Source organism: Epinephelus fuscoguttatus, linkage group LG2, assembly GCF_011397635.1.
Source record: "Epinephelus fuscoguttatus linkage group LG2, E.fuscoguttatus.final_Chr_v1".
NCBI classification, from domain to species: Eukaryota; Metazoa; Chordata; class Actinopteri; order Perciformes; family Serranidae; genus Epinephelus; species Epinephelus fuscoguttatus.
Genome location: NC_064753.1, coordinates 50957593 through 51101165, shown reverse-complemented (window position 1 = coordinate 51101165; position 143573 = coordinate 50957593). Strand labels below are relative to the sequence as shown.

Sequence of the window (143573 nt, the reverse complement as noted above, 5' to 3'; positions counted from 1 at the left end):
GAGAGCAGAAATATAATCAGGATCATTTCAGAACAATCTGACAAAACTGACACTGAACATTTGTTTTAGACACAGACCTGGATCAATGTAAAGTCAAAATATATTTTGTTGATTTTAACCATTTGAACTCTGCCTGTTAGTATTTTCACTTATTGTGATGTCATTTCCTGGAGTATCTTCAATCACTTCATATCCCTAAAATCTGCAAAACCTGAGCTAAAAGGGTCTTTAGTTAAAACAAATCACAATTGATAAAAGTATTGAAAATATGTTATTGCAAAAATCATAAAATCATCACATTTTACAAAATAAAAACACAAAACATTTTGATCCAAAAGATTTTTTAATGTAGAAACATAAAATATTTCTCAACACCTCACAAGTTATTTGAACTATGCAGGGGCGGAAAACCCGGGGACATGACTCCCCCTTCAGTAAAGCTGTCCCCCCTAGAATAATTTGAGACACAATTCATAATTTTTGAACAGTGCAGTAGTATTTATTAAAAGCACAATGTAAGCGGTGCTCATTATAAAAGCGCAATAATGTGCTATTCAAATCTTAAAAGATTTAGTCCCCCCCTCCCATTCCAAGTAGTGGTATATCACACACTCTTTCCACGGCTAGCAGCCGTTAGTACTTGGCAGCAGCAGCAGCGTGTGGCTGGACCCGCTGTCCACATCGCGCGGGGTAAGATGTTCCCTCACACAGACACAGTTTAACTTACACAAGTTATAACACATCCCATTTACTGTTCCAACAAGCCCCAGGCCCAGGCTGATAATATAAACTGTCTGCAACATTTCTCCTGCATTGTTCAAAAGCCAGAGTTTAGTGATAGTCAGAGAGGACAGGAGAGAAAGAAGAGGGAGAGGACAGGACAAAAGCAGTCAGTGACGGAGCTGCTCGTAGTTAATATCTGTAGGCTCGCCACCTGTCAGTGAGACAAACATGACAGACGTGCAGTTTAACTGACGAGGAGCGGCCATTACGTGCGACTATTACGCACGGTTTTGAGGTGCGCAGCGGCAGATCTCTATGAAATGGGATTTTCGCCCCTGGAACTATGTACGTTATTTAGTGTTTGAGATATGATCATTTTTATGAGCAGAGTCCAAAGACATTCATTCATTTTCACATGGTTTTGTACCACACGTATCAAATCAAATCAAATCAAATCAAATCAAATCAAATCAAATCAAACTCTCAGATCACATTTTGAATAAATATTCACTTGTTTGTGTTTCCACAGTCGTATTGTTGGGTTACTTTTACCGAAGTAAAGGACCTGAATATTTCTGCCTCCTCTGGTTATTTTATTCTGACGCTCGATCACAAAATCACTCCAGGAAAGTTTTCAGCATCACAGACTCATGATGATGATGATGATGATGATGATGATGATGATGATCTCATTCCCAGGTTGTCAAATCCCGACACCCCTCAGTGTCTTGAAGCCATGCACAGGGCACCCTTTAGCTGAAACACGTAGAAACAGGCGGTTAATGTTGTGAAATGTTGGCGTTTAGGTTCAGACAATAAAACTACTTGTTTAAGTTTATAGAAATGTCATGTTTTGGGTTTATAAATATGTTCGTTACGTAATGAGTGAGTGATGTCAGTGTGAGGCGACTGTACGTCAGTTATGTTGAAATGACTTTTGGTTTCACACAGAGCACGAACTGCATTCACAGTTTCTGGCTGAAATAAATGGTGAAATATGTTTGCTTTAAAAAAAAAGTTTTAATTTTTAGGAAGAAGCATGTAATTTCTTTTAAACTTTTTTAATTAAAAATAATCAAAACGATTTTTCAAAACTGACAGTTTCTGGCCATGATAAATGTTTTTGGGGAAAATAAAAACATAGGTGCCAGCCTCCCCCTTAATAAATAAGGCACAGTCCCTAAGCTCTCTGTGATGTTGAATCTATAGAAGCTGCGATTAAACTTAAACACAAAAGGCCTTTTCTTTGTCCGTCTGCCTCCATCAGCAGCTTACACGGTCGCAGAGGGCTGTTACTATGGAAACCAGCCACTGGGCAGGGGTTGATGGGAGATTTACATTCAGATTAAACTTTACAGTAACTGTGGGAAACATTCAGGATCACTGGAGATTAACACAGCATCACATTTCTCCTGATTCAAATCTCTCTGCAGTTTATTTACACATTAAAAAGTGCTGTTATTTAATATAAACAAACACACACACTTCACACACACACACACGCATGCACGCACGCACACACACACACACACACACACACACACACACACACACACAGTATGATTAATATACATGACTGAAAATATATAGTCAGAAAAACAAATGACATCAGTGTGAAAGTTGTGAGGCGGCTTTAATAATGTTTTAAAAACCTTTTATATTCGTCATATGATCCATGAAGGGTGATAACATCAGCTTACAATAACAGACAGAAGAAGCAATTAAAAACATCTTAAATACATCAGTGCAGTAACTTGGGAGTGTTACGCCTTTAAAACCCTTAAACTCTGCAGATAATCCATTAAGAGCCAGAGTCATCTCTGTGAGCCGAGGATTGCGACACCTTCACCTGAGCTGATGAGCAGAATAACAAAGCAAAGAAAAGTTTTCCCATCATTCACTCTCTGTGTTCAGCCAACAACAACATCACATCAGCAGCTCGTTGTTGGTTCTGCCACCACACGCTCTGATTTTATTACATTTCTGCTGTTGGAGGGTGAAATACGACGTATCCTCACATATCTACAACTTCTCATGTAGTGTGGAGGATCAGAGTGATTTACAGCTGCTGCAGACTGAGAGAAACGTTATGTCAGGAGGAGGCAGTGATTCTCTGTGAAACAATCAAAAAGAAAAAAACATGTTGTGAAATCTTCAGGTGAGAAAACGAACGAACCAACCAACCAACCCACCAACCAACCAACCCACCAACACGCCTCGAGCTTCACTTTGAGGCTTGTTTTTTTGGAGGTTTCAGTCGGGTTTATTTCACTTAGCTTCAGAGTTGATGTCTGTTCATGATGAACATGAAACTCTCCTGTCGAACCATCACAACTAAAGATCAACATCTGTGTCAGAGCTGATCTGCTTCTTTAATAAAAGCTCAAAGTTAAAAGGAACCTGAGGAGATAAAGTCTGAAGGAGAGAGGTGAACTACAGCTCCCAGGATGCATTTCAGTAACGCACGGTCTGTTTTGTGTTCTGCTCAACTACTAAACCATCCAGAGTTCAGTTACCCAGCTGACTGTGTTTTTATACAGGAATCAACCTCCATTGCAGTTCTTCTAATGTCCACTAGAGGCCGGCTCCTACAGTGAGTCAGTCCCCACAGACCTCCAGGAAATGTACAGTTTGATACAGTCTCTTTCAAAATAAAAGCACCGCCAACTAATGTTTTTTTCAACAACACACACGCACGTGGTTACGTTTAGCCAACAGACACACACACACACACACACACACACACACACACACACACACACACGGTTACATTTAGGAAAAAAGAACAGGATTTGGCTTCACAATCCTACGGGATGTGAACACCGCTCTCTCGGATCAAAGTCCATGTTTGTTGGCCCCGCCCCTCCTACCCGCCCTACTCAGACTTCCGCCTCCTTGATTTATGTTGTTGTCACCATTTAACAATAACAGCGATTGGCTGCGTGTCATTTTGACGCGAAAGGACGGCTTTTCTTGTCGGTGTCTGACGCCGGAGGTCACTGCCTAAGTGCCAGTATTCGACACCTTCAGAATGACACTGGGTCGACTGAGACAGCTCGTTCTAGATTTATTTCCTGTATCTGCGTCACATGGTTTTCACCACTGCCCCGCCTCTCTAGGAGACGAGCTGCAGCCCTGTGTCCATTCAGTCCAAACTGGACCCAGTTTTCACAAGCCAGATAACTTCTGAACATCCTGACGCTAAAATCAATGTGTTCTCACGCTGACGTCGTCAAAAACGGCTAATCAGTGCGTTCTGGATGAAAAAGCCAACCTTTCACATTGATGTTATTCTGTAACGTTAACCAGCTACTTCTGAGAGGGGGGTGCAGGAGGGGTGGTGTGTGTGGTGTGTGTGGTGTGTGTGGTGCGTGTGGTGTGTGTGCAGTGTGTGGTGTGTGTGCTGCGTGTGGTGTGTGTGTGGTGTGTGTGGCAGGTCCAACAACACATTTCTTAAATTCAACTTTTCCTGTTTCTGTTTCAAAATAAAAGCCCCCTGACAGAGTTTCTGTGGGCAGACTCCCTTCATTTATTAACATGAGGCTTTTTACTGTGAAGTTTTTGCCGGACTGTGTTGCTGACAGTGGCTCCATAAATTAGTGACGTACTGGCTACTGAGGAAATACAGTAGGTCTCTGTTTGTTTGTTTGTTTGTTTTAACATTGTATTAATAAACAGCACAGAAACAATATGAATATGAACAGATGATCTTATATCAGGCCATGAGATGTTGTACAGGGAGCACAGGTGCAGTGTTTCAGTAGTTTCTGATTTTTGTTTTAATTTAAAAAGAGGGTTTATGTTTGGAAAATTTTGATTTATGAATGTGAGATTTTGTCAGTAATAGACTCACACTGACGATATGATGCTGATTTGCTTTGGTAGGGCGAGAGTAAAAACACCAAACAATACATTTTTATAAGAAAAATAAAAATCATTATACTGGGAAATAAACACAGAGACATCCTGTCAAAAAGCACAGGAGTGGGGACAAGACCTAAACAGCTGGTTTACGTCTTCTGGAATCAGTTGACAAAATGAGCTGTCCACAACAACGTCCTTTTTATTTCTTTGAAGAAAAACCTTGGTGGGATAAAACCAGTGAATCATCTTGAAGGTCCCTTCCTTCATTTTATTTGTGACACAGAATGTAGACGGCACCAGATCTTCTTCCAGTCCAGGGCTGAAGTGAGGACTCGCAGACGTTATAGGAGCAGGCAGCTGTAGTGCTACATGTCACCTGACCTCCTGCTTTGCTGCCGTCATCATTACTGGAGCATCACACTTTGGAGTGAAGAGCATCCTGAGCGTCAGAACAGCTGATGCGACATTTTGGAGGAAACTCACTCAACTTTACATCTGTAAGAAAACAAGATCAATAAACTGTTGAGCTTCGTCTTCTTTATCTGTCAACTCTCTTCTTCATTTCTTTCTCTCAACACGTCTTTTGTTCCTTCAGCCACCGCTCAGATCACCTGCTTCATTCACCTCAATAAAAATGTTTGTTTTCATCATCATTTTTACCTCCATCATTAATCTTCAGCTAAGACTGAACAGCTGAAACCAGATACTTTTAAAATCTTGATATGCTTATGAATGAATGACACATGATGGAAACAAATAGAAACATTTTCAGTGTGAATGAAATCATCTGCAGACTGAATGAACCATCTTCCAGAGTGAGGATGAGGAGTCTGGAGACAGTGAGGAAGAAGTTTGCTCCTGAGTCACGTTTCCTGCTTAGTGACTTTTTGTTTCTCAGTTTGAGCCTCGCCCATCGACGTGTAGGCGTCCTCCAGCTTCAGGAAGTGATGCATCCTCCCCTCCCATTGGTGGAAGGGGTTCTCAGAAATGAAGCTATTTCTCATTAATATGTTGACTTTGACTTTGAATTCAATTAGCTGTGGTTCAAGATAAAATAAGATAAGTTGAGTTGAGTTGAGTTGAGTTGAGTAAGTTAAGATAAGATAAGATAAGATAAGTGTAAGTTAAGATAAGTTAAGACAAGTTAAGATAAGATAAGATAAGATAAGATAAGATAAGATAAGATAAGATAAGTTAAGTTAAGTTAAGTTAAGATAAACTGCATGGCAGATACAACCATCATGTACAGTCAAGACACTTTGCAACACAAATGTTTCCAACAATGTTTGAAGCCACATGTTTGTCATGTCAGAGTGTGACATGAAGAAGAATTCTCGTTCGGGTCATCAGTCGCTCTCAGGAGGTGATTCATGTGTGAAAAATTATTTGAGTTCTTAGTAAATTCTCCACGAGGCGAGTGATCGGCTGCAGAAACCATGAGTCAGCACTGTGAGCAGTGACTCAGCAGAAAGATGGATTCAGAGGCTCATGTGTAAAAATACAACACCTCAATATTTACAGCATTACCAGCTGCAGTCGTGCTTTGTTTCCACGTCATGAGTCTGTGTGTCGTCATGGTGACATGTGGTCCTGGCGGCAGCATGAATTACCACGGAAACCATTTATTTTGGTGTTTGAATGTGTCCCTGCAGGATTTCATATCACGGAAAGTAAAGTTTTGTCCTCATGTGCCACTGAGCAACTTTCATAGAAAGAGGCCCCGCCCCCAACGCTGTATCCAGGTCTATTTATACATCCATAGGCATCTCACCACACATCCATCATCCCCTCCACCTCCTGATGAAGTCAGCTCAGATACTTGATATGATCCGTGTGAAATGTGCAAATATAACTAACCTGTGTTTTGCAGAAACGTACGATGGCACCATTTCCCTCTGGAGCTGTTTGTTGCAGGACGAGTTCATGGTGGTTGTTCATGGTTCATGGCTGTTAGCGCACACAGACATCCTCAGTGACGATGTTTGGTTCATGATTCAGACAGATCTGTTCTTTATGATTCTGACAGCAGAGCGAACACTGATGATGACCTCAGTGATGAAACACGTTAGTCACAGACCTGTTCTTTATTCATGTCTTTCATCAAACAAGAGTTCATTTATCTGCTCAGTATTTATTTCACAGACTTTCTCTGAAGTTGCTCCTGTCACACACGCACGCAGACATGATGGCCGATTTTTTTCAGCCTTAACATGGAGGTAAACATGCAGCATGCTAACACACATCTGACGGCATCACCCAGATGTGCCCATCACTGGGACTAAAAGACAAACCTGAGGCCAGCTCCTTATCCCCGCTGAGTCCAGCAGCTTCAGGATGCAAACGCAGAACGTGATACGCTGCAGATGTTTTAGGTACGTGAATGGAAACACACTGAACATGACAACATACAGTACGACATCACCCAGGTGAGTAAAACAGCCTTTAATGTCCTGGTGGCGCTGCAGCTGGAGTGTTACTGTGTGGATGATTTCAGGTGGTCACTACATGACATTGTACTGGTAACAATATTACCCATAATCCTTTTGGTGACATGTTGTTTTACTTTGTTACAGCTTGAAAATAATCTCATGATGAATTTATTGAGAAAAGTGTGTTTAATGTGAAGAGTTTCTAATCAGAACACTTTCAGTCAGACTGAAGAAATGTTGTGGATGAAACCACAGAGAGTCTCTTTCTAATTATCACACACACACACACACACACACACACACACACACACACACATAATAATGACGCGTGTAGATAGTGTGTTTGCTTGTTCATATTATGAATTGATGTGGGTGTGTGTGTGACCTGCTGCAGTTTACTGGCAGTGTGTCATTTGATTCAGCTGTTTTCCAAAGAAGTAACCTCTGCGGGTGTGTGTGTGTGTGTGTGTGTGTGTGTGTGTGTGTGTGTGTGTGTGTGTGTTACTCAGCGAACCTGTTTTCAGTTGTATTCAAATGTTTTTATTGGGTTTTTAAATATTTACACATTTTACAGTGTGCCAACATGTGCACCCCCCAAACTGTGGGAAAATAACAATAATAGTACAAATACAATGAAGGATATAAAAACAACAAATGAATAAATGAGACAAACTCACAGGCTGAAATAAAACACAATAAAGTCTCAGTTCTCAGGTTGTTGTGCTTCCTGTGCTTCAGATGGTATCATAGCACTTCAGGAATGATAGCCACACATTTAGGAATTTCTCTACAGAGCTCTGACTCATCCACCTGAGCTTTGACAACTTCAAACGAACCATCACCTCCTTCTTTCAGGAGAAATCGTTTTAGTAAAAGTTACTGAGGACTCAGCAGCGTGACCTCCAGATTCAGATCCAAACACAAACCGCCAGGTTTTGGCTCCGAGTCTGTTCAGTGTGATGGATTGAAACGTCACAGCTGAGCTAAATTTAACCTGAAGCTTCGTCTCTTTTTTCAACAGTCACTTTACTGAGAATCTCTTCATGTCATAACCAGCAGCGACCTGCAGTTCCTCTAACGTCCACTCGGGTCGGTCCCCACAGACCCCCGTGCTATAACGTGTCCAGCTGTACAGCAGGAATTAATATGTTTCAGAAACATGACTTCTGTTTTTTATTTTGGCTCAGGGTCGGCACATACAGATTTAAATGGCTGTATGTTGTATTTATTATATTTCTAAAGAAAACATGCCGTCATGGCTCCATTTATCACAGCTGGAAACTGTAAATAAAAAATAATAACAAAAATAAAATGATAATGATGAAAAAAAAATAAAAATAAAACTTTTCTTTGAAGTAAACATGCAGGTTTAGAGGACATGTTTTCTTTAAAAATCTGCAAACATACACAGTTTATCACAGCCGAACACTGTAATTTAAATAAATAAATAATGTTTAGAAAACATGCCTTCCAAACCCTCTTCTCTTTAAAAATCACAAAAATTACAGCCTGTATCGCAGCCAGAAAATATAAAGACAGCTGCCCTCGGACACATCACGTGTGACGAAAGCTTCTGGGGTGCGGGGGGTGGGCAACACATTTAAATGGTTGTATTTTGCATTTATTTTAAAAAAACGTGCCCTCCACAGCAATGTTTTCTTTAACAACATGCCAAAATGTCACAACCACAAACTGTAAAAACAGAAATTATTGTTGGATTTTCAAATGTACCAAAACCAAATCTGAACTTAACACTGATATTTTATTCTATTTTTTCTCTATCATTTGTACACTTTCTTTAGTGTTACTATTTTGCTTTTCCTCAAAAAACAAAACAGAGCACACTGTGACTTGTTTGCATATATCTTGTAATGATGCACAATATTTGCCAGTGTGTATATGTTTTTCAGTCAGCTCTAATAAAAAATACCTGAGACCAAAAAAGTCACTTTATTCAAAGTTTCATTTTAATTTGTCCAAAAATAAAGCATTTGCACTCCAGGATTTCATCTTCAACTTTTAACTTTCAACATCAAAAGGTAAGTTTTAAAATCTAATAACAGAGGTCCCCACCCCGGAGGTCATGGATTATTCCAGCAGTCACTAAGGGAGGGTCAAACTGCACCAGTTTAAACCTCCAGACTAACATGTTGCACATGAAGAAACAAGTTATGTTTCTGCTTCTTAACAGTCACATGGATAAGTCAGAGTTTACAGTGAACCTGGGGACAAATCCTAGTTGGCTCACATTAGTTATTTGTTGAGAGCATAAATAGAGAGATGTTGAGCTTTTCAGATGATGATCAGTAAGTGTGTGCTCATGAATCAGCCCTTAAACCTGTCACACACTGCTGGAGACATGACACACACATTATCTTATACAACCTGACACCTTGAGTCTGATTTATGATCCATCCATTAGTTTAAAGAGGAAACACATATCGAGAACAGAATGACTAAAAGTTGACTAAAACATTTTGAATTTTTGTCGACTAAAATATTTTAAATTTTATTGATTAAATATTTGAACTTTTGTCAAATAAAACATTTGGAATCTTTGCCGATAAAACCTATGAAGGATGAAAATGACTAACATGTGACTTAAACTAATAAAACATTTTCCTCCCAAGAGTTAGACAAAATCTGAAATACCTGTCAGAACAAACACTGACCAGCGTGAATTGACACGCCGTCCCTGAACATCCAGAAGTGACACCGAAGGGTACCTGTGTAGGGTCACATTCTGAGGTGACGACGTGTCTGTATGTGAGGAGCTGGGATTATGGGATTAAAACGTGTCGGTGCAACAGTGTCTCACTGATGAGTTTTTAACAACAATGGAGGAAGTAGATCTATCAGAGTGTAGACAGACACACTGGACCTGTGAGCAGACACAGTCACTGCTGCTTCAGTCTGAACATGAAGATTAAATATACAGAATATCATATTTATTTTTATTTCGATTTAGGATTTATTTTATTCAGTCTGATTCAGGCTGACTGTAGAGATGTCTCTGTGTGATCACATGTGACCAGATTCATCAGTGAAGCAGAACAAGTCTCGACTGTTCATCCTCTTCTTCTTCGTCTTCGTCTTCGTCTTCGTCTCTTCCTGTTGCACAGCCAGTAAAAATAGCCTCTGCATTAACTGTTTTTTAGTTTCTGCATCAAACAACAATCAGACAGCCGGCATCAGTCCAGCTGTGAGCTTTTCTTGGCGCCCTCCTCCTCTCTGCACAGTTCACATTAACACACATGTCTCACGTTAACAGGAACTTTACACACATATCTTGAAAACTAATCCTTTAAGGCTGCGTTTTCCCAGAAGCCTCCTGAAAATAATTCCTCCTCTGCTGCTCGGGAGGTGAACGGTGCCCAAAAATGCTTCAGGGAAACCTGGGAAAGTTGCTCTCTGGATTTCAGCCGCTGTCATCATCTGAGCTGAGAGTGCAGCGCGCCGCAGCACACAGAGGCTCAAAGTTTCACAGGTTGCACGATGTCACGAAGAGGAGAGTGTGAGGCAGAACTTTTTGGGTTTTTGGAGGTTTTTCTTTTCCCGGTCTGAAAGGTTTTCACCCTGAAGTCACGTCACTCATGTCTGTTTTTAAATTCAGCTCTCACATGCTCACTTGTTCAGCTTGTAAAAACTCTCAAACTCTCAAACTTGACTTTGTGCCAGAGAGAAAACTATAAAACTGAGTCTCACATAAACACAACGTGCAGATTCATACAGGAACTATGTCGTCTGTCATCACTCAGGGATTATGGGACAGCAGCGCCATAAAACACAGACGCATGTTGAAGTGCCCCTGAGCAGGACACATTCACACCAGACTGTTTACATGCACACAGGAAACCAGACTACAGAAGAACAGATTCACACTTTACTGTTTCAGCTTATTCTCAGCGAACAGTTCGTATGATGATCCTGTGAGTTCACACCTGATGAATGACGTCACGTTACATCCTTAGCGTGCAGTTACTGAGGTTTAGCAAACATTAAAATGACTTCACACGGATCTGAACATGTGACTCCAGGTGAAAGTGCTCAGGACTGCTTCCTGTTTACTGCTGTCAGCTCATTGGTCACGTCATCGCAGCGTCTCAGAGTGTGTGGGATATGTATGAATCTGGGTGCATTACTGTTTGTATGAAACCATACAAAAACACAGCCTGACTGTTTACGTGCAGCTGGTCTGCAGTCAGATTCATCTCCAGTTCCAACAGCGTCAAACTTTAAGGCCCATCTACACTGGTCTACACGGATATCTTTGAAAACAGATTGTTTCTGTTCACTGACCATCGTTTTACAAAATATCTCCATCCACACCAGAACGGAAAAACGACTCCAAACAGCTGGTGGTGTCAGCTGTCTCACGTCTCCTCTCGTCACAAAGGTTGTAAAGTGTACAAGCTAACATTGCCTTTTTCAAACCACCTAGTGGGGATCTCATCACTGTGTATTCTTCACTGATACAAAGATGAGAGAGCTCACTTCATGATTCAACTGACGCTCTGGACATGTGACAGTTTTCCTTTCACCTCTGATTAACAACAGTCCCACTGGAAATTGTCCCACCATCAGCTGGTTTGACCGGTCCTGATCCAAAACCATCCTTCCTGGACGACTGTAAATGTTGGACACCAACAGGTTTTCATCCCAACTCATCAAGTATCAAGTATCAGACAATGAGGCCAAAAGTCACCATTTGCAGCAGGTTGCTACACCGACGGGTGGCATCACTTTCTAACACAGCCAGACAGAACCTTTGGTGGTGTCATGATTTGCTGCCAGACAGCATCGGTTTGAAATGCTGCCAATAACAATGCAATATAAAGAGCAGGAAAGTCCCTGTAGGACGGGTGGGTGGGGAGGTGGATGGGTCCAACAAACCCTGGACTTTCAACCAGGAGCCCGCTGTTTAACTTTCTGTATAAAGTTTTGTTGACGTCCTGTTGTTGGTTGCAGTGTCCTGGAACAAGAAGGATATCTAGCACGTAATATGTAGACGTCAAACTCCACTGACAACGCGGTGATAAGTTACGACTTGAGATGAGAACATGTTGAACCTACCAGTCGAAATCTGACACTCTAGGTATCCTCCTGCATCAATTTTGGACGTTCAGGGACGACGTGTCAATTGACGACTGTTACATGCATTGTGTCTTTTCATGAGCATGCATGAATTTAGAGGATGATGTCATCGTTTCCCAAATGCTCTGTTTTATGTCCACACAGATAAACAGAACGAGAGTTTAGAAAAATCTGCACCTTAGAAAACCTTTTTAAAAATCTGTTGCAGTGACCTAAACCTCTGTTTGCATGTGGACACGAGGCCAAAACATCAAGAAAAATCTACATTTACAAAAATATGTGAGTTCGTGCAGACGTTCAGTGAGATCAGATGTCGTCTCTGACATTCACACTGACAGAGTTTGGGCTGATGCTGCAGGAGGAGGCAAAGTTTTTCCTACATTAAAAATACATTCCTGTATATTCTAAACTTCTGCAAACTGACCTCACGTTCATTTTCTGTCACATTTTCATGATCATCGCTGTGTGATGATGTTTCTGTCTGCAGCTCTGGTTCCTCCTCGTCTGAGCTCTCATGTTCACATCTCACTGCAAACATATTCATCTTTATTTTTACATTTATTTTACAGTAGATGCTACATTTTCAAGCATGGCTTCAAAACCAGATCATAAAATATGTTTATATTTCATATTTAACATTTACCGCGCTGCACCTCACACAACTTCACATAAACAAAGGTTTCATGTCCCAGTGTGTGTGACTGATGATCAATCATCTCGTTTCTCCACCTGAGTTTCTTCTGTGGTAATCTTCTGATGGGCTGCAGGTGAGCTGCAGTGATTGGCTGGTTGAGTTGACTGTGTGGGAGGTTCCTGGATGGTGATTGGCTCCTGACCAACAGGCTCAGGGATGAAGAACTCCTCCTGCACGTCGCTCCTCCTTCTGCTTCCTGACAGTCTGTGAGGCTGTTTACACGTACACGGTGATTTTGATAAACGGAGACATCTTCCTTCGTTTGTGCCCTTCGTTTACACGCAAACGGAGATTTCTCCTCTGAAAACGAGTCTTTCTAAAAACTCCGGCCAGAGTGGAGATTTTGGAAAACTCTGGTTGCGCGTTTGCATAAACTGAGATAAACTGAGATAAACGGAGTTATAGGCAGCCGACGTCACAGTATGCACCAGAACTTGCGCCTGTGTCAAAAGTGCGACCTATGTTGTTATGGTGACAATGGATACATGGAAGGCTTGAGCTTGTCGTTACACTGCCACCTACAGGTTTGGCGTGCTCTTGTGTATATATACACAGGTAAGTGTAAACGAAGATCTTTTTGAAAACGGAGACGGTGAAATGTCCGTTTATGAAAATAGCCGGCCACGTGTAAACGGCCTCTGTGTTCATCTCTTGTTGAGATGTTCTCTGATGTTTCTGAGCTCTGTGTGAATATTTAATCTTCTGGTTTCTGCTGCAGTTTAAAGAGATAAAATCAGTTTTAGTTGATTGGGCTCCTTCCTGTTTGTTTAGATGAACTTTTCCCAGCGACTGAGTACATCAGTGAAAGTTGATTCTTGTTTTTGTGTCATGGTTTTTTCTCTGAGCTGCAGTGGAGCATGAACTGACTCATGTTAACCAACAGTAACAGAGTTTCTTTAGTGCATGTAAACGCATCATCTGACAGTTTGAGAGCACACAGACACGATGCTGAGAGTGACGAAGGGCAGCGAACGCCTCTGCAGCTGAGAGAGTGTTTATATTACTGTGTGTGTGTGTGAAGTGTTTCTGTGGTCACTCACTGCAGCATTCCTCACATACTACTGACCAAACATCAGGAAATCAAACGCACCCTCCTCTTCACACACACACACACACACACACACACACACACACACAGTGTTGACAGACTGCAGCTGTTTCTTCCACAGCTTCACTACGTTAAACTGTGTTGTGTTTATGATTTGTGGGAAAACCAAAGCTTGCAGAGTGTAATTTAATATCTGCACAGGATCGTTTTATAACTCAGGTGCACGTGAAGCCAGAGACGCTGCAGAGAGCAGAGATGGGGGGGGGGGGGGGGGGGGTAAACGTGTCTGTACATTTTGTGTCGTTTTTTGAATTTTCTCACAAACAGAAGAATTGAACATATCACACTCTGTGAGCAAAGTTTCTGTGAGCGAGCAGAGGCCTTTGGGTGTAACTCCTCACCCTCAGCGACATCATGTTGTCTCTCGCAGTCAGACAGTTGCTGTTGTGTGAGAACATTTATTTATAGCTAAATAAAAGTAGTAACAGAGTAAACACACATATATTTTAGTGCAAATGTACCTGAGTAAATAAGAGTAACAGTGATCTGCATAAAACATTTTTTTACCTGTTTCTCAGGCTCCGTCTTTGCAGCATTTGGTTGCTGCAGCGTCACACGTTCACGTTTGGTCGTGGACTCTCCACGTCCACGAGACGCTCAAAGTAGTGGGACGCAGTGTCACCTTCAGCTTGTTACATGCATTGTATAATACACTTCCCCAGGTACACAGCTCCTGGTGAAAACCTCCTGAACTATGAACACTGACAGAATTCTCACAAGGAGAAGTTTCAACTGGTTGAAATCTGCAATTGTCACTACGAGATACCACTAAATCCTAAAAATGTTACGTACTGCTCCTTTAACCACCACTGAATTATAGAACATTAGAGAACATTAGAGAACAGGACTCAGTGATTTGATTTATTTTAATGTGAAATGTAAAAACACACGAGGTCGCTCTGCTGCGTCACGTCCCCTCTGACACAATGAGGTTGTTATTTTATTAATTTGTAAACAGATTGTTCTGGTTGACACAGCTCTGTGTAGTTTTTACGTATCGGAGAGACGTGAGCTGAGTGTGAAGCAGCGACCAGCAGCGTGACAACAGAGAACAGTCGTGTGATGTCATTCAGGTGAGCGCTGTGTCTGTGATCAGAGGAGCAGCTTCAGGTCATTACTGTATAAAGGACGCGCTCTGCTGTCGCTCCGTGTCCTCTGTGTCTCAGCCATAGCACTGCTTGTCTCCCCTCCTCTCCTTGTCTCCTCTCCTTGTCTCCTTTCCTTGTCTCCTCTCCTTGTCTCCTCTCCTCTCTGTTTTCTTTCTTGGCTCTTTGTCAGTTTCCAGTTGATTTTTGTGGTTTGTGGTAGCGATGAAATGAAGACGCCCCATTAAGAGATTTTCTGCTTGTCAGTGCTGTGTTCATGTGTGTGCGTATGTGCGTCTGTGTGTGTGTGTGTGTGTGTGCGTGTGTGTTTATAGAGGCCAAACTCCAGCAGAGAGGAGGGGAGGAGGTGCGAAGATTTATTGCCGAGCTAAACTCTTATCTTCCTACAGAGGGAGGACACCAAGTCCACGTTATATAAAAGTCCCAGAGCTCTGAGTGTGTGTGTGTGTGTGTGTGTGTGTGTGTGTGTGTGTGTGTGTGTGTGTGTGAGAAGAGAGAGGAGTATGGTGCTTTTTCATTAATCTTCAAAATAAAAGTATGACTGTTGCACCAATAAGAAGGAAAGTGAAGGTTTTTTATTGTTTTCCTGAGGTCAGCTGTGTGAATACTAATGAGGTGGGTGGGGCTAACCTCACTACAACATGATTGGTCACTATCCATCTAAGAATAAAAGTAGGAATGCAGAAATCACTGTATATGTGTAGAGAATGTATTTGTTTACGCTGCAATTATGTTTTTTACATTTTATTACAGATGAACCAAACTGGTAGAAAAATATTTCTTTCTTTCACACTTACATCTAAACTTTAAAAGTTTAAAGTGAAACACTGCATAGAGATATAAGTGTGCAGAAATCTTTTTTTACTAGTTTGGACTTGTTGATGTTTCCAGCACCTGCCAAGACCAACCCAAGTGGAGCGGTAGTCGTTCTGCATCAATTACAAATGAACCAACATGCAACCAGTTGTCAAACCTCGGATTCAGGAGGAGCGATGCAGACTCTGTCCCAGCCGTGGATCAGTGATCCAGTGATCCAGTGGACCAGCTCTTAACTCTCGCAGGGCAGCCGGAGGGGTCGTGGGAGTTTGCCCATCCAGTCTAAATCTGCTCTGTGGACTTGGAGAAGGCTTACCACTGCATCTGATGGAGAGTCTTGTGGGGGGTACTGCAGGAATACAGGGTACCAGGGTTGTTGATACGAGCCATCTGGTCCTATCTGACCAAACTGAGAGCTGAGTCCATCTGAGGGTCTTGTTCACAGTGAGGGTAAAATGGAGCGTGAGATGGATCGGTGGTTTGGCGCAGCGTCTGAGGTGATGTGGGCGCTCCCAGCTGAAAGTCCTGGGTTTGTTTGACCCATCCACCTCCACTCCTCTGTTCAGACTTTCTTGCTCTTGGTACTAGTTGCCAGTGGTTTTACAAAATGCCAGTTCATATCATACCGCCCCAGAGGGTGCCTCTGTGAGTCGGGCTCCACTGACAAAACGCGGCTATTTGACGAGTTGGGAGTGAGAACAGGCTGAACTGTGACCTTCAGAATAAAAGCGGGTGAGAAAGTGTTTTTTAAAAAAAGTCACGTGTTATTTTTACCCAGAGAACCACAGCACAGATAAATAATCAGTCAGAAAATAAATCACGCTAAAACACTTCTGTACACTGCACATAATGAAGTGACCGTGAGCCAATCAGAGCAGAGTATATAAATAAAACACTGTAACATGAAGCGCTCTGAAAACTGCATCACACTGAAATATCAAATTAGAACTTCCTGCTTTCATTCTGAGCTCCAGATGATTATTTAAAAACTTTAAAATGTCCTTTAAACCATGTGATCTGTTTATTATTATGAACACTCACTGGCTCACACAGCAAAGAAAAATCTATTTTCAAATTAAAGTAATCTGTAAACCCAACAGAGCTTGACTCCACATTGATCCTGACACGCGTGACATCTGTGGAAAATTTATGATCTTTAAGATAAAGTTTGTAAAGAAGAAGTTTTCAGTGTTTTGTCTCTGATCCCAGGTCAGTGTGTCACACGAGTCCATCAGTCATCATCATCAGACCACGAGTCTCTGGAGTTTCCTCTCCTGTGACTCTCAGTCACTGTCCAGCTGACGCCAACACACACAGCTATATTTAACCTCGCTGCCGTCGCCCTGCAGTGACCCACCTACATGATGTCACCGCTCTGTCATCACTGAACAAACAGCAGCTCGCTGACACTGAACCGGACTGTTCACATTCCCCACCGTCTCTCACCAGGAAGTCAGACCATGTGTGTGTGTGTGTGTGTGTGTGTGCAGATTATTTTGTCAAATCATTTCACATCATGATGATGGTTATATTTAGGCTGAGTGTGTCAGAGCGTCATGTGACATGTGACCACGGTGTCTCTGCTTCATGTGTACAACAATCAGAGGAGAGCACCAGGAAACTTTTACACCTTTGAACATGAAGGATTTTATCTGAGTTGCTCGTTTGTCGCTGAGGATCCTGTTTGTTTTTGTTTTTATTCTTTATAAGTTTTATTCAGTGTTTGTGTTATTTTAACATGTTGAATAAACTGAGTAAAAACACTCACTGCTGAGGAAACATGGAGACGTGATGCTGTCCTTCAGTGTGATCACTGCGGTGACCGACGTGATGAAATATAGATTCAAACTAAAACACTGTAGTAACAGTGATGAATGAGTGAATCACTGGAGGTGACAGCAGCAGTTTGTAGTTTTTGGTAGGAAGAGTTTGTGAAAGCAATAGTAGCTGATAAACTGTGAGAACAGCAGTGTAAGTATGAAGTGCTTTAATTATTAAAGTCAGTGTGTTGCAGTCAAGTGTTGATGCTGTCAGTATATTAATATTGTACCTCATGTCTCTGGATGAATCACCGCTACATTAATGTGTTATTTTACTGCTGCAGATCTTTAAGTCTGAGTTCCTTTCAGTGATGCACAAAAACACCTCGTGTTTTTCTCCTGATAACATTGAACCCAGTCAGCAGAATAAATGTTGACACTGTACTCAGGCTGTTCTCACAAATTGTTTCCCTATGAAAAGCAGTGCATCCAAATCCGTACATATCCCACGTATTTTGAAAGGCTCCGATCATGTGACCAGTGAGCTGACGGCAGAAAACAAACACTGACTTTCACGTCTCCTAAGACTCTAGAGCCAAACCTTGTTCATTTGTCCTCAACCCGACCACGTGTGTTTGTCGTTGAAGGAAAAAACATCAGTTGGTGGTGTTGTACCGACGTAGTGCTTTTATTTTGAAAGAGACTGTATCAAACTGTACATTTCCTGTGAAAACAGAAGTGTATTTTGAAAACAGACAATGCATGTAACAGGCTGAAGTTGACACGGCGTCCCAGAACGTCAACAACCAACACACCCAGGGTACCTTGGATGTCATACGTGGATGTGGAGAGTCCATGACCAAACTTGGACATGTGACGAGGTCACAGTGAGGACGTGTTGGCCTCTAGGCTCTAGGCTTCAAAACAATGCAGTGGGTGACGTTACCATGGTTACGGTCAGTCTGTGAACACACAACATGTCAAACACTGAAGAAGTTGAAATTTCTCCATAATTTAATTGAGCAGAAATGATCGTGTCACAGCGATGTGACTAACATACAGTATAATTATAGGCTCCTCTCACCACTATTGTCTCCCACATACAGAGTAAACATTGAACTCACCACTGTATCAACAACAGCTCCAGTCCTCCCACAGACTCCACTGGGACTCCATCTGATCAGCTCTCTGCTGCCATGTTGACCCCATTACATCCAGTGTGTCTGCAAGCTCAGGACGCTGAGCGCCTTCCACAAGAGCTCTGATCAGCAATTAAGACAAGCAGCAAAGAGTTGAGCAGCTGACTCTTTCTTCTTCTCTCCCATCGTGTTAATCACCTCTGGTGACCCTGCAGAAGTCAGGCCCCTCTTCTCTTTATTAGTCATGAGTTTAAACCTCCAGATTAACATGTTGCACATTCAGAAAGAAAGAAAGCCTGAAATAAAGTTATGTTTCTGCTTCTTCATGGTGAGAAAGGTCAGAGTTTACAGTGAACCTTGGTATAAATCCTCATTGATTTGTTATTTATGGTCTCAGAGATTTGAGATTTTGAGCCAAAATATAATAGTTTTTATTTCACACTTGAGTCGGCCTGAGTGTATGTTTCTCATGATGCCAATACAACCTCTTCAAACTGAATTAAATGAAACCTCACAATATTAAAAATCAGTGCGTCTGTGAACACAACAGGGTGTTCAACGCACCAATGGTTCTGTTTAACTAAACGTTTTGTGAACGAAACCCTGAAGTTGATGCATGAAACTGATCCGGACTGATCAGAAGTTATTGTATTCATTATTTATTAGGAAATGATTTACAGAGCAGCCTCAGTGCCTGAACGAGGATTTTCCTTCATCACAAGCACAGATATTGTAAAAGTATTATTATCTGAACTGGATGCTCCCATAATGTGAGTATTGTGCTCAACCCTGCACTTCACCCTCATCATTTATTGGCATTAAACAACAACTATGTGCCTTTTTGTCCTCTGATACAGAGGAGTGTCTCAAAGTTTATACACAATGCAGAGGTGAGTGAGCCTGCATTTGTGACACAACGTGACGTAGCATCATCAGCACAATCCAGTTCTTTAAATAAGGATGAGACTGCATGGATGATGACATGACCACAGTCTGATACAGACAGACATGAGCATGCACACTTCTCTTTCTGGCCTCCAACAGAAAACATTTTTTAAATAAAAATAAAGCCCAGCGTTGGTCGAAGTTCAACGTTATTTGTTCTTTAAATCTGATGTTTTTTCAGTGGAGTCTTGAGAAGCTGTAACGAGGCAGACGACATGTCAGGGTCTGTACGTGAGGCTCAGGTGTGAACACGCTCAGCGGCGCAGAGTAAACAGGAGCTGGAGTGTGTGTGCTGTGTTCTGTGTGTCACCGCAGAAACACTCACACCCACCTGATGACGGCACCTTAAATGATGAATTGACGCTGATGGGATGTAAACAGAGCAGGAAGCTTTGAAAGAGAGGAACAATATAAACATTGGGCCCAGAGTTTTGTCTGACAGGTTGGTGATGTTTCTCACTACACAGTAAACTGTTGTGAGGTCAGACCACACCTTCTGCTCCGTCTGTCTTCCTCTCTTTAACTTCTCTATCCTCTGTTCCTCCTCACCCTCCTCACCCTCCCCCCTCCGCCCTCAGGCACCCGCCTCCCTCCTCCTCCCCCTCCTCCCCCTCCTCTCACCTACGCAGGGTGTCTCTGGCCCGGTCCTGCGGGTTTGGCAGGGCGGGATGTTATTGTGCTCTGTGGTTTTGGAGGAACGAAGCGAATGAACCTCCAGCACGCCGAGTCATCAATCAACACAATCTGTCACCTAAATCATGAGACGAGTCATCATGGGGGGTGCACGTCTCTGTGTGTGTGTGTGTGTGTGTGTGTGTGTGTGTGTGTGGTAATCAGACGAGAAAAATAAAAATCCTTCAGGGTTTTTTTTGTTCCTCACTTCTTTAAAGGTTATCTAGTTCAAGCCAACTCTCAGTCGTTCCATTATTAACTCTCATTAACTCTAAAATTAAATCATTAAAAAATCAAAACTTCAAAGAGAAAAGATTCACATCAGGAGTTTATTCTTTATGGGTTCATTCAGCTGTAATAAAAATAATTTTCATGCTTCTTGTGCTGAGTTTTAAAACAGAGTGTTGGTGGAGTACCCGTGATGATATTTGCTCAGTGCCAACACTGTACAAATACTCCATTACAACCATGGCTGGATTACTAATGGGGTCTACAGGCGCAGGGGCCTGTGACTCAAAAAAATACACCCAGACCAGGTAGAGACTCAAGATGATCACAAAGAAACGTAACGACTACAACGAGAGGTAAAACAGCTGAACCAGATACAGAGACAACAAGTACAAAAAAGGGGCAAAACAATCATAAAGAGACAAAAAACCACAGAGAGATGTATCTTGTGTCTTCAGACAGACACAGAGATGCAAAAAGAGGCTAAACAACTATAAAGTCTGTGTTTCCTCCCCCTGTGTAGAACAGGTGGGGGCCTCTGTGTGTCTGTGCCCAGGGGCCTGGTGTCTGTCAGTCCAGCCATGATGACAATGACTTTATACAGCATTCAGCAGCAGAGGTGGAAGAACTACTCAGATCTGTTGAAGTCTTCAGGCCGGCCACGAGCTTCTGTTACCATTTGGGACTTTTATTTTGAAACTGCAGCCTCCTCCAGGGCCCCCAAAGGCTCATGTTACCTTCTGGGGGCTTTTATTTTGAAATTGAGGCTGACCCCTGCGCCCTCAGAGAGGTGGGTGTTGTTTTCCTTGTCTAAATGAGGTAATAGGAACACTTAACAAAAGATAAGGATCATTGTGACTGATATTAAAAGTATCTGGCAGCAGTTGTTTTCTCTCAAAGACTAAAATAGCTCATGAAAATACTTTGTTTTAATATTTATCATCTGATCAGACTGAAGTGAAAATAACTGGAGCGAACCTTCAGGCTGTTTTCTGACATTTCTTCAACATGACTCCTGGAAATTCCTCACACAGAAACTAGATAAATATAAAAAGATGCCCAAACTTTACATTTTGGCTCATTTACCAAGACTTGACCCAAACACCTTCATCAGATGCCTTCAGACGTCTCCATCACCTGACCGCTCCGAGCATCAACACACCTGTTCCCGCTCCCCCCATCAGCCCTGCAGGCTCCCTGCATTCATGTGGTGTCGGAAAAATTTGTTTCTGACTGGAAAATTGTATGACTCATCTACCACCCCTCCCACCCACCCTACTCAGACCTCCGCCCTCTATCTTTCGTTGTTGTCCCGTTGCGTTTCCCCCTGACGCCACCAGGCGCTGCTTAGCTGTAATGTCAACCAGCCACTGTCATGCTGATGAGAAAGGAGCGCTTTTTTTGTCTCTGACCAGGTGCCAGTTTTCAGTGACTTCAGAGTGAGACAGGTTGGCCTAAAGTATATTAGTCACAGTGGGACTAACACACCCAGATCATGTGACTCCTGCACGTATACAGTCAATCAGACCCAAACTGGCTGAGGCGCTCTGAGCATGCTCCACAGTTTCCGCCCCGGGCTTTGACCCGGAAGTCCAATAGCATTAAATGTGTAAGAGAAGAAGAAGCCGGTAACAACATGGAGAAATCTACATCCAGAGCCGTGACTTTTTGGACGGACCAAATGTACAGAGCTGTAAAGTTGTCCACCATGGTAGCAGTTAGCTGCTAGCTAACCGTAGCTAACTTGTTTGTCCATTGTTTGGTCTGTGACGTAATAGGTCAACAGGAAAAAGGTCCAATACTAACAAGCTGAAAGGGGGCATATCTCCACCTATCGTAGAGGAGTCGCACATACTTGGCTCAATAAATGGATTCCCCTCCCGTGCTTGTATACTGGGACAAGGACAGGAGGCCAGTTAGATGTCCTCGTCCAGCTGGGACTGTAGCTCCACTTCACTGTTTCCTCAGCCCACTTTAAGGCAACCTCCTTCAAAGGAGACAGAGGGAGCCCTGACGGAGCAGCAGGAGCAGCAGGAGGAGGTTTGATGTTCATATTCTGGTCTTGTGTGTGTGAAATGTGTCATTAACACAATAAAGATAAAAACTGTTTCATCTGAATGTTAGAATATAAATTCTCTGCAGAGCTGCTCTCTGCTCTGTTTGGACTTTGGAGTTTTAATTCCAGGGTTAGAGGAGTCGACGTCACAACATGGCAGCGGCTCGTGGCCTGCCATGACCTGGCATGGAGTGGGCTTCAGAGGTTGGCACTGGGTACAGAGCAGCGGCTGTAAGAGCATTAAGATCTGTGCACATTCTTTGATGAAGAATGAACAAACACAGAACAGCTGAGTGACGTAACGCCACGCTGCTGAATGTTCCTCCTGGCTGCCGCCCTCCGCTCGGAGCTGTTAGGTAACCGTTTTCTCCTTGGTGGCGTCCGAGCCGAAGGTGCCGGCCGTCCGGAGCTGAAAATCACACAATCATGATTCGGGTGCATTTTAACGAACGCTGCTTAAAAAGCCGCAACTTCCTGTTTGGTGTGTTGTTAGGCAACCGGCTCAGCCTCATCCCGTAAACGGCGGCAGGGTTTTTGCAGAACTACCTGACCACAGGACATCAATAAAGAACAACTGTCTTCATCCCTCAGCAGGTTTCAAAATGAGCCGCGTGAAGCAACAACAGTCGAGTTTCAACACGTCCAGCAGCTGCAGGTGAAACTCCATCGGCTCAAGGTCAGACAGACACGCCACCGCGGCTCTGATGACCTCTGACCTTTGATGGAGTGACTGAACCAGATTTAACTGCTGGAAATCCAAACAGTGAATGTAGAAGAAGTTTTCTTTCTTTCTGAAGACATTTGTTTTCTTTAAGTCTGAAGGTTCGGACACACGACGGGACGCAGCTGAGACGAGAGAGAGGAACCACAGAATCATTTCATAACTCAGACAGCTACGTTCAACAGAACAGATATTAATATTCAGGAGGAGGATGATGAAGAGGAGGCGGATGTGGACCGCACACAGAATGTGGAGGACAGCTCCGCCCCCTCACGCAGCTGCAGGGAGGAAGTGATGTCAGTCTGATAGGCAACATAACACATCGCAAATTTTTTGCAACGAACAGAATAAAAGGCATCAGACTCAGCGTGCAAAGGCCGCAGTGGTTTGGCAATGGTTCTCCATCACAGCCCTGGTGGAGAACAGGTTAGAAAATATAACAACAGAGCCACAGTGTGAATACAGTGACTACATTTAGATGCACACTAATATTCCACTATTATTCAGACTGTGACAATATTATTATATAGTTTGAGACGGGTCGTACAAACAGTTTGTCTTGTTTGGATACTCTGAGTGAAGCATTTTCAGATGAAGACGTGGGACGTGCTGATATGATTCAGGTTTCAGGAGCAGCTGTTGCACATGTACAACAGTTTTCACTGCAGTTTGTGACACACGGCCTCTGTGTTGTCATGGAGACGCTGTGCACAAACCAACAGTGTTTCTGGCTGTGGGCTGGAGATGCATGTCCAGAAGAAAAGCCCACATTTCAGGTCAGAGGGAGAAACACGCCCAGGGGAGCGTCTTCCTCGTCGAGGGGAGCAGGAGCACAACGTAGAAGTGTGAAAGGCTGTTTCCTCCCTGGTCCCCAAACCAGTAAGGTTACCAGTAGGAAACCCACGCTGACACGGGGAGAACATGTCGGAGCACCTGGAGGAAACCCACGCTGACACACGGAGAACATGTCAGAGCACCTGGCGGAAACCCACACTGACACAGGGAGAACATGTCAGAGCACCTGGAGGAAACCCACGCTGACACGGGAAGAACATGTCAGAGCACCTGGAGGAAACCCACGCTGACACACGGAGAACATGTCAGAGCACCTGGAGGAAACCCACGCTGACACGGGGAGAACATGTCAGAGCACCTGGAGGAAACCCACGCTGACACAGGGAGAACATGTCAGAGCACCTGGAGGAAACCCACGCTGACACAGGGAGAACATGTCAGAGCACCTGGAGGAAACCCACCCTGACACTCGGACAACATTTCAGAGAACCTGGAGGAAACCCACACTGACACACGGAGAACATGTCAGAGCACCTGGAGGAAACCCACGCTGACACAGGGAGAACATGTCAGAGCACCTGGAGGAAACCCACACTGACACACGGAGAACATGTCAGAGCACCTGGAGGAAACCCACGCTGACACAGGGAGAACATGTCAGAGCACCTGGAGGAAACCCACGCTGACACAGGGAGAACATGTCAGAGCACCTGGAGGAAACCCACGCTGACACAGGGAGAACATGTCAGAGCACCTGGAGGAAACCCACACTGACACAGGGAGAACATGTCAGAGCACCTGGAGGAAACCCACGCTGACACAGGAGAACATGTCAGAGCACCTGGAGGAAACCCACGCTGACACAGGAGAACATGTGGGAGCACCTGGAGGAAACCCACACTGACACGGGAGAACATGTCAGAGCACCTGGAGGAAACCCACACTGACACGGAGAACATGTCAGAGCACCTGGAGGAAACCCACGCTGACACGGGAGAACATGTCAGAGCACCTGGAGGAAACCCACGCTGACACAGGAGAACATGTCAGAGCACCTGGAGGAAACCCACGCTGACACGGGAGAACATGTCAGAGCACCTGGAGGAAACCCACGCTGACACAGGAGAACATGTCAGCACCTGGAGGAAACCCACGCTGACATGGAGAGAACATGTCAGAGCACCTGGAGGAAACCCACGCTGACACAGGGAGAACATGTCAGAGCACCTGGAGGAAACCCACACTGACACAGGGAGAACATGTCAGAGCACCTGGAGGAAACCCACGCTGACACAGGGAGAACATGTCAGAGCACCTGGAGGAAACCCACACTGACACAGGGAGAACATGTTGGAGCACCTGGAGGAAACCCACACTGACACAGGGAGAACATGTCAGAGCACCTGGAGGAAACCCACGCTGACACAGGGAGAACATGTCAGAGCACCTGGAGGAAACCCACGCTGACACAGGGAGAACATGTGGGAGCACCTGGAGGAAACCCACGCTGACACAGGGAGAACATGTTGGAGCACCTGGAGGAAACCCACACTGACACAGGGAGAACATGTCAGAGCACCTGGAGGAAACCCACACTGACACAGGGAGAACATGTCAGAGCACCTGGAGGAAACCCACGCTGACACAGGGAGAACATGTCAGAGCACCTGGAGGAAACCCACGCTGACACAGGGAGAACATGGAGGGCCAAATGCAGGGTAAATTATAACAAGGACTTTTTAAGCGGTTACACAGCGTCGATCCATTCGTGCTTCTGGCCAGTTGGCCACAGCACCACCAAACAGTGACCTGTGAACTTCCACAGAGACTGGACGTGTTTCAGCAGAGTTCAGTGACAAAGAGTGATTTCAGCCAACAAAAGTAAATTCACTTCTCTTACTTGTTGTTCAATCACTGAGCTGTCTGTGTAAGACATCAAATCCAGCCAGATATCATGTTAACAATTGTCATGTTGCCTAAAACACAGCCCTGTTTTCAACTGTGTAACCAACTCCCAGCAGGTGTCAGCTAGGCTGGATAACATTGCCACACAGCGGAGTTTATTCTAACTCACCACAGCATTTATACCCTAAGATAACTAGCGATGACTCTCCCACTAGAGCCTTTAAAATACTAAATACCAACAACTAAATACAAGTAAAACATATAAAAACATCTGTTTAAACGTACTGTGAACGTATGTGTAAAGAAAGAAGACAGAGAGGTGACGGAGACAGACTGACTGTGTCTCAGTGAAAAAGCACGACGTGTCGCTGACGTTTTATTCCTCAACAGCAGTTTGTTGTTTCAGCTTCACCTCAAAGCATGCTGGGAATGACTGGCAGCACTAAAACTGACCCGCAGACTGACAGATCACACACACACACACACATACACACACACACACACAGTGATGAATGCTCTGAGTTCATTAAACTGTGATTAAACATTTCGGGTTTCAGAAGTCTTCGGTTTCATTTCCCTCATAAATTCTGTTAATTAGAGGACACGTCTGTGAAACATCAAACACATCACAAACTCATTTTCACTTTTTATTTTTAATTAAGCTGCAGACCCTGTTGTGTTTGTGGTGGGAGGGCAGTGAGGGATCATGTTTGTCTCTGCAGCAGTGACTCCTTCAGCGGTGCCGTTCAGCTAACACTGAAAAAGTAACACACCAGAGTTCATCAATATCCCACTTCATGACTCCGACCATGACCCACTGAGTCGTGTATAACCCGTGAATTTTGGAAGGCTGTGATCACGTGACCAACGAGCTGACAGGAGTAAAGACAGAAGCGTTCCAGTGAGGAGGTACATTTTAGTGATGAATGGGTCACAAAACACAGGACTTTCCACAGGAGACCAGTGTTCAGAACTGTGGGAACTTTTACTGATTGAAGTTACATCCTCACTGTGTTTCTTTTCCTGAAACCTAACCTCAGTAACAGTAACTGCCTAAAGCCTCCTGCAGACTGTGACATCTTCTCAGGTTAGTGCAGCTACACTGTGTCACATGGATCTAATAAACACATAGGATGCTGCACAATATTAGAGGGTCACGTTATCAAAATGAATAATTGTTATGGTCATTAATTAAATGAATAAAATGTCCAAAAAAGTTCTCGACAGACATTTTTAAAATATCCCAAAAAATTTCATGAAATGTCTGAAAAATGTTACAAAAAGTCAGAAAAAAAGTGAACAAAATGACAAAAAGAATTCAATGAAATTTTTAAACAATGTCCAAAAAAATGCCAAAAAGAAATCTGAAAAAAATATTTATAAAATCTCTGAAACATAATATAAAGTTTTGCGAAAAAATGTTAACAAAATGTCAAAAAAAAAAAAGTTTATTGGTCACTATATACTGCGGTGTGTGTGTGTGTGTGTGTGTGTGTGTGTGTGTGCTAGCTGCAGGTGTCTCACCTGGCAGCTGTAGCTCCGCCTCTATTTCCTTCCACACTTCGTCCTTCTCTCCTCGATCATGGTCAGAGCTGGAGGACACATCACAAGGCTTCACAAGGTTTTCCTCACATTTCTTTTAGTGCTTTAGTTTTGCCTCCATGGCGAGCTGCTGTCTGTCTGTTTGATTGGCTCATTTCATGCTGCATTCCTATTGGTGGGTTAGTAGACGTAGGTGGTGACAGCATCACACTGTCAGAATTTGATCCCAGGCTGTCTACGACCATCCTTGAACCTCTGACTGTGTGACGTAGGACCACCGTGTTAGAGCCACGCCAAAGATATCGACACGGTTCTTTAGCGCTGATCATCTTCAGTCTGGAGGGTACTGGGGTTAAACTAAACCTCTGTGACATCACTCTTGGGGCGCCGAAGGATATTGTACAAACCTTTTTATGAGGACACGTTGGGTCCAGACCCACACGGTGCCATGTGTATGTTCCTCATATGTTAAGGTGTGTATGTGTGTGTGTGTGTGTGTGTGTGTTGTGTCGTCATTAATCCCTGTGAGCTCGGACGTGATCGACTGAAATTAGAAACTCTGCTAATCTACTGCTGCTGACTGTGATCAACATGAACACACACACACACACACACACACACACACACACACACACACACACACACACACTCCTCAGTCTTTAAATAGTAGAAGCTGTGTAACAATGAGGAGGAAATGTGAGCTGTTTACGGCTCATTACAGCTGATACGCCGCCTCTCTCAGTGTTTACACGCTCTTGTCGTCCCGTGTATCTGCCGCTCTGCGGTTCACCGCCGTCCTGTCAAGTTTTCTCTGCAGCTCGGAGCTGTTATTGTGGCTCAGAAACAATCTGTGGAAAACAAATAAACTGCTGTGAGCCAGCTCCTCTCCGCCCTCTCAGACTCTTTGAAAAGCACTTTAATCTGCTGACGGATTCAATCAATATAAAAATTTCAAACCAGTAATTACCGTGTCACAGCACAGAGCTGCTCATGATGGATGGCAAGCTAATAGCCCACTGCCGCACTTTAATTAAGGGCAGGGTTGGCCACTGGGCGCGTGGGAGGTGTGACGACGTCACGGTGTGTGATGCGATGTGGCACGCTGCCTGCACAGGTGTACACTGTGGCGGGGCTGGTGTGGGGGCGTTACCACGGCAACACATTAATGCGGCTCATCATTATGGGCTCAGCCTGGTAATTGTCTCGTGTCACAGCACAGACGGCGAGACGATCCAACAACACGTTTACCTGAGAGGCCGTCTGAGGCGTGTTCCTGTTTGTTTATACAACAGGAGGGGGAGGGGACATGATGTCATCCTGCTGGTTGGCCCCGCCTCTCTGCACACACACACACACACACACACACACACAAACTCACCTGGAGCTCAAAAAAATATCAGGTAAAGGAGCCTCGTACCTGTTTCTGTGAGTCTGGAGGAGATCATATGTGTGCAGCAGTGTTGGGCAAGTTACTCTCAAAATGTAATCTATTACACATTACTAGTTACCTTTATTTGAAAGTAATAAATTACTCTCTGTGTAGAGTAGTAAGTTACTCAAGTGACGTCAGAAGAGCTGATGCTGATGTTAAATGAGGGTCATGGATAAATATCTGTGGGCCTCTGATATGAAACACAACAAACTGAATGGCGTGCGAGTCGTCACTATGACGATCCCAGATTAAAACCCTGGAGCTGGAGACCCACCTGCAGGTTCCACTGTGCCGGTCGGCTCCAGCAGCACCACAGAGAGAGTTCTGTTTAAGAACGAGACTGTGTGTCGGTGTTGCTCTGCAGCTGTAGGAGATGTGAACGGAAACACGTCCGACATATACTGACATCACCCAGATGCATCCTTCTATAACATAGTCTGTAATGACATGATGAGACGCAGCAACTTTTGGGGCTGTTTTTGTGATGGTGCACTGGCAGCAGTGGCATGGATCAGTGATGGTAAAAACTGAACCAACAAATCATTCTGAACAACTCTTACAAGCATCAGATGTGTACCAGGTGAGCCTGTCAAACGTCCGAGCGCTCATGAATCCCTCCTCCCACTCAGGGTTACTGTAGGGTATCAGTCACGCTGCCTGTGAGTGAGCGAGATGCAGCTAAATCAGACTCCAGCTCAGACAGCCTAGGACAGTGGGAGGAAGCTGTAGCACCCGGAGGAAACCCACGCTGACACGGGGAGAACTCTACACAGAAGGGCCCCGGTCAGTCGGTGGATTCGAACCTGCAGCCCTCTTCAGTAAGGCGACTGTAGCCCCTTTTACACTGCCAGATTTTCAGCGAATGTTGGGCCGTTTTGCCGGCAAGCTGCGAGTGTTTAGACACACAGAGCCGGATTGGCGAGTTGATCCGAGGTGCCCAATTTTCTGCCTCGTAGGGTAGACATTTTGGTGGAACCCTTTTAGTTTAAACAGACCGAGGCGGCCTTCTGCCACGGGAGGGGCTGATGATGACTTGTGGGAGGGGCTGTTGATGACGCCGCATGTGCAACCCACTGGCGGTGGATGAACGGTGGGAGCAAACGATTTTGTTTTTATACTGCCAATGCTGAAGACTGATTGGGCTTTCCTGCAAATTTGCACAATTCCTGTTTAAAAAGGGCTGGAGTGTGAACACTAGTGCATCATCGCACTGACTCAAAAACGTATCAGAGTAAAAAGTAAAAGTAAAAAATTGAAAGTATTCCTTTCTTAAACAGATCTTATGCTTTGCTCAGGAGGAACAACATGGAGAGAAAGCTGCTGGCGGCGTCCTGCAGGTCAACCACACATGTGTCCTCACATACTGCATCTGGGTGTAGTCTGCAGGCTGCACTGCTGCAGATAAACAGACTCTACAAAGAGTCATCAACATACAGATGATTGTGAGGAGTAAGGATCAATCATGGGACATTACACAGTTTCAGCATTTTCACATACGTCAGAAATGGTCGCCATGTCCTTAAAAATGTACCGGTTGAGCCTCCCAGCATACACTTGATTTTCTCCAGGTGTAGAAAACTCATAAGATCTCCAGCCCACTGGACACAGGTGGGAGGGGCCTCCTGCTTCCACTTTATAAGTATAAGGCGTCTGGCAATTAGGGAAGTAAAGGCAATAACATTCAAATAGGGAAAGGCGTGTTCTCTGGTGCGACTCCAAAAATTTCAGTTAGTGGGGGTTAGTTCGAAAAATGTTTTACTCCCAGAGACAAAGAGAGCAATGGTGTGACCTCTGACCTTCCCTGCAGCCTTCGCCTGCTCCGACTACAAGACGACCACGACGTCAGTCTGCAGCAAAGATGGTGAAGGAGACACTTTGAACTCACTCTCTGTGGCAGCACATAAAACCTAAACCCTCTGAGTGCTGGATAATTATAAAACAAACAAAAACTTAACTGCTAATTTAAAAAGAATAAATCCTGTGTTTCAGTTGAATATTTTTGGCAGTCGTTACTGATCGATTACTGGAAAACGATCATTCAAATAATGAAAAAAAAGGTTAATAATGGTTTGGGGTTATTTTCCAAACACAGAATGTCAGATCCTCCATCTTCTGCTTCTTCTTTCTTCTGCTTTCAAAATACCACCAGTGTGACCAAAAACACCAGAAGAGAGAACTGAGACCAACTGAAGTCTTAAACTGAAACTCATTAAAATCAAACTGAAGACGGAACAAAACTGAACTGAAATTGAAATAAACACCAATTAAAACTGTCACTTCTCAGCCCTCAGAGTTTTTATGTTTTTACTCAGGAGGACGTCTGATGGTGATTTTATCACTAACTATAAGCAGAGAGGACGAGACAGCAGGAGGACACAGAAACTGTTTCACTAGATACAGACTAATGTTTGTGTGTCATCACAGTTGAGTATCTGTTGTTATGATCTCTGTCGAGCTCACATCGTTCTTCACTAAATGAAGCTGTTGAAATATGAAAGCCATCTGTCTGCTGGGAGGAAGCTCACTTCTAATCCCTCACATCCCTCACAGGAACTCAACTCTCCCCATTAACGCCGTCATATCTCTCTGCAGGGGAAGTCAGTCCTGTTGGCTTCATCGGCCCCGGCCGCTATCGCAGCGATTTATGTGACTGCATTAACCTTCCCTCGCCAGGCACCAGCACGCCCGTACGGAGAAGTTTAGAGTTCAGAGGTCATAATAACAGATTATGCAGAAATTAAGCAACGTGCATTAAATGTCCTCCTTATCGCAGCTGTAAATTCAGTGGAGACACCGAGGTGTAGAAGAGTCTGGACTGGAAGCATTCAGAGAGAAACCTCAGGGTGAACTCGCCTCTGAAATATGTTCAGCTCAGTTTAATGCTGCAGAAAAAAAAAATCTGTTTACTGAGCCAAGAAACAAACATGAAGCAAACATCTCGTCTGTTACTGAGTCTGTTAGTGACTCACTGAGTCTCAGGACCCTTCACACCTCGTTAGATCATCACTGTCACACTTCTCAGTTTGATCCCAAACAAATTTACAGGTCCCAGGACCAAAGTGCCAAACTGGTCCAATGAAAAGAGACAGGTTAAACTGAACGGTGGTTCGATTTGTTTCTCGTGTTTCCAGTCGGACGGTTTGGACTTTTTGACCGATTACAAGTTCTGGTAGAAAAATCAGGGTTCCTGCATTTTCATGGACAGAATTCCAAACTTTTTCCTGACTTTCAAGGACCAATAATCAAATTTCCATTTCAGAATAATACACACTTCTCTGTGTCTGCTGCACCTGCCAACCTGGTTACATTATGTTTCTACACACACATGCAGGAGAGTCTAGCTGGTCAAGTCAAAATGACCACAGATGCGTGTTGGCTTGCTGCAGCAGCCTAAAATGAGCTCCAGGTGCTGGCAGCATGGAGAGAAGCTGCTGTCTATCTGCACACACAGAGACGACACAGAGCTGGTTGACAATCTGCAAAGTTTCCCTTTAAATCATTGAGATTATTATAAAGTTAAAAACATATTTGTTCAACAAGAATAAGAAAACAACCTGTTGCACTTTCATTTAAGATCTTTTTGTATTTATTTTCTTGCTTCTACTACAGAGAGAACGTAAGAATGTTTTGGTGATATTTTTCAGACTGTAACTGTTTTTGTGTTGGAAACGGTGGTTCTGGAGAGCTGCAGTGAATCAGCACAAACACTAAACTCTCAAGAAGCAAGAAGTGGTTTCAGCCACTTCCTCTTTCAGGTTTGCCAACAGAAGAGACGAGAGTGAGACACATGATGGACAGCAGGGAGGAGGACCAGAAATACAAACAACAAACCCTGCAGAGCGGTGTTTGAATCCTCTTATGGACCATGTGCCTGCTCGTCACCGCTGCACAATAACACACAAACAGTCCCAGTTATATAAGAGTTCGTATGAGCTGCGAGGCTGCAGCAGAAGGAGCCGTAAAGAGCTTAAAAAACCTCCAGTCAGCATGAAACGCACTTAAAACAATGCTCCACGTCACACAACTGCAGGTCACTGCACACAAAGCACCTTCAAATAACTGTTCTGAATTTGGGACAAAATCTGTGACTCTGCAGAGCCAAAGTTCTGACGTAACTTCCAGCCTGCCCTCTGATTTACTGCTCAGTGCAGGACAAATACGTCAGTTCAGTTCAACAGGCTTTTTTGGCCTTTAACACATTTAACGTGTTGGCAAAGCACAAATGAAATTAAAAGGCAGTGAATGAAATTTACAACTGATTACACAAATGACAAAAGGCAACAGAGTGAAACAGGAAATAAAATGTATTCATTCATTCATTTTCCATGACCGCTTATCCACTGGGTGAGAGGCAGGGTTCACCCTGGACGAATCACCAGACTATCACAGGACTGACACATAGAGACAGACAACCCACGCTGACACAGGGAGAACATGTCAGAGCACCTGGAGGAAACCCACGCTGACACAGGGAGAACATGTCAGAGCACCTGGAGGAAACCCACACTGACACAGGGAGAACATGTCAGAGCACCTGGAGGAAACCCACGCTGACACAGGGAGAACATGTCAGAGCACCTGGAGGAAACCCACACTGACACAGGGAGAACATGTCAGAGCACCTGGAGGAAACCCACGCTGACACAGGGAGAACATGTCAGAGCACCTGGAGGAAACTCACGCTGACACAGGGAGAACATGTCAGAGCACCTGGAGGAAACCCACACTGACACAGGGAGAATATGTTGAAGCACCTGGAGGAAACCCACACTAACTCAGGGAGAACATGTCAGAGCACCTGGAGGAAACCCACGCTGACACGGGGAGAACATGTCAGAGCACCTGGAGGAAACCCACACTGACACAGGGAGAATATGTTGAAGCACCTGGAGGAAACCCACACTGACACAGGGAGAACATGTCAGAGCACCTGGAGGAAACCCACGCTGACACGGGGAGAACATGTCAGAGCACCTGGAGGAAACCCACGCTGACACAGGGAGAACATGTCAGAGCACCTGGAGGAAACCCACGCTGACACAGGGAGAACATGTCAGAGCACCTGGAGGAAACCCACACTGACACAGGGAGAATATGTTGAAGCACCTGGAGGAAACCCACACTAACTCAGGGAGAACATGTCGGAGCACCTGGAGGAAACCCACACTGACACAGGGAGAACATGTCAGAGCACCTGGAGGAAACCCACGCTGACACAGGGAGAACATGTCAGAGCACCTGGAGGAAACCCACACTGACACAGGGAGAACATGTCGGAGCACCTGGAGGAAACCCACACTGACACAGGAAGAACATGTCAGAGCACCTGGAGGAAACCCACGCTGACACAGGGAGAACATGTCAGAGCACCTGGAGGAAACCCACGCTGACACACTTTGGAAATGTGTCAGCACTTTGAGTGCAAGATGTACTGATGACAGTGTGATAGTGGAAGTTAAGACCTGCCCTGTTAGTGATAGATGCTCAAGTGCAGCCAGTGAAAGAGACGTCTCCTCTGCTGAATTTGAAATTCAAGAATGGGACGGGAGCCTGGGGGGCTTTCATCATGGTGCAGGGGACCTTTATTTAATGGTCACTGAGCTTTGGGCGTATGGGCAGGTGGGTTTTTGAAAATGGAACCATGCAGGACTCTGATGAAAGAGCCCCACCTGCAACGGCGTATCCACCTTTCCTCCTAGATCCATCCATGAAACTCGTCAGTACAACAGATTAACACCTGCATAAGAACAATATCTCAATAAAACTTGAATTTTGAGGCTTGTTTGTATAAAACTAAATTTCCCATGGTGCATTTCTTTGAGACTAGATGTGAAGTTTTTTGTCATGTTGCTTCATTTGTTTGTAAAAACCACCTTAGCTCTGACATGAGGAAGTGAACACTGACCTTTGGTTTTGGTCGATGATCTCCAGACAGAGCGCCCACTCGCTCGCTCAGGAACACCCCGAGCGAGTGGGTGGGCGGGGACTGACCTATGACTGACACTCATCAGAGGCGTTGTGGGTTTGTGTTGTGGAAACTGTGGAGCTGATGAACATTTAAATGACATTTAAATAAATGATTTTGCTCTTTAATTTTATTTTGTTTTGGGTTTGTTGTTATTGTCCGACTATGTTTCCTCTTTCCTCAGTTTTGTTTCCTTCTGCGTGCACTGATGTCTCCTTTATTTAGCTCCTCTGTATTTTCATGTTTTGACCCAGAGACATGTGCACACACTCACAGCAGGTCACATGCAGACAGAGTTTTGTTTTGGACGGTCACAAGTTGTAACTGATATAAAACCAGTTCTGTAAAGATGACGCTGTGATGTTACACTGAACTCATCACAACAGCTTTACTGTCGTCATTTTGTTGAAGTGCAAAAATTTGCAGCTGCATCTCCAGGTAAGAACCACGTGATCAAGATATGTGAGAAAAACAATACAAACAGACTAAATATATGAAATCAAATTTAAAGAAATAATCTTGAGAATTTTCATGTAAATAAATGTCTGTTTATGAAACAGTGTCAGATTCAGGAGGATTTAGTGACGTCTATCAGTGAGGATCACAGATCACAGATTACAGATTACAGATTACAGCCAGATGAAACTTCTCCTGTTTAGAATTCCTTCAGTGTTCAGTGCTGAGGAGCTGAATTATCCTCAGAGGTCTCTTCCTCTCAGAAACAAACACACCAGCTGATTCACACCAGGAAACACTCTGAGTCATTTAAAGGTACATCCTCACCATGTTTCTTTTCCTAAACCTAACCACAGTAAGTCTTACTGCTAAATTCGTAGGATTACTATCACTATTCTATGAGAGTACGTTGAGAGACAACGTCACACGCTGCTGTTACTCATCAACCATTTCTTAAAATTCTACTCGATAAAAACAAAACGAGTACATCGATTATTTGACAGTTTCCTCTCATCAGCTGTGTAAGACAAGACGAAAGTAAAAAAAAAAAAAAAGGTCAAGCTTGGGGCATCAAGGTAACATGATATGTCGCCATAAAGTGCTGTCCCATTCCTGTATATCCAACATGTTCTCATCCCAAGTTGTCCAATACCCCCGCTTTGTCAGTGGACCTCAACATATGATGCCCCAGGTACCTCCACTAGCTTCCTGTGTCAGTGCTGTATGTTCAGGGACAGTGTGTCAGTTTTCAGGCTATTCTCATTATTTTTTTGTACGTTTTCCTACTCAAAGCAATCCACCCAAATTCATACATATGTCATGTATGTTGAAAGGCTGTGATCATGTGACCAATGAGCTGACGGCAGTAAACAGGAAGCAGTCCTGAGCGCCTGTAAGGAGGAAGGTGGGGTCGTGGATGGGACTTTCCCCTGGAGTCACGTGATCAGATCTGTGTGAGTCATGTTAAGTTTTCCAAAACTTCTAACAACATTCAACAATTTTACTAATTCCATGACTTTCCAGGTTTTCCAGGACCATGGGAATCCTGAAAAACGGAAAAACAACTAAACAAAACAAGTTGCTGCAGCACATGAAGATAGGAGGAGAGCACATGTTTAACTGATATCATTTTCCCACCAACATTAGTGCGTGTCGTCGAGCTGAGACGAGTACTCAGATGAAATGAGTATCTGGTGCAGATGATGTACTTTTTACCTTATGAGTATCATGTGAGTAAAATGTGTAGATACTCCTGATGAAAATAAATCCTCCTTTGGGTCGCTGTGTTCCTGAGAGCTTGAACCTGAGACTGTTCGGTAAATAGTTTTCTAATAAATAATATCTAATCAAACTGTTCATATAATATCCTTTCACAAATTCATGCACAACAGTTTGTATGATATCCTACATATTTGCGCCCCGCAAATGACGTCACGTCCTTAACGTGCAGTTACATGATTACTGTAAAGTTCCAGAGCTTAGTTTTAGGAACAGAAACACGGTGAGGACGAACCTTAACATGACGGCAAATTTATTTCCTGTCAGTTAACTGTTGATATAACGAATCAGCTGCAGGAAACTATGAGGGGCCGCCAGGGACATTATTCAGAATTACCTCTCACGCACACATGTGAAATGCTCTTACATACACTACTGAAACACTCTCACACACACTACTGAAAAATCATTTGCTCGCATACACTACTGAAATTCTCTTACACAAACATGTGCAATCCTCTCACATACACTACTAGCAATATATATGAGAGCATTTCAGTAATGTATATGAGAGCATTTCAGTAGTGTATACGAGAGCATTTCACTAGTGTATATGAGAGCATTTCACATATGTGTGTGTAAGAGCATTTCACTAGTGTATATGAGTATTTCACACGTGTGTGTGAAAGGTAATTCTGAATATTGTCCCTGGCGGCCCCTCATAGGAGACCGTCTCAGCATCAACACTGTGGTGCAGTAGAGGCATCAAAGGCAAATGAACTCCAACAACATATTTGATGCTTCGTACAAATGGCAAACTTACACAGTTCTCATTTTCTCATACCAGCCAAGCCCTTGAGACTTTGAGCCTCTAATGTCAGGTTCAGTCTACACGATGTCGGCCTGATTACAGCCCAACGCAGCGTCGTACGGCATCGGCTCGGATCGTTAATGACAGTCAGTGTTGTTAGTGATAATCTATTGTTCTATCTCGTGTAGTGTGTCATAGTAGACACATCAACCAATGCCACCCTAACCCTAACCTGACAGACAGTCTGGCATGTTTGACTTTCTTTTTGTCTTCCACGACTTCTCCCGTCACAGCCATCACTTTGACCAATAGGAACACAGAGCGATCTGTTGCCATGGGAACTGTAGGACAACAACAGCTCAGCCTTTTAGATATTTCCTGTAGGGACGTTAGCACACAGAGGAAAAAGCACTTTATCAACCTGGAGTCATGGAAGAAGTAAAAGTCACTGAAAGTTTTCGAAAAGTCTGTAATTAATAAACTTTTTGTGATGAAATGAATTGTTACAGTAATCATAAGGTAACAGCACATTTAATATCTCTAAGTTAGCCGTTGACATAACGTAGCTCTAATAAGCATCAGCGTAGGGCTGCATAATCGTCTGAGCATCGACACTGTGATGAACAGTAGTGACACTGAAGGATGTGTAATGTCAAGCAAATGAACTCAAACCAGAGTCTAACATGGGTCCATTCTTGATGACCTGCACCCGCCGCAGTGACACGCCAAGCAGCGACACGTGTCAGCCGTCAGTTTGTAGCTTCATGTCAGCAGCTTCTATTGAAAATGAACTGTGGACTGTTGCCGTGACGCTCGCAGTGTGAACGCAGCGTGACTCTGTGGAGCAGCGTCGGATCAGATGTTTGAATCCATCTGAAGTCTGAGAGCGAACACAGCGATCAGTGATAAAAATAGATCTGTAATCACCAGTGACATTAAACACTCGATCTGTGTCTGTTGTTCCAGCTGGTTTCTGTTGTGTCTCTCACACACACACACACACACTGTAACACACACTCTCAGAGAGGGTTCATCAGCCTGCAGTTTATGAGCCAGAAGAATGAGCGGATCAGGTCTCAGTGGAACAAACAGAAAACCTTTTGTCCTGGTGGTGACTTCCTGTTGTGTGTCGGCGGCGTCAGACTGTCAGGAGTCTCTGCCAGCTCAAGGTCGTCGGCCGCGTCTCAACCTGCGGTCTGAAGAAAAACAAGAGAAGAAGAGAAAAAGATCTGCTGCTGGAGCTGGAGTTAATGTGACCGACCACAGGAACGTTTCCTCTTCCTCCTCCTCTTCCTCACTTCACTACACCCTTCTCTTCTTCCTCATCTCCTTCTCTACTTCACCACCTTCTCATTTCCTTCTCTACCTTCTTCTCTCCTTCTCTACTTCTTCCTTTTCTTTACTTCTTTCCTTCATCCCCTCCTTCTTTTTTCTCTCCCTTCTTCTTTTCATCTTTATCTTCCTTCGCAACCTTCTTATTTCTTTCCCTGCATTCTTCTTTCCTTTATTAACTCCTTTTTCCTTTTCCTATGTCCTTATTTCCATCTTTGCCTCCTCCCATTCTTCACTACCTCCTTCCTTCCTTCCCTCCTTGTGAGGTGTGACATCATCACTTTGAAGGAATGTTGATATAAATTTGACTGATGTGTTGTTTTTGCTGTGATGAATCAATCGGTGCTTTCCTTATTCATTTATGTTGTTTCTGCCTCGATGTCCAGCTGCTCTGTGATTGGCTGTACAGTGTGACATCACCACAGCTGTACTGGACATTTGATCACCAGCTGAGTTTATCTCCAAATTTCTTTCTGTCTGTTTCAGTGTTTGAAACTTATCTGTGAAGATCAAACGGCTCCATCATCAGGTCACTTCAACCTCTGTCATCGACACTGAGTTTAATAAAGTTTTAAGACCGTTTGACGTGGATCACTGTGGTAGATTTTTTTTTTTTATGAATGTATTTTCATTCTTTTTATTTCACTTTAAATACACTGTTTTATGTTCTAACAGACATTAATATTCAGTGAACTTGTTCTTTTATCTGAATCAATGACAGAAACATTTGCTGCATTAAAAGATCTCTTTATTCGTTTAATCAAAAGATCAGATTTTAACAGACTGTTAACATCAGTCAAATTAAAGAACAAACACTATCAAGATATGAAAGCTCTACAGAGGCTGAGTCTCATTAAGATTAAGAGGAATACTGGATTTCTCTGGAACGCTAACTTTTTAGCACATTAGCTAACGTTAGCTTCCATAGCAAAACAAACAAGTGTGGTCCTCCTTTGTAAGATTGGCTTCCTGTGACATCATCCATCCACTGAGTGAGAGCATACGGGTCGGCCAGTCTGGTCCCGTTGGTCAGTGTTTACTTATTCAAGTAACACTGGCGGTCCCGGAGAGTGAGTGACCTGACATGGTGCGTTGGTAAATTCAGTCTGACGCTCTACACTAAAATGAGAGCCCTGTTGGTGGAAGAAACGCAGCGTTATATTTCTACATGAATGAACCAACGGTTAAGTTAATCACACATTCACTCCGCTCGGCGCTCTGCTGCTCCGTCTCCACAGACAGAGTGTCCAGAGTGCGCTCTGCCACTCTGAGAGTGCGCTGCTCTGGATAACCCAACGCTACATTCAGACAGCGCTCCCAATTTATCAACGCTCCAGTTTGTGTCAGAGTGCGCTCCCACACTCACAATGAGTGTTTCTGAACGCACCACTCACATCATCTTCCTCCATCGCCTAAAACAAGACAACACAACTTGTTAGCTAGCGCTAGCTAACATCTGTGGAGAACTGTTTTGCCTCCAGCTAAGCCCCGCCCACCAACAATCGTCACACTGTTTACTGACAGTAAAAGACTCTATAGATGTCCTGTGTACAGAACAGACTGACTAAATGTACTAAGTTACAATCCATGACTTTGTCGAGGGGCTTTAAACCGTCTCTGCTGATTTATTTGTTCGCCCACCCCAGTAAGAGTTTTCTGGTGACTTGGACTGGAAATAAAATGGAGAGAGGGTTTTTTATAAACATCAGACCTGCTCTTTAAGGGAGCAAGGACGCGGGGTGTCAGCAGCGCCTGGCACTGCCTTGGCTCAGGGGCATAAGGTCAGTGACAGGACGCTGCAGACTGTGTGCCATTCCTCAACAGATTATTCACTCACACTTTCCTCCTGCTGTGTACATGCTCCCAGAGAGCAGCCCTGATCTGTGATAAGCCCCTCCGCCATCTTAATCTGCAGTAAAAGTGAGGGAGCGAACATGTGACTGCAGGGGCTGATGGGAAACCCACAGTGGCGTGTTTGTTTAGGTGACATTTTCTACAGCATATGACCGCTGCAGTCAGATTAAAGGTAGCACACAGTTCACGGTTTCTCAGAGGAAAACACTACCTGAACCTGAGGTCACACAGAGGTCAACTGGTTTGAGCTTAAGCTGATTGGACCTCATGCTAACGGGTTAATATGAGCGGATAACGAGCGCGATCACAAAGGCGAATGGTGTGAGATAAGTCATGAAGAAGTAATCTACTGGCTTTACCTTGACCTGCTTCTCCCACCAAATCTGATTTAAGTCACAAACAAAGATCATACAGAGGTCAACTCGAAGTATGATGTGGAGTTACAGGTCCAGTGTATATACATATCCACACAGCTTGTTAAACCTCATTATTCATACAGTCATGGATTAAGGGACTGTACTTCATGTATCAGAGGAGGGCGGCTGGGCTGCGACTTTGTTCTTATCTTGCCCCTCCCTGGAGCTCGTGGCACTGCAGGGGCAGCAGCCGCCACAATAATATCAGCAAGTTGGCACAGCGGCTTTTATTAGGGGCCCCTATTGTTTTGCTGCATGTTCTTCTTCTTCTTCTTCTTCATCCCAGGATCCCATGCGCGAAAACTCACCAAACTTTGCACAAAGGTCCAGTCTCATGCCAGATTGCCTCAGCTGCAAAAACAAGTCAATAGTCCTGATGGTGGCGCTACAGCAAGCCTCTAAAGTTCAAAATTTTGAAAATTCACAACAAATCAACCATACGTGCTACAACTTCACAACTTTCATCAAACTGTAGCCCCAATACTGAAGAAACTTTGTACATTTAAACCTATTAAAAATTATGAAGTTCATCACTCTGTTTTTTTTCAAAAACTGTAAAACTTCTTAAACCTATCTCCTCCCACAGTTTTTGCTCAATTGACACCAAACTTGCTGCAGAGCATCTTCAGACTGTCCTACACAAACTATGTTTCTCAGATTTTTGATTTATCAAAAATTGAGCCTACAGTGCATCAAAATGTTTGACTGTAAACGGTACTGTAAACATATACATGCAAATTCTTGCTAAATACATTTTCAATGTTCATTAAAAAAAACGTCAAAATTCTAGAGTCATGGTAGATGATGTTTGGAAAATATCAGAATTTTATCTCAAAAACTGAATTTTTGACAGCATTTTGAATTTCACTCTAATGTGAACAATTGGAGTCAATGTAAAAATGGCATTTTTAAACATCAGTTTTTCACTTACGGAGCCAATAAATCATTGTTAAAAACAAATTACCAACATCTCCATGCTGTCTAGATGCAATTTGTGTATTTTCAGATTTTTGTCTTAACAACTGAATTTTTGACAGCCGTTTGAAATCTGCCTTTACACACTAACAGCTGCTGTCTTGCACACAGATGACTGGCTTAGTCAGTCTGTGAAGCTACATGTGACATTTCTGTTAGCCAGTTAGCTCAGAGAGACAGAGGATGGTTCTTGGTGTTGGAGATTGTGAGTTCAAGCCTCAGCTCATGCAACATTTCCATATGAAAAACTTTTCATGAAGGTCCAGTCCCATGCCAGATGTCCTCAGCTGGAAACACAAGCCAATAGTCCTGATGGTGGCGCGACAGCAGCCTCTAAATGTCAAAACTTTGAAAATTCATAACAAATCAACCATATGTGCTACAGCTTTGGAACTTTCACTTTGAAATGTGCTTTTCCATGGTATGGATGGCTACTGTCTGGTACCCTGATGCTGGGCTTAGTCAATCTGTGAAGCCACACATGAACTGTCAGTTGCCAGTTAGCTCAGTGAGATAGAGGACGGACCTCAGTCTCAGAAGTTGTGAGTTCAAGCCTCAGCTAGCCTCAGGCCAGTTTGTTCATAACTGTTAGCAGTTAATGTTTTTCTTGTTCTTGAGTTTTTTCTTTCCTTTGTATATGATGAGTCTGATCACTTCAGCCACTCATCCACAGTTTGAAGGGCATGCCATAATTATATGATGTAACTTCTATATTGTGATATGCTTTGTTTTAGTGTGTGTGTTGCTCAGAATTGCCTAAAACTGCCCGGCCCCGACCATTGCTGCGCAGCAGCTATAATTAGATTTTAAAATCATCTCTTTACTGTTTTACCAGATCTGGTTTGTTCGTACAGAAACTTTATTTCAAATGAAACAAATGAATAAAGTGATGTTGATTAATTATCACTATTTTAAGCTGAAATTTGATTATGTTTCTTGATCATTCAAAAATACACCTAACAACACCTGAATGGCTCAGGGTGTTTTCATACTACCACTGATTCATATCATGCTCGAGTTCTTTCACATTAGTAATGTTGTCCAGCACCTGATTACACTGTGTCATCATTTGAAGCCCTTCTTACACAGAGATGGAGCTACGAAGTCCCGTCTTTACGCGTCTTTCACATGTTTACACAGAAGCAAATGATGGCAACTCATGTGGCTCCAGTGTGTGATGTCAGACAGCTTGATGACATCACAGAATCCAAAGAGGCGTTACATGTCACACAACAGCGTCGTCCTCTAGTGTGACATGTAACATACGTCTCAGCAACAATAACAATGACACCACATGTCAATAACAATCATTTAGCGTCCCTGTTATATGGCGGCTGATCTCGTCCTGGACCTCACTGTTTTCACCATTTGTGGAAATTTTCTGTTCTTCCTCTTTGAGTTAGCTGCTAATGGCTAACAGTTGCTTTTTAAATCGCCCATGGTGGTCACATGTGTAACACATCGTCAAAACGTCACACCCATCCCATCCGTGATCCTATCCTGCTGGCTGTTCCTTTAACGTACACGTTGATTTGGTGCTGGTACTACCTCCACTGTGGACTTAAAGTAGAAACAGCTCTGTTTCTCATTCTGGGACTGTACTTTTCATGAAGAAGGACAAGGTGGAAAACAGGGGCAGTGTAAAAGGGACTCAAGTGACATATTTGTTGAGCTGCAGGGTAGAAAAAGGCGCCATGGACGGAAACTGCTGCCCTGGCAACCATCATGAGCAGGGACCTGCAGAGCAGTGAAGATCCTGACTCTCAGGTGCAGAGCTGTCTGCCTCCCACCAGAGCTCCGACTGCAGGTTGAAGGTGGCAGCAAAGCCCAGTCTGGTCTTGTCCGCGGCGGGCTGTGCTGCCAGCTGATGTTGAGTTTTCAAGTGGACACGGTCAGTGTACCATGACCACGTACAGTACATATGTTCACCCCAGTCAAACAAACTGGACTTTAGACTTTGGGGTCAGGGGTTCTCAGAGCTGGGCACCAATCCCTGATGTGAACAGAAATCAGAACAGCGCTGTGAGCATGGAGCTCCTCAGTAGCTGAGTGGGTGGCAGGTTTGATTCCAGCCATGCAAACCATGCAGCAATGGTCAGTTATAGGCGATGACGACAGGACGTAGGTATGTCGTATAGATCATAAACGTCCTGCCTGATTTGATCAGACTGTGTCCAGCTCTGCAGGCAGTGTGAGTTAGCTCAGTGTATCTCTGCAGCATCTCCAGATTCTGTTGGAGGTTTTTCAGCTCGACTGACTCAGAGGTTGCGTCGACCTCTGGGACAAATATTGACCGTGTGTTCTGTTCTGAGATCAGATAAACGCTCCGCACTGTTGAATTAATCCCAGCAGAGAAATAACTTGCGGTCTGAAGCCTCCACAAAGTCTCCACCTCTCTTTATTACAGCTGCACACCAGCTTTTATTTCCACTTTACAGCTTTTCTCAGCCGCAGAGACCGAGTGTGAGGACAGCAGCCCAGGGAGCTTCAGGGCGTCCGGGCCAGCAGTGAGGAGGTCAAAGGTCACAGCACGCACATAATAAACTAAACACTCCCGTGATATTTAAGTGATCACGATCATGGTGAAGTTTCCCAGAATCTCATTCCTTTCTTTCCTCTTCCTCTGTTCATTTCATATCAGCTGTTTCAGTGTGTGATTTCTCCCCTGGATGAAGAGCAGTCTCCACTCATGATCGAATGAAGCGAACAGCTTCTTTCATATGACGTCATAAAGCAGAATGTCTTTCAGACGGAGGGCAAACAACCTGAGGACGGTCACCAGTGACCTCCAACACTGCAGCAGTGCCTGCAGCCTGGGATACATACATCTGATTCAATCTGTTTACATCGGGGAAAAAAGACATGGGCCACTTCTGAGTCCCACAGAAATAGTAAAGGAAGAGGTTAAAAATCACTCACAGAGAAACGTCAGCAAACATGCATCAAAAACCTTCGTAATAAGTCTGGAGGAACAGTTCTGAAAATGCTCCTGAACATGTGACGACTTTGTGAAAGATAACGTTAAAGCCAAAGTCACTTTGCTTCCTGCGCAGCTAAAACATTAACAACAACAGGTACATCAAAATATATGACCAAAGTGAGAGCTGCGTCTGTAAGTCAAACACACTCTTGGTGGGTGTTGTCCCTTGTCACCGATCCTGTTTGTGATTTTCATGGACAGGATCTCAAGGTGCAGCCGGAGGAAAGGGGGGACCTCAGAATTGCTCTTTGTTCTGCTCTTTGCAGATGATGTGGTTCTGTTGGCTTCATCACACTGTGACCTCCAGCATGACCTGGGGCGGGTTGAGTGTGAAGCGGTCGGGATGAGAGTCAGCACCTCCAAATCTGAGGTCATGGTTCTCTGCTGGAGAATGGAGGATTGTTCCCTCTGGGCTGGGAGAGAGTTACTGCCCCAAGAGAAGGAGTTCACGTATCTCAGGGTCTTGTTAATCAGTGAGGGGAGAATGGAGCGTGAGATGGATCGGTGGTTTGGTGCGGCGTCTGCAGTGATGCAGCTGATCCTCATGGTTCAGAGGGAGCTGAGCTGGAAGGCGAAGCTTTCCATTTCCTGGTCCATCTCCGTCCCAACCCTCACCTATGGTCATGAGCTCTGGGTAGTGACTGAAAGAATGAGGTCACAGATACAAGCGTCTGAAATGAGTTTCCTCTGTAGGGTGTCTGGGCAGGAAGTCGTGCACAGAAACAAAATAAAACATCGGCTAATTTTCAAAATAGCGGATAACCAGCGCTGCCGGTCCGCAACGGACACGCATCCAGTGGAATTCCGGCGTCAAAATGGAAGTGAGCTCTTGACCTCTTCATTAACACCTCACTTGAGCCAATAGGAGCTTCCAGTGATGTTGTAATGGCCTCAGTAGCCAACCAGAGCCTGAGCTGAAGGAACGTATGTCACTGACATTTCCAGTTGTTGAGAGGTATTTGAAGAGCTGCTGTTTCCTTCATTAACGTCGAAGCATAAGAAGGTAAAACAAACAAAAGACTAAAGCAAAAACAAAGAAAAAACATATGAGTCTTAGTTTAATACATAATGTATATATTTATATATAATTTATATTTAGTGAGGGCTGTGAGGCACCATTTCTGTTTTTCTTTGTCTCTTCTTGTTCCCGTCACATCCACACATGTTCACGTTGTTTGTACAGTAAATAACCAAATAAAAACAATAAAACCAGACACAAATGAAAACATAAACTTAACTCGTAACAGCCACAAAACAAACATTTACAGATTTACTGAAACTCAGATGAACACTAAAGTTTTTGGAACTGCTTCGGTTTTCATGCAGAAAAGATCTGGAGTAGTACAGATGTGAAGGTTTTTCATCATCATCATCATCATCATCATCATTATCACTAAATGTGTTTTTGATAATAAACTGAAATGTTTGCAGTGAGAAGGTCCAGTTGTTTACGTGCAGAAACTTTCAGATTAATCCTCTAAATATTCAGAGAATGTTTCAGGCTGACACGTTACTGACTGACTTTCTGTCTCATCTGTGTCTCTGTCACCGCCTGCGTTGTTTTCTTTGTCATCTCATTTGTCACTGTGTCTTTGTTGTCTTTGTCCGTTTGTTGTCGTGTGTCCAAGAGGAGAAGCGACCTGTGAGGAATGTGATCGAGGAAAATTACATAACAGCATGACGAAGGATGCACATGTTAGCAGGTCCTTTTCTACAGAGACAGTCAACATCAACATGTGTTGGACAAATTAAAATAATTTCTGACTGTAACTGAAGCTCGTACAGCGACTCTGTGTTGGATTATTTTTACAGAGCAGGGAGGCGGAGGAGCTGGCTGACTGACGGCTGCTGACAGCAGGACAAACAACTGTAATATCACGTTTTATGAAAAACACTCCCTCATTGTTTCCCATCGACCCACACAACAAACTGGAGTCAGCACACACACACACACACACACACACACACGCACCTCAGGACAGAGCGAACACACTCAGAGTAGACTGAGGCCCTGATCGCACAGGAAGTGTATGATCTGCATTTTTCCCTGCCCCTGCATCTCTATGAAGCTTTGCAGTCGTTGCCATCCTCCACCTGTCCCTGTCACCACAGTGTCCACCTCACACATCACCTGCTCACCTGCGTCTCATTCTCACCTGTCAGTATTTAGACCAGCCTGTTTTCCTTTAACCTCTCATGCCTGACCCTGAACCCAGATCAGTGGCTGTGGACCTTCCTGTACCTTTTACCTGCCCTGTTCCTGCTCACCTGTGGATCAAAGGAGGAGCTACAGGTGAGCCTGGACGGACACAAGCAAACCCAGACTGACAATCTCTCCACTCAACCTGTCGACATTACAGATCAGAAGCACAGAGAGTCGTTGACTAGAGATGATACGCCGTCTCATGGCGGTCACTTCCTGTCGACGTTACAGATCAGAAGCGCAGAGAGTCGTTGACTAGAGATGATACGCCGTCTCATGGCGGTCACTTCCTGTCGACGTTACAGATCAGAAGCGCAGAGAGTCGTTGACTAGAGATGATACGCCGTCTCATGGCGGTCACTTCCTGTCGACGTTACAGATCAGAAGCACAGAGAGTCGTTGACTAGAGATGATACGCCGTCTCATGGCGGTCACTTCCTGTCGACGTTACAGATCAGAAGTACAGAGAGTTGTTGTACTTTACGTACTGTAACTACGTCCTGCTGATGAAGTTTTAAGTGCAGTACTTTTCTCAGTGTCAGTACTTTTACTCCATTACTCTGGTTTCTAACTGATGTCTAACAGTCTCTGTATCTGTGACAACACTCTGGATCTGTTTTCTTCAGGCTGCAAACTACCCAGAATCCCCCTCTGCACTGCTGCTCCTCTGGATCTGCTGCTTTCCCACCCCTGCCTCCATCAACCCCCCTTTCTCAGTCCAAACTCTCCCTGTCTTTGTCCAAAAGGCCTCCAAACTCCTCCAAAACCCTCCTCCTCTTCCTCCTCCTCCTCCTCTTCCTCCTCCTCCCCCGCACATCAGAGCTGGCAGCTCGGCGCGCTGCGGGGAGCGTCCTGCCTCAGCTCCAGATTTTTTTATTTTATTTGCACTCCCTCTCCCCCGATGGATTGTATTTACTCCTGACGGGGTTTTGATGATGAACAGCCGCTATCTGCTCTGCTGGATCACATGACCTCCACACTGAAGACATGAAGACCAGGACCAGGCCCACGAAGACTGTTAGAGTTTACTGACACATTTGGTGGGTTCCATTTCCCTTTAAATGATTCCTTATTTCCTTCTTCCAATCCCGCCTTTCTCTACTAACCCCTTCTCCTTTCCCACATCCTTGCCTCCTTGCCAGCCTCAGGTCTTCCTCCTGTATTTTCTCCTTTAATTTCTCCTCATTCTCTCCTCTACCTCCTCCCTACATCTGTTCTTTTCACTTCCTTACTTCCTTTTCTTTCCTGCCTTTGAGCTTCCTTCCAAACCTCAGACCTTCCTTCTGTGTTTTGTGCCTCCTTTCCTTCCTTATCTCCTTCATCTTAAACTCCATGTTATCCTTCCTCTTGCCTCTTTCTTTCTTTCTTTCTTTCTTTCTTTCTTTCTTTCTTACTTTTGTTATCCTCCTTTTCGTCTCCTTCTTTCCCTCCCTGTCTCACCATTTCCCTTTCTACCTCCTCCTTTCCTCCCCTATCCTTCCTTTCCTTTTTCTTCCCTCTTTCTTCCTCTACCTCCTTCCTTAGTTCTCTCCTCTTCACCTCATCCTCCATGATGTCCATCATCTCATCTCCTCCCTCAGATTTTCTTTTGTCCCTCTTTCCTTTTCTCTCTTTCCTCCATCTTTTGTTCTACCTCTCCAGTTTCATCTCAACTTTCTTCCTCGTCCTTATCTCCTCCATCCTTTCCTACCTCCTCTCATGTTTCCTCTCCTTCTCTTTAACTCCTCCTCTGTGCCTTTCCTCTCCTACCTCCTCTTTATTCTGTTCTTTCCATTTTTTATAACCTCTGTCATCCTTCTCTCCATCATCCTCCTCTTCTTCTACTCTTCGTTTGATAAGCGAATGCGCACACACACGCACACACGCACACACACACACACACACACACACACACACACACACTTTCATTTCCTTTTAAATTAGTTCTTCTCATGCCTCCTATTTTTTTACTTCCTACCTCCTCCTTTCCACACACACATCCTCCCTCTCTACTACCTTACTTCCTTTCCTATCTGCTCATGTACTTTCCTAGCTCTCATCCATACTTCCTCCCTTCTTTTGCTACCTCCTTCCCTCCTTGCCTATCACCTTTTTTCCTCTTCTTCCTTCTCCTCTCCTCAAATCCCTTCCTTTCCTACCTGCTTCTTTCCTCCTGTACCTTTTACTTCCTTTCCTATCGTTGCCTTTGTTTTTCTACATCCTACCTCCTAACCTCCTTCCCTATTACCTTCTTTCCTTCTCTTCCTTCTCCTCTCAGTTTCTTCCTACCTTGTCCCTTCATTTCCTACCTCCGCCTCTCCTCCTTTACCTACTGCTTCTTTTCCTTTTGTTTTCCTACATCCTCCTTCTTTTCTCTACTTCCTTCCTTTCCTACCTCCTACTGTGTCTCCTTCTTGCCTCGTTCTTTCCTCCTGTATCTCCTGCTGTTTTCTGTTGCATTTCCTTTCCTGTTTTCTCCCTTTCTCCTTTCTTAACTCCTTACCTCCTCTAGGGCCTTATTTCTTCTTTCCCTTCTCCCCACTTTTTCCTCCTTACTTTGTCCTGTCCTTTCCTGCCTCCTTCTTTCCTCCTCTTTCTTCTCCTCTCAGTTTCATCCCTAACTTGTCCCTTCCTTTCCTACCTCCTCCTTTCCTCCCGTATCTCTTGCTCCCTTTTCTTTTGCTTCCTTTCCTTTCCTACCTCCGCCCTCACTTCTCTCCTTCCTACCTTTCCTACCTCTTAACCTCCTTCCGTATCACCTTCTTTCCTCCTCTTCCTCTTCATCTCCATCTCCTCCTCTGCTTCACTCAATTCACCTTCCTTTATGCAGCCTTTTTATCCTCTTTTCCACGCTCCTCTTCTTCTTCGTCTTCTTCTCTTCTTCATGTTCGCCTTTGGATGCGCGCACACACACACACACACACACACACACACACGCTCTGTGGGCAGAGTTGCAGTGTGTTGCCTCATGCAGCAGACCTGCAGAGGGAGATCAGAAGCAGCTCTAAATGCTTTAGTCATGACTTTCTCTCCAGCAGCCTGAACGCTGGTGTCTTTAATATTTCAGGCGGCTGCTGCCGGCTCGGCGTTATCGCACCATGATGACATTTAGAGCCGAGGAGGTGTAACGCTGCTCCAACACAACCTGAGGACATGAACAGCAGCAGAAGAAGAAGAAGACGAAGAAGAAGAGCAACAACAACTCACATCCTTCACTTGAGCTCAGGATGTCATTTAAAGTCATTTCAGGTTAAAGAAAAGTAAACACACACTTTTTTACATTTGTTACGTTTCTCTCTTCGCTCACTTCACTTTTTACAAACTCTCCTCACAGTAACAGGAGTCAGTGTGACTAACCTTCATCGCTCTTCATCACTGTAACACAGAAAGTATTCAGTGACCACATCGATCAGATCTCACACCAACAAACCTCCGTGTGTTTACGTTGTGTTTCACACCTTGACAGACCGACCCATGAGTCTGCAGTTTGTTTCCTGCTGCTCCGTCCACATCTGAAGAAACCTGAAAAACATCATCGTCATCGTCATCGTCATCATCATCATCGTCATCGTCATCGTCAAGGGTCCAGAGCTGTGGGACAGTTTATTCTGCATCCTTCAGTAAGAGCCAACATAGTTTAGTTCATTTATTCTTTTTTATTCCAGTTTCCCCACAGTCATGGAAAACCTGGATAAGTCATGGAATTCCACAAACTTTTTTCCAGACCTTTCCAGTCTTAGAATCTTGGAAATCCTTGAAAATCATGTTGCTGCTGTGTGTAATAAAGTTAATAGTTACGGAGATCTGCTGCAGATAAACTTCCACATAAAGCAACATAACAGGGAGTTTATTTTCTGTAGCTGCTGACGTGAAGCAGCTCTGATACGCACTGATGTTTATTTACCATCACATGTGTTTCGTCATTTACTCCCCACACTCTGTCTCTTCATGTCCGGCTGCAAACTGGACTGATGTTTGAACAGAGTTTGAATCTGTTGTGTTTGAATAAGAAACATCAGTGTTGTGACAGTGAGATTTAACATCATGAACCCCACAGTTTCCCCCTCTGCCCAACTTCTACCTTTAAATCTTACTGCTCTGTTGAGATGGAGCGATGTTCATGTTCTACATTGTGCATGATCATGGAAATATTATTATGGGTCCTTGAAAAGTCAACCTGGTCTCACTCTGGAGTCGTCAGAAACTGGTGCTTGGGCAGTGACTTCCGGCGTCAGACACAGATGAAAACAAGCTGTTCTTTTACACGTGATACACGGCCGGACGCCATTACTGTTTAAGGGCACCCAGCAGTGTCAGGGGAAACAACAATGAATTTTAAGGTACAAAAAAGTCCAAGAGCAGTGGGTGGGAGGGTTTAACGGCCACCGACTTTCACCTGGCACTTAAAATTAAAAGCTCTGTGCCTAAATTTCACTAAAATAAAGTGTGGTTTTTACAAACCTGACATGTTTACATTACACGACAAGAAAATGTAACTGATGAGTTACCAACACTCAGGAAACATTGACCTGCTCCTGCTGTTGCCTCAGAACACTGTGGTTAATGTGTGGTCAGGAAAAAGTTGTGTTTTGGCTTAAACACCCAGTTCTGAGGACACAATCATCCCTGCTGGAAAAACAACAACAGGTCGCTGCAAAACATCCGAGTTTGGTGCCTGAGGAGCTGCTGGAAATGCAGTAACCTTTTATACACAGAGGTGGCGCTACAGAGCTGCTATGAAGTCCCTTCTTTACGCCTCCTTTGCATTTTGACACAGTTCCAAACACTGACATCATCATGTGACTCCAGTGTGTGATGTCAGACAGCATAATGACATCACAGAATCCAAAGAGGCGTGACATGTAACATACGTGTCAGCAGCTCTTTCTAAACAATAACAATGACATCACATGTCAATAACAATCATTTAGCGTCCCTGTTATATGGCGGCTGATCTCATCCTCTGCTCGGAGGGTAAGGAGCTCCTGGACCTCACTGTTTGAGTTAGCTGCTAACTGCTAACAGCTACTTTTAAATCTCCCGCAGCACACACAAGTCGCCCAAACGTCATACCCATGCTGCCCATGATCCCGTCCTGCCAGCTGTCCCTTTGATACAGACGATTCAGCCACGCGGCCTTCAACATGACACAGCTCTGTTCCTCTTTTCCACAATTACAGCTTTTCATCAGGACGGACCAGACATGTAAAGAGGTGGAGCGGAGGATCATCTGTCGGTGTGTTAGAGGAGAGGACACAAGGTGTGATGATGTGAGAGGACTGTGTCTGTCTGTTTCTGTCCGTTATAAGTGACGCATACATGTTTGATTTTGTCACATAAATGAAGCCGACTGAAGCATTTTGCAGCATTTTGGATTCATTTCCTGTCACACATGTAGAACAATCCATGACGTAAAGATCTGCCTTCCTTTACTGTAATACACTCTTAGTTTTGAGACGCAGTACTTCAGACATCGTTGCTTTCATAACCACTTTAAAAGTCTGACAGTTAAGGCTAGATGTTAAGATTTGTTCCGATTTTTCCCACCTAGAGTCGGAGGTTGGTCAGACGCTGGTCGGAGGTTTGGAGAGAAGTTGGTCTTCGATGATTCTAACCTGACCCAGTTACAGATGTCCGGCTCTGACGCTCAGTGAACTCGGCGCTGACCTCTTTGTTTACATAAAAAGATTGGAAGCCGACTGAACTTTAATGTTGATTTGCTCTTTTCAGTTGTTGTGTAATCGTCTCTGTACATCATCTGATGAGATCATAAATTTTTTAAACCCCAGAGAGGATCTACTTCTAAGACTGTGTTGGAAATAAAACGTGGGATGCAAATAAAAAGGAAAAACAAATGTAATCTGGGTTTTGTACAAAGATGTAGAAATAAGATTTGACAGTGTTGTCTGTGGCGTGGGTTTGTTTAAACATCGGGGTGGACACACATGTAACAACATTCAAACAATTTGCTGCATTTTGGTCAATTTTATGCTCATTTTTTGCTTCTTCTGCATCAATTTATGGTTTAAATGTCTTTAATTTTGTCAAAATAAAAGTCTCCTGCTACCTCTATAAGCAGTCTCTCTGTGGGCTGCTCGCTCTTCCTCTCTTGATCCATGTCTTTCTCACACACCTTTTGATTTTTTTTTCTTTTGAACAAAGTCAGCTTGCTTGCTGTCTGTCTCCTGAAGCCTCATTTCCCAGACAAAGACATGACAGTGTACACTGGTGCTGCAGCAGGTTAAGCCGTCATTTACTCGACTCTCATTTAGAGACGAATCTTAGTGCAGGGTTGGACTACACTGTTTACTACCATACCTTTAAATCCTCCCACAGACTGAGAGATGTGATCAGTCTGATAAGTTTAGTGCAGCGACACTGTGTCACATGGATCGAATTAACTTGGGTACAACATCAGGTTTAATGTCTGCAGACTGTACGATGACAGCGCCGACTGAATCACAGGCTACAACGCACGATGTCACAGCTTCATGTACTGAGTGATGCTGCAGGGTTATTACTTCAACTGTGAAGCACAACGTGGAGGGAACATTAATAAATACGCTAAAGTTTAACTTGGACTTCAACTTTCTCGCTTTCTCCTTGACTGCTGTAACACTGGAATTTCTCAAATATGGGATCAATAAAGGTGTATCTTATCTTATCTTATCTTATCTTATCTTATCTTATCTTGACACCAAAGACTTGTGACCTCACTTTGAGCCTTTTTGTTTGTTTGTGTTTGGTGATCAACTTTTTATTCAGTTTCTTTGTAAAGCATTAATCTCTTCCATATGTGTCCAAATGTTTTACAAATTTTGTGGTTATTGAAACTCCAGAAGGAAAAATGAACCTCTTGTAAAACCCTCCCATCCCTGGTTCGCTGTGACGTCTCAGGGTGATAAGAGAAGGAAAAAAAATATAAAGGAATAAGTGAAACAAGAAACTGAATAACTTCAAAACAGGCCCACACTCAGATAATAAAAGTAATAGGTCTGTCACTATAAATGTGCTGCTTGTACACAAACACTGTGCACCTGTACATGTGCCTTCACATATCTTTATAAAGCACAAACAGATACATCAGTACATGTATGAACATATCAATCATCCTCATCCACATTCAGCACAGTGAACCAAAGAAGACTTGAGCCTTTAGACTTGAAAACACTTGAAACTTTCCTTCAGACTCAATGATTAAAAAGTTATTTAAAAAGTTTGCCCATATCAATAAAGTTCCCTTCATTAACTGAATGAACCAACGTTAATGACTCTCCCTAAAGGTCATCACTTGATTCTCCAGACCTGCTCTGTCTGAGCTGATCTGACAGCATCAAAAAAAGGAAGAAAGATGATGCAACAGATCATATTGTCTGGATACAAAAACTCTGCTCTGGAAAAAACAAACTGCAGTTTGCAGAACGTGCTGTCAGAAATTACAGAGACGCAACAACTTCCAGCAAACATGTTTTAACCAATAAAAACAAACGTAAAGAAGAATTTATGATGTCTGTAAATGTCACGTGTCACCACTGTGTTGGTACATTGACAACATCTGGTGAGAAGCACACTGTGAACTCAAAGTTTAGGACTCAAAACTCAAAGGTTAGGACTCGGGACTTAAATGCAAAAACTTGAGACTTGCTTGAGACTTGCAGAACAATGACTTGATCCCACCTCAGGTTATGACTCTGAGAGAGACTGTGGTTTCTGACATTAATAGCATCAAACAGCTGCTGAGTGTTTTATGAATCCTGTGTCCAGCTGCTGCAGCTGTGAGGATCTGTTGTGATCAGCTGTGAGGGTCTGTTGTGATGAGCTGTGAGGATCTGTTGTGATCAGCTGTGATCAGCTGTGAGGGTCTGTTGTGATCAGCTGTGATCAGCTGTGAGGATCTGTTGTGATCAGCTGTGAGGGTCTGTGTGCAGAGCTGCAGAGCTGTGAGATGTGTGATCGTGAACTGTCTGAGAGAGCCAACTGTGATCAGCTGTGAGGATCTGTTGTGATCACTGATACAGCATGTAAACTTAGTAACCAGTTTGTCACTGGTTGCATCAGACGGCTGCATCACGCTGTTGTTGTTATTAAGCTCAACGCCTCGTGTCGATGCCGTCTGCTCTGAGCAGTTTGTAGATTTCCCTGCTCTCAGATCAGTGAATGGATCACAGAACAGGATGAGAAAAAACCTCTCAGTTAATCAGCAGATAAGAAAAGAAGCTGAGGCAGACGGAGCTGACCATGGAGCTGACGGCTGCCATGTTTGTCTCCAGCTGTGAGATCTGCAGAGTAACCACTGACTCCAGCCGACAGATAAAGAAACCTGGAGGAATGCAGAGCAGGAAAGAGAGCAGTAACTTTAAATGCGTAAACCATGTGCAGAGAGCGACACCTAGTGGTCACCAGCAGGAGTTACTGTGAACAACTTTAACTGATGTTTCTAATATTTGTCCTTAAAAAGCTTCGAGGCCTCATCGATAACAATCTTCTTCCTCAGTTTGATGGGTTTCCCTCAGATCTGAGGATCATATATTCATAAATCTGTTTTACTGCTTGTTCATTTATGATGGAGAGGATTAATTATTATAAGATTTGTTTTCCTGCAGTGAATGGATGAAATGATCGGAGGACTGAAACCCCATTTTATTTGTTTATTTATTTTTTCTTTGATTTCCTGATATCCTGAAGGTGACATTCAAATCGACCAGCAGGGGGCACCACAAATGCAAAAAAATGGGGCCTGCCATACCACAAATCAGACTGAATCAGAAACTGGTCAGTCATCACAAAACATGAAGGAAATGTTAAATAATAATGTTGAATCAAGTGTGTAAACAGTTGCAAGGGGACAAACATATTTTAGCCATAAATCAACGACAGTTTATCCAAATATTACAAAACAAGATTTGGATGAAAATGAATGAGCATCCGTCAGAAAAACTGTTGGTTATCTTTCATGAGGGCGTCATGAACTGTCAAAGGTCTTGATCCTGCCAGCTTTCAAGTTTTAAAGGACCATGCTGGCTTGAACCCTGGAATTGACACTTGCAGCTACATTTTGTTTTAACGCTCTTTGGATTGAGTCGAGTTTTGAGTCACATTAACAGCTGCTTTATCTAAATGAAAAAAATCCTGATGGCTTCATTGTGTATATTTCAATGAATCACTCATTTGAAGAGATTCACTGATGAACACATTCACCTGTTTCTTTCCTAAGTTCTCATTATTCACCTCAGTCTAACTGTTGTTAACGGACTGTGTCTCCCTGCACAGGTGTTCATGTTATTTTGTCCACCCCTGCAACATCTAACACACTGATTTAATCTTACGTCCTCATGTTTACACATTCCAGTGATTTCATATATTTACTTTTGATTCTTGTTTGATCGTGTTCCTTCAGCACTTTGCTCTCCACCCACAGGGGATGTTCTGCACCAATCAAAACGCACCGTGCCCTGTCAGAGCTGCACCTCACACTCCTGCTATGAGCACAAACACTACAGACTTACGCAAGTTTTCTTTTGAAGAACTGAGACGACAGATGAAGTTCAGAGTGAAGCTAAAACTGTGAAATCATGACGGCTGAATACGACACTGATGGTGAATTCACAGACAGATTGGAGCTTCTGCAACAGCTAAACCTGCACAATAAAAGACATACAGATATCTTCAAATGCACCCACAAAGGGTGAAATGCACCCCTAACTATGCTGCCAAGCAAACAGCACCTCCGCGCTCTTGGTTCTGTCCTGACTCTATCTTGACTACCTTCTGGCTCTGTCCCGGCTCTATCTTGACTATCTTCTGGTTCTGTCCTGGCTCTATCTTGACTACCTTCTGGTTCTGTCCCGGCTCTATCTTGACTACCTTCTGGTTCTGTCCTGGCTCTATCTTGACTATCTTCTGGCTCTGTCCCGGCTCTATCTTGACTACCTTCTGGTTCTGTCCCGGCTCTATCTTGACTACCTTCTGGCTCTGTCCCGGCTCTATCTTGACTACCTTCTGGTTCTGTCCCGGCTCTATCTTGACTACCTTCTGGCTCTGTCCCGGCTCTATCTTGACTATCTTCTGGCTCTGTCCCGGCTCTATCTTGACTATCTTCTGGTTCTGTCCCGGCTCTATCTTGACTACCTTCTGGCTCTGTCCCGGCTCTATCTTGACTACCTTCTGGTTCTGTCCCGGCTCTATCTTGACTATCTTCTGGCTCTGTCCCGGCTCTATCTTGACTACCTTCTGGCTCTGTCCTGGCTCTATCTTGACTATCTTCTGGCTCTGTCCCGGCTCTATCTTGACTATCTTCTGGCTCTGTCCCGGCTCTATCTTGACTACCTTCTGGTTCTGTCCTTGCTCTATCTTGACTACCTTCTGGCTCTGTCCTGGCTCTATCTTGACTATCTTCTGGTTCTGTCCCGGCTCTATCTTGACTATCTTCTGGTTCTATCCTGGCTCAGTTCAGGGAACTATATATTTCACCACCAAACTGACCCTCCGTTCCCCACCCTGAGCTCCATCCAGCTCTTTCCAGGTTCAGTTGGTTTAAACCCCCTGAAGTTTAGCAGCTCGGTCGTGTTACACCGAGCAGGAGGATCTGTGTTTTCTGTTTAGTCGCGGGGGTCTCAGATTTGGAACTGTGTGGAGCCTCGGCTTTCTGCTGAGCCAGGCGTTTGGTGTGTGTGGAGCAGCGTGGGTTTTTATAGATCACTGAGGGGGTTCTGAGTGATTCCAGGCTCAAAGAAAACAAATGACAAACTGTTGTGTGCTTTGGAGGGATATTTGATAGCTGACACCTCTGCTCCTCCGAGGCTGGACGTTACACAGTTCTTTAATAAGAAACATTAAAACAAACCATCTATCTATCTATCTATCTATCTATGTATCTATCTATCTTTCTATCTATCTATCTATCTTTCTATCTATGTATCTATGTATCTATCTATCTATCTATCTATCTATCTATCTATCTATCTATCTATCTTTCTATCTATCTATCTATCTATCTATCTATCTATCTATCTATCATTTTACTGTCTACACGCCATGAGAGTTGTGGAAAAATAATTTTCAGTCCAAACAGAATTGTAGATTCCATTTTCTCTAAATCTCTGGCCGCTGGACTCCAGGTTTCTGTGTGCACCAGCTGTTCGTCGTCTCCTCCTAAACTTCAGGAGGTAAAATAACTGCCTGTGGGCCAAATGCTGCTCCATCTAAAGTATTCTCCCTTTCACTGTCCCCGTCATAGTTTACAACAAAACTTTAGATGATTTTTCATCAATCTACGGTAGATAACAATATAAATACGACCCTCGTGTAAATCCAAACAAACATGACTGTGTGTCATCTTATAATAATCACAAGCACCAGATGAAGAGAGACATAAAAAGCCAAAGCTAAAGTGTCTCATTCAGCACACAGTGTTAGATAAACTAACTAACTAACTGAATGCCTCTAATAAACACATCAGACTGAAGGGAAACTACATCCATTTTGAAAATGTATACACTGGTGAAAGAGGTTTCAGATGACAGTGAATGCATTTATGAATGACTCGTTTATGATCAGGTTTTTGGAGTATCCTGTTTGTGTTTGAGCATTTATAACCATATCATGTTTATGAGAATATTCTAGCAAAGAAACCAGGATGAATACAGGGAACATGAATAACCTGATTACTCTGTGCTGATGTAAACACCATATCCCTAATATGGTCATAACCAGGATGAGCCTCATAAACAGATTATTCGGGTATTCACACTCACTGAGAGCAGCCAGGGGGTGTTCTGAGTATATGGGGACATATTTAAGTGGTGTTCCCTTGTAATATCAGATAAATTCTCATATATATGAAATGGTATGATATTATATAATTCATCTACATATTTATTTATTTTCACATGTTTTTGTTTTGTATTTCTAAACCGGTGGTGTCTGCCCTTCCCTTCTTTAGGAGGTATGCAGATGAAGAGAGTGATGCTGATGGGGTGGTTTATTTATTTATCTTGGTTCTGGGTGTTAATTGGGATGTAAATAGAGCCGAGACAGGGTTTGTATATTTACGATTGTTGTTTATTTATCTATATTAATGGTTGTAAATAAGTTCGGGATCATTGTTAACAATTTCATGTCTAAATGAGAGATGCATGTCTCACCTGTAAAAAGTGACCAAGAACTTTTAGTTAAGTACTGTGTTGGCTGATTGGTTTTAGTTACTCTCCAGATTAAGATTATTAATAGAAAATATTATCAATAATAAATAACGATGTATCGTTAGATATTACACTACTGAGCAGTATATAAGTGATGAAAGTGATGTGTGTGATGAACACATCAATAACTATAATACAATAATATTATGCATATATATATATTATTATGCATAGTTGGTACTTTTACTTTTTATACTTTATGTTTTGAAGTTAGATTATTTTTAAGAATATTTTCACCATTTCTGTTACACGAGTCAGGAAGGTTTCAGTGTTTCACCACCAGGTGTCGCTCTTTATTAGCTATGACTGATAAACCCTTCGCCGTAAACTGCGAGGTTTGTCCTTCCGCTCCCACCGTAGTTATTGTAAAACATGGCGTCCGACAGTGATAGCGACGAGGATTTTGTGACTTACGGGACTCCTCTGGAGCCTTTGGAAGAAGGCACAGTAACCTTTAATACTTTCACAACACGTCCGTTTGTAGTTTAACAATATCCGGCTGTGTCATGTGGCGGGAAATGAGCCGCCATGTTTGCAGCGGTCACTTTAGCATACCAAGCTAACGAGCTAACAACAACTTCTGAGTTGTTAGCCTAGCCGAGGTCTGTCACCAGACTCCATTCAAATATCTGCCTGTTTCATATTACTGAGTCACCGGCTGAACACACACAGTCAGTGGATCATCAGTTAAGATATTTTATAGATCTTTAGTGTTCAGTTGTTAATTCGGCTCATAAGTGATTCTCTAATTAGTAAATAAGAACCGTTAACTTTACTGTCAGTCCTCTAGAAAAGGAAGGTGCTGTGTGGAGACACAGGCGGTAACAAGTGTAAACTAATTAGATAATAAACGTGTCTGTTGAAGCTGATGTAGTTTAGTGACTCGTGTGTGAACAGTCAAAGAATGGTGTAAAACTGTTCAAAAGTACTCCTGACATAGATTCTGTATTGCAACAAAATATGCGAGTTTGGTTCTGGAGGGATGATCACATAATCTCTGTCAAAACCATTTTGTGTAAACACAGCTTATCTTTAAAATGTGTCATTGCTTTGATGTGTACTTACAAGAGGGAGGAAAGTAAGTTAATTTACTAATATTTAAAAAAATAATCAACGTTACTGCTTTTTGTCACACTCAACATTTTTCCTGTACTTCAGATGGAAACATTAAACTTTCACTCCACTGCTATAAATCAGTTTTGTTACTGAAAATATTTTGCTGCTCAGATTTTCACAATTTGTTTTACTTACCTAAGTGAATTATCAAATGTAAGAGCTCTGCAGGAGTATTTTTAAAATGTGAGATTATAATATTTACTGAGATAAAGTACCCGAATACTCTGTCCACTCTGGATACACAGACATAAAGTTATATATATGTGTGTGTGTGTGTGTGTGTGTGTGTGTGTGTGTGTGTAATGTGCATAGATTAAGTTTGCACCTTGCTGTTCATCGTGTATCTCTATGACATTTAAATTCACCTTTATTAATTTCTGGCATTGCTTACATTTGTTTTTTGCATCTTCCTTATGATCTTTGCTGTTTTATATTTTATGTATTTGCGCTCTTTCCTGCTTTGCTCTGCATTTATCTCAGGATAAATAAAGTATGATCTTATCGTTTATGATGTATTGTGTGTGTAACATGTTTTCTGTGTGTGTGTGTGTTGTAGATGAGCCGTTGAAGAAACCCGTCCCACTCCACGAGCAGACGGTGAAGGATGAGAAGGGACGGTATCAGAGATTCCATGGAGCGTTCACTGGAGGGTTCTCAGCCGGTTATTTCAACACTGTCGGCACTAAAGAAGGTCAGTGCTGCTGCATCAGAACACCTGCACTCACCTGCATCATGAGTCAAGTTTTCAAGCTGCATATATTAATGATAATTATAAACTGCACTGATAGAACACTTTTCGTACAAAGGGATACAGCTCAAAGTGATTTACAATAGAGATGCAAGACACTAAGAAGACAGTTGCAGATAAACATAATATAAAAGTGAAGATAAAAAGTAGAGACCAGTAAGAAGAGTTGAAATTAGAGAATTAATTTAAAGTAATAATAATAAGAATTACATTAATTCAGGGATATTCAGCTTGCACTGCCATGGTGCTGCTAAATGAGAGGAGGTCAGGAGCCAGTCAGCAGCCCTGAACATGTAAGCAGGGGCGTTTCTAGGATTTGAGGACATTTGGGGCTGAGCATGGACACTGTTGTGACACCACAACAGGCATAAACCTTGGTTAAAAAAAAAAAGCAAATGTGGGTCAAAGGTCATTTCATGTTTTAGTTTGTCTGCAGCATATATTGGCTTCTTATCCCGAGCTTGTTGTCTTGTTGTCTGCAGGCTGGGCCCCGTCAACCTTCGTGTCGTCCCGGCAACAGAAAGCTGAGAAACATCATGCCAGACCGGAAGATTTCATGGACGAGGAGGTACTGAGAGGAGAAGAGTTTTCATTCATCAGAACTCTGACAACACTGATGACATGAGCTCTACGAATTGTTTGTGATCATCACATTCACACTTTAAACTCCAGCACTGAACATTTTCATGACAGATTACACACATTTAAAAAGAAGTCACAGAGATTAAAGATCAAAGTGAAGGAGAATATTAATGACATTTTTAATGTGTTTCTGTTGCTGAACTCAAGCAAATAAATTACAGCAGCTAACTTTGTGTGTTTGGGTCCAGAAATAAAGAAACACTTTGTAAAACAGGTCAGTGTGAATATTTGTCAGTGGCAGGATGGAGCATTGAGAAACAATCTGTTTGTCATTCAGTCATAAAACCTTTGCTTTGAAGACAAAAGTTTGATCTTATATGATCTGTCAGATGGTTCCATTTACTTCTCTGGAGTAAAAGGTTAATGCAGGAGCATCATTAGTTTGCTGCGATCATCACTGTAAGAGAGCTGTGATTTAATCTGTTAGAGAAGAGCTTGCTTTGATGCTGATGCAGGCTCAGTGGGACTGATTGTTGTTGTTGTTGTTGTTGTTGTTGTTGTTGTTTGTCAGGACTTCAGCGAGCACGGCATTGCTCCCAGAGAGATTACCACCAGTCAGGAGTTCTCGTCCAGTCGTAGAGACGCGACCAGAGAGAAGGCGAGAGCCATCAACGCTCAGGCGGCGCTGATCCCTGGAGACACTCTGCTGGAGGAGCTGATCACACCTGCCAGGTAACTGAAGACATCCAACGCCTCTGCTGAATAAGTTCTGACGTAGTGAACATTAAGGTCACATGACTGATCAGCTGTTCCTGCTGTTAGAATCATTGCATTAATTAGACTTAGTCTTCAGACAGCGTGAAACATGGTCAACATGAGCGTGACATCGAAGGTTAGATGGCGACTTGTTTTATTTCGGGTTTGTAACTCTTCTTCTACTGTTTAGTGGCAGATTACAGTCATGAGTTAAGTCACGCCTACACCACCACATTTCTTTTTCACAGCATTTTAAGAATTCACTTAAAATTCACTGAAGGTTTGAATGGCGCCGCCGCCGCTGACTGCTGACCTGTTTTCATTCTGCCTCTGCGTCAGCAATAGTCATATTTTCTGGTTGTACGTCCGTCCATTCATCTGCCTATGCTTGTGAACACAATATCTCAATAACACTTTGAGGGAATTGCTTCAAATTTGGCACAAACATCCACTTGGACTGAAGAATAAACTGATCTGAATTTGTGATCCAAGGTCAAAGGTCAGGTCATTACACCAATTATGACAAAATTTCACACAAATGTCCAACAGGATAAAATATGGGTCAGCTTCAATGTGTTTATATTCAGAGGGGTTTTTCTCCTGATGTGCAGTGTGAGTTTGTCCTGAGGTGCGTTTGTTTCGTCCCACAGCTCATCCATCGGGGTGGAGCTGCTGATGAAGATGGGCTGGAAGGAGGGTCAGGGTGTCGGGCCTCGAGTGAAGAGGAAAGCTCGCCGACAGCAGACGGGTACGTCTGAGAGCTCACGTCCTCACTGAGGGACTGTGTCCACATGGCATTTTTTTGTTTGGTTGTTTTTTTTTGAGCTGAAAAGCTTTTTCTGTCTCTGCTGTGAGGGTTAGACAGCAGCTGAGCTAAAGAATGGATGAATCCTGTACGTGATCTTGAATTAATGAGCCAAACAAGTTTCAGCTGTCGTATTCATTTAAAATCATAGTAATGAGAATTTGTTGTTGTGATTCAGTGATGATGACGAGCAGCTTTAATGATCAATATATAGTTTGGTGTTCAGTCCAAATGTTTTGTCTTCTGTCCGGCTTTTTCTTTCCTCTGTGTACGAATTTAAAAATGATCTTTGACTGATTCTGTGTTTTCATCTGTAACATTCAGTTGTCTTTCTTCTTCTCTCCTGACAGATGGGAGCTGCAGAGTTTTGGGCCCTGCGCTGCCCCCTGCTGGATCAGAGCACTCAGAGGTGGGTGAGACAGCTGACACCAGACTGATGTTTGTCCTTTCAGACAGACAGACAGACAGACAGACGGGCTTTAGGAAGACACCAGAAAGATGACGTTGTTGTTTTCAGTGGTTTTCTTTTTGTGGCTCAGAGATCTGTCGTATCTGCAGCTGTTTCAGTTCAGGACAAAATCTCACATGATGCTTGAGGTCTGAACAGAGATTAAAGAGGGGGGGGGCAGGCACTGAACACATGATGAGAAATATACTAACGATACATGTCAGTTCATGCAGACAAGATTTAGTCTGAGACGGCAAAGAAACTGAAACATTATTCACTGTTGAAATATTTTTTACTTTAATCACTTTTCACAGAGAAACAATAAACACAACACACAGCTGATGGTTTACTGTGTTAAACAGACCAGACTCAGGCTGCATCCCATAATGATCATGAACCCACAGCCTCTAATGTAGATCTGATGGAAAACACAGCGAGATAACTTTAGAACTGTCTCATTGTTTCATGATCACTGTGATCACACGTCTGTTAAACACATCATAAATCTAAATCATGCTAAAGTTATAAATACGAATCAAAATGAAAATGCCCCCGTCTGCTCCTGTGAAGAGTCCAGAATGATTTCACACTCAGAATCATTCGTATTTACTGTGGTGATTGATTTTAGGAGAAGCTCAGCTCCTCATTGATCCGTCCTGACCGGAGTCGTCTGAGTTTGACACCAGCGTCGTCTTCACTGGAGGACGCTGGTGTCAAACTTATCAAACTCTAATCACATCAAAGCTGCTTCATCAGAACATTAATATTCAAGTTCCTTCCTCTCTCTGCCGGCAGGATGATGATGATGATGGTGATGAAGAGTTTGCTCCAGAGAACGTGACCTTTGCTCCGAAGGATGTGACTCCGTTTGACTTCACTCCCAGGACTGGGGTTCAGGGTCTGGGGTACCGTGGTCTGGACCCGGGCCTGGCTCTGCTGGGCGGAGGGGCACCTGAACACATCGACCTGTTCAGGCCGCAGTCTGAGGCGAGGAGTCGGCTGTTTGGAGGCGCTCACAGAGGCTCACGAAGAGGAGGCGTGGCCGGACAGGTGAGACCTCTGACAGCTCTGACATGATGTCATAAGAGAGCAACTGTATCTGTAACTGTGACCTTTGACCTGCAGGCGTTCGGGGTGGGGGCGCTGGAGGATGATGACGAAGATATTTATCACAGAGACTCCATGTCCAGATATGACACTGTGCTGGGAGGAGAGGAGCCTGGAGACGGCCTGTACGGCTGGACGGCGCCGCAGCAGTACACCAAGAAAAAAGGTAATGCTGCCTGGAAAAGACCTGGAGAGTCCTGGAGAGTCCTGAGTCAGTTAGAACACGAGCGCTATGAATAAATTATTGACCATAATTTATCTGATGTTTAATAAAATGAATCAGAATATCTGTTAAGTAAAACCTGTATTAAGAAATGTTGGAAGATTAAATATTTTGTCTTGTTCCCAGACAAAAGCAAAGACGCGTCGTACCTCGGTAAAATCCTGGAGGGATTCACTCTGGCCCAAAAATCATCTGAGGAAAAAACAGTGAGCAGCTCATGAAGTCTGATGACGCATCATCATCTGTATCTGAAATAAAGCCTCCGTCACTGATCTGATTTTCTGTCTGTAGATTTTCCCTCCTCCGTCTCTGCCCAGAGATTATCGTCCTGTCCATCATTTCCGTCCGTCACTGGATGTTTCGGGTCTCTCTGGGGTCAGTCCGGCGCTGGCTGAGGCTCTGAGGAACTCCAGGGGTCACATGGTCACAGAGGAGCCCCAACAAGGAGGACGCCACCAGCTGGACTCCGGCCAGAGGAGGGCGCTGCTGGGAGAAAACACCCTGCAAGGTGGGAGAAGAGTCTGTTGTCATTTATCTTTAATTTGAGTCTTAAACGTTTCAAGTTTGTCCTGAGAGTTTTGGATTGATGAGCTCTTTTAATCCATAAAGAAAGTTTGAGACTTTCAAGTTTTGAGTTGTTTTGATTCTGGTCGTATCGTCTGGTGACCTGTTCAGGGTCGATGATTCGACGATACCCTAACCCTTTCACCCAGTGTCAGCTCCTCAATTTGAGGAGATTATTTCCTGTGAAGTGTGAAGAGTTTTACTGATATGTTGTAGTAACTTTTAATATAAGTCTCTGTTTCTATTATGTTTTTTCTTACATACTTCTTCTTTGACAAATTAAATGTTTTCTTCTCCCTGACGCTCAGCCATTGTTCTGTGAGCTCTGTGGTTGTTTTGACTGCAGGACGAAGCTGTTCAGCAGAGTGACAGTTCTGTGAACATATAACTTGTGTTCATGTTGTCACTGTGAGATAAAGTTTATATCTTGAATAATAATCCAAATTTTATGGCACAGAAATGAATAAAAAGCTGAGATACTCGCCCACTCTCCTTTTTCTTACACAACTTAAAATTAAAAAACCCTCACGACCCCCCATGAAGGTTTGGTGAGCCGTAGTGGGAGTCAGGACCCCATATTGGGAACCAGTGATATAGACCAGCAAGATTTTAGCAACCAACTATAGAAACTGTATCGAAGAAACAAACTAATCACTACATCAGATTTGTTTTGACCTCAGTAAACATCAGATTGAATAAGTAACAGATGGATAAAACTTCACCTTATCAATACTGATTGATATCTTTAAAGACTTATTGTATGTACATTATTATTATTGTCCTGATCAGGTCCCAGTTCAGTCATGGAGCTCCTGAAACCTGAAGACCGACAACGACTGCTCAACCTCCGCAACTCCTCCAACCTGCCCTCCGCCAAAACCACCACCCCGCCCTCCCACGATACGGCGCGGTCGTTGGCAGGGTCGGTGCCTGCAGCCTCCTCCTCTGTCTCCTCCTCTTCTTCTGTCTCCTCCTCCTCGTCTGGTTTCCAGCAGCAGCAGGAGGCTCTGACAGCTTGGAGGGGAGTCCAGAGCTCCTCGCAGACCTTCAGACCATTTGAGAAAAACCCGAGCAAACAGGCGCGCTACGAGCTCTACCTGAAGCGCCTCCAACAGGGAGACAAAGGTAGGACGCCCACATGTCCCAGCATGCACTGCAGGAGCATCTGTCTGCAGCAGCTCAGCGTTGTTTATCTGTACAGCAGCTGTCATACAAACTAAGAGCTTCTCAGAGCAAAACTGAAACAACACTAATATAATAAAATCAGATAAAATAAACACCAGCGATAAAAATATTGCAAAACCTGCGATTAGAAATTAAAGGCTGTAACATGACACATTTCTAATGGAGTGTAGAGTTTTATAAAGAGCTGCATTTCATTCAATGAATAAAAAATAAGTGACTAAATAAAAAAGACACCTCATCTCATAATTATGAGATCCTGGTCTGGACAGGTGTGAAGGTTCCATGTGCTTTTGTTGTTGTTTAGCTCCAGCGTCCTGGAATGTCAACGGCAGACGTCAAGGGATACCTGGGGCACAATATACAGGCGTGAAAGGCGACTGCAAAGCAGCGACATGTGGCGACTTCAGAATGAAAAGTCAAGATAATAAATGAGAACGAAAATCAGTAAGAGAGCAATGAAACAGCTCAGATAAAACCAGGATCTGCTTTCTGATAGACATATGTTTTTGCTTTTTGCCATTAATGAACAGGACAGAGTGAAAGGGGGTGAGAGAGAGAGTGAGGGTTGACATGCAGCATAGGGTTACAAGCTGGAGTCAAACCTGCGGCCGCTGCAGCGAGGCATCGCCTCTATACGTGGGGTGCCGGCACTATCCACTATGCTACCGACGCCCCTGATAGACGTATGTTTTTTGGAGAGACCTAGATAAAGACAGTGACTCAGACAGCTTTGTATCCTCGGGCAGGTCGATCCAGAGCCTCAGGGGCTGATCTCAAATGCTCCGTCCCCCTTTAGTCTTCAGTCTGGACTCTGAAACAGACCGACACCTTCTGCCCGAGGATCTCAAACTACACAGAGGTTCATAAGGGACTAACAGGTTTAAATATATAATCTGGAGCCAGGACAGACTTCAGCAGATCAGGGCCAGACATAAACACATGATTCAAAGTGCTAATATTGTAGTTTGAAACAGTTATTCAGCATTTCATATGTTAACGTCCTCCTGATGAATCTTATAGTCAGGTATTAATGTGGTTTTACAGAAGCTGCTTTTATAGCCGACCTTTAACTCTGCTGTGTCTCTGTGCGTCTCAGACGGCCTGGAGCAGAGTCTGGACCCGGGGATGACGGAGTGGGAGCGCAGCAGAGAGAGGGAGGAGTTTGTCCGAGCCTCCATCCTGTACAGACCCACCTCCTCCTCGCTGTCCTCACGCTTCACCAGGGCCAAAAACTCAGAGGACGACGAAGACAGCGTGGAGGTCGTCCGGGACGAGGAGGTAAGACCCCGCTCTGCAGGACTGTAAATACTCACACACGTACAGTAATACCACATGTTAATACTCCTGTAGTAATTAAAATGTCCCACAATGCACCTCTGTTTTATTAGGATGTTGAATCTTTAGTTTTCAGATGCAGACTTTGTTTGTTGATCTGTGTTTGTTTGTTTGGTTCCCAGGGCGACGTGGATGACAAGCAGGCTGCCGTAAAAATGAAGATGTTCGGAAAACTGACCAGAGAAACGTTCCAGTGGCATCCTGACAAACTGCTCTGCAAGAGGTTCAACGTCCCCGACCCTTACCCCGGGTAACACACACACACACACACACACACACTTCTTAAACTGGATGTTGTGAATCCAAACTATAATCTAATCAGTGGTGGAAGAAGTTCCAGTACAACAGTATAAAATCCTCTGTTACAGTGAAAGTGCTGCGTCACAGTCCTGTTCTCGACACGTCACAGACAGTTTGAGAATTATATCCAAAACACAAGTTTCACTCTCAGCGGTTACTGTGCGTTTAGAAATTCTTTTTTAATTAGTAAAGTCACCTGACGCCACAGTTTTGTTGTTCACTTTGGAGGAAAATAATAGAGTCCATCCCCCGACACGTCGATGGTGAATTTACTGCGTCCTGTCAGATTTGAAAGGTTCAGGGACGCAGGCCGTGTACTGAACAACAACTCTGAAGAAAGTTATCTCTCACACATTGATCTGTTATTTCTGTTGTACTTTTCTTGTAATTTTATCTCTTTGGACTAAAAACAATAATTTAAATGGAACTGTGTGAGAAGTTCAGAGGAGAAACGTCTCTTTGGAGCTGACAGCAACTCATAAACATCTGAAACATGACAAGAGGCTCAAACTACACTCTGATCTTTGTAAGACGTCATGTTCAAATAAAAGCAGGGAAACACTGGTTTGATGCAGGGAGTCTGCAGGTCCTTAAAAGTCCTCAAGTGTCTTAAATTAAGTTTTCTTAGTATAAGGCCTTAAAAAGTGACATTACCATAAAGCTTCCTTCAGCCTGACACAGTGACCGTAAACAGCATTTATGACAGCGATGAGATATTGATTTGTTTTCACATGAAGACTTAGAGCCGCTGTGAAACTGCAGCAACTGATGGCAGCAAAGAGTTTATCTTGTGTTTGTCAGTACAATGGACAGCCGGGAAAGGACGGCAGAGGAGACACCTGCACACCGATACACCTGGACTGGACTGACACATGAAAGATTCACAGGCTGAGACCAATAAACAAAATGTGTGCACACAGAGAGGGAGCTCCAAGTGCAGAAAGTCATAAAAAGTGATAAAAACCACAGCAAACGTTTCAGTCCCTGACCATCATCAATGCACTGCTGATCAGTGTGTATTTCCACAGCAGGATTGGTCTTAAATTTCACACAAGGTGGTTTAAAAGGTCTTAAAAAGGTCTTAAATATGACTTGGTTGTATCTGTAGACACCCTGTGATGTTTGACAGTGTTGTAGTTTAGAAACTTCTCAGATGTTTTTATTGTACATCTGTACAGTAACTAAACACCTGAGATGTAGAGAAGAAGTATAAAGTCTCCTCATCACTGTACATTAGTGCAGTGATGAGGTAATGTGTTCGTACAGAACATGATCTGTGATCCTGACAGGAAGTGGAGTCTGAATCCAGCAGAGAGTTTCCTGTTCAGTTTCCGTCTGACTGCTGATATAAAGAATCTGACTGTGACTGTCGTTGGTCGTTCAGGTCGGGTTTGGTCGGTCTGCCCAAAGTGAAGAGAGACAAGTTTTCAGTCTTCAACTTCCTGACTGTGACGGAGAGCCGAGAGACTACAGGTAACCTCAGTCACCTCTAGGTGGCGCTAAGTGTTTACTGATAACTATAGATATATCAGGTCTCCTCCCTCACACTGTCCTCTCAGGGTTTAAAACTTTGAAGCATTTCTTATCTTAACAAGCTAACCGATTAGAGACAGAGTAACGAGTAACTCCTCGTGTTCTGTGAAGTAAAATGAGTGTTTCTGTCAAAGGGGTCTGGTGTCTGTGGACGGGGGGCAGCAACAAAGCGTATTTTAGCTTCTAAAAAAGGGCCGATTAAAAGGTGATGCTATATTTAGATTATTCTACCTTTGACCGTACAGTCAGACGATTCTTTCAGACGAGGAACTGAAGCTGTTTCCTCAAAACCTCCAGACTCCATTAACAGAATCAGTCATTTTACCTCACAGTACACACAAGTTGCCGGTCGACCGCTGGCATCCACAGCAGTACGTGGGTTTATATGTAGTGACGTCATCAAGGAGAAATCTTCGTCAGGTCGCGTGGGAAAAGTTTTCAAAGGGACTTGGGCAAAAAACATTTTGATCCTAAAATATCCCTCGGCCAGAATTTGAATGTTTTTTATTAGAATACATCAGGAACTCAACTGGAGAGCTACAGAGCGAAATATTAACCTCAAAAAACAAATAAATAATGGAACCGCTCTTTAAGTTTCTACTTAACTGATTATATTTCTTCCCTTTCTGCAGCCATTTAAATTAAAACATTTTTTATATCGTTAGGTCTCTCTTTTTCTGACAGTCAGAAATAATATTCATGTTATTTATTTGTTATGTGATATGTCAGATTTCTGTTTTTCATTTTAACACTGACATGTGATAAAATTATTCCAAGCTGGGTGACATAACTATTATCTTGTGTACTCTCTTCCTCCTCCTCCTCTTCCTCCTCCTCCTCCTCCTCCTCCTCCTCCTCCTCCTCAGCTCCTCCAAAGCCTCCAGAGGCAGGGAAAAAGTCCAGGTGGGACGTTTCAGACCAGAAGGAGAAGAAGAGTGATCCGCTGAGTGAGCTGCTCAGCGCCGCACGACACCAGACTGAGACCTCCACATCTGCTCTGCCTGCTCCACCTGCTCCACCTGCCTCCAGCAGCACCAGTGATCAAACTCCAGACACTAAAACAGAGGTAACAAAACCAAACTCTTCGTCGGTCTGAAAGGTTCGTCCTCTGGAGAGCAGGAACGACATCAGAAAACTTCACGCTGTGTTCTCTTCATGCAGACGGAATCAGCTGATCAGCAGAGCTCAGACAAGAAGAAAGAAGGTGATGAAGAGGAGGAGGAGGAAGAGGAGGAGAGCAGGCCTCCCATGGATCTGTTTAAGGCCATCTTCGCCAACTCCTCTGATGAAAAATCCTCCTCTTCATCAGAGGGAGAGAGCAACGACGAGGAGGAGGTGGTGAAGGACACAAAGAAGGACGAGGTCAGAGCTGACACACAGCCGCTGAACCTCTTCAACATCACCTCCTCTGTCACCTCCTCCTCTGTCACCTCCTCCTCCGTCACCTCCAGCCAGCAGACAGGTGAGAACAGACATCATGTTGACTGTATGATGGGATGAAGTTGGACATTGGTGATTATTACCTGTTGAAGAAACATTTTTATTTGTTATTATTTTTTTATTTATTTGATTTTTTATGTTATTTTATTTCATTTCAGTCTGTCTTATGAAAGTTTGATTATTGATGTAGTTTTGTATCATTTATGTTTCTTGAAAATCTAATGTGTTCTCTGTTTCTGTAAAAAGCGACAGTCTCCTCTCAGAACTCGACACAACAAGAAAAAGAAGAAGAAGTGTTTGGTCCGAAGCTGCCGCCTCCTTCAGCTGCTCTCAGTGAGTTCACACACACACACACACACACACACACACACACACACACACACACACACACACGACAGCAGCTCACATCAAACACTCAAATCAGTTCACTCTCGTTTAGTTTCGTTCAGTTTAGTTTAGTTAGTTTAGTTTAGTCGCACATACATGTGTAGAAAATACAGAAAAAAGAAATTAAACATTTGAGGCCAAAAGTGACTCATAAAGATACCTCCCACATTAAATAACAACAATCATACATAAAAAGAAAAAGATAAAAGTGAAGATTGAATGACAACAACAACAACAACAACAATTACAAATAAATCAATGAAGTGAAGAGTCTCTGTAAATCAGAGTCCTTTTCAGGTGTGTTTTTTTTTAATAAGATGAAATGATGTTCCTCAGAGAGGCTCCTCTTTATTTCACTGTTCACACTGTTCCTCTGTTCAGTCAGAGGAGGCGCCACCTCCCCCTGTGAGGAGGAGAAACCCAGCAGGAGGAGCAAAGAGAAGAAACACAAGAACAAGAAGCAGCACAAACACAAGAAGGAGAAGAAGGTAGAAAAAGAAAAGACTTGATAAAGTGTCTGTTTGATTCTTCTGGTTTGACGTCACAGTGATTTTATCTTTTGCAGAAGAAGAAACATAAGAAGCACAAACACAAAGCGAAGCAGCAGAAGAAGAAGGAAACAGACAGCAGCGACGAGGACAGCGACGAGGACAGCGACGGCGAGGATGCACATGTGACCACAGACGAGCTGCTCAAGAGGTCAGAGGTCACTGTACACACCAGGAACTAATGATTTAATACTGTTTGTTGTCGTCATGTCATAAAACAACCGTCTGTTTAATGCAAGTTTATTATCGTCGACTAAAACTACAGAAAACTAAAACTGTGTAAAAAAACATTTTAATGAATCAGGAAAAAAAAAAACGATTTTGTGTATTTACAAAACTAAAATAAACAAATGTACAGAAAACGTCTTCAGTTTCAAACTTTGTCACGTTGGTCAGATTCATCAACATTCATTCTGTACGTCTTAACTCCAACAAATACCCCCCATATTATAATTAAAAAAACCTCAAGCTAATAAAAACTAAACTGAAATAAACAAACATGCTCCTCAAACAAACATAGAGTAAACTAACCAACATTTTAGGAATCGTGACATGTTTTTAGTTTCTGTGAATAATGTGTGTTGAATTTAGAGCAGAATCACAGTTTGATATGAATCCAGTCATTTACAGGAGACATTAATCTGAATTTTAACATCGACGCTAAGATCATTTGCAAGTTTTGGAGATTTTGTGGACCACGTGTGAAAAATGTTACCGTCAAAACATTTTGTTCAAAAATGTTTTCACGTCTGAATAAAATAAATCTTTATTTTTTACATGTCCACTAATGTTCTGGTTATGATCTGTTTTTATTTAATAATGTTTGAGGATCCTGACGGTGTGTGTGCATGTGAACAGATCCAGTGTTGATTCTCTGAACATCAGCAGCAGCACATCAACATTGTGTTATATTATCATTAGCCTACTGTACGTCTCCGTGCTGGTGACAGTCGTAACCAGAGGCATTATGTTCTCAGGTTGTCCGTACGTGTTTGTGAACATTTCAAGAACATCTTGAGGGAATTTCTTTAAATTTGGGACACAGGTTGAAAAGTTGAAATAGATAAATAATAAATGTCTCTGTGTGTCCTCTCCTTCCAGACTGAAAAACATGCGGTCACATCAGACCTGGTGAAGACGGTGGAGTGTGTCCCCTGTGTCCTCTGTGAGGACGTCCATCTGCTCTACACTTGATTTTACACAGCTGGTCACATGTTGTTACTGCGGGTTTAACATAATAAAATGTTTATAATTAAATGTTTGTGTGTGTTTGTTGTTATTGGAGTTATGACGCATTCAGTGTTGTCAGAAAAATGTAATGAAATGATGTAAAATAAGGTAAAGAAGGACATGTTTTCACTGATTGGTTAAAACATGTTGGATTTGTGACGTCACAGAATTCACCCTCTGCGGACTGAATTTAGACTCGTTGTTTCTGTCAGCGAACCGTCTCTTTAATCACTTATTACACGTGAAATCTTCTTATGTCCCACCGCTCCTGAATGCACCACTCGCCAGTCGTCAGGGGGGCTGTTGCTATGGTGACTGTCGCGGCAGAGAGTTTTGTGTGTGTGTGTGTGTGTGTGTGTGTGTGTGTAGCTCACTAACAAAGTTTTTACCAAAAGTTTCTGAGGAAATGGCGACAAAGACCCTGAACCCACTGTCAGTGGAGGAGGAGGAGGAGCAGGAGGAGGAGGAGGAGGAGGAGGAGCAGGGAGCAGCAGGAGCAGAGTGGAGCCTGGAGACTAAGGTAAAATATGAGAATATAAAACTAACTGCGGAGGAGTTTCATACTTCCACAGACCGTGTGACACGTTACATCACATCTGTATTTATCATCTTTTACAGTTAAAAGAATATTAGTGTGATCATTAACTTTAAGTGAAAAATCATAAAGTAGGTAAAAAACAGAAATCAGCAGAACAACAAAAGTTTATCCAATAAGATGGTGATATAAGACCAAACCTAATTTCTCGACACATCACTGCTTCCTTCAGTTCCTTTTTAGAATTAAACTTACCAACAGTTACAGTTAGATGAGGGGGGGCTATTCCAACACAGCTCTGTACATGACAGTGTTCTTCTGTGCACTGGTTCTGGGCACAGTAAAGCCTAAGGCCTGTCTGGTGTCATAGCCATGCCTGTCATTGGTTGGTAAAAACAAGAAACCAGGTTTGTGTGAAGTATAAATGCTTCTCAAATCCAGAATGAGACTGACTGCCAGCCTCTCATCCACCATCATCCATGACAGCCTGCCATGCATCTCCTCTACACTACTTCTAACAGAGCAGTGGAGAGCAAGGCGTGCCGCTCTGTTTCAGGGCAGGGTTAGAGACAAAAACAAGACATTTAGTTTTTAAAACATTTAGTTTAACTTATTTTCAAGAACCCAGTTAGAGACCAAAATTAACTCCTGCTGAAGCAACCTGTTGACAGACTCAATGCTCTCTGCAGAAACATGCATGGTTGTGTCGTGCGCGTAGATTTTCATCTGCATTTTTAAAACATATGGCATATCATTAATAAAGATGGAGTAAAGGAGAGGTCCAAGACAACACCCCTGTGGAACTTTCCAGCGTCACAATGTTAGAAAGGGTGCCACTGAACACATGACTAAAGATAAGACATATCTTATGACAGTTACTGTGCGTAAGTATCAAAAGTTATTTTATCATATTACATGTAATTTAAATATTGAAAGTAAAAGTAAATGCTGGTGATAAAAAACAATCAGTTTATTCTTTTTAACATGAACATCATCTTAAAACTGGAGCAAACATCACACCTGAAGAACAAAGGTCTCTCCTCTACTTGAAAGATTTAAGTACTTCCTTCCTTCCTTCCTTCCTTCCTTCCTGCCTTCCTTCCTTCTGTCCTTCGTCCTTCCTTCCTTCCTTCCTTCCTTCTGTCCTTCCTTCCTTCCTTCCTTCTTTCCTTCTGTCCTTCCCTCCTTCCTCCCTTCCCTCCTTCCTTCCTTCCTTCCTTCTGTCCTTCCTTCCTTCCTTCTTGCCTTCCTTCCTTCCTTCCTTCCTTCCGTCCTTCCTTCCTTATTTGGTCCGAATGCAATGATTGGTCGGAGTTTTCTTAGAACCATATGAGAATGGTATAATGATGAGTTTTTAAAGTAACATAGGATGAAAATAAAAAGTAGAAAAAGTATGTTAAGATTGTTTTAAATACGTGAGTAAAAGCAGTTTTGTTTTATTCTTATATAATATATTTATTAACAATAATACTGAAATAATAAGAATGACTCAGGTGAGACTGAGGTCAGGACGTGTTGTGTTAGCTTGTATTCTGTTAGCATGTTGTTAGCATGTATTTTGTTAGCATGTGTTGTGTTAGCTTGTATTCTGTTAGCATATTGTTAGCATGTATTTTGTTAGCATGTGTTGTTAGGGTGTATTCTGTTAGCTTGTGTTGTGTTAGCTTGTATTCTGTTAGCATGTGTTGTGTTAGCTTGTATTCTGTTAGCATGTGTCGTGTTAGCATGTTTAGAATGGTAAACGGTGCTGTGATGCGTTCACGTGTCTGCAGGTTCCAGTGAAGGTGTTACGAGGTCACAGCGACGCCATCACCACCGCTCGATTCTGCTTCAACGACAGCCGCATCCTCAGCTGCTCCTTCGACTGCAGCGCCATCCTCTGGGTAACCTGCTCCACCCAAACTGTTCACACCTTAATTTATTTAAGAATACTCCACCTGTACAGTTACCCCTTTATTATATCGATAAAACTGCAGCCGTACAGTTTCTGCTTTATTTAAAACCTATTTAAACCGCTTCACCTTTACTGTAAACACGTCTCCATCCTTTCTGAGTCAGGCTCTGAGTGTTTGATTCTCTGTGATGATGCTCACAGTAAGATGAAGCCTGTCCTGTTGACCTTTGACCTGTGCAGGACGTGGAGAGCTGCAGACCTCTGAGGGTGTTTGATGGAGTTCACAGTAAAACCATCTCTGAGTGCGCTCTGATCCCCGACACCAACAGGTGAGTCTGAACCTACAACAGCTGCTTTAACACATCATCAGGTCCTGGATCGATTCAGACGATCAGCTGACACTGTTTATACTGTTTGTCAGTGTTGTGTGTTTAAGTTGTTTCAGTTTGAACCAGATTAAAGTCCTGCTGTCGTCCCTAAAGTTTGTCCTGAGAGAAGACAGAGGCTCATTCATCCACAGCACAATTAATCTCTCAAGACAGATTCTGCAATCTAAAGGAAGAAAATTTATTTATTTATTTATTTATTTATTTATTTTACCTATGGATTTCCAGATTGCAGCACAATATACACAACAAAGAATTTACACACATTTAAACTTTAAAGGAAACAACCTTTAACAGAGTGAAAAAATGTTGTGCTGCTGACGCTGATCTGAAAAGTCAAATAAAGACAAGCCAGACATGAGAAGTGAAACTAGAACTACAGTCTCACCAACTGTGTCTGAGCAGATTTGTGTTTCTGACATTTTAAAGTGAATAAATGAAGGTTTATTTGACCGTGTGTGTGTGTGTGTGTGTGTTTGTGTCAGGATGGTCACTGTCTCCTGGGACAGGATGATGGTGTCCACAGACGTGGAGACAGGGCAGACTCTGGTAACTCTTCTTCTTCTTCTTCTTCTCTGTCTGCAGTAGTTTTTTTGAATGATGACCAAAACCAGTTTTTAAACCAGTTTCCTGATTCAAAGTTTTTTATCTGAACATCCATTTTTAACTTTGTGTCTGTTGTTGTTTTATGATTATTTCCGTCAGTATGACGTGTTGAATATATTAAAAGGTTTTGCTTGAGGAGGCCTTACTAATGACGCCTCCTTGTTTCTGTGATCATTGGGAGAGTCATCGTTCATATCGATACAGCTTAGTATCATAATATTTTTGTGTGGCAGTATCGTATCGTCACACAGTGGTAAATATCATTTTTTATCATATAAATTATTAATATGAAAAAATACAAATTAAACTTCAGTTAGCTTACGGGAATAATGTAATGAAATGTTTTTGTCAGTTTACTACATACATGTTGCTGCTGCTGCAAAAAAAAGTCTGAAGTGATGAACAGACTGAAAACTTTCTTATTAGATAAAACAGATGTTGACAAAGTTTTCCTTTATAATCCTTTATATTGATTAATAATTTACAGTTAAAAAAGGTAATAAATCTCAATATATTTTATTGTAATACTCAGCATATCACAACATATTTAAAACCACTATAATATCGTATTGTGGATCCTCTGGTGATTTCCACCCCCAGACATTCAATGAAAGTGTCTCTGTGGCGTCTGTGTCCCTGATCTTCTTTTTTATGGGCTTCAGGATGAATCCATTAATGGATAAAATAATTGATAGATTATTAGCTAACAGAAATAAGTGTTGACAAGTTGCAGCCCTTTACTCTCGTCCTGACAGACTGATATATTGATGGAGACAGATATTAATATTGATTATAGTCTCTGTATTATTGGACAGTGGAGGTGTAGGCAGGACGGCCTGCTGACCTCCTGCAGCTCATCGTCTGACGGCCGGCTGCTCGTCTGTGCTGCAGATCCACAGAACGTCGTCTCCATCAGTGACGCAGCGAGTGGACAGACGCTGCTGCGCCTCAGCGGTACGACAGCTCACACACTGTCTGTGTCAGTGACACTGTTCAGAGTCAGTGAGTGAAGGAGCTTTTGTTTCATCTGTCACAGATCACCACAGCACCACCATCACACGGTGTCGCTTCGACCCTCAGAGCCAGCGAGTGGCCACGGTGTCTGGAGACTGCCGCATCAAACTGTGGGACCTGCTGGCTCAGAAAACCACTCTGTCCATCAACAGGTGAGACATCACACCTGAGACACGTCAGCTGTTTCTGAAGTCTGCTTTTATTTTACTCAACATGACCTCACTGACCTCCAGCCCCTCATTTCTGTCTGTGATCCCGTGAGTCAGATCCTCAGATTGATCCCAGTCTCATGTCTGTCTGTTCACTATGGACCTACAACAGCAGCTCTTAGCTTAGCTTAGCATAAAGACTGGAAACAGGGCGTCATCCATATTCTCCCTCCCTCATTTCCTGTCACTCTCCAGCTGTTCAATAATAAAAGCAAAAGCCCTAAAAATTAATATATAAAAAATAGGAAAAAAGAAACATTTGGAAAACAGATAGCTTAGCTTAGCATTTAGACTGGAAACAGCTGGAAACAGCTAGCTTAGCTTAGCATAAAGACAGGAAACAGTGGGAAACAGCTAGCTTAGCTTAGCATATAGACTGGAAACAGCTAGCTTAGCATAAATACAGGAAACAGCTTGCTTAGCTTAGCATATAGACAGGAAACAGCTGGAAACAGCTAGCTTAGCTTAGCACATAGACTGGAAACAGCTAGCTTAGCTTAGCACATAGACTGGAAACAGCTAGCTTAGCTTAGCATAAAGACAGGAAACAGTGGGAAACAGCTAGCTTAGCTTAGCACATAGACTGGAAACAGCTAGCTTAGCTTAGCATAAAGACAGGAAACAGTGGGAAACAGCTAGCTTAGCTCTGTCCAAAGACAAAAGCAGCTCTTCTACAGCTCGGTGATTAAAATATGTTTGTTCTTCAAACAAACTGAAGTGTCGTTTTTGATCGTTTCTTCTTCTTCTGTCCTGTGTTGTTAACGTCCTGTCTCAATTTACGTCTCTCAGTAACCATAGAAACAACGTCTCTGACTGCTGCTTCACCAACAACGGACACTTCCTGTGCACAGCATCATGGGATTTGAGTTTAAAGCTGTGGGACCTGCATGCAGGAGGGTTTCGATCTCGTGGTGGAGCGACGCTGCAGGGAGGCCATGACGGCTGCGTGAGCTCCTGCAGCTTCTCTGCTGATGGTGAGTCCTCTGAGCGACATCTCAACGGGGCGGTGATGGCGAGGCCTCTGAGTAATGCTTATTCTAGTATGTTTAGATCAATTTTTTGTCCACCAGGATTCAGTATTTCTCCAACACAAGTCTTCTCTTAGCAGCATGTCGAGGTTTTGAGTTAGCAGAAAGACGCTTTATGTTACGGGTCCTAACACTTTCGTTGGACGTTTTCTGGAACATATTTAAAATATATAACCTGGTATCAACTGTAGTGAGAAAAGAGATGAATATCTGAGACTGTTATTTCAGTCAGTTGTATTTTTTGTGTCTCAGTTGACTTTGTCTCAGAAGCCTGGAAAAGAAGATTTCTCTGAATGTTTTCAACAGCGAAGGTCTTGAGATTTGACTGTGAGATACTTTTAATGTTTTTTATCTGAAAATATATACAGAACTCTCTCTCTCTGGCTCATGTGACTTCATGGTGTCATGTAAAAGCATTCAGGCTTTGCAGGAAACAGAACTGAACGACTAATTATGAAACATTCAGTGACATTTTTCAGAGACTTATTGTCAGTGGAGTTCAGGTGTCATCAGTAACTGTCAGTGTGCAGTCAGGGGTGGAGGGCTGTTTGGTTTGCTGAAGTCTTTTTCTGCTTTGTTTAATAAAAACACTTCCTGTCATGTGCCCACAGCTGACCTGCTGGTGTCTGGCTCCTATGACAGGACTGTTGCACTCTGGGATATGCCCTCCCTCTGCCAGACTCTCATCCTGAAGGTGACTAAACTCTGCTGCACACTTCACACATCCACACCCAGGGCTGCACCCGACCCAGGATTACGTCAGTCCAATCAGAGTCAGCTGTTTAATATTAATAATCAACAATTATTTTTTTCCTCCATATAAAGTCTGCACAGGGCTCAGCGATGTTCAGTGTGACAGCAGCATCATGCGATATAGTAAACAAGCTCACACCAGATATCAAACTAAAGAGACTGTCATATTAAAGTGATGTGAGCTGCAAGATCACCACTTCTCAGCAGAAGAGAGAGGATGATGATGTTACCTCAGAAAGTTTCTCCTCCTCTGTGCCGCTGCATCGCGTATGCAGCTGTAGAGTAGTGCCAAAGTCAAGAGCGCTCACTCTGCAGCAAAATCTGGGGACCAAAACGTCTCCAGAAGAACACTGCACACTGAGCAGCAAAAACAACGACTGCTCGACTTGAAGCGGAGCAGCCCTGTCAACAACAATCATTTATTGTGTTGTTTTTTAACGCTGGGTTCATGTTTCTGTGCTCTGTGTCACAGGGCCACAGTGATTGGGTGACTGATGTGTCAATCAGCTCTGACAGGAAGTTGGTGGCCTCTGCCTCCAAGGTACCGTATGATCACTGTCACGTTAAACTCAGCTGATATGAATTAACCACTGGAAAGATTTTTAATAAAACCAGGATGTCTCTGCAGTAAAACAGACACCAGTACTTTTGAAACTGATGCAACACAACCAGAGGACCCAGCAGGGGGTTCATTTACACACACACACACACACACACACACACACACACACACACACACACACTGTTATGATACAAAGCTGAACTGTGTGCATGATCTTCAGGATATTTTTATTCAGGTATTTTTAATTTTGTCTGTAAAGCAGCGTCTAACTTAAGTCAGTAGAGCGTGAAATAAATAAAGTTTATTATGATCATATGAGCTGTTGAGAAGCAGTGACATCACAGCTGAGTGTCTCCTGTGTGTGTGTGTGTGTGTGTGTGTGTGTGTGTGTGTGTGTGTGTGTGCAGGACGGGACTGTGAGGTTGTGGAACATCGAGAACATGGAGGAGATCCCAGAGGTCATGAAGAAGAGGAGCACAGAGGGAACAGGAGTCCACATCCTGCAGGTGAAAAACTGTCGTTTACCGTCTGTTTTGGAAACGCTGCGTTCACTGTACGTCACTGTGATGTAATGAGACATGATGAGTCATCACTGCCGTGATGTTGGCTGACGTCAGCGCTGACCTCAGTGTCTGCTTTCAGTGTGAGGAGTGTGGGAAACCGTTCCCAGTGTCCAGACTACAGACCTCCGAGCTGCTGACTCAGTGTGTCGTCTGTCGACTCAAATCACCCTCCAGGTACCGACTGCAGCCTCCGTCGCTCATGTGACTTCCTGTCCAGGAGGTCAGAGGTCAGCAGCTGGTAGGGACTCGACATCTTTCTGGTGGACACTTACTCAGGCTGTGATGATGATGACGATGATGATGATGATGATGATGACGTGGACATTTTAATAACCAGACTAACGGTCTGACGTCCTGCTGCTGGAGGTTTTTAATCCTACAGTTACAAAGTTCTCAGCAGTGTGAATAATGTTAATATTGTTACATGTTGTTAATAATAAAAGTGATCAGGTTGTCCTGAGGGTGGCGCTAAAGGTCATTAAAATGTAAAGCTTTCATTACATGTTTCAGATTGTTGTTTTGTATAAACGACACTTTGACTGAATTCAAACAAACTTTTATTATTTTGCATGAACTACATTCATAAACTCTTCACACATTCTTCATTTGCTAACAGAGAATATGCAGAAAGTTCTTCTTCACATTAAAAAACAGTCGTGTGATCACGTCTCTATTCAGCCGTCACTCAGACAGAGACAGGAAGAAGCATAAATGTCTTGTCAACCAGCGCCATCAGGTCACATCCAGGGCTGCAGCCATGAGTTGTTTAATCGTTAGGAAATTGTTCTAAAACTATTCTGATCATTAATTAATCATTTTAGTCATTTTATAAAGTAAAAAAAATCTAATTATTCTCTGATTAGCTGCTTTTCTTTGTTTTATGTGATATAAAAGTTAATATGTTTGAATTTGGACCTTTGAAGGGATCACTGCAGGCTCTGGGGAAATGTGACGGACATTTTTAACTATTTCCTAACGTGTTTTAGACAGTGATGAATCCATTCACTGAGAAAAGAATCCTCAGATTAATCAATAGTTAGCTGCAGATCTAATCTCATCCATCACTCATCACTAACGTGTGATGGAACAGGGCACATAAGCTATACCTCAGCAGTGATGACTTCCTGTCACCATGACTGACAGGTGAGAGGTCAGCTGTGCAGCGGCGTGGCTAACGATACACTTCCTGTCTGAGACACAGAAGTTACAGATCGTAGCTTTGACTGAAGAACATTTTGTCCTGTTAGACCAACGTGTCCAAAACACAAAGTTCATCCTCTGAATGAGCTTCATGATGAACACACAAAGTGTTGGATGGACTGACGTGGACATCTGTTTCATGTTAAAGGCTGGTCACATGATGGAGCCGTTAAAGCTCTGTGCATCAGAGGTTCAGATCCGTCACGTCACACCACCACTCTCTGAGGAGGAGCGTTGGTTTTAGTCTGCAGAGCGTTTGTGTGACATCAGAAGGTGCTCTGCAGCAGACAGTGGCAGCCACAGCCGGCCGGACACTCGTCCTGCCGACGGAACCAGTCCATCATGTGACTGGTGTGTCCTCCGTGACCACAGCTTAGGCAGAAGTTGGAGGAGCCTCGAACGGCCACGTGACAGATGGCGCACTGGAAGGTCAGACGCTTACAGACGGCACACTGAGTCCCACGAGCCTGACTGCGACAGTGACAGCAGTAAACACCGAACTCTGCAGAGAAACAGCAGAGTGTCAGCGTCAACAACACAGGGTCTTTACGAGAAAGATCGGGTCAGCTGATCGATCTGCTGATAATCCAGACGTCTACATAAATACGTTTGTCAAATTTTTATTTGGCCTCAGTGCAGAAAGTATGAATTGGGCCTTAGCGAGCTAACAGTGCTAACAGAGCTAACAGCGCTAACGGTGTTAACAGAGCTAACAGAGAATTCCTCTGTAAAAATTCTGACTTATCATTTGAAGATTATCAGAATAATTTTGTCTTATTCAACTTGTTTTGATCATTTGTAATAACGGTGTAATAATCATGGCGGTGGCTCAGCAGGTGTTGGTGAGGTGAATGTCAAGAGAACAAACGTACCGATGCCTTTGTGAGGTTCAGGAGGACACGAGGCGAACTTCAGCACGTCGGCTCTTTTCTCCCTCAGACCCCAGCGGTACAAGATCTCACCGTAACACTTCTTGAAGTCATCAAACTGCAGCGTGTTGGCGGGGTCCAGCAGTCTGCAGGGGACAGGAAATGACATCACAGTAACAACACAAGCCAGTCACACCAGTTCTCCCACTGCCCTCTGTATAGAAAGGCCCACGTCTTCACATACACAGATGACAGATATTTCACTCTGTGTTTCAGCTTCTCGTCCACAAACACAAAACTCAGATTTTTGAAAACATCTTCTGAGCTGCAGATTTTTCTGAACTCTGGTCACTGAGTCTCAGAGTGGACGTGTAAAAAGGAGCATTTGGGAAACGATGACATCATCTCCTCAGATCACACATGCCCTTTGTTGCTTTGTGTAATGAGCACGCTCCAAAACCAACAACACCGGTGACCACTGTCACAGAAGAACGGAGGCGTCTGCTGCGCCCGGTGTTATTTGGTCCACTTCAGCATTCGTGGTTTAAAGTTTGCCAGAAATGACGGTTTGGATCTTTCTTCTCTGGTATTTGACGTATTGTTTACATCACCTTTATCGCCACCTGCTGGCCTGGGGAGCGTTAGGAGTCGTTTTTGTGTTCTAGTGTGGGCAGATTTATTTATTATCTCTTTTTAAAAACATTCATACTCATCTAGACGGGGCTTAAAGGTTCGTCACCTCTTGTTCATGTCGTGCTGCTCTCGCTCTCGTTCCCGTGGATCGGTGTAGGCCTGGTTGCCATAGCGATAGTCATCAGGAGAGGACTCGCCCCACGGGTTGGTGTGCTCAGACTCTCTACCTGTAAACAAAAACAAAAACACCTGACCGGGCGGCAGAGAACTCTAAACTCCACACAGGGATGTCACAGCAGCCAGCCTGTGGGCGGCGCTGTGGAGTCTCACCTGTGTTCCAGGTGGTGGCGGTGATGGAGTCAGAGGTGCTGGAGCACGAGCCCGAGGTGACGGAGCTGGACGTGTAGCTAGGCTGAGACCACATCACACACATTATTACATCACTTCCTGTCTCCTGTCTGTTGTTCTTTATTTAAACATCATGTAGAGACAAAGTTCTGAAACTCTGTGCTAAGGTAGGCTAACAGTTCCCCCTGCTTCCAGTCTTTGTGCTAAGCTAGGCTTACAGTTTCTCTCTGCTTCCAGTCTTTGTGCTAAGCTAGGCTAACAGCTTATCCCTGCTTCCAGTTTTTGTGCTAAGCTAGGCTAACAGTTCCCCCTGCTTCCAGTCTTTGTGCTAAGCTAGGCTAACAGTTCCCCCTGCTTCCAGTCTTTGTGCTAAGCTAGGCTAACAGTTCCCCCTGCTTCCAGTCTTTGTGCTAAACTAGGCTAACAGTTCCCCCTGCTTCCAGTCTTTGTGCTAAGCTAGGCTAACAGTTTCCCTCTGCTTCCAGTCTTTGTGCTAAGCTAGGCTAACAGCTTATCCCTGCTTCCAGTTTTTGTGCTAAGCTAGGCTAACAGTTCCCCCTGCTTCCAGTCTTTGTGCTAAACTAGGCTAACAGTTCCCCCTGCTTCCAGTCTTTGTGCTAAGCTAGGCTAACAGTTCCCCCTGCTTCCAGTCTTTGTGCTAAACTAGGCTAACAGTTCCCCCTGCTTCCAGTCTTTGTGCTAAGCTAGGCTAACAGCTTATCCCTGCTTCCAGTCTTTGTGCTAAGCTAGGCTTACAGTTTCCCTCTGCTTCCAGTCTTTGTGCTAAGCTAGGCTAACAGCTTATCCCTGCTTCCAGTTTTTGTGCTAAGCTAGGCTAACAGTTTCCCTCTGAACCAGTCTTTGTGCTAAGCTAGGCTAACAGTTTCCCTCTGCTTCCAGTCTTTGTGCTAAGCTAGGGTAACATGTTCGACCTGCTTCCAGTCTTTGTGCTAAGCTAGGCTAACAGTTTCGGCCTGCTTCCAGTCTTTGTGCTAAGCTAGGCTAACAGTTTCCCTCTGCTTCCAGTCTTTGTGCTAAGCTAGGGTAACATGTTCGACCTGCTTCCAGTCTTTGTGCTAAGCTAGGCTAACAGTTTCGGCCTGCTTCCAGTCTTTGTGCTAAGCTAGGCTAACAGTTTCCCTCTGCTTCCAGTCTTTGTGCTAAGCTAGGCTAACAGATTCCACCTGCTTCCAGTCTTTGTGCTAAGCTAGGCTAACAGTTTCCCTCTGCTTCCAGTCTTTGTGCTAAGCTAGGCTAACAGATTCCACCTGCTTCCAGTCTTTGTGCTAAGCTAGGCTAACAGTTTCCCTCTGCTTCCAGTCTTTGTGCTAAGCTAGGCTAATCACGTTTCTGCTCTGGATGCTACGAGTTAACTTGTCTGACACAGACACTGATGTAAACAGAGAGGACTTACGTATCGTGAGTGGTGGGGCGGGAACATGGAGGAGCGTGACGGATGATGTCCGTACAGAGAGTAACTGTCGGGGGGCGGAGCCTGAGTTCTGAACACACTGCACAGCATGGCCAGAGTCTGAACGTCACTCATGTGACTGTAGTGATCCAGACTGAAGGTTTGAACACACAGAAACAGGTTTCAGTTTGAGGTCCTCGTTCAGTCTCATTTAAGGTGAAACATCGACTTTGTTCCTCTGTATGAAACACGTTTTCTGTCCTGCTGCCTCTAAAATATTCTCTCTGTCCACTGAAGGAGTGTTAAAGAGCCAGCTCCATTATTTTTTGCGGTTTCCCAGTAGTGTTCCTCATGTATTTAAATTCAAACTTCAAAATTTTGATTGAAGTACATTTTAATGTTTTAAGAACGCTGCAGCTGATGAGGAACTTCCTGTTGAAGCTGCTGTCACGTCAGTGTACCAGAAGAACGATCAGCTGCACTCAGAGCTTCTGCTGAAAAGAACGTTTTGTCAAATGTTTAAAACACCAGTTGATCTCTGCACGCTGTTACATCTGTCCATCAGTCAAGGGTTATTTTTCCCACCTGACGGACCATCTACACCGCCCAATCACTGGTCCCTCAGCGCTCTGTCACATGTTGATAACCTGTTGATTTCACATCGGTGATTCGTGTGGTGATGTCAGGATGTCAGAGATCAGCTGGTTGTGACTCTGATTAAAAACATGTGATCGGACTGAGTTCATAAACTCACAGAGTCTCCAGCAGGTGGCGTCCAAACGGGTGTCTGGCCCAGGGCGTCTCTGTGTCCGGGTCTGAGTCTGGACTCAGGTCCTGACTGGTCGCTGCAGACGCCAGCGCCCACACCTGAAAACACACACAGACATAACACGTCACACACAAACACAGACTCTAACACAGGTCGGTGACCTTCACTATCAAAAGAGACAAAATAATCTGCCCGGAGCTGCAGAACATATTTGAGCCTCAGAATGATGCAGCAGTCTAAATACACACACATCAACATTTGACCACAAGGTGGCACTATGCAGCCGGCTGTTTATGATTGTTTGGTACTTTAACTTTGCAGGGTTGGTGCGAACAGCAAACAGATGTGTCAGCGCACTGTTAAATTCTTTATTGTCCTCTGAGACTTTTTTTCAATCTAGAATCCATAGCTAGCTCAGCAAGGCAGCTCCAAGACAAGACTTAACTACTGAGGTGGTCGTCGACGGCAGCAGGCTGTATGACACACACTTAGTGAAATGTAAAAACATTTTTTTTAACTCAGTGAATAGGCCACAGCTTTTTACAATCGAGAATGTAAGAATCATTTAAGACCAACAACAATGAAAAATGATTAAAATGTTAAAAATAGCCGATAATAATTTCTATATCACTTCTTGCCAAAGCCACATGGAGCCAGTGGAGAGGTGTGACAGAGCGTGATGAGGTGCTGGAGCCACAGGCTGCCAACCCTGCTCTCTGATCATAAAACCAACACTGATCATAAAACAGCAGCAGCACAGAGAACATTCAGAGGGTTCACACTCAACATTCACTGAGCTGGAAAAAAAGGAAATTATTTAATTTACTTTGAGTGAATTCTCATGTTTCTCATCCTCAAACTCAAATATCTTTTTAGTTTTCTTTATTTCATTCAGAGGAAATAAAAGATAAAATGGTAACCTTCGCCACGTCTCTGCGTCCGACTGTGAGCGATGCCGCTGCGTTCTTCTGACACGTTTCCTGGATGTCGTTCATGTTCAGACTGAGGGACAGAAAACACCTGCAGATATTAACTGAAATACACATAAATACTAAACAAACGTTAATGAGTGTCAAATATGACTGAAGACAAAACATCTGACGGGTATTTTCTCTGTTAATAAAAGAATCATTTTGGCCAGAAAACAATAAAAATGACTGATTGTCTCGGCTGGTTTACGTCAGAGTGTTTGTGTGTCTCACATGTAGCTCTCGCCCAGAGCTTTGTGCACGGGCAGCAGACAGGAGATCTCCTGGATGATCACTTTTCCCGCCAGCTTGATGGGACGGTTGCCGTAGTCAGTCCCCTCTCGCTTCGTCTTAAACCGGCGGGATTTCTGACAGACAGACAGACAGACAGACAGGGGGAGGAGGGAGACAGCAGGCCGAGTGGAGACAGAGGACCACCTGATTAAAAGTGGTCTGGATGATAAATTACTGCAGGAGACAGTTCACACTGCGAGACGCTGACTGAAGCTGGACCGAGCAGAGAATCAGATTCTGTGAGCAGCTGTAACTCCGAGGGGACGAGAAACAGTTCAACAGAGACTGGATGAATCGTAACAAGATGATGACGGTTCATCCTCAGGGGACCATAAATGTCCTCAGTTCATTAAATTTGAGTTCAGTGGTTAAATTATTTTGCTGGTTGTCTCTCAGCAACTGTCCGTCTGTTTAACGCTTTAACACCTGAACAAACTGACTCCATTTCTTTTAAAAACATGGGAAGAAGGCAACCGGCAGCCAAAAAAGAAATCACCCAAAAAAGAAAAAGTAAAAAAAAAAAAAAAAGTAACAGTTTTTATGTTTATTTATTTATTTATTTTTTGCAATGTGTGGGACATTTCTTACCAAGTTGCTTGTTGCCTTTTTCCCATGTTGTTGAAAGAAATGGCGTCAGTGTGCTCACAGTTCAGAGGGTTAAATACCTGTGAAGGCGTCTGAAAGCTGCACACGGAGATGTGATGTCACTCTGGTTTCAAAGGGAAGACAGAGTTGTTACTCCAGGAGGTCAACAGCTGCTCATCAGAGGTTTAAACACTCGTTCATTCGTCCTTGACTGACACTGCAGAGGAGCTGAGTGGGATCTGACCGCTGCAGGTCTGAATCACTGAATCAACTGTTGATGGTTCGACGGTGACAAAGTGTCGTCAGCAGTTTGTCTCTGAGCTCGCAGTGTGAACACGGTTAGTTCTCAGTTCATTAACAAACTCAAATTACCTCCAGATGTTTCAAATTAAGTTTAAACACACAGATAAGAGTTCTGGCCTGAAGACAGAAACTTACCTGCTGCTGTTAGACGTTAGTGAACATTAAAGCTTCAGACAGATGGAGAGCAGACAGGAAGTCAAGCTTAGTGGCTCTTGATTTGAATTGAGCTAACGATGCTAATCACCATGCTACAGTTTTTGTCTCCTGTGGAAACCACATGGGCTAAAGCTAAGCTAACAGTGACTAATAATGCTAATAATGCTAATCAGCCTGCTAACGTTAGAGGATAAATACTCTGAGCTGAGTGTTGCTGCTGGAGAACGACAGGAAACACTGACGTTAATCAAACTAAAGTGAACGTGAGATAAATGTTTCTGTGATGAGAGACTCGTCAGTATGTGACAGCATGGATGTTGACGTCAGCATGTGGTTAGCTTAGCTTAGCATAAAGACTGGGAGCAGTTAGCTGTGAAAAAATATTTCTTGTTGAAGCTTCAATATATTTCTTTGGACTGTCTGATTATTTCTTGAAGACTTAAAAGAATTTGTCGCCCTCAAAATGACGTTTGTATATAAATGACTCGCCCTCACTGGGTGTGGTTACATGATGGCTTCTCATTCAGAATGAAATAAATCTGAATCAAATCATCATGAATTAAAGTCTTTCCAGGTAGTTTACATGGGAAATATTCATTCTGAATGAGGGTTTACACAGAGATCAGTTTAATCGCCTTTATTCAGGTCTGCACAAGGTTTGGGGCAGGGAAGGTTTCTGATTGGATAGGGGGCGGGGCGGATGGTACATATTTACGTTTGCCGGAAGAAAACACTGTAGTCCTCGCTCCGGATAACAAGATGCTTGACGACGCCGTTCTTAGTGCCTTTTTCGGGCTTGTTTTGCTTATATTCTTGAAGCAGCAGTACGACAACAACCTTGTTCTGCTAATGCTTCGTCTGTTGAGGAGGAGAAGGGAGGTAGAAGGTCGAAGAAGGGAGGCAGAAGACCGTGCTGTGGAGAATGGAAACCGGTGAGAGCAATGAGTCCGACTGCTCTATCTCAGCCCGTTGCTATGCGCGCTATATACGTCATGGCGCCAGAAGGGCAAGGAAACGAGCATGTGCAGAAAGACCGGAATGAACTTAAAGAGGAATGAGTGTATACAAGTGAGAGAAATTCTTTCATTGGGAATTAGAAACGGAATATTCCAGCCCCTTACATCGGATTGAATTTTCAATCGCATTGGCTGAATTAGGTGTTTACAAGATCACTTGAACTTTCATTCTGAATGAAAAGGGAATTAAACTGTCCGTGTAAACACACTCACTGTGGTCGTCTCTCACGCCTCCACCATGAACAAAGGATTCAAAAACTACTGAGATGTTACTTTACAAACTGAAGTGAACGAGGTTGACGTTTAACACCAGCAGAACTACATCAAAACATCAGATTACAAACTCTCACACAATTTGTGCAGAATGATCCAAGTCTCATTGATCCACTCTGATGATCAGGACCCCCCCCCCCCCCCACCCCCTCCACACACACACACACACACACACACTCACACACTCACACTTACACACATGCATGCATTTTCACTTAAACATACAACCATGACTCCAGAAAAGTTAAAATAAAAAACAGAATTAATTAAAATATCTTTGGACAGCATTACACTGATTAAAGTCAAAACAGATTTACACATCATTTTATTCTGTTTTTGTTTTACGGTGCCTTCGTTTTGTACTCGGAGGTCGGACATTCCCAGTTCCCAGTCGGAAGTTTAAACTCAAACGCACCCTGAGATCGGATTTCCAACTCTGAAACTCGGAGCAACTGTATCAACCCCAACTTATGAATTCAAGATGGCTGCCGGTCACACACACAGTGAGTAAACACTCTGCTAAAGTACTGTTTACAGCAATTTTATCTTATTTGTTTCACATCAGGTCAGCCTCATCTGCGGCGTTCATCAGTTGGAGTGCATGATGGTTTTGAAGCTGTCTATACTCCCAAAGTGTGAGGGCAACAAAGGCTTTCTTGCGGGCGTCCATGTTTTTTCCGACTTGTCCACTGTTGTCAACTAGAATGCAAAAATTGTTGTCAACTCGGAGGTGACGTCATTCCCACTACTGACCTCCGACCTCCGAGTACAAAACGAACGCAGCATTAAACCACGTCCTGACTTTTATGGAGTCAGGGTTTAATTATTTAAAGCACTTCTGTATGAAGAGTCTCACACACGGACGAGTCGTGCACCTGGATGAGCACGAGTGTTTGAATCGCGCTCCGTGAAACACACGCGCAGAGTTCCAGTGTTTTAAACAGAAATAAATAACACAGGGATGTTTCTTTAAAAATCTAATCACATCATCAGTTTGACGTTTTCAACACTAACTCAAACTTTGCAGCTGCGCCCTTCAGTCGATCTCAATTATGATTTTATTTTTTCTTACATCTTTTATTGGTTTTAATTCCCATATGTTATTTATTTATTTATTTATTGTCCTCTTTTCTTTTAATTACATTTTATTTTTACTTTTTTATTGGTTTTAATTCACGTCCTATTAATAAATACCTGTTGGCTGCTGATCTGTTATTTTAATTTCTATTTGTGCTTCTTTATGTTTTCTCTCAGGTGTTTTATTTCTGTGTCCGTCTGATGTTTTATTTTAACTCCACCCACACAGCGTTTGAGTCGCAGCTCAGCGCCGTCTGTGCAGCGGAATAAAATGTGCTTCATAAATAAAGTTTTATTTGCTGTTCAGATGCAGAACACATGATGTCAGTCCGTTAGTGGTGCAGCTCTCAGTCTGCGTTAGCCAATCAGTGACATGCAGAGCAGCATTAGAGTCAGAACCGCTGTGGCGATGGAGAGACAGATGAGAGGAAAGAGGGATGGATGGACAGAGAGCAGTACCGGCCAATCACGGAGGGTTTGTACAGACCAGCGGCGGGAGGCAGAGATTGGGAGCTTCTGATTGGAGGAGAATAGGAAGGAGGAGGGGCCCACAGCAGCATGGGGGCAGGTGATTGGACGGAGAAAAAAACAACAACACAGGAAGAAAATAAAAAATAAAAAACAGAGGCCCATCAGGGAGACAGAGACGAGACGATGACATCATCGATCACATGACAGCAGAGTCAGGTGTTGTTGATCCTTGTCAGTAACTCTGGCAGCGCTCCACATTCCCAGCGCCCCTGAACTACCCATCAGCTGGCTGTGTTTGCTGAGAAAGTGGACAGTGAAGGAGGCGGAGCTTCACGTGTCGAGGTCATGAGCAGCGACCTCTCATCACTCAGTTTGTATGGAAGCTTATCAATGACAAACGTACAGACGGCAAGCAAAGTCGACCAGTGATCTTTCTGTGACGTCGTGTTTGAAACTGAATTCAGACATTAAAGAGTTAAACTTAGTGATAAAATGAATTTAAAATGTTTAATAATAAACCAACAGAAAATTAATCTTAAAAGTGTTTTATTATAAAATGGAAGGAGCTGCGTCGGGTCTGTGAACTCACTACAGGATTTTTATTGTATTCTATAATCAGAATAAAAAGTATTGCTGCAAAAGGTTTCGCATTCAAGGTTGTGTGTGTGTGTGTGTGTGTGTGTGTGTGTGTGTGTGGTGCAAAACAACAACAACAATAATAATAATAAACTACTGTAAAAGTCAAGAACATAAATATAAAAAGAAAAATGACAATAAAAAATATGAAACAGAGTCTGTAGACACACTGAAATACTCGGTACAAAAATATTGATCTTTCAAAAACAATTTATCAATAATGAAATTAGTTCTTTGTTCGAGCCCCGACTGTTGAACTAGTCTCTGCGTGCTCGCGTGCTCACACACAAACTGATGTGAGGTCAGATTTGATTTGTTCTCTGTAGTTTTGGCTTCAATGAACTTCCACACAGTTTCTACAGAGACGTCTCCAGAGCAGAGAAAGTGTTAATGACAAACACTGAGTGTGTGCGCACCGACCAACACAGACTCTGGTGCCTGTTAATGAATGGAGGACAAAACTGACTCAAGTATCAGTAAATAAATACAGACATAAAAAATAAATAAAAATAAATAAATGCAGAAACCAAAAAAGAAATAATTAATAATAATTAAATGTTAATATTATGTTTTGTCTATGTGTTAATCAGGTGAGGGTTCTTTACCACTGCATTTATTTCTTTAGGTGCTGATTTCAACATTTATTCTTTTATTTATTTCTGTTGTTATTTATTGACGTGACGTTTCATCACTTTCTGTATTTATTCATTCATCAGTTCATTAATACTTATGTTATTTTTCATCCTCCATATTAATCCAGTCAGATGTCAACAAAGTCACCTGAGTCACCTTTCTGCTGCAAAACTTTACACATCAGTGTGTGTGTGTGTGTGTGTGTGTGTGTGTGTGTGTGTGTCTCACCCGTTCTTTATAGTAGAAGGAGGAGATGGACACGGTGTCTTTGTCGGAGCGAGTCGGGCTGCCGCTGTACAGACGCAGAGTGCTCTGAGACTCTGTGCGCATCTTCATCGGAGTCAACACTCCGCTGTGATAGGCCGACAGAGCGGACAGTGACCTGAACACACACACACACAACAAATGGGTCCAGATGTGCTGCAGCTGAAGACAAACACTTGTTCATGAGTATTAAAAACACAAACACTGTGTATGTGTGTGTGTGTGTGTGTGTGTGTGTGTGTGTGTGTTCAGGGGTGTGTTCTAACCTGGGGGTGGGCTCAGTGGGCGGGACAGAGCGGTGCATTGTGATTGGTCGGGTGAAGTAAACCAAACAGCCGGTGCCACAGAAACGAGCGCCGGAGGTCCGAGGGAACGGGATGTTGGCGTCCTGGGGAACAAAGAAGAAGCAGAGACGGAGCTGTTTGTGTCCTTTAATGAGTCATTAATCAGGATTCACACGGTCCTGGAAAACCTGGGAAAGTCCTGGAATTAGTCAAAATCATTTAATGTTTTAGGAAGTCCTGGAATTTTTGGTGTGTGTAATGAAATAGTTACAGTAACCTGCTGTGGATAATCTCCCAGGTGACGTAACATAAGGGCGAATTTATTCTCTGATGAGTCGATGAACGTTTTGTTTAGCATCACGTGTGTTTCGTTATTTCCTCCCTGGGTCCGTCTCTCCCTTCCTGTTTGCCTGCTTGCTGAAATTATGAATAGTGTGAATCTAATGTGTTTAAAAACAGCGGGCTAATGGGGCAATGAAAAACAATCTTAATCATGGGTCCTGGAAAAGTCCTGGAAAAGTATTGAAATGTTGCTCATGAACATGTGTGAACCTGATTAATGGAAGATATTCTGGAAGATGTTCATCACAGCTTCTTCCATCAAACATGATTTTATTCATGCTGCTGCTGCTGTGTTGTGTTTCGTCTGTTTGCTGTGAAGATCCTCAGAGTTTCCTGCAGCAGGAGAGACTGAACGTTTGTTACCTGATAGGATCCGTACGTGTTGGTGACCCGAGGAAACGCCTGCAGGGCCGGAGTGACCGGGTTGGACAGGACGAAGGGGCCCGAGGCCGGACCGTCCTCCTGCGTCTGACAGAGGAAACACGTCATGAAGATTAAACTGATGATCTGCTACACACTCTGACACCAGCTGTGTGTGTGTGTGTGTGTGTGTGTGTGTGTCTTCACCATGTCTGACTCCAGACAGGACACCAGCTGTCGGACACACGGCTCCAGACAGTTCTGGTTCCTCTTCACCTTCTGCAGCGACGTGTCGGTCAGAATCTGAACAACACACAGAGTCTCATCATCATCATCATCATCATCATCCTCACAAACATGTTTTATTCTTGGAAAACAAAAAACAGGAACAAGTTTTAAATGTTTAAGTCAAAGGTAAAATTTACTTTACTTGTACTTAATTTTACAAAAGAGTGTGCTGTGGTTCGTTTAGGACGTCTGTAAATATTAGCTCTTGGTCTGTTTTTAGATTTTATTTTTACAGCAACAAAAAGATCTCTTCATATCATATTGTGTCTGTTTATATTGAATATTTAACAAAAAAAGGTCAACTCAAATTACACAGAGAGGCACTGTTACTTCTAGTTCATTATTATTTTGAAGATTTTCACATTTTAAAGAAATTAAGTCGTTCAGCAGCAGAAACTGCCTAAATAAAAAATAAGTAAATGACCTGCTGAATTAATATGCCATTAAATATATTGAATAAATAAGCAAAGTAAGCAGTAACTGGTATAACTTAATATTTCTCTGTTAGTTTCTGTCTTTATTTACTTTTCTATTTCATTTTTATTGATTTTTAAATGTTTTTTTGCTTTTAGAAAAAAATATTTTAATGTATTTATTGATGTTTAAATATCTGTATTTAGTCTTTCTTTATCATTTTTGTTTGTTTGTTTGTTTTGGCAACTTCCTTCTTCCATAATTTTTTGTGTGCCATGGTGCGTTCAGGGGCGATGGTACCTTCTGGATCTTGGTCTTGGTGGCGGAGGGGATGGTCGTCGGGGAGACGAACTGGAAGGTGGGCGCGGCGTTGTTTGGATACTGGGCGGGGAACTTGACCACCAGATGAACCTGATGGCTGCCGAAGTGAGCCGACACCACGCAGCTGCGGTTCAACGCGTCCATCTGCACAAAACAACACGGCTCAGTCTGATGTCACTGAACACACCGTGGTCATGGAATTATATTCAGTTAAATAAAGTTTTCCTTCTGAAGTGATTTACTGGCGATTATAAAACCAGAGTCAGAGATGATAATCAGAGGTTTTGAGAACAGGAAGTTGCTGTGGACGAAGAGACAGAAGAAGAAGAAGCTGCAGATCAGCCTGATGATCATAGATGTTCCAGTCTCACCTCCACGTTCACGTTTCTGATCTGCAGGTTGACCAGAGAGAACTCCTGCTGCAGAGTCTGAGGGACACCTGAACCCACCGCCGAGCTCAGAGTGCCGTCCTGATCTGAGGGACGACAGGACAGACAGGACAGACAGGACAGACGACAGGATGGAGGGAGGACAGAAACAACCACACTCACAGTAAGAGGACAACATACAGTCTTTACGCTGCGCTGTTGCTAACGTACTCATGTGATTTTGACAGTTTCGGTCAAAATAATAATTACAGTTATTTATCACAGTTAATCACTGGTTTTATGGGAAGTCGTTCAGTCTGCAGAGTTTCACGTCTTCAGATCTCTGACTCAAGGTTTTTCTCACCCTGCAGGTTTTCAGCAGTGACGCCGACGCCGTGTTGACTGTCGGGCTCCTGAGACGACAGAGACTTCTCCGACTCCACGGTGAGAGACATCCCCTCCATCAGGTCCTCCACCAAGTCACTGACACACAGCTGCACAACAACAACAACAATGACACACAGTCTGAAAATATCATTAAAATATCAAAAAATATTAATCACAATGTCCCAAAAACTGATAAAAGGCTGAAAAATATTCCGCCTGAAAAAACATTATTCAAATGTCCAGAACAAAAGTTGATGACATGTCCTCATGTCTCTGTGCGGCTGCACACTGACCTTCTGCAGCTGAGGATCCACCCTCCATATCCTCAGAGTCTGATCTCTGGACCATGTGACCAGCTGGTAATCCTTCGAGCCTGAAACAAACAAACACAGTAAACAACAACAAACAGCTGATTTTCCCCAGGAGAGGAAAAAAATCATCTTTCTTTCAGAAACTCTGTTTTCATCGACGCTCTTTGTAAATCCTGTCTGTGTTTGGACGACGCTGAAGCTGAGCTAAGACCTGAAGGTTCTAAATCTCAGCGTGTGATTGGTCACCTTCTTTCTGAGGCCTCCACTGGAACTCCAGCACCACGTCATCGTGTCCGACGAAGGCGTGAACAGGACTGTTGAGGTCGAGCGTGCTCCACAGCAACAGACTGTTCTCTCGCCTCAGCTGAGGAACCATCACTGTGACCAGACCGTTAGAGAACGGCTGATGGCGAGACAGAGGCAGAGACAGAGACAGAGACAGGAAACAGGAGACAAGAGACGGGAGACAGGAGAAAAGAGACAGAGACAGGAGACAAGAGACAGAGACAGGAGACAAGAGACAGAGACAGGAGAAAAGAGACAGAGACAGGAGACAGAGACAGAGACAGGAGACAGAGACAGGAGAAAAGAGACAGAGACAGGAGACAGAGACAGGAGACAAGAGACAGGAGACAGAGACAGGAGACAAGAGACAGGCGACAAGAGACAGGAGACAGAGACAGGAGACAAGAGACAGGAGACAGTGTGAGCACTGACACAGCGACACAGCTGAGTGATGGTTCAGTGTGCCGCTGTAACTATAGCTATAAATGTGTGATGAAGGTCGATGCGTGGTTCTCACCGTGTACCTGGCCTTCCACACCGGCACCTGACAGGACAGGATGTTCAGGTACTTCCTGGGCTGTCGGTAATCCCAAAACTACACACAAACAACAAGAGAGAAAATACACAAGTTGCACACTGACAGCAGAGACCAGAGATGATTTCAAGTTGTTGTCTTTATCTTCAGCCATGACATCACAGACATCCTTCATGTTACAGCCACGTGTACCGTAACATGACAAGCTGTCAGGGCTCAACATTTGGACCTGTTTCCTTTGGTCATCCAGCGTTTCCTGTTTGGGTCTCTGCCTCTCCAGGTTTAATCACCTGCCTGTAGAAACAACGGTGCGTCTGTGTTCCTCACCCTCACTGAGTTGTCCTGGCTCGACGTGGCGAGGATGAACTCGTTGTCTGGATGCCAGTCGAGGCCGTGGATCTTCGACAGGTGAGCCGCCACGTACTCCGCCGCCGTGTTCGGCTTCTGTTCAGAGAGAATCACACAAACACTGACACCACTGATGTGACGTCACAAACAGCTGACTGCAGCTTCACGCTGTGGCTGCTCACTCTTTTATCCCAGATCCGAACGTCTCCGTCGTGACTGGACGCCAGCAGGTACTGGTTCTTCCTGTTCCACTTCACCTGAGACGCTCCGGCTGGAGACGAGAAGACGGGATGAAGAGAAGGGTGTCAGCTCAGAGAGGAAGAACAGGTGTGAACGTTCAGAAAACACTGCTGACTTAATGTTTCAGTCTTTAATTTTCACATCATCCGTCAGCGTGTGGACGGAGACAGAAGAAAAACAGACGGACGACACGTAAAACATTTCACTGAAATAAAACTAAAAGACGGTCCGTCCCTTTAAATACTCACCGACAGCTGACAGCACCACCGTCGGTTTGCGAGTGTCTCTGTGGAGTCAAACAGAGCGACTGAAAACTGGACAACAAACAGCTGCTGCTGAGTCATTAAGGTTAAAACTAATAAAACATAAATTAGAAATGAACATAAATTAATTTCAGTGTTGGATTTTTAGCTATAAAATATCAGGACTGTAAAAAGAAGACAGACTAAATTTCGATAAACCTTTGTGACACTAAACGAAGAGAAAACAACAACTAACCCTCCTGAAAAACTAAAACTAAACTGTTCTAAACAGTTTACTAAATATCTAAAAACTAACTAAATTTAATATATTTAAAAACATAACCTTTTTGAAAACTAAATAAATGTATAAAATTAAAACTAACCCTTTCTGAAAAACTAAACTAAAACTGGCAAACACTTTGAAAACTAAAACTTAAGTAGAACAGAAAAGTTATTTTAAAACTAACATAAGATAAAAAGTAAAAAACAAATCTAAATTACAATAAAATAAAAAACCCAAATTGTAACTTGAGAGCTCTCTGCAGCTTCTTTATTTGTCCTAGCAAGACGACGTCAGAGCTCAGCGAGTTTCAGATCAATGTAACTGTCATAAGATAAATTATTTATCTGCTCTGTGATCAGCTCCAAACAGGTCAAATATTTATTGAATATTTATTACATGTCATGAATCAATAACCTGCTCTGACCTGGTGTCCCAGATGTAGATGTAGGTGTCCACTGAGCTGGTGACCAGGAACTCTGGTTCAAACCAGGACCAGTCCAGATCACTGAGGATTACAGAGAGGCAGTGAACACAACACAGAGGCAGTGAACATACCACTGAGTCAGTGAACACACCACAGAAAGTCAGTGCACACATCAATGAGTCAGTGAACTCAACACAGTGAGTCCATGAATATGTCACAGAGTCAGTGAACATATCAGAGAGTCAGTGAACACACCACGGAGTCTGAACATATCACAAAGGGTCTGTGAGCATACCACAGAGAGTCAGTGAATACATCACAGTCAGTGAACACACCCCAGAGAGTAAGTCAACACATCAACACATCACAGACTCTTTGAACATATCACAAAGAGTCTGTGAACACACCACAGTCAGTGGACACACCCCAGAGAGTCTCTGAATACATCACAGATGGTCAGTGAACACAACACAGAGTCAGTGAACACAACACAGTCAGTAAATACACCACAGAGTCAGTGAACACACCACAAAGTCAGTGAACACACCACAGAGTCAGTAAACACACCACAGAGTCAGTGAACACAACACACAGAGTCAGTGAACACACCACAGAGTCAGTGAACACACCACAGTCAGCAAACACAACACAGACTCAGTAAACACACCACAGAGTCAGTGAACACATCACAGATGGTCAGTGAACACAACACAGAGTCAGTGAACACCACACAGTCAGTAAATACACCACAGAGTCAGTGAACACACCACAAAGTCAGTGAACACAACACACCGTCAGTAAACACACCACAAAGTCAGTGAACACACCACAAAGTCAGTGAACACAACACACAGTCAGTAAACACACCACAGAGTCAGTGAACACACCACACAGAGTCAGTAAACACAACAGTCAGTAAACACACAACACAGAGTCAGTGAACACACCAGAGTCAGTAAACACACCACAGAGTCAGTACACACAACACAGAGTCAGTAAACACAACACAGTCAGTAAACACAACACAGTCAGTAAACACACCACAGTCAGTGAACACACCACAGTAAACACACACCACAGAGTCAGTAAACACACCACAGTAAACACACACCACAGAGTCAGTAAACACACCACAGTCAGTGAACACACCACAGTAAACACACACCACAGAGTCAGTAAACACACCACAGTAAACACACAACACAGAGTCAGTAAACACACCACAGTCAGTAAACACACCACAGAGTCCAGACTGCCTGTTAACCTGCAGAGGTGCATTTGATTCTGTTACCTGATGACCCGAGTGTGTCCCTGCAGAGAGGTGTGAACTTCTCCACAGCCGTCACGCCATGAGTACAGATCCACACGCTGGTTACTCTGAAGACACACACACACACACACACACACACACACACTCAGAAACACACAAAAAGTATTTCAACTGGGTTTATTGTGTGTGTGTGTGTGTGTGTGTGTGTGTGTGTGTGTGTGTGTGTGTGTGTTTTAGGAGCAGAACTCACCGAAGCGGCGAAGACGTGGGACTCTGACCTGTGAGGGTTCCACTGGACCGTCCCCACGTCCCATTTACTCTGTCGCCCAATTTTGCGCGGCGGCTCAGACGGAGCCTCGAGGTTCACCATGTACAGGAAACGCCGCCTGGACAATATTTAAAACAGGAAGTGACGCTGAGAAGAGTCTCCTCCACAGAGCAGGTGTTCATCCTCAGCAGGTGAAAACTAACGCTCAGTCGGTGAAGAACTGTGGTGCGTTCAGGTACTTACCCGGACAGTACGGCGTGTGAGCCCAGGCAGTCCACTGACATGGCGGTGGCCTGAAAACACAGAAGAAGAAAAAGAAAACAGCTGATCTGAAAACTGCTCATTACTTTCTTTTCTTTCCTTTTGAGTCTGTCGACTAAAATCAAATCTGACTGATACAAAAATTTAAATATTTAGGAGTTTGAAAAACATAATAATGATTTTGAGGATATTTGTTTGTTTTATAAACACTTGGATCTTTTCAACGCGGTTTTTAAATCAGAATCATGTTTTCACTTTAGAGCAATCTGTCTTGTTTGGTGAACAACAATTAGAAACTTTCAGAGGAAATACACTGAGGAAAAAGACACCAGAAAAAATGACAAACATATTTTAAAATACTTTAATAAACGAAGTGTGAAAATAAACTGTGTTTCTAAAATGACCTCAGACATTTTTCTCTGATCAGCTGACTGTTTGTAGAACGATGTCAATCATCAGTCTGACTCGTTTTCCCTGAACGCACCTGAATTTAAACAGGTAAAATGAATAAACTTTCCACAGTGATGATAGAACAGTGCAGCAGCAGAGACAGGACGTCCACATGATGTGTAAATTAATGTTCTGTCCCATCACACTCTTCATTCTTTGATTTATACGACAACATTTATTCTTTTTTTTTTTTTTTTTTGAGTAGATACTTGATGTAAAATGCTGCCTCGGAGGCGTCTCACCTCGACCAGAGCACAGCTCTCTGATAAAACAACGATACTTCCTGTGGTCAGATTTAAAGATATTAAAAATATTGTTCATCAGCAGCTTCAGTACAAAGAATCTGCATTTGCTGAGGCGCTGACAACATGTCAGACTGTAAATGGTTCATAAGGCAGCAGATGATTTAATCTACTTCTTTAACAGCTTCAGCTTTTGTGGGGAATCATGAAAACGTGTGATGACAGTGAGGAGTCGACTGACTGAATGTGCACAGACTGTTCTGAGGATATCGCAGCTGTTGATCATTAGTTTTGTAGATGGATGAACGTTCTCAGAATCTTTCCACTAAACAAAAGAAACATTTGAAGGATTTGTTATTTACAGGTTATTATGAAATGGTTTTACTGGTCCGGCCCCTTTAGATCAAACTGGGCTGTTTGTGGCCCCTGAACTAACACGAGTTTGACAGCCCTGATCTTTACTGTGATTTTATCACGTTGATCTGTTCTGTGGACACGACATCTCCTGTCCATCTGTCCATCTGTCCGTCCTGGAGGAGGAACCTGTCCTCAGCTGCTCTTCATAAAATTCATACTTTTTATCCATGTTAAAGTTTTTGGGGGAATTTAATCTTCTCTGCTGTGACGGTCTGAGAGCAGAGGGAGGTGCATGTTGTTAAATATAAAATACAATATAATATAAAAATATATTAAGTTTAGTTTTGTTTTTCCTAGAAAGGATTGGTTTTTATATAGTTATAGTAAGTTGAGTTCCCAGAAGAGGTTATCTTTAATCTTTAAATATTTAGGTTTTCATAAAGTTTTAAGGTGACTGATGAAATTGGACTTTATATAAATGCAACTGAGGTGAACACTGAAAACAATTTAAAGCACCCAGATATGTTTATATTAATCATCTGTAAACTTTAATGGACTGATGGTTTAATTTATTCATGAACTCGTGATGTGTTTGGATCTGTCGGGAAACTGAAGCTTCAGATTAATGTGGTGGAGCTGAAGTAAAGAAAAAACAACTCCAGTAAAGAACCTCAAACTGGACTTGGTCACATTTCTCCACTAAACTTCACCACATGAAAGATCTTAAAGTAACTTCTATTTAATAATGACTCATCTCTGATCTATTGATTATGTATCTCCTCTATGATCAATAACTTCTGTCTGACCTGCTGCCCTGACTTTCAGGACGAAGCTGTGACCGGAACATGTTTTTAACTCCGTCCGATCATCTGAATATGAACATATGATCGATTAACTGCTGCAGATCAAACATTAATGAGTCAAAGTAAAATAAAGTGTGGCGCTGTAGACTTTGACTGTGTTTCACTTTTCCTGACGTCCTTAAACTCCCCTCCACCTGTTCACCTGTCCGGCCCTTTAAGCCCACCGGAGCTTTCGGGCGCACATACCTGGGCATCCCGAAACTCCACCACCACATTCTCACTGCTCCAGCGGGCCGCCATCTTCCCTTCCTCCTCTACCGTCAACAAAACGTCACGTGACCGTGATGAGGCGTGACGCTGCGTTCAAGATCCCCTGGAAGAAATGGAAATATTATATCAAAGCGATGATTCCCGTGAAAATATGAAGACGGTGGGCCTTTTCTATTTATATAAAAATATATGTTATTACTGCTATGTTATATGTGTTTACATATGTTTGTGTACTTAATAATTTATTTGTTTAATTTAATTTATATTGTTTCATCATGTTTATAGTTACAACTTTTTAACATGTATGTTTGCATGTGTCACGCGTATTTTTCCTTTTCTTTTAAATTAATCTAAAAATTAAAAAAAAATCTGAAAATACTTTAAATCAACAGATGCTTATTGACAACTCATATTTCTACAGCTTAAATATTAATTGTAACAACAAAAACGTGTTTTGCAATTCTTTGTTCAAATATAAAAGATGAAATGAAGACGTTTATATAACTTAATATGAATTTAAACATCTTAGCGTCACACAAAATTTACACTAAAATATGTGCCTAAATATTATACTTTTTTAAAATTAATTTCTGTAATTCAACAAAACAGTGACAACAGCGCTTCTAAAAAATCAGTGACAGGGAATAAATTACGAAAACATGGTTATAAACTCCACTTTGAGAATAATATCAAATGAGTCTGCTGTTATTTTACAGACATGTTGGTGTGGGAGTGTAGAGCAAAGATACATGTGAGAAATAAATAGAACTAAAACAATATTCACAATCAAGAAAAAATAAAACCAAAATAAAATAATTTACTTTATTGACGAAAAGAACGTAAAAACATAAACTCATAAAACTATAAACACAAATATGACTCTAAACAACAAACATCAATCAAAAACAAATTATTGGTAAATCATTCCGATATTTAAACCACAAAATAAACTATGAAAATAATAATAATTATATATATATATATATATATATATATATATATATATATATATATATATATCTTTATATATATATATATATATATATATATATATATATATCTTTACAGGTGTTTAAAGTCAGGAGTTCATGAACGCATCACATCTCTGTCTCGTGCCTGTTTCGTCACTCTGATTGGTCGGTCCTGATGCTGGTCATAGATCCAAGATGGCGCCTTCCCTGGTGGAGCATGTTGTCGCAGACGCAGGAGCGTTTTTAAAGAAAGCTCCTCTACAGGTCAGACTTTATTCATGTGTTCATTAATTCATGTTTGAACCGAAAAGTAATCTTTTCATAAAAGTAACGATCCGTTCGTGAGCGCGTGACTGTCGGTGGTTTCCGTCAGAGACCGGAGAGAAACTAAGTTAACGGCTGTGACGTTCACGGCCCTCAGCTGACAAATATAATATTAGCATCATTTATACATTCTATGAGTTTATGTGCAGCTTATACACGTCACAGTTGTATTTTTTATTACACAAAAAACCCCAAAGTTTCAGTTCGCACATTAAACATCTCTGGACTGAACTCAGTAACATTCAGGTTAATAAATATTTACAAATAATTGCATTTTGTTTTAAATTACGTTTAACGCAGCGTCCACACTTTTCTGGAATCAGGGTTGTCGTATCTGTTCACCTGTGAAGGTTCGCTCCTGCTGACGAAAGTGATTTGGGATTATTTTACAGTTAGTTGTTGTGATTTGTGTTTCAGGAGATCGGCAAGAACATCTACACACTGAGAGATGTGGTGGACGAGATCAGAGACAAACCAACCAGGAGGAGTCTGGCCTTCCTGCCGTACCAGCTCAACTTCAAAGAACCGCATCCTGAACACATCAGACTGGGTAAACTAAACTGACCGTGAACGCATCACACTGGGTAAACTGACCGTGAACGCATCACACTGGGTAAACTGACCCTGAACGCATCACACTGGGTAAACCGACCCTGAACGCATCAGACTGGGTAAACTGACCCTGAACACATCAGACTGGGTAAACTGACCCTGAACACATCACCCTGGGTGTGTGTTCTGATGCTACGTGTGTTGGGCTCATGCTAACAGTGTCTCTTTGTGTTTCCTGTCTCAGTGACGGAGTTCTCCAAGAAGACTGGAGACTACCCGAGTCTGTCGGCCACCGACATCAAAGTCTTGGCTCTGACGTATCAGCTGGAGCTGGAACACGTCGGCTCCAAACACCTGAAGAAAGAGCCGGAGATCAAGGTACCTGAGACGCTACCGTCACTGAGGAGCTGAGAACATGAGACGTGTGGAGCGATGAGGAGGCTGTAACCTTCCTCACATTAACACATCAGACACTCCCATCATGTCCTCCATGCTCTGAATAACCTGCTGCTTCTTCCTCTGGTGGATTAATGGCATCTGACTGCAGAGTGAAGGTGGAAGTGGATTTATGCTAAGCTAGGCGAAGCTATGCTAACACAGTCCCATGTTATTGAGTCACCTGATTTCTCCCGACTGTCTGTGAATGCAGCATGATTCAGTTGGTTGACTCAGTAACATTTGAACGTTTTGTGTTTCAGGTGAACGTTCAGAGCACACAGCGCCACCCAGAGACTCCCGTTAATGTTGCAGGATTCCACTTCCCCTCCAAGGTAAGACACGGGTCACAGATCTGTTTAAAGCACACACACCAAACCGACGTCGGGGAACTATTGGCGACGAGCCCCCTGCTACGTCACCTCTTGTGCATGAACACACCAAGCCAACGGCCAACGCCTGCGTTCTGCTCCTGCTGAGAGGAAACAAGTCTCCACAGCAGCAGACGGCGGTCGTCTGTATCCATCAATGAAAAAGGGAAACAGGAAGAGCGTCTTGATGCTAGTTAGCCAGTTAGCACATGAACAACACAATCAGAGCATATTTACCATGCGCCTGTGAACAATAACACAAACCATCAGGAAACGTTTCTGCTGAAGAGAAAAATAATCTGACCTGATGGAACAAGTTGGTTTGGTCTCACTCCCTCTGGACTGTAGCTCCTCCTTCACTCACTGACGCTGCTCTGCTCCTCACCTGAGCTCAGCTCACAGTCAGAGGGAGGTCTAATGGGCTCCACTGTGCAAAGGCCAGTGAGGGCCAACAGTGGGGGCACCACACCAGCGAGGTGGCAGATGCTCACAGACGGCCCAACTTTGACCGGTGGCTGACTGTCAGCCTGGTGTTTCAGGGCTTTAAATGATCATCTGTACGTTGTTTCTCTCAGGAGAGTAAAGTCTAGAATGTGTCTGCATGTGTAATAAACCCTGAAACATTCGTCCCCTCAGAAACGTGTGGACAGTGTGGACATCCCACAGACCCAGAGAGAGACGGAGACGTCAAACAGTGACGAGTTCAACAGCTTCCTGTTCTGGAGAGAGCCACTGCCGTCCATCGACAGCGACCTGCTGGATTTACTGGTGAGTCAGACCGACTGTTAAACTCTCTGCATCAAACTACGAGTTCACCACCAGAGAGGAGCTCCGTGTTCGTCCTCCGTCACTGCAGCTTACTCTGGCTGAGCGTGAGGAGTCCTCAGAGACAGACTGTCCAGGTCCACCTGGACTTCAGGAACTCATTTATCAGCTGTGCACGTGCCTGAGAGTGTGTGTGTGTGTGTGTGTGTGTAAATTCAGAGTCAGTCCAGACTTAGTTTACTAGCGACACCTGTCTACATGTGTCCACAGATATTTTTCCCTCCTTTTAAAAACCTTTTCATCCACAAGACCTGGTTTTATAAAACATCTCTCGTCCAGGCTCGACTGACAGGAGACAGAAACAGACACTGACACAGTTAACTCAGAGCGCCACGCTGTCAGTTCACTGCTGCTCATGTCATCACTGTTTGTCCCTTGTCGTTGGTGTTCCTCCAGGATCCTGTCGAGGCTCTAAATTCAGCAAACACACAGAAACAGACGGACACACAGAAACAGACGGACACACAGAAACAGACGGACACACAGGAGTCTGCTGTGACGGCCGACAGTGACGAGTTCAACAACTTCCACTTCTGGAGAGAGCCGCTGCCGCCCATCGACAACAGCCTGCTGGATTTACTGGTGAGATTCCGAAACATCAGCTGGACACAAACACGACTCCGACAGTGGAGACACGTCGGCTCTTCTGGACTCTGGTTGTTGTTGATTGGTTGTCGTGGTGACCTTTGATGTTGTTTGTGTGTAGAAAGTGGACGACATCTGCACAACAGAGAGCAGGTTGGACACATCGCCACAGACGCAGGAGTCAGAGGACCAATCAGACGACGCGGACAAAGAGAACGAGCCTGAAGACGAAGATGAGGATGATGATGATGATGACGGAGGAGGATGGATCACTCCCAGTAACATCAAACAGGTGAAGATGGACTCGGCTGATGGGATGGCTCCTGCTGACGTCAAAGTCGGATGTCTGACCACTGACTTCGCCATGCAGGTAACTTTCAGTGAGGTCACCGGGAGGCGGCGAGGCGGAAAGACGTCTGACGCTTTATTCATCTCTTTTATTTGTACTCTGTCATGAAAATTCAGATTTGTCTCAGTTAATGTGACAGTTACTCTCTGGATTCAAAGTTAAGTTGATAAACTGATAAACTGGACGTTGTGTTGTGTCTGTGAGCAGCTTCCTGTCGGAGCTGACAGGTTAAAACATGATGTGTATTAATGAGCAGGTTACAGATGAATGTTTGACCAGTTCCTCAAAGCTCAACACGACGTCTTCAGATATCTTGTTTGATTTGTCCAAACCCAAAAACGTCCAGTTTGTCTCACAGCAGACAAAGAAGAGAGTTAACGTCTCCATCAACAGATTCTCAATTCATCAGTGACTTGAACATTTCAGCTCTGATCTCTTGTGTTTGCAGAACGTCCTCATTCAGATCGGACTTCATGTTCTGTCTGTTAACGGGATGCTGATCAAACAGGCGAGGAACTACATCCTGAGGTGTCACGCCTGCTTCAAGTGAGTACGACACGTTTCACCCTCACAGGTTTAGTCGTCGATACCAACACCAGTAACATTCTACAATTCATGATGTGGAATCAAAGTGAAAAATAAATAAATAAATCCCATTAAATTAAACACATTCCTTTATTAAGAATATTTAAATAAAATTTAAATTTGATTATTCAGCCTGACGAGCCGCCTCAAACACAGAGAACTCATCTATATATTAATACACAGCCTGCAGTGTATGAACATATTTCTCCTCCATTGTTGTACATGTCAGATGTGACACTTGGTCTTTGGGGTCGGCTGTTTGTCCCGTTCCTCCCCCACCGTGATTGGACGGCGGTGTCAAATGTGACACTCAGTACATTTCCATGGAAACAGTGAAGTGGAGCTCCAGTCCCAGCTGGACGAGGACATCTAACTGGCCTACTGTCCTTGTCCCAGTATACAAGCACGGGAGGGGAATCCATTTATTGAGCCAAGTATGTGCGACTCCTCTACGATAGGTGGAGATATGCCCCCTTTCAGCTTGTTAGTATTGGACCTTTTTCCTGTTGACCTATTACGTCACAGACCAAACAATGGACAAACAAGTTAGCTACGGTTAGCTAGCAGCTAACTGCTACCATGGTGGACAACTTTACAGCTCTGTACATTTGGTCCGTCCAAAAAGTCACGGCTCTGGATGTAGATTTCTCCATGTTGTTACCGGCTTCTTCTTCTCTTACACATTTAATGCTATTGGACTTCCGGGTCAAAGCCCGGGGCGGAAACTGTGGAGCATGCTCAGAGCGCCTCGGCCAGTTTGGGTCTGATTGACTGTATACACGCAGGAGTCACATGATCTGGGTGTGTTAGTCCCACTGTGACACATTCACTGCAGGACCATTTCACTCACACTGACATGTTTACAGGGATTTTATATAAATCCATTTTCTCTGATGTCATGGAAACGGACGGAGTGACGAGTGCAGGACTGAGATCAGTTAAACAGAGCTGTGAGGATCGAGTGTGTCTCTGGTCAGATGTTGATTTAAAGCTGAGTGTGTTTTAATTTCAGGACGACGAGCAACATGAACAAAGTGTTCTGTCCTCACTGTGGGAACCAGACGCTGAAGAAAGTGGCCGTGACCATCAATCAGGACGGCAGCAAGCAGATGCACTTCTCCAAAAACCCCAAAGTGCTGAACCCCAAAGGGCTGAGGGTGAGACACACACACATATCAAACTATACACACAGGACACACACACACACACACACACACACACACACACGTGTCCTGATAGTCTGAACTTAGCAGCTGTATTGTGTCGTGTCTGACGTGTGGTGTCATGTCGTGTGTTGCAGCACTCTCTGCCGCTGCCTCAGGGAGGGAAACACAGTTCCAACCCTCAGCTGGTGGAGGACCAGCGTTTCCCTCAGCAGAGACTCTCCCGTAAAGCTCGTCAGAAGACGGACGTCTTCAACCCCGACTACGTAGCCGGAGCGTCGCCTTTCTGCCAGAACGACGTCTACAGTCGAGCAGCCAACCTGCACATCAGAGACAGCCAGTGTGGCGGCGGCAGGAGGCGAGCCAACCCCAACGCCACACGCAGCAAGTTCATCAAGAAGAAGTGAAGAGCTGAAGGACGTGTGGACTCATGACATCATCATCATCACAGGTGTTTGATGTTAAACTAAAGGAACATACAGGAGCTTCAGTGTATCTGAGTCCCACATGATGAAGGTACAGAACACAGAAACTGTGGAATGGTCCTTTAAATACAAAACCAGCAGATTCTCTCTTTAATAAGTTATCATGTTATCAAATCCCCTGAGTGTGTTTCAATATTATCTTTATATTCTGCCCAATAAATGTTCAAACTTCAGCTGCTCATGTTCAGTGACGTCATTATTTCAATATAAAGACACATTTATGATTCTCAGATAATCCCTTAAACCTGTTAAGGAACTGTCTTTGTGCTAAGCTAGGCTAACAGTTTCCCTCTGCTTCCAGCCTTTATGCTAAGCTAGGCTAACAGTTTCCCTCTGCTTCCAGCCTTTATGCTAAGCTAGGCTAACAGTTTCCCTCTGCTTCCAGCCTTTATGCTAAGCTAGGCTAACAGTTTCCCTATGCTTCCAGCCTTTATGCTAAGCTAGGCTAACAGTTTCCCTCTGCTTCCAGTCTTTCGTCTCTGGCGCGGCACGGCGAGTCTTAACTGACGATGGAAACAAAAATCATTTCTACCGTTTTGCTGTACAGTATATCATTTTATTTTTCATGTCGATGATGAGGTGAACAGTAGAAATACAGAGAACACACCACAGCTGCCTTTTAAAGAGATAGAGATTAAGTTAATTATCGATCTGTCAGTTTTCTTGATTAATCATTTGGTTCTTAAATTGCCAGAAGTACTGTTCAGTTTGTCAGTCTGAGGTGACGTCCCTGAATCTCCCCTTCTGTCTGACCCAAAGTGTTTCAGTTATAATGTGAGGACAAGTAGAGCAGCGACTTCTCACATCTGAGATCAAAAATTTTGTTTATTAGCTTAAAAATCATTCAATAAATCGATCATTAAGCAGAGACACTGTCATGTTTTTAATGTCTGTTTTCAGTCTGAGCGCTTGCTGATGTTTGATCAGACAACAGTCACCGTCATCTTTCAGTAAGAGTCGGGACAGTTAGAGAAACGACCGTTTATTAAATTATCATTAAAGTGTCCACAGAGACAAGATGTCCGTCACCAGTTCCCAGAGTCCAAAGTGATTCATCATTCAGACCAACAGCCCACAGAGAAGTCCTCACACATTGTTTCAGTCCTTCTGTCCATCACTCCAGAGAAAAGTCTTCATCCTGTATCGTCTCCTCATCTCGCTCTTCAGGGTCTCTGAGACCAGAGGGGGGCGGCGCCAGGGCGGGACTTCCTGCCTCCTCTGTGAGGTCCTGACCTGTCGCTGGTTCTTTGAGCTGCGTCTCAAACGTCAGGCTGCTCAGTTCAGAGGCGATGTCAAGCTCTGGCGCCGCTGAGGCTGGCGGTGGCGGTGCTAATATCTCTCTCTGTGGGAGCACGAACTCCAGAGGCTCCAGGACGGCGGCGAGGTCGATGCAGCCCAGATTGCCGTACTTGTGCAGCTGAGTCGGAGGAACTCCTGCAGAGAAACAAAGAATGGCTTCAGACATCTGTTTACACTCTGAGAAGAGCGCCACCTTCAGACTGAAGTGTTTATCTCACGTATCAAAGTGCTGGACAAAAACATAGTGACCATGATTAAGCTTTTAATGCTCTACGGAGTCTGAGAGCAGCCAGTTACTTTTAAAATGCAGTTATCTGGAGATGATGACATAATCAATCCATTAGAGCAAAAAACAAAAGGTTGTTTCTTCTGATGTTTATCAGAGAGGAAAACAGTTTCTTCACGAATTCAAGGTAACGCCTGGTGAGTAACAGATAAACACACGGTCCCTTTAAACAAACAAACAGGAGGAACAGGATGTTTGTTTCTCACCGAGGATGAGCGCGAGCTGAGCCGGAGGAAACAGGACCTGCAGGCAGCGGTTGAGGAACGGCAGCAGGTCTTCAGCGTACGAACTGCAGAACTGAACAAAAAGCTCCTTCTCTCTGCTGCTGAACGCCGACTCCTCAGCACGGTGAAACACCAAAATCTGACGGGTCACCTGACAGGAAACAAGACCGACAACACTCAACACGCCAGAGCCTGGTCACATGACAGGAACCTGCGTATGTTAGAACAGCTGCTCACCATCTTGAGGGCGTCCTCGAGGCTCGTGGTGACGTCCTGAGCGAGTCCGATGGGGCAGCAGAGCCGCAGATCGTTGAAGGCGGTCAGGATGTTGTTGAGGAAGCAGGCCAGCGGCTGGAAGTCCAGCAGGGACATGGGGGGCTGCAGGGTGCCGGGCTGGGTGCTGGGGGCCACGGGGGGGATGGTCCCTCCGAGCACCGAGGGCAGGGCGATGAGCGTATACAGGTTCATGTCCTCCTGGAACTTGTCCACTGCCTCCTGCACGGCCCTGCGGAACGTCTCTGCCGCCACACGCTGGAACATGGGCGCCAGCTGGCCGCGGAAGTCCGCCCCCACCCTGCTGAAGGACAGGCCGAAGTACATGCACTGACCCAGCAGGGAGTCCAGGCGGCCCCCGACGCCCCGCTGCAGGTCCCTCTCTAGCGTCTCCAGGAACTCAGCCACCTTCTGCACCACCCAGCCGTGGAAGATGGCGGCCTCGTTCACCGCCACCTGGCCGCCTGCGGGAGGCACCAGCGGGTCCTCATCGGAGAAGATGGCTCTGTACTGGGTGATGATGTCGAACAGGTGGACTCTGCAGGCCTCGATGGTTTTGGTGATGTGGAAGTAGGGGTCGTCCTCAGAGATGGCGGCGAGGATGGAGTGCAGCCACGTGCCTCGAGCCTGCAGGAACTTCACCCGAAGCTCCGCCTCCGTGAACACGTCCATCCTGCGCAGGTAGCCAATCACACGCAGGCAGACGGGAAGCTGCGAGTTGCTGCGCAGCTGCTGGAGCAGCTGGTTGAGCATCAGCTGAGTCGACTGACGCACTTCACGCACGATTCCCTGAAAATACGAGAACACGTATCAGAGAGTTAATCAGCAGCTGTTGTGATCGTCGACGAATCATTTTGGTCACGTCTCAAACAAAAACAGTTCCAATAAATCCCGCCGTCAGGAAGAAGCTCCTCACGTCGTGTTGACCTGGACTCACCTGGATGACGGGAAGCGAAGAGTGCTTCTTCTCCAGCCTCTTAACGTACGCCGCCAGCTCCAGAGCCTCCTCGTAGTATCCGTTGCGGACGCAGGTGTCCATGAGCTGCGGGATCTCCAGGATCTCCAGGATCTCAGTGTGACGGTTCAACGTGAGGCTGTTCATCCGCCGACTGGCTCCGATGTCCTCCGCCTCCTTCATGAAGCCCCTAAACACAAACAGACACACACCTACAGGATGTGTTCACGCCAAGAACACCGCTATTATGACCAATTCTGAGACCTGGATTAAACGGAGCCCGACGAGTCCAGAGCTTGTAGAATAAAATAGAATAGAAAGCCTTTATTGTCATTGCACAGGAACAAAAGGACGCTACATATACAACAAAATAGCGGGGGCTACTTCTAAGGTGCAGACAAGTACGGATATTTAGCGTGTGAGGATGTACTGATGACATTTCTTAACTTCCTGTTTCTGAGTCTTTTAATGTTGATGATCAGCCAGTCGTATTCATCGTTCCCTCATCCTCAGTGAGCCTCTGGGATCTGATGAAAACATGAATGTCTCTATTTAGAGTCAGTGTTTGGTTTGTCCATTCTGGGCTACTGTAGAAATATGGTGATCTCCCGAGACGCGGACCCGCTCCATAGTATGTAGATATAAATGTCTCACTCTGAGGTAACAAAAACACAATGACGCTCATTTTCAGCTGATTATAAAGAAAACGCAACCGTTATATTATATTTCATCTCTGACATTATATCCGTCTAAATCCTCCACACTGGAGCTTCAGAGGTTTTTGTAACTGATGATAGTAATGATAATATTTGTGTAATATCGAGACTATTATCATGCCATGAAATTCTCATCCTGCTGGGTAGTTAGATCTGATCTAATCTTAATAAAAGTAAACCTGATCCTGCTACTTGATGACGTGTACTCTGATACTGGATCCTGCGGGTCTGGGGTCCCGGGGATGTTACCGGTCCATGACCCGGTTCTCAGCCTCACTCACCTGCATCTCTCGCCGAAGCCGGGCAGCTTGTCCAGCAACCGGGACACGCTGCTCTCCACCCGGCCGAAGTCCCGGTAGATGTGCTCGGTGCAGTCGGCGGTTCGGATGAAGGTCTGGTAGTTGGAGAAGGCCAGCTCCCGGGTCTGCTGCAGGATCTGAGCCCGCTCCTCCGCCAGCCGCTCCGGCTCCCGGCTCAGCTTCTCCACCCCGAAGGAGCTGAGCTCGGACAGGTAGGCCGCGAAGTCCGGGTTGTCCCTCCAGCTGTCCGGGAAGCTGTCCTTAAAGATCGACGCTAGAATGCTCTCATCCTCCACGTCTACCGCCGCCATGTTGGACCGAGAGACGTTGTAAATACAACGACCGCTGCTGCTGGAGGGCTGTCACCGAAACACACTCATCAACACCCGGTAACCGTGACACACTTTACACATAAACTGCCTCAGAAGATAAAATAATGTTGTTCTCTACCAGGATACAAACTGAGAGGCCACTGTTGACAACCACTTCCTGGTTCCGCCAACTTCTTCTTCTTCTTCTGTCGTTTAACCAGCAGCAGCAGTATCACCGCCACCTGCTGGCTCAACTTTGTAGTTGTCACATTCTTTTTTAGAAAAATGATTCGTTTCTATTGTTTTTATTTTTTATTTGTTGATTTTTTAAATTGTACTTTTAACTTTGTATTAACAGTTTTGACACAGTACAAGAGATGCATCTAGATCTAATCTTTTAAAGCAGCATTTGTCACATTCTCTATTTCTCTACTCCACATCTCTGCCTCCTCCAGTGCAGCACTTTAATACCACAATAGTAAAACAACGATTATCTTTTCTTAAAGCAGTTTATCAGCTCCTTCTGTCTGTGAAATTAAAGGCAACTAGTAATATTAGTAATATTAACAACTCTCCCAAATCCAAAAACTAGAGAGCAAAAACTCAGATTAGTGATGTCACAGAGAGCAAAGTCTGGAGCTGCTCCATAGACACTGAATGTTCTGAGTATGTGGCAGCATTTCCTGTTTCAGAGCTGAGAACACTGCAATAGAATAAAGATCATTTATTAAAAAAAGAAAACAAACAAAATTAGTCTCACATTCAGTGTCTATGGAGCAGCTCCAGATTTTGAACCCTATGACATCACAAGATCATACTTGGGAAGTTTCATATACACAAATCAAAATGCTCTGGCTCTAAACCCTGCTTTCGTTGTTTCATTGTTGAACTCCAGCAGAACTCTTTGCAGCTTTGTGTTAACAACAACAAAGCTGCAAAGACTCTCAACCTGTTAAAGACTGTGCATTTAATTTGAGTTTTGAAAGGTCTGGCAATGAACTCTAGCACCCCTGGTCTGTTCAGTGTTCAATGATTTTCTGCCATGTGTTTGTTAAACCTCATATTTGCAAATAAAACATTGTGGGGGAGAAAAAAAAGACATCACAAGATTGAAACTTCTGTGGTTTCCAGTCCTCTAATGTTGTTAAAACCTTCCTGGACCATGGAGATAACATTTGAGTAATTTTTAATTAAGGCTAATTAGTGGTTTTAAAACGCTGAAAAAAAAAAACGCAGGTTGTTCAGTTTTTATTGTATTGGCTGATTATTAGCGGTAGTGATAAATAATCACTCACTATATATGTGACATTAAGCAATAAAATAAAACACATTATTAAAACAAAGATGATGTTGTTAATAAAGTTGTTTTAAAAAGTTTGACGTCAGCGGAAGTGAACTGTGTGTCGCCCAGTTGCTAAGCTGCAGCGGAGGAGCAACCAGACTGTCAACAAGTTGTCAGCAATCAGCGGCTGAGACGGATTAACGTTAAACTTCAACCTGCTCTCCGCTCGTTACCGGCGGCGGACACACGGAGGTAAACTCAGCCACACGTCTCTCCGGTCATAATAACTAGCTTAGCATTAATTAGCTAACGCTGCTGACGAGCTCTGTTACTTCACTGCTAACTGAGCTAACGTTAGCTAGCCTTGGTTAACGACAGTTTACTCACCTATCGGGACGGTAAGTCAAACTAACGAGCGCTACAGGTAATCGATTACTATAAGTCAGTAAGATGAGTGAACGTGAGCTGATCTGTTGTTTGAAGTGATGCTTAATAAATTAGTTTAATGGAGTTTTCTTAATGAGCTTAGCATCAATTTAGCTTTCTAGTGACTAACTGAGCTAATTAGCAGTGATAGAAGAAGTAACGTCACTAAAACTACAGTGTAGAAATAATCTAAGTAAAAGTCCTGCGTTCAAAAATGTACTTTAATGAAGTACAAAAGTAAAAGTTTTGAGTTTTGAATGTTGTTGTATTTGTGTAAGGTGTTTTATATTTACAGACTACACATTAATATGTGGATTATTGATCTGTTCACACAGTTAATACTGAGACAAATCTATCTCCTGAATGATATTATTGTTTTATAATTTTTGAAGCATTAATGTGCTCATCAGTTTAAGACAGAGCTCATTTTAATGACTTCATATACTGCTGGGTAGTTTCATCTGTAAGAATACACCATCGTTTATTATTGATTATATTTTGTATTAATAGTTGGAATCTGTAAAGTAACTAAAGCTGAAAGTGCAATACTTACTTCTGAGGTGTAGTGGAGGAGAAAGTAGCATAAAACTGAAATACACTAGTAAAGTAAAATTACCTCAAAACTGCATATAAGTACAGTATTCAAGTAAATGTATTTCACCACTCTGTACTCTGTGACCTGAACCGGAGCTTCTTTCTGTGTCACATCTATCAGAGTGTGAGTGTGTGACCTTTGTGATGTGAATACTGTGTTTTGATAACAGCTATAAAATTAAAGCAATAAAATATGATATAAAGTTTTCCAGGTGAGACTCCTCCTCAGGTGAGATGTTAACACTCTGCTGCTCTGTTTCTACCTGAGATGAAGACACGTCAACCATCCAGGGTTCAGTTAATCAGTTCATTCAGCTCCATAGGAATAACTTATATATTTAGTTTTTGTAGTGTATTTATTGATTGGGCACATTTCAGAATAACTAATGTTGACCAAAATGTGTGACATTTACAATCAGCAAATATATAATGATTGAAGTATACTGTACATATCCATATATACTGTTAATAAACATTTAGCAGAGTCTACAGAAATGTTTGCAACATTAACAAGCTTTATAACAGGCAGAGCTCAGCTGTAGTCGGTCCAACATGTTCTTTATCTTCTTAAAGGCACCACACTGAGTCTGAAACTGCCTGCAGGAGGGCTCACAGCCCGCAGGAGGGTTCACAGCCCGCAGGAGGGCTCACAGCCCGCAGAAGGGCTCACAGCCCGCAGGAGGGTTCACAGCCCGCAGGAGGGCTCACAGCCCGCAGGAGGGTTCACAGCCCGCAGGAGGGTTCACAGCCCGCAGGAGGGCTCACAGCCCGCAGGAGGGCTCACAGCCTGCAGGAGGGTTCACAGCCCGCAGGAGGGCTCACAGCCTGCAGGAGGGTTCACAGCCCACAGGAGGGCTCACAGCCTGCAGGAGGGTTCACAGCTTGATGATGTATAAATAAAAATGACCTGACTGTTGTCTCATGTGCTTTGTGTCCCTGCAGGTGGACCTCTGTCCCTGCAGCTCAGTGCAGACAGTAAATGAGGAGCTGATGTCTGAACCCGCTGATGCCGACTGAACTTAAGGAATAACTCTCAGCAGTGGTGCGCCAGTTCAAACACAGCAGCCAGTCTCCCAGTGTGACCAGTATGGCTGCAGCCAGCACCACCAAGATCTCATGGAGACTGCGTGAGTTTAAGCTCTGTGTTAAACTTTTAATTCAGAGCTCTGATGACACGTTCACCCTCAGCTGGTGGAGAGGAAACTGGATTCACCACCTCATCATTTTAGCTCCAGTTTAAAAGTTTGAATTCTCCAAATAGTGTTGAGTGATCTGAAAATAAAACCTGAGACAGAATAACTTGACTGTGTTAACTGTCAGAAATATTCTTATTACACAGAGGAACTTTTTCCTTTAACATCTCTGTTTGTTTTAGATCAGTATCTGTCAGCAATGAACCCTTACATCAAACTTGGTGACCAGTTCAGGTTGCAGATGTTGATGGGTTGTGACCAGTTTAACTGAGTTTTTTTTTTTTTCCTTTTGAAAACTTCATCGAGGCCTGAACGTGTCAAATTATCTGGTAAAACACAACGTTTAAACGATTAGAGGAATGTCTGAAAAAATAAACCTGATTTTTTTTTGTGGCAGAAAAACATTTTCTGATTTTCTACACTTTTATCTCTCAAATTTGTATCATGGCCACTCGGATGATTTTGACTCCCAGGATCTCGACGGGGTGGGCTGGTGGGCGGAGTCATACAACCACAGGCGAGGGGAGTCTAGTTTTCAGTTTAAGTTTAAGTTTATTTCCTTTATTAATCCCCCTGAGGAGAAATTCAATGTTTTCACTCTTGCTTGTCAATTACACACAGGTCCGAAAGAAAGCACAAACAGGACCTATACATGCACAAAGTGGAGAGATGTCAGAGTGAGGGGGGCTGCCCCTCAGGCGCCCCGAGCGGTTAGGGGGTTCGGTGCCTTGCTCAAGGGCACCTCGGCACTGCCCAAGAGATGTACTGGCACCTCTCCAGCCACCAGTCCACGCTCCATATTTTTGGTCCGGACTGGGACTCGAACAGGCGACCCTCCGGTTCCCAACCCAAGTCCCTATGGACTGAGCTACTGCCCTAACCCTAACCCATCTCAGATGAGATGAAGCACTTCGTCAGCGGTTTAAATTTAATGGTTTAGACATAAACACAGTGTGTTAAGTTTTGTGATATGAAATATTACACACATCCCATGATGGAGGATGTTATCCAAGTCACCCGCTGCTGTTGTCAGACTTTTTACAGCCACCACAGGCTGTAGGCTGCCGGAAGAAGTTTCTGCTTTACTTTTTGAGAATGTTGCTGTTTCCAAGACAATTTCATGGTAAAATAAATTTAGAGATGAAGAAGCAGTGAGATTCCTCTGTGGTGGCCTCAGGTGACAGTTCACACTTTGGTTCACTGGTTTGGTGAATCAAACAATGTGAAGAGGAATAATTAAGAACATCATGGTGAAGCCTGTGTTTTTGTTTCCATGACCAGTGAGGGCAGTACATCAGGATGTTTGGTACAGTCTGCAGCAGACAATCACAATCATGGAAGAAAGCTTGGAAGAGAAACATATATTTTCAAAATATTGTCAAAACTAAAGTTGTCAATGAAGATTTTCTGGTGTCGTTCAGGGATGATTTGGCTCTGATTAACTTTTGGATCTGCAGGTTCGCTCACAGTACTCAAAGAAGTGTGTGAATGATGATGTCACTGCCTCTTGTAGTTGCTGAAATAAAGTAGATAAGGGATCATTCTCAGTCAGTGCAGCAGCTGCAGCATCCTCACCCACAGAGCACAACTACATCTGTCCCTCATGTTGTTGTACAGAGGAGTTCGAGGCTCACTCCAGCACTGTTTCCTGTTTGGCTCTGGGGAAAAAAAGCGGCCGCCTGCTGGCCACAGGAGGAGAGGACTGCAGGGTCAACATCTGGACTGTCAGCAAGGCCAACTGCATCATGGTGAGACCTCCTCACTGTCTCATCACCTACAGACCTTTGATATGAACACTGCAGTAAAGGCCATCGTCAGACAAGATGGAGCTCTGGACTGTTTCACTGCCGTCGTGTTATAAAGAAACATTTTAATAAGAACATATTTACATTCTAGTTTCACATGTTGAAGGAGTTTTAAGATGTTTACAGCTGCAGCTGCTGACTGTTTGTGTGTGTGTGTGTGTGTGTGTGTGTGTGTGTGTGCGCGCGTGCGTGTTATACCTCAGAGTTTGACTGGTCACAAGAATGCAGTGGAGTGTGTCCAGTTCACCTCATCAGAGGAGCAGGTCGTCACCGGCTCACAGTCCGGATCAATACGAGTCTGGGACCTGGAGGCTGCCAAGAGTGAGACCCACTTTGTTCTCTTAGTGTGTGTGTGTGTGTGTGTGTGTGTGTTGTGGAAAGGTGTTTCTCTTCAGCTCGACAGCACTTTACAAACACATGACAGAGAGAGGGATACAGTTACATCTTTTCCAACATCTGATGGGGCCACACTATTTATTTGATATTCTTAGGGCTGAACCTGACTCATGATTATGACCTTTATACTAACCTGTGGTGCCTCAATCAGAAAAGGCAGATTTGTCCAAAAATCTGTTTTTTAAATTTGGTTAAAATCATCGTGAAAGGTTTTTTTTTTTCTGATCGTGATTATCATTTTAATCGTAATCGTGCAGCTCTAACATCTGACTAGAACTTTGGAGGTTTCAGTCCATCTCTAAAGCCTCTTGGCTGCATTTACATTTGACTTTTTTAAAATATCAGACGGCTATCTGCCCCCGAGATGCTGAGTGAATTCAGGGTCTTTGTTCCATCAGTCCAGCTGTGTGACTCTGCTGCTTCCTGTCTCCTCCAGTTTTAAGGACTTTGATGGGACACAAAGCCAACATCACTAGTCTGGGCTTCCATCCGTTTGGAAACTTCCTCGCCTCGAGTTCCATGGACACAAACATCAAGGTGGGTGTGTCTGTGTGTTTGTGAAGCTACGTTGTGAGGACCAATCCTGAGTTTTAGACAGTCATTGTGAGGACATTTTATATAGTGAGGAGGACATTTCTGCATTATGAGGACATTTTATATAGTGAGGACATTTCTGCATAGTGAGGACATTTTATAGAGTGAGGAGGACATTTCTGCATTGTGAGGACATTTTATATAGTGAGGACATTTCTGCATTGTGAGGACATTTTAGTCCTCATTGTTAATATGTCTGTGTTTACATATCAGTTGCATTTGTGTGGTTAGCTCTGTATAACGGCCAGTGTTAAGTTAAGAGGAAGTGGGGGACTCTTATTGTTGAGGGAACAGGAAGTGTACCTTTTACTGTGGCACCTGAAGTGCGTGGTGCAGATGACCGTCGCCAATAAACGAGCAGTTGATTCACCTTAAAAGTTTGTTTTCTTGACGAGTAACGCTCACTGCTTCAAAGGTCTGTTTGAATGTTGGTTTCAGGGTTCAGAGTCGGGGTTGGGTTGGGGGCCACAGAATGTTAAACGTTAGTGAGGGCTCCTACACGTGTAAGGGGCCGTTCAGATGTAGCGTCTTCTCCGCACACAAATCCATTATATTCAAGGTAGATGCGCGTCAAGAGCGCTCACAATCCAAAGCGACACCATAGCAGCACGCATTCGGTACGACACGCCTGTTTCTTCGTGCGCGTCCGCGGTGCACAGAGATGGAAAAATCTCAACTTTTTCGAATGCAGCAAGCGCGCTGCATGTCATGTGATAAGAATTAACCAATCAGCTCCACGGATGTGCTTCTTCCTTTCCGTCCAACGGACTTCACAACATCCGGTGGTGTGAAAGGCAGCAAGCAGCGGAGGAGCGACTGATCATTCTTGTCCAGGGATACCCAGAGTTATATGACCTGTCTTCCTACTACTTTGACTCCAGCAGAAGGAACAACGCCTGGTGGATAACTGGTGAGAGCAAACTTTGTAACTTTTTTTTACTCCTCCTGTGAGTGACAGGCGGTTTTGGTTGCCTAGTAACGGCAGGCGCGACAGTAGCGCAACTTCCGAAGCGCCTTGGATAAAAGGATGGCACAGCTGGCGTTTTCCACACACTTTTAGACGCTACATCTGAACGGGGCCTAAAAGTACAAATGTGTGTGTCTAGAAAAATCTATGAGTGTTTGTGTTAATTATCTGCATTAATGAAATGTTCCTTCTTATTTCAACATGTGAATCTGGACTCTGTCAGCTGTGGGACGTTCGGAGGAAAGGTTATGTGTTTAGCTACAAGGTAAGACCTGTGTGTGCAGACAACAAAAAACACTTGTCTGTAAAGCAAATTCAAAAACTTTGAAGATTTTAATAATATTTAAGATAAAGGTTAAGGAGGCACATTGCATTCACTGAGAAAAGAGAAGAGACACATTATGTCATAATTACAACATAAAATCTGGTAATGAAGAGATCCTGATCTAGACAGGGATGAAGTTGCCATCTGCTTTTGTTGACGTCCTGGAACATAACAGCAGATGCCAAAGGATACCTAGTGTGTAACGTATAGACGTGAAAGGCGACTGCATAGCAACTATGAAAAGAGAACGGGCTGGATATTTAACGTTTTTGCGGCTATTGTCTGCATTAGCTCTGTATCAAGCTCTTGATCTCTCCCAGTGTTGGGTGTGTTGCTCATGGAGGCAGATATTTCACAGTTTCACTCAACTGGAAATAATCAGAAAAATAATCAAGAATGACGATGCAGTTAAGAGCACAACGAACTGAGTGTCTGTCCAGTGTGTAGTTAGGGAACATATGAAAGTGCAATACGATCCATTTCATTTCTGTTGAAGATAAAAGTAATGGAAAATGAATATCCAGCCCGTCCACATTCCCGAAGTCGTCACATGTTGCTGTATTAGACGCTCGGTATCCTTTGGCATCTGCTGTTTACGTTCCGGGATACCGCAACCCAACAACAACAAAAGCACATGGTGACCTGACCCCTGTCTAGATCAGGACCTTATAATCATGAGATCTTATGTCGTCATTATGAGATAAGGTGTTTTTTTATTTTTGTTGTTCAGTGAATGTAACGTGCTTCTGTAGAAAGTCGCAGCGTCCAGAAGGTAAACAGAGAACAAACTCTAGTTTTTCATATCAAATGTTAACGTTCACTCTGTGGTGTGTTTGAGAATAACAGTTGTGTGTGTGTGTGTGTGTGTGTGTGTGTGTGTGTGTGTGTGTTGTGTTGTGTTGCAGGGTCACACTCAGGCGGTGAGGAGTCTGGCCTTCAGTCCAGACGGGAAGTGGTTGGCTTCAGCCAGCGACGACTGCACCGTCAAGGTACAGATGAGCTGCTGCTGTGAGAGCCGGCTGTCTGAACTGTACAACAACTGAACCCTGTCACCAAGTGTCACTTTATCATTTCTCTGATTCAAACCAAAGATTTCAAACGCATGATAAATAGATCTTCATCCTCCATTACTGAACACACACACCATCCTGCTGACACACTCACTAGAGCACCACATGTGGATTAATCCGCTGCTGAAAGTAGTCCCCAGCAGAGTCACTATTTCTTCCTGTGTGTCTGATACTGTCTCAGCCGTGTGCCGTCTGCTCTTGTCTCTGTCAGCTGTGGGACCTGATTCAGGGGAAGACCATCACAGAGTTTAAATCTCACACTGCAGCCGTCAACATCGTCCAGTTTCACCCCAACGAGTACCTGCTGGCATCAGGCAGCTCCGACAGGTACGTCACCACCACCTGAGCTCTGTGTCACACACCACAGGGCTCACTGAGATCAAACTGCTCAGGCAGGATGTTTAACATGTCTCTGCTGTCGTCCACTGTTTGCTCTGTCTTCTCCTCATCGTCAGCGAGACAAAGCACTTTATTGTTTATTATGAGTCAGCGTGACGAGGCCTGACACGATAATGACGTTATTATACCACGTATGGACGTGTGTTTGTTTACATAAGAATGTCACCAAAATTGTAGCCAACATGACGCTAGAATAAACAGAAGGCTTTTTCAGAATATTTTAAGACTTGGGCGCAGCAGTTCTTGTTCTTTTCCTCTCCTCTCCGCCTACTTGTGTGAGTACAAAGAAAAGTAAAACAACACCTCAGAGCTGTTACAGTGCAGCTCATCGTTGACCTGCAGCTGCACTTTGGGAGTTTGAAGAGACGCAGTCCTGATAGTCGTCAGCTCACCAACCTCTGGTAACCAGCAAAAAATCCATCATTTGTAGTTTTATTTTCCAACAACTTCATCCTCCACTCCGCCTGATTATCGAAGTAACTGTGGTGTTGGAGAACAAGGCAATGTTTCTTAAAAATGTGTATTTTTCTTTTTTTATTCCAGTGTCTGAATATTCTTAAAAATTAAAAGTTAGTTGCACTTTGGAAGGGTAGAACTGCATTATGTCAGTCTAATCAGATTTGGCTGTTTTATTTTTATTTTTTTCATATGAAGTTTTAAGTTTTAGTTTGTTTGATCGCGGCTCAGCAGTACATTCAGTGTGACAGCGGCATTCATGTAATATAGGAAACAAGGACACTAACGATTAATTGGAAATGTGCAACAATATTTTTTTGCTGACACTAGATATCAAATAAAAGCCAGAAACTGTCGTTGCCTCAGAGTTTCTCCTCTGTGCTTGTGCCTGTCTACCGCTGTCTTTAAGAATGCTCGTTTTGCAGCAAAATGTGGGGACCAAAACTTCCCAGATATGCACTGCACAGCACATTGACGAAAAAAATATCTGTATGACTGCTCAACTCTAAGTCTTGAAGTCTGAGTCGACTGATGGGTCTCTGAGCGATGAGGGCAGCCCTGATATTATCATCATATCAGAGGCATAATGTGGTCTCAAAATGACAATACTGTTGTTTATGACGGGACAATATATCATCCAACAAAAGGAGTTCTGATGACAGGCCAAGTTGACAGTGTCGAAATGATTAATAGATTATTAAAAATAATTTGTTGAGTCATCATTTCAGCTCATCCTGTAAATTAAACTCTGATTTTCTCAGCAGGCTTCTTGTTTCTTTATTGTATTTATTAATACTTTCTTCTTCTCGTGCTCTGATGTCTCTCTGATGTCTGTGTTAGGTCAGGAGGTGGAGCTAATACAGGATGTACATTTATCTTCCTGTTAAAGCTGTTTTATAATAAAGCTGTGCTCTGTCCACAGGAGAGGATTCATCGCTCAGTGTTTCAGGCTGTATTATCTGAGTTGATCTTAGTTTATGACGCCTGCTGGACGTTGACAGTGTGTCTGTGTTTGCAGGACCGTCAAGCTGTGGGATCTGGAGAAGTTCACCATGATCGGCTCGTTGGAGGGAGACACGTCTCCGGTCAGGTGAGTTTACTCATCACAGATCTTAGCAGCACCGTATGTTGCAGGACTCTGACCTCTGACCTCTGTGGGTTTAGGTGTGTGTTCTTCAGCTCAGACGGCAGCTGTCTGTACAGCGGGGCCACAGACTCTCTGAGGGTCTTTGGCTGGGAGCCCAACCGCTGCTTCGACGTGGTGCCGGTGGGCTGGGGGAAAGTCTCTGACCTGGCGGTCTGCAACCATCAGCTGGTGCGTAGCTGTGGGTCATTATTCAAACACTGGACTTTACATCACATCCTGAAAATTCAAATCTCACTGCTCCTTTTCTTTGCGCCAGATCGGCGTGTCTCACCAGCTCTCCACTGTGTCTGCCTACGTGGTCGATCTGAAGCGGGTGAAGAAGAACGGCGGTTCTGTGATTCAGGGGATCATCCAGGACAACCAGCCGCTCACTGAACCCAAAGATCCCAAAGGAGCTGCGCTCCGCCGCAACTACGACAGACCCACGACCACCTGCAGTGCACATAGGTACGACAGCGCCAACAGCAGCACGTTAACAAGTCCCTCCAGCATGTTACGATGTTGTGATCGCAACAATTAACAAAAACTCAGCCAATCCCTGCGCATTCTGTGCGGCCTTACAATTTTGTCCAATCACTACGTCTTTACAGCAAATGTGACGATTAAACCCGGTGGAATCTCATTTCATCGTAGAGCTGCGTGCAGCATCTTGATTCATTTAGAAAATAACTTCATCTAAGTAAAATACCAAACAGAAACTGTGTTGTGATGTCACTCAGTCACATGTTGTGATGTCATCAGGGTGAAGCAGAGTTCAGATGCTGATAGGCGGAGCCCCGAAGGCGAAAGGCGGAGCCCCAGTGAGGACGAGGCGGACGAGAAAATGTCGTCAGCTGAAATCCACAACGCAGAAGACTTTAAGGAGATTTTCCAACCCAAGAACGTCATCTGTAGGTCGACTGTCTGCGTCACACCTGTCAGCATCACACCTGTCTGCGTCACACCTGTCAGCATCACACCTGTCTGTGTCACACCTGTCAGCATCACACCTGTCAGCATCACACCTGTCAGCGTCACACCTGTCAGCATCACACCTGTCAGCGTCACACCTGTCAGCTTCACACCTTCACAGCATCACACCTGTCAGCATCACACCCGTCAGCGTCACACCTGTCAGCATCACACCTGTCCACATCACACCTTCACAGCATCACACCTGTCAGCATCACACCCGTCAGCGTCACACCTGTCAGCATCACACCTGTCCACATCACACCTTCACAGCATCACACCTGTCAGCGTCACACCTGTCAGCGTCACACCTGTCAGCGTCACACCTTCACAGCGTCACACCTGTCAGCATCACACCTGTCAGCGTCACACCTTCACAGCATCACACCTGTCAGCGCCACACCTTCACAGCATCACACCTGTCAGCGCCACACCTTCACAGCATCACACCTTCACAGCGTCACACCTGTCAGCATCACACCTGTCAGCGTCACACCTTCACAGCGTCACACCTGTCAGCATCACACCTGTCAGCGTCACACCTGTCAGCGTCACACCTGTCAGCGTCACACCTGTCAGCGTCACACCTGTCAGCGTCACACCTTCACAGCGTCACACCTTCACAGCGTCACACCTGTCAGCGTCACACCTGTCAGCGTCACACCTGTCAGCGTCACACCTTCACAGCGTCACACCTGTCAGCATCACACCTGTCAGCGTCACACCTTCACAGCGTCACACCTGTCAGCATCACACCTGTCAGCGCCACACCTTCACAGCGTCACACCTTCACAGCGTCACACCTGTCAGCGTCACACCTTCACAGCGTCACACCTGTCAGCGTCACACCTGTCAGCGTCACACCTGTCAGCATCACACCTGTCAGCGTCACACCTGTCAGCATCACACCTGTCAGCGTCACACCTGTCAGCGTCACACCTGTCAGCATCACACCTGTCAGCGCCACACCTTCACAGCGTCACACCTGTCAGCGTCACACCTGTCAGCGTCACACCTTCACAGCGTCACACCTGTCAGCGTCACACCTGTCAGCGTCACACCTGTCAGCATCACACCTGTCAGCGTCACACCTTCACAGCGTCACACCTGTCAGCATCACACCTGTCAGCGTCACACCTGTCAGCATCACGCCTTCACAGCGTCACACCTGTCAGCGCCCCACAATATAGAAACTAACTAACGATAGAAACTAAACACGTGACGTTCCAGTTTTAAACGTTTAGTTATTTTTATTTGTGACTTCAGTTCTCGTCTCTTCCAGCTCGAACTCCTCCGAAGATCTCGGAGCCTTTTCCTGCTCCTCCAGAGGATGGTGAGTCATCACAGCTTCATCACAGACGGTTTTTACACCTGAAACCAGTTCACTGTGACACATCAGGTGAAGACAGGAAGTCACATTCACTCCAGTTCACCTGCAGCTGCTGAATATTCATATTTCTTCTCTTTGTCCAGCCACATTCACTGACACACTTCAAAGCAGCTACAGTAAATATTTATCAATCACTTCTGTGTGTAACGAGGAACTTTTTTCAATGTTGTTAAAATATGAAAACATGTCCCATAAGAGGTTCTGCCCTCAGACAGAATCAGACACATGATGTCTCACAGTGTTTTAATGTGAATGATGGAGGACACAGTGAAGACTGTCTGCTTCTTCTTCTTCTTCTTCATAGAAACTATATTAGCGATCGGCCGTCAGATGAAGGACATGATAACGTCTTTTCCCAACAAGCACCAGGTCAGTGAATGCAGCAGCAGAAGTGATTTGACAGTAGAACGAATCTGCATCTTCAGTCATGTGACCAAACAGACGTTCATTGTGTGTGTGTGTGTGTGTGTGTGTTGAAGGCTCCTTTGGCCTCCTCCACACCTGTCCAGAGGGTGGAGCCTACAGTGGTTTCCTGTGCAAAGCGCCCCGCCCCCTCAGCTGTCAGCCCGGTGCCCTCAAACCCCCCCACCTCCGGCCCGCCTCCTCCTCCTCATCCTCAGCCTTCCGTTACCACAGCGAAGTCTAAACCACAACCGAAAATTATCCTCAGCACCAGGAACGAGCCTATCGGACTCAACGTGGCTGACTTCCTGCCCGTGAGTTGTGTTTTTGTTTATTATATTTTCATACATGAATCAGCTGTTCGTTGTTTCAAGTTTCAACATCTGTTTCCAGACAAACAGGAGACAGAAATAGTGATTATAAAAATTAAATTGAAAAAGACTTTTAATTAACATTTTCTAATTTTTAATTAGATAAAACAGAGAGAGAGATGCTGAGTCTGTTACAAAATATCTAATTAAAAAAAGACTTAATTCATAATAGTTTTAACAAAATACTAAATAATATTTAGTTTAATAAAATGGGAGCTGCTAACAGTGGTACAAAAAATCTGCGCAAAAACGAATTGATACAAAATAAAAATACAATTAACAGTAAAAAAAAAAAAAAAAAAAAAGGAAATGATTTTCCTAAAAGGAAATGTGAAGTTGTTAAATGCACACATTTTTATTTGTTTATTGAATATGTATTCATGCATCACCTGACGTGTGTGAAGTCATTTGTTTGTCTTTATGTGGATTTTGAAATTTACAGTGTGCTTCAGTTACAAATGAAAGAACATAACTACAAAGTAAAAACTGTGGTGCTCAGATTATTATTTAGATATTTATTTGTGTAAGTGTGACGTAGTGATTCTGTCTGTGCGTCTGTCCTTCAGTCTTCCCCCAACAACAGAGGCGGAGCTCTGAGTGACGAGGAGGCTCTGTCTCAGATCAAGAAGGGTCACGACACCATGTCTGTGATGCTGAGCAGCCGACACAAGAACCTGGAGACAGTCCGAGCCGTGTGGGCCCGAGAGGACATCAAGGTGAGACTCTGCTGAGGTCATGAGGTGAAGTTTCCACCGTCAGCCAATGGGAAACCAGCTCTGATACCTGCCTCTGTTCACTTGCTGTTTCCTGTCTGTCCGCAGAGCGCTCTGGACACTGCCGTCTCCATGAATGACCTGTCAATCGTTGTGGACATCCTCAACATCATCAACCTTCAGCCGTGAGTCAAACACACACACACACACACACACACACACACACACTATACTGATTAGTTAAGACAAATTAATAGTAATAAAAATGAATAAACTTTATCCATGAAGCACCTCTCAGAGCTGTTACAAAGTGCTTTACAATAAAGTTTTACAACACAGGGAGAATGAAACAAACTGTCACCAAAGTCAGCGTCGGCCTCTAGCGTGACATATAACATACGTGTCAGCAGCACTTTATAAACAATAACAATGACATCACATGTCAATAACAATCATTTAGCGTCCCTGTTATATGGCGGCTGATCTCGCCCCCTGCTCGAAGGGTAAGGAGCTTCTGGACCTCATTGTTTTCAGCTGCTGTTCTTCTTCTTTGAGTGAGCTGCTAACTGCTAACAGCTACTTTTTAAATGTCCTGCTGTGGGTCGTACACATAAAACTGTCACGTTTATACAGACATCACTGAGGTGCTGTTACTACCTCCGCTTCGGCTCAGAGGTGACAACACTCTGTCTCTCCACAGTCGTACATTTTATACAGAACGCTGAGGCAGCACATTGATGTGATATTTTGCATTGAAGAGGCAGCTTAAAGGAGACCAGTGACTCAGGCAGCCTTATATCCTCAGGCAGGTCGTTCCAGAGCCTTAGGGCCTTGACTGTAAAAGCTCCGCCCCCTGTAGTCTTCAGTCTGGACTCTAATACAGACAGACGACCTCTGTCTGAGGATCTCAAACTACACAGAGGTTCATAGCGGATAAAAAAGTGACATGTAATCTGGAGCCATGAGGTGGAGGGCTGCATTGGGATTTGGTCCCGCCGGGTCCCACGGGAGCCAGCCCAAATCTTGTGGGAGCGGGCGGTTTGAACTTTGCTGCGGATGGGAACGGGCGTCTAAAAAAAAAACACTGCAGGATCGGGATGTAGCCTTTAGCGACAGGATGGAGTTAACAAATGTTGAAGGTCTGAAGGCGCACTGAGCGCTCTACTTCCCAAAGCTGGCACGTTTCATCTTCAGCATCCAGTGCGCCTTCAGAGCGGCCTTTAGTGTCTGTGGGTGCATCTTAGAAGAGAGACGCACGGGATTGGGACCGCAGTCGGTCAGCAACATTCTCTTCCTCCACAGCAATATTATGGCCAAGTGATTCCTTTGTTAAATTCATTCGTTTCATTCATTAACTTTGTTTATTTTATGTTATTTATTAGTGTCATTTGAGCCACTCACAGCCTACTCTGGTTGCTATTTGTTAATTACATAAAGAGGCGTGATGTTGCCGGTGTTATTGAGCACAGGCTTTATCTTTATCTCATTAATGTTTCTTATTCAGGTCTCTCTTAGAAAAGAGACCTTAACCTCAATCACTCCCTCAATCATTATATAAAGGTAGAAAAATAAATGAAATACAGAGGAGGAGAATAGAATATGAAACAGCCTTTATTTCATTAAAAACTAAATGAAAACAATGAAATAGGAGCGCTATTCCTGACCAGTGCGTCAACAGACATGCAGGCCCGGGAAACAAAACAAACAACCCCATGAATCTCTTTATTAAAGCCTATAAAATGACGTGTTTTCTCCTGCGGGACGGGAGAGGACACAAAATCAATGCATCTCTATTATTGTGCGGGCATAAATTCTCAGAGTTTTGCGGGAGTGTAACACACACGTTGCGGTTGCGGGCGGTAATGGTCAGAAATTCAGCGGGAGCGGGATGAAGAAAACAGTCCCGCGCAGGGCTCTACCATGAGGGGCCTTAAAGGTAATCAGTAATAACACAGACAGGGAGCTGATATAAAGATGCTGAAACTGACGTGGTCAAACTTCTTGGTTTTGGTTCAAAGCCGAGAAGCTGAGTCTGTACAGTCTGATGAAGTATCCAGGCTGCTGCAATAATCAAGGTTTGAAAAGATAAAAGCATGAACAGCAGTTTGTGCATCTCTAAAAGTAAAATAGATGTTATTTCTGAGGTGATAAAAACATGGTTGGACGAGCTCACTGAAGTAGTTCAAACATGAATTACTGTCAGACATGACACACAGATACCCTGCAGCACTCTGTGTGTTGTGACAGGTGACCAGTAGGTGGCAGTATGTGTTCAGAGATATGTTGGGACCCAGTGACAAGGGTTTCTGTTTAATTTATATCTTTTGTTTGTTTTTAAATTACATATTTTCATTACACATTTGATATATTTCAGTCATAGTGTAACTGTGAATGGACTTTATACATTTCATTCATTTTGAATGTGTATGAATTATTTAACTGGCTCAAACATTTACTTTCAAAAATGATCTATGTCAGACTTTTGAGTTTTAACATGATAATTACTCACACATTTTGAATAGATGAATATATATATAAAAATAATAATAATAATAAACTTAATTTATGAAGCACCTTTTAAAGAAGAATTGCAGCACAGTGTTTTACATTGAGGGCCATATGAGCACTGAGTGCTTCACATGAAAACAGACAGACAAACAAGGGGATTCAATATAAAAGGACATTTGAAAACAATTTTTAAACAAAAAATGAAATGAAATTGAGCACGTAGAAGAGCGTCACAGCTCAATATCAGCGGGAGTCACGGTGGTGTGATGTCACAGCTGATCCACCTGCTGATGAAGGCCCCAATCGCACAGATAGCATTGTGCAGGTTGCAAAACACGAGTTGCACCACACTGTTGTTGTTTTTTTTTAAATGAATCCCACACTTGCTGCACCTTTTTGTTGTTGCCAGGCAACCACCCCATCACCTCCTCACCCTAACCTTCCCGTGTAATCAATCTACTGTTACTATATTGTGTGTATCCTGCAGTGATCAGTGTGTAGCTGCTGCCATGTTGAGGCAGAGGGTGCTGTCTGTAGCTCTGGTTGAGGGTGAGAGGCTGTCAGCAGATAAACAGAGATCTGTGTGGGTACATGAGACCCTAAAAAAGAGGCTGGATCATGGGGAGTACCACCAGTTGGTCCAGGAGCTTCTCCTCCATCATGGACGCTTACAGGCAGATTGTAGGATGACTCAGGGGCAGTTTGACAACCTGCTGTCTATCATCAGGCCGTATAGCTCTGAGTATCCAGCAACCACTACCACCAGTTTCTCCTCCATTGTTTACCAACTGTAGACTTGTTGTCGTGACCACCACAGAAGCCCCGCCTCTCAAATTCATTAGACAAAAGTGAACTCGAGGAGTTCAGAGTGCTCCGGCAAAAACGCCAGGCCCCCAGAGCGCAGAAACATGAGGTACATAAACAAACGCAAAAACAGCGAGCACAAAGTTTCATTCTCATTGAAACGATTATAAAAAGCCACCTCCAGCTGCTGAAACACTTCCTGTGTGATCAAGAACTGAGATGCTCCTCAGAGTTCAGACGGAAGCCTGTCAGCTGCTTGAAAACGTCTCTGAAACACTGTGATAAACATGCCCCTGTTCAACTGGAGATTCTGATGTTAATGATCTTTTATCTTTAAATGATGATTAAAATAATGATTTTCTTACATGAGCTGCTGTTACTGTTACTGTTACAGGTCTCTGTGGAAACTCGACCTGTGCACGACCATTCTTCCTCAGATTGACGAACTGCTGCAGAGTAAATACGAGAGGTAAGCTGCCTTTCTCTCTCTGTTTGAAAGGTTGCAGTTGTCGTCTTTGTCTGTTGATCAGCTGAGTCTTCACTGCATTTATGGACTCACTGTTACATCTGTAAAATGTCAGAAAACACCCGTCCCCCCAAAGCTCAAGCTGACGTGTTCAGTTTGTGTCACATGACAACAAAAACTTCTGCAGAGAATGTTTTGGCAGCTCTGCTCAGAACAGTTTATTGAAAATATTCATATTCTGTTAGACGATTAATCAGCTGAATGTTTCTGTGCTGTTGATGCTTCTGTTCTTATTTAGTTAAAACACTTAATTGTATGACTTTACATTGATTCTCATTCTGTTACTTTAATCATAAATCACAAACTCTGTTCTTCTGTCTAAGACATTTGACTGCTTCTGTCACCAACCAATCGTGTGTGTGTGTGTGTGTGTGTGTGTGTGATCAGCTACCTGCAGACTGGCTGCACGTCTCTGAAGCTGATCATGAAACATTTCTGGATGCTGATCTCAGACACGCTGAAGGCGGCGCCCTCCGTCGGAGTCGACATCACACGAGAGGAGCGGTGAGTCTGAACATGGACGCGTTCACAAACACACTGACGTGACTAACAGACTGCAGCAAAACCTCAATTAAACCTGTAAATGTAGCCGTGACTTTGTGTTATAGACATTATTTGTTCGCAGAGTTTTCATGCATGGTGGGAATATTAAATTAAACCAGCAGATATAAATTTAAATGACTAATCTGTAGAGAAGAAGTAAACCTCATGACGTGCAGCTCGTTTTCATTTAGTTTCCATTCAGCCTGGTTTGAATGAACAGCTGTTTAACCCAGTGATGAGTCAATAAAATCATGTGACCCTCATCATCCTGAGAGCTGCAGGAGAAAACAGTCTCCAGTTTATAGCTCCAGTAATGTCAGACCAGCCAACAGAGGGTTCCCAGTTTGGAGGAGCAGCAGAAATACCACCACAGAAGCTAAACAGTGTCCTGCTGTGCACGGGGCAGCAGGAAGACATATTTCAGACACCTAAAATATCAGTTTATGAGTATGCTATAGCTAGCATATTTTCACCATTTAACCTCACCGTCAGTAATTTTTGACGGGAAAATTAAGCCGTTATAGCTCTCTCTGTTCACCTGAAACTGAGCTGATGATGATGATGATGATGATGATGATGTTGTTTGTGTCTCCGCAGGCACAACAAGTGCAGAGCGTGCTGCAAGCAGCTGAAGAATCTGAGCAACATGGTGAAGAACAAGGCGGCGCAGGTCGGCCGTCACGGCAGCGCCTTCAAAGAGCTGCAGCTGCTCATGGCGCCGCTCGACGACTCGCTCTGAGACAGGCCGACAGTTTCTACTGATGACATCATCTCTGGACAGATCAGCTGACACGCAGCAGGACAGACAGACAGACAGACAACACTAACCCTTCTCGGTCAGTCTGGTGTGAGGAGGAGAAGAACAGTGTTATTTAAAGACGTTAATCTTGTTCTCTAAAGAACACACTGGCTGGACGCTGCTCTGCTCTGCTGAGTGACTCAACGTCTCAACGTAGTGTCCGTCAACTGCTGGAACATTAGGAGCAGACACAGATGAGGAGGAGGAGGAGGAGGAGGAGGAGGAGGTGTGGATTGTGAATCTCAGCTGAACTGACACTAAAAGACAATCAGCACAGGTGTGGACGCTCTCAGGACGCCACAGAAAACCGCCATCTGACCTCCAAACTGAGACTCAACACTGACTGAACTCTGAGTGAAACAACAAGCTGAGAACAAATTCATGTCAAAGGACTGGTTAGATATTTACTGACAGTAAGAGGAAATTAAATCCACCATCCTAAGCTAACAGGCTGCTGGCTGAACATACAGGTATCAATGTGAACATCTCCCTCTGTCAGAAAGTAAATGTCAAACTACTCCTTTAATGTCTCTGCACTGGGTCGAGTCTTTAAAACCAGACATGTTGTTAATGTGTGTGTCTGCTCTCAGGTTGTTGACTAATGAACTGTTCTGAGGTCAGAGGACACCAGAGGGGATATAAAGAAGAAACACATTTAGACCATCACAGACGATGTTCAAATACTGTCACTTTCCTTTTCTACTTTCTCTGCTTTTCAGACAACTAGGCCCCTCCCCTTTTACAATGTACTGTTCTTACTGTTTATTTAAATAAAGTTGTACATGTTGGAATCTTTTTCATCAGTTTTCAACTTACTCTGCTATGACATTTTTCACAACATTTTTCAACAAACTATTCTATGAGAGTTCTAATGACCTTTTTAGACATGCTAAAGTATGACTTTATTGACGATTTTGAAACGACATACGTCATAGTGTAGTATGTCGTCCAGAATCATGAAAAAAAGTCATAGTATAGCATGTCGTCCAAAATCATGAAAAAAAGTCACAGTATAGCATGTCGTCCAAAATCATGAAAAAAAGTCACAGTATAGCATGTCGTCAGAAATCATGAATAAATGTCATAGTATAGCATGTCGTCCTAAATCATGAAAAAAGTCATAGTATAGCATGTCGTCAGAAATCATGAAAAAAAGTCAAAGTATAGCATGTCGTCCATAATCATAAAAAAACGTCATAGTATAGCATGTGGTCCAAAATCATGAAAAAAGTCACAGTATAGCATGTGCTCAGAAATCATGAAAAAAAGTCATAGTATAGCATGTGGTCCAAAATCATGAAAAAAGTCATAGTATAGCATGTGGTCAGAAATCATGAAAAAAAGTCATAGTATAGCATGTCGTCAGAAATCATGAAAAAAGGTCATAGTATAGCATGTCGTTACAAATCATGAAAAAGGTCATAGTATAGCATGTCGTCCAAAACCATGAAAAAAAGTCATAGTATAGCATGTGGTCAGAAATCATGAAAAAAGGTCATAGTATAGCATGTCGTTACAAATCATGAAAAAGTCATAGTATAGCATATCGTCCGAAATCATGGAAAAAAGGTCATAGTATAGCATGTCGTCAGAAATCATGAAAAAAGGTCATAGTATAGCATGTGGTCCGAAATCATGAAAAAAGTCATAGTATAGCATGTGGTCAGAAATCATGAAAAAAAGTCATAGTATAGCATGTCGTCAGAAATCATGAAAAAAAGTCATAGTATAGCATGTCGTCAGAAATCATGTAAAAAGATCATAGTATAGCATGTCGTCCAAAATCATGAAAAAAGTCATAGTATAGCATGTGGTCCAAAATCATGAAAAAAGTCATAGTATAGCATGTGGTCAGAAATCATGAAAAAAGGTCATAGTATAGCATGTCGTTACAAATCATGAAAAAGGTCATAGTATAGCATGTCGTCCAAAACCATGAAAAAAAGTCATAGTATAGCATGTCGTCCAAAACCATGAAAAAAAGTCATAGTATAGCATGTGGTCAGAAATCATGAAAAAAGGTCATAGTATAGCATGTGGTCAGAACTCATGAAAAAAAGTCATAGTATAGCATGTCGTCAGAAATCATGAAAAAAGGTCATAGTATAGCATGTCGTTACAAATCATGAAAAAGGTCATAGTATAGCATGTGGTCAGAACTCATGAAAAAAAGTCATAGTATAGCATGTCGTCAGAAATCATGAAAAAAGGTCATAGTATAGCATGTCGCCCAAAACCATGAAAAAAAAGTCATAGTATAGCATGTCGCCCAAAACCATGAAAAAAAGGTCATAGTATAGCATGTCGAGAAATCATGAAAAAGGTCATAGTATAGCATGTCGTCAGAAATCATGAAAAAGTCATAGTATAGCATGTCGCCAGAAATCATGAAAAAGGTCAATAGTATAGCATGTCACAAAAATCATGAAAAAGGTCATAGTATATATGCATGTCGTCAGAAATCATGGTGAAAAAAGTCACAGTATAGCATGTCAGCCAGGAAATCATGGAAAAGCTGTCATAGTATAGCATGTCGCCCAAAAATCATGAAAAAGTCATAGTATAGCATGTCAGCCCAAAAATCCAATGGAAAAAAGGTCTGTAGTATAGCATGTCGTCAGGGAATCAAGTATGAAAAAGTCCAGCAGAGAGCATGGTCATTCAAAAGTCATGAAAAAGTCATAGTATATGTCATCGCCCAAAATCATGAAAAAGTCATAGTATAGATATGTCGTCCCATTCAAATCATGCGCTGAAAAAAGTCATAGTATAGTCATGTCGCTAAAAATCAAGCGGCGTGTCCATAGTATAGCATGCCGCCCAAAAAAGGTAAAAGTCAGCAGTATAGCATGTCAGCCCAAAATCATGAATAGCATGTCGTCCCAAATCATGAAAAAATGTCATAGTATAGCATGTCGTCCAAAAACATGAAAAAAGTCAGGATAGCATGTCGTCCAAAATCATGAAAAAAAGTCATAGTATAGCATGTCGTCCCAAATCATGAAAAAAAGTCAGGATAGCATGTCGTCCCAAATCATGAAAAAAAGTTATAGTATAGCATGTCGTCAGAAATCATGAATAAACGTCATAGTATAGCATGTCGTCCTAAATCATGAAAAAAGTCATAGTATAGCATGTCGTCAGAAATCATGAAAAAAAGTCAAAGTATAGCATGTCGTCCATAATCATAAAAAAACATCATAGTATAGCATGTGGTCCAAAATCATGAAAAAAGTCACAGTATAGCATGTGGTCAGAAATCATGAAAAAAAGTCATAGTATAGCATGTGGTCCAAAATCATGAAAAAAGTCATAGTATAGCATGTGGTCAGAAATCATGAAAAAAAGTCATAGTATAGCATGTCGTCAGAAATCATGAAAAAAAGTCATAGTATAGCATGTCGTCAGAAATCATGAAAAAAGATCATAGTATAGCATGTCGTCCAAAATCATGAAAAAAGTCATAGTATAGCATGTGGTCCAAAATCATGAAAAAAGTCATAGTATAGCATGTGGTCAGAAATCATGAAAAAAAGTCATAGTATAGCATGTCGTCAAAAATCATGAAAAAAGGTCATAGTATAGCATGTGGTCAGAAATCATGAAAAAAGGTCATAGTATAGCATGTCGTTACAAATCATGAAAAAAGTCATAGTATAGCATGTCGTTACAAATCATGAAAAAAGTCATAGTATAGCATGTCGTTACAAATCATGAAAAAAGTCATAGTATAGCATGTCGTTACAAATCATGAAAAAGGTCATAGTATAGCATGTCGTCCAAAAACATTAAAAAGTCATAGTATAGCATGTCGTCCAAAACCATGAAAAAAAGTCATAGTATAGCATGTCGTCCAAAACCATGAAAAAAAGTCATAGTATAGCATGTGGTCAGAAATCATGAAAAAAGGTCATAGTATAGCATGTCGTTACAAATCATGAAAAAAGTCATAGTATAGCATGTCGTCAGAAATCATGAAAAAAGGTCATAGTATAGCATGTCGTCAGAAATCATGAAAAAAGGTCATAGTATAGCATGTCGTTACAAATCATGAAAAAAGTCATAGTATAGCATGTGGTCCAAAATCATGAAAAAAGTCATAGTATAGCATGTGGTCAGAAATCATGAAAAAAGATCATAGTATAGCATGTGGTCAGAAATCATGAAAAAAAGTCATAGTATAGCATGTCGTCAGAAATCATGAAAAAAAGTCATAGTATAGCATGTCGTCAGAAATCATGAAAAAAGATCATAGTATAGCATGTGGTCCAAAATCATGAAAAAAAGTCATAGTATAGCATGTGGTCCAAAATCATGAAAAAAGATCATAGTATAGCATGTGGTCAGAAATCATGAAAAAAAGTCATAGTATAGCATGTCGTCAGAAATCATGAAAAAAGATCATAGTATAGCATGTCGTCCAAAATCATGAAAAAAGTCATAGTATAGCATGTGGTCCAAAATCATGAAAAAAGTCATAGTATAGCATGTGGTCAGAAATCATGAAAAAAAGTCATAGTATAGCATGTGGTCCAAAATCATGAAAAAAGATCATAGTATAGCATGTGGTCAGAAATCATGAAAAAAAGTCATAGTATAGTATGTCGTCAGAAATCATGAAAAAAGTCATAGTATAGTATGTCGTCAGAAATCATGAAAAAAGTCATAGTATAGTATGTCGTCCAAAATCATGAAAAAAAGTCATAGTATAGCATGTCGTCCAAAATCATGAAAAAAGTCATAGTATAGCATGTGGTCAGAAATCATGAAAAAAGTCATAGTATAGCATGTGGTCCAAAATCATGAAAAAAGTCATAGTATAGCATGTGGTCCAAAATCATGAAAAAAGTCATAGTATAGCATGTGGTCCAAAATCATGAAAAAAGTCATAGTATAGCATGTGGTCAGAAATCATGAAAAAAAGTCATAGTATAGCATGTCGTCCAAAATCATTAAAAAAGTCATAGTATAGCATGTGGTCCAAAATCATGAAAAAATGTCATAGTATAGCATGTGGTCCAAAATCATGAAAAAAGTCAGGATAGCATGTCGTCCAAAATCATGAAAAAAAGTCATAGTATAGCATGTCGTCAAAAATCATGAAAAAAAGTCAGGATAGCATGTCGTCCAAAATCATGAAAAAAAGTCATAGTATAGCATGTCGTCCAAAATCATGAAAAAAAGTCAGAGTATAGCATGTCGTCCAAAATCATGAAAAAAAGTCATAGTATAGCATGTCGTCAAAAATCATGAAAAAAAGTCATAGTATAGCATGTCGTCCAAAATCATGAAAAAAAGTCATAGTATAGCATGTCGTCCAAAAGTATGAAAAAAAGTCCTAGTATAGCATGTCGTTACAAATCATGAAAAAAAGTCATAGTATAGCATGTCGTCAAAAATAATGAAAAAAAGTCATAGTATAGCATGTCGTCAAAAATCATGAAAAAAAGTCATAGTATATAGCATGTCGTCAGAAATCATGAAAAAAAGTCATAGTATAGCATGTCGTCCAAAATCATGAAAAAAAGTCATAGTATAGCATGTCGTCAGAAATCATGAAAAAAGGTCATAGTATAGCATGTCGTTACAAATCATGAAAAAAGTCATAGTATAGCATGTCGTCAGAAATCATGAAAAAAGGTCATAGTATAGCATGTCGTTACAAATCATGAAAAAAGTCATAGTATAGCATGTCGTCCAAAATCATGAAAAAAGGTCATAGTATAGCATGTCGTCAGAAATCATGAAAAAAAGTCATAGTATAGCATGTCATCCAAAATCATGAAAAAAAGTCATAGTATAGCATGTCGTCAAAAATCATGAAAAAAAGTCATAGTATAGCATGTCGTCCAAAATCATGAAAAAAAGTCATAGTATAGCATGTCGTCCAAAATCATGAAAAAAGATCATAGTATAGCATGTTGTTCCAAATCATGAAAAAAGTCACAGTATAGCATGTCGTCCAAAATCATGAAGAAAGTCATAGTATAGCATGTCGTCCAAAATCATGAAAAAAGTCATAGTATAGCATGTCGTCCAAAATCATGAAAAAAGTCATAGTATAGCATGTCGTCCAAAATCATGAAAAAAGTCAGGATAGCATGTCGTCCAAAATCATGAAAAAATGTCATAGTATAGCATGTCGTCCCAAATCATGAAAAAAAGTCAGGATAGCATGTCGTCCAAAATCATGAAAAAAAGTCATAGTATAGCATGTCGTCCAAAATCATGAAAAAAGTCAGGATAGCATGTCGTCCCAAATCATGAAAAAAGTCATAGTATAGCATGTCGTAAAAAATCATGAAAAAAGTCATAGTATAGCATGTCGTCCAAAATCATGAATAAAAGTCATAGTATAGCATGTCGTCCAAAAGTATGAAAAAAAGTCCTAGTATAGCATGTCGTCAAAAATCATGAAAAAAAGTCATAGTATAGCATGTCGTCCAAAATCATGAAAAAAGGTCATAGTATAGCATGTCGTCCAAAAGTATGAAAAAATGTCATAGTAAAGCATGTCGTCAAAAATCATGAAAAAAGTCATAGTATAGCATGTCGTCCAAAATCATGAAAAAAAGTCATAGTATAGCATGTCGTCAAAAATCATGAAAAAAAGTCATAGTATAGCATGTCGTCCAAAATCATGAAAAAAGGTCATAGTATGGCATGTCGTCCAAAAGTATGAAAAAAAGTCATAGTATAGCATGTCATCAAAAATCATGAAAAAAAGTCATAGTATAGCATGTCGTCCCAAATCATGAAAAAAAGTCATAGTATAGCATGTCGTCCAAAAGAATGAAAAAGTCATAGTATAGCATGTCGTAAATCATGAAAAAGTCATAGTATAGCATGTCATCAAAAATCACAGAAAAAAGTCATAGAATAGCATGTTGTCCAAAATCATGAAAAAGTCATAGTATAGCATGTCCAAAAGTATGAAAAAGTCCTAGTATAGCATGTCGTTACAAATCATGAAAAAAAGTCATAGTATAGCATGTCATCAAAAATCATGAAAAAAAGTCATAGTATAGCATGTCGTCCCAAATCATGAAAAAAAGTCATAGTATAGCATGTCGTCAAAAATCATGAAAAAAAGTCATAGTATAGCATGCCGTCCAAAAGTATGAAAAAAAGTCCTAGTATAGCATGTCGTCCCAAATCATGAAAAAATGTCATAGTATAGCATGTCGTCCAAAATCATGAAAAAAGTCAGGATAGCATGTCGTCCAAAATCATGAAAAAAAGTCATAGTATAGCATGTCGTCCCAAATCATGAAAAAAAGTCAGGATAGCATGTCGTCCAAAAGTATGAAAAAAAGTCCTAGTATAGCATGTCGTCAAAAATCATGAAAAAAAGTCATAGTATATAGCATGTCGTCAGAAATCATGAAAAAAAGTCATAGTATAGCATGTCGTCCAAAATCATGAAAAAAAGTCATAGTATAGCATGTCGTCAGAAATCATGAAAAAAGGTCATAGTATAGCATGTCGTTACAAATCATGAAAAAAGTCATAGTATAGCATGTCGTCAAAAATCATGAAAAAAAGTCATAGTATATAGCATGTCGTCAGAAATCATGAAAAAAAGTCATAGTATAGCATGTCGTCCAAAATCATGAAAAAAAGTCAAAGTATAGCATGTCGTCCATAATCATAAAAAAACATCATAGTATAGCATGTGGTCCAAAATCATGAAAAAAGTCACAGTATAGCATGTGGTCAGAAATCATGAAAAAAAGTCATAGTATAGCATGTGGTCCAAAATCATGAAAAAAGTCATAGTATAGCATGTGGTCCGAAATCATGAAAAAAAAGTCATAGTATAGCATGTCGTCCGAAATCATGAAAAAACGTCATAGTATAGCATGTCGACAGAAATCATGAAAAAGATCACAGTATAGCATGTCGTCCACAATAATGAAAAAATCTAATTTTAGAGCATGTGGTCCAAATTATTAAAAAATGTCATAGTATAGCATGTGGTGAAAAATCATGAAAAAAGTCATAGTATAGCATGTCGTCAAAAATCATGAAAAAAAGTCATAGTATAGCATGTCGTTACAAATCATGAAAAAGGTCATAGTATAGCATGTCTCCCAAAACCATGAAAAAAAAGTCATAGTATAGCATGTCGTCCAAAAAAATGAAAAAAAGTCATAGTATAGCATGTCGTTACAAATCATGAAAAAGTCATAGTATAGCATGTCGTCAAAATCATGAAAAAGGTCATAGTATAGCATGTGTCGTCAGAAATCATGAAAAAAAGGTCATAGTATAGCATGTCCAAAATCATGAAAAAAGTCATAGTATAGCATGTTGTCAGAAATCATGAAAAAAGTCTTAGTATAGCATGTGGTCAGAAATCATGAAAAAAGTCTTAGTATAGCATGTGGTCAGAAATCATGAAAAAAGTCTTAGTATAGCATGTGGTCAGAAATCATGAAAAAAAGTCATAGTATAGCATGTCGTCAGAAATCATGAAAAAAGATCATAGTATAGCATGTCGTCCAAAATCATGAAAAAAAGTCATAGTATAGCATGTGGTCCAAAATCATGAAAAAAGATCATAGTATAGCATGTGGTCAGAAATCATGAAAAAAAGTCATAGTATAGCATGTGGTCCAAAATCATGAAAAAAGATCATAGTATAGCATGTGGTCAGAAATCATGAAAAAAAGTCATAGTATAGCATGTTCAGAAATAATGTAAAAAAGTCATAGTATAGCATGTCGTCCAAAATCATGAAAAAAAGTCATAGTATAGCATGTCGTCCAAAATCATGAAAAAAAGTCATAGTATAGCATGTGGTCCAAAATCATGAAAAAAGTCATAGTATAGCATGTGGTCAGAAATCATGAAAAAAGTCATAGTATAGCATGTGGTCCAAAATCATGAAAAAAGTCATAGTATAGCATGTCGTCCAAAATCATGAAAAAAGTCATAGTATAGCATGTGGTCAGAAATCATGAAAAAAAGTCATAGTATAGCATGTCGTCCAAAATCATGAAAAAAGTCATAGTATAGCATGTGGTCCAAAATCATGAAAAAATGTCATAGTATAGCATGTCGTCCAAAATCATGAAAAAAGTCAGGATAGCATGTCGTCCAAAATCATGAAAAAAAGTCATAGTATAGCATGTCGTCCAAAATCATGAAAAAAGTCAGGATAGCATGTCGTCCAAAATCATGAAAAAAAGTCATAGTATAGCATTTCGTCCCAAATCAAGAAAAAGTCCTAGTATAGCATGTCGTCCAAAATCATGAAAAATAAGTCATAGTATTGCTTGTTGTCCATACTCATGAATACGTCTTTGTATAGCATGTCGTCCAAAATCATGAAAAAAAGTCATAGTATAGCATGTCGTCAAAAAGAATGAAAAAAAGTCATAGTATAGAATGTCGTTACAAATCATGAAAAAAGTAATAGTATAGCATGTCGTCAGAAATCATGTAAAAAAGTCATAGTATAGCATGTCGTCAAAAATCATGAAAAAAAGTCATAGTATATAGCATGTCGTCAGAAATCATGAAAAAGTCATAGTATAGCATGTCTCCAAAATCATGAAAAAAGTCATAGTATAGCATGTTCAGAAATCATGAAAAAGGTCATAGTATAGCATGTCGTTACAAATCATGAAAAAGTCATAGTATAGCATGTCGTCAGAAATCATGAAAAAAGGTCATAGTATAGCATGTCGTTACAAATCATGAAAAAAGTCATAGTATAGCATGTCGTCCAAAATCATGAAAAAAGGTCATAGTATAGCATGTCGTCAGAAATCATGAAAAAAAGTCATAGTATAGCATGTCGTCCAAAATCATGAAAAAAAGTCATAGTATAGCATGTCGTCCAAAATCATGAAAAAAAGTCATAGTATAGCATGTCGTCCAAAATCATGAAAAAAAGTCATAGTATAGCATGTCGTCCAAAATCATGAAAAAAGATCATAGTATAGCATGTCGTCCAAAATCATGAAAAAAGTCACAGTATAGCATGTCGTCCAAAATCATGAAAAAATGTCATAGTATAGCATGTGGTCCAAAATCATGAAGAAAGTCATAGTATAGCATGTCGTCCAAAATCATGAAAAAAGTCATAGTATAGCATGTCGTCCAAAATCATGAAAAAAGTCAGGATAGCATGTCGTCCAAAATCATGAAAAAATGTCATAGTATAGCATGTCGTCCCAAATCATGAAAAAAAGTCAGGATAGCATGTCGTCAAAATCATGAAAAAATGTCATAGTATAGCATGTCGTCCCAAATCATGAAAAAGTCAGGATAGCATGTCGTCCCAAATCATGAAAAAGTTATAGTATAGCATGTCGTCAGAAATCATGAATAAACGTCATAGTATAGCATGTCGTCAAAAT

The 143573-nt window shown here is 42.9% G+C and overlaps 6 protein-coding genes and 1 long non-coding RNA gene across 13 annotated transcripts; 4 read left to right on the top strand and 3 right to left on the bottom strand.

Moving 5' to 3' along the window:
- Positions 1 to 59740: 59740 nt before the first annotated feature.
- Positions 59741 to 73746, top strand: gpatch1 (G patch domain containing 1). 2 transcript variants are annotated; one of them, XM_049560333.1, is made up of 20 exons: positions 59741 to 59860; positions 61091 to 61225; positions 61765 to 61850; positions 62436 to 62596; positions 63271 to 63368; positions 63776 to 63834; positions 64669 to 64923; positions 64999 to 65146; positions 65330 to 65409; positions 65495 to 65711; positions 66557 to 66892; positions 68049 to 68230; positions 68410 to 68537; positions 69972 to 70060; positions 70987 to 71186; positions 71282 to 71582; positions 71813 to 71893; positions 72329 to 72435; positions 72513 to 72646; positions 73597 to 73746. In XM_049560333.1, exons 1-20 carry the CDS (start codon positions 59791 to 59793, stop codon positions 73628 to 73630), a joined length of 2901 nt encoding a protein of 966 aa, XP_049416290.1. In that variant the 5' UTR covers positions 59741 to 59790; the 3' UTR covers positions 73631 to 73746. The 2 variants fall into 2 exon arrangements, with proteins under 2 accessions (XP_049416290.1, XP_049416281.1); XM_049560324.1 differs by having other exon boundaries at positions 71807 to 71893.
- Positions 73747 to 74033: 287 nt separating this feature from the next.
- On the top strand, positions 74034 to 81670 carry LOC125899649 (WD repeat-containing protein 88-like). Its single transcript, XM_049594107.1, has 12 exons — positions 74034 to 74055; positions 74187 to 74245; positions 76033 to 76143; positions 76395 to 76483; positions 77026 to 77089; positions 77962 to 78100; positions 78183 to 78312; positions 79159 to 79343; positions 80009 to 80091; positions 80623 to 80691; positions 81120 to 81218; positions 81355 to 81670. The coding sequence occupies exons 1-12, from the start codon at positions 74034 to 74036 to the stop codon at positions 81478 to 81480; spliced, it is 1176 nt and encodes a 391-aa protein (XP_049450064.1). The 3' UTR covers positions 81481 to 81670.
- A 145-nt stretch (positions 81671 to 81815) lies between these two features.
- Positions 81816 to 102602, bottom strand: wdr59 (WD repeat domain 59). Of its 2 annotated transcripts, XM_049599484.1 has the most exons (27): positions 102511 to 102602; positions 100395 to 100444; positions 100134 to 100269; positions 99905 to 99990; positions 98614 to 98694; positions 97913 to 97950; positions 97607 to 97695; positions 97404 to 97520; positions 97059 to 97136; positions 96503 to 96659; positions 96239 to 96318; positions 95923 to 96052; positions 95562 to 95665; positions 95170 to 95334; positions 94375 to 94470; positions 94171 to 94275; positions 93448 to 93569; positions 93146 to 93299; positions 91637 to 91693; positions 87708 to 87841; positions 87426 to 87507; positions 86491 to 86603; positions 85740 to 85890; positions 84308 to 84389; positions 84084 to 84204; positions 83348 to 83490; positions 81816 to 82977 (listed from the first exon to the last, which is right to left on the bottom strand). In XM_049599484.1, exons 1-27 carry the CDS (start codon positions 102562 to 102564, stop codon positions 82742 to 82744), a joined length of 2961 nt encoding a protein of 986 aa, XP_049455441.1. In that variant the 5' UTR covers positions 102565 to 102602; the 3' UTR covers positions 81816 to 82741. The 2 variants fall into 2 exon arrangements, with proteins under 2 accessions (XP_049455441.1, XP_049455451.1); XM_049599494.1 differs by lacking the exon at positions 91637 to 91693.
- A 1079-nt stretch (positions 102603 to 103681) lies between these two features.
- Positions 103682 to 110047, top strand: nob1 (NIN1 (RPN12) binding protein 1 homolog). Its single transcript, XM_049563939.1, has 10 exons — positions 103682 to 103769; positions 104247 to 104379; positions 104626 to 104759; positions 105080 to 105151; positions 105824 to 105955; positions 106409 to 106594; positions 106719 to 106967; positions 107395 to 107492; positions 108544 to 108688; positions 108832 to 110047. The coding sequence occupies exons 1-10, from the start codon at positions 103701 to 103703 to the stop codon at positions 109099 to 109101; spliced, it is 1488 nt and encodes a 495-aa protein (XP_049419896.1). The 5' UTR covers positions 103682 to 103700; the 3' UTR covers positions 109102 to 110047.
- A 97-nt stretch (positions 110048 to 110144) lies between these two features.
- Positions 110145 to 114142, bottom strand: cog8 (component of oligomeric golgi complex 8). Its single transcript, XM_049563762.1, has 5 exons — positions 113214 to 114142; positions 112199 to 112406; positions 111226 to 112050; positions 110971 to 111139; positions 110145 to 110613 (listed from the first exon to the last, which is right to left on the bottom strand). The coding sequence occupies exons 1-5, from the start codon at positions 113540 to 113542 to the stop codon at positions 110294 to 110296; spliced, it is 1851 nt and encodes a 616-aa protein (XP_049419719.1). The 5' UTR covers positions 113543 to 114142; the 3' UTR covers positions 110145 to 110293.
- A 792-nt stretch (positions 114143 to 114934) lies between these two features.
- Positions 114935 to 133995, top strand: katnb1 (katanin p80 (WD repeat containing) subunit B 1). Its single transcript, XM_049563750.1, has 20 exons — positions 114935 to 115076; positions 116787 to 116971; positions 118655 to 118785; positions 119046 to 119163; positions 119675 to 119775; positions 121023 to 121064; positions 122030 to 122113; positions 122406 to 122521; positions 124068 to 124139; positions 124214 to 124364; positions 124453 to 124643; positions 124938 to 125086; positions 126430 to 126480; positions 126842 to 126906; positions 127017 to 127253; positions 127877 to 128026; positions 128132 to 128208; positions 131730 to 131804; positions 132249 to 132365; positions 133002 to 133995. Exons 2-20 carry the CDS (start codon positions 116932 to 116934, stop codon positions 133141 to 133143), a joined length of 2109 nt encoding a protein of 702 aa, XP_049419707.1. The 5' UTR covers positions 114935 to 115076; positions 116787 to 116931; the 3' UTR covers positions 133144 to 133995.
- LOC125881241 (uncharacterized) lies at positions 125014 to 126413 on the bottom strand. 5 transcript variants are annotated; one of them, XR_007448224.1, is made up of 4 exons: positions 126239 to 126413; positions 125720 to 125811; positions 125186 to 125659; positions 125058 to 125155 (listed from the first exon to the last, which is right to left on the bottom strand). It is a non-coding gene; the product is annotated as an uncharacterized LOC125881241 (long non-coding RNA). The 5 variants fall into 5 exon arrangements; XR_007448221.1 differs by having other exon boundaries at positions 125797 to 125903; positions 126285 to 126413; XR_007448223.1 differs by lacking the exon at positions 125720 to 125811 and having other exon boundaries at positions 125014 to 125110; positions 125156 to 125659; positions 126133 to 126413.
- Positions 133996 to 143573: the final 9578 nt, after the last annotated feature.

Bases quoted from the DNA above. Each gene is read 5' to 3' on its own strand.
- gpatch1 (XM_049560324.1), top strand. From the start codon at position 59,791: ATGGCGTCCGACAGTGATAGCGACGAGGATTTTGTGACTTACGGGACT. The intron at 59,861-61,090 runs GCACAGTAACCT...TGTGTGTTGTAG, and splicing joins TCTGGAGCCTTTGGAAGAAG to ATGAGCCGTTGAAGAAACCC. The intron at 71,894-72,328 runs GTGAGTTCACAC...TCCTCTGTTCAG, and splicing joins GCCTCCTTCAGCTGCTCTCA to TCAGAGGAGGCGCCACCTCC.
- LOC125899649 (XM_049594107.1), top strand. From the start codon at position 74,034: ATGGTGACTGTCGCGGCAGAGA. The intron at 76,144-76,394 runs GTAACCTGCTCC...TGACCTGTGCAG, and splicing joins ACTGCAGCGCCATCCTCTGG to GACGTGGAGAGCTGCAGACC. The intron at 79,344-80,008 runs GTGAGTCCTCTG...ATGTGCCCACAG, and splicing joins CTGCAGCTTCTCTGCTGATG to CTGACCTGCTGGTGTCTGGC.
- wdr59 (XM_049599484.1), bottom strand. From the start codon at position 102,564: ATGGCGGCCCGCTGGAGCAGTGAGAATGTGGTGGTGGAGTTTCGGGAT. The intron at 96,319-96,502 runs GTGACCAATCAC...TGTTTGTTTCAG, and splicing joins GTGGAGGCCTCAGAAAGAAG to GCTCGAAGGATTACCAGCTG. The intron at 91,694-93,145 runs GTGAGACACACA...TCCTCCAATCAG, and splicing joins CCTTCTACTATAAAGAACGG to AAGCTCCCAATCTCTGCCTC.
- nob1 (XM_049563939.1), top strand. From the start codon at position 103,701: ATGGCGCCTTCCCTGGTGGAGCATGTTGTCGCAGACGCAGGAGCGTTT. The intron at 103,770-104,246 runs GTCAGACTTTAT...TTTGTGTTTCAG, and splicing joins TAAAGAAAGCTCCTCTACAG to GAGATCGGCAAGAACATCTA. The intron at 105,956-106,408 runs GTGAGTCAGACC...GTGTTCCTCCAG, and splicing joins GCGACCTGCTGGATTTACTG to GATCCTGTCGAGGCTCTAAA.
- cog8 (XM_049563762.1), bottom strand. From the start codon at position 113,542: ATGGCGGCGGTAGACGTGGAGGATGAGAGCATTCTAGCGTCGATCTTT. The intron at 112,407-113,213 runs GTGAGTGAGGCT...GTTTGTGTTTAG, and splicing joins GGCTTCGGCGAGAGATGCAG to GGGCTTCATGAAGGAGGCGG. The intron at 111,140-111,225 runs GTGAGCAGCTGT...GTTTCCTGTCAG, and splicing joins TCGAGGACGCCCTCAAGATG to GTGACCCGTCAGATTTTGGT.
- katnb1 (XM_049563750.1), top strand. From the start codon at position 116,932: ATGGCTGCAGCCAGCACCACCAAGATCTCATGGAGACTGC. The intron at 125,087-126,429 runs GTAGGTCGACTG...CGTCTCTTCCAG, and splicing joins CCAACCCAAGAACGTCATCT to CTCGAACTCCTCCGAAGATC. The intron at 128,027-128,131 runs GTGAGACTCTGC...GTCTGTCCGCAG, and splicing joins GGGCCCGAGAGGACATCAAG to AGCGCTCTGGACACTGCCGT.